The sequence below is a fragment of the Amblyomma mixtum genome, chromosome 3 (assembly GCF_055824585.1).
Source record: "Amblyomma mixtum isolate Tamu chromosome 3, ASM5582458v1, whole genome shotgun sequence".
Lineage (NCBI taxonomy): Eukaryota > Metazoa > Arthropoda > Arachnida > Ixodida > Ixodidae > Amblyomma > Amblyomma mixtum.
The window spans coordinates 188,668,791-188,780,280 of NC_143014.1; the positions used below are offsets into that span (position 1 = coordinate 188,668,791).

The 111,490-nt window shown below is 47.2% G+C and overlaps 1 protein-coding gene across 3 annotated transcripts; it reads left to right on the top strand.

Annotated features, from left to right (window-relative positions):
• Positions 1–16,624: 16,624 nt before the first annotated feature.
• Positions 16,625–85,096, top strand: LOC149353028 (netrin receptor DCC-like). Of its 3 annotated transcripts, none has more exons than XM_089577265.1 (8): positions 16,625–16,763; positions 32,676–32,790; positions 37,531–37,555; positions 39,185–39,478; positions 71,643–71,693; positions 72,509–72,778; positions 77,976–78,269; positions 81,413–85,096. In XM_089577265.1, exons 1-8 carry the CDS (start codon positions 16,753–16,755, stop codon positions 81,673–81,675), a joined length of 1,323 nt encoding a protein of 440 aa, XP_089433391.1. In that variant the 5' UTR covers positions 16,625–16,752; the 3' UTR covers positions 81,676–85,096. The 3 variants fall into 3 exon arrangements, with proteins under 3 accessions (XP_089433391.1, XP_089433393.1, XP_089433392.1); XM_089577266.1 differs by lacking the exon at positions 16,625–16,763 and adding an exon at positions 26,591–26,695; XM_089577267.1 differs by lacking the exon at positions 39,185–39,478.
• The last annotated feature ends 26,394 nt before the right edge of the window (positions 85,097–111,490 follow it).

Sequence of the window (111,490 nt, forward strand, 5' to 3'; positions counted from 1 at the left end):
CTTCGCTTTACCTCAAAAACCATAATTTTTTAAAAATTAGTGACCGGCTTCCCTGAAATACCTCTCATAGCCAAGGAATGCATGGGAGTATCAACGTTTCTTCCGCAGTTGATTGCATATCCCTCACGCATGTTGCCAATCAACACAGTAACTGTAGGCATTTATGCGTGTGCGTGACGTAATAAGCGATTCTTTTGTGCTGATCTCTTGCCTCGCATGAGCCAGTATACTGGACAACATTAAGCGATTGCTGCAGGAAGCTTCTTAGCATTCTATTAATTGTGGTGGTCACGTCAAATTTTAACTTATTTGTCGAAATTTTGTGCTTGCGCACAAATCACGCACTTTTTGAGCCGGATTCTATTTTTCTTCCTAAAGGCTATTTATCCTATAAACACGGAGACATTACGTTGATAATATCCACATGACATGTCAGAAGCGGCCGCAGAGCCCAAGGACGCGGGGTCAAATCCCGGCCGCTGCGATTCGATGTATACGAAATGAATACCCAGACAACACCAAACATCCTGAGGACGTCCTCAAATGGTCCAAATGTCCTCAAGGCTTCTAAAACATCCTCAATATGTCCTCATAATGTCCTAGGTTGGATTGTCCTGGAAACGTCCTCAGAACGATGTCCTCAGGTCATACGGGTGGGTTCGTGGTCCTCAAAATGTCCTCTCGAGGACATATCTGCGAACACGCATGCATGAAAATCACCAGCAAAATAATGCGTGTAATTTGCATTCTAATATATAGCTCTATGATGTCCTAGTTTTCCAGATGCATTACTGCGCGGCGCTAGTCTTTAGTCTGAACAGTTTCTCTCCCTTTGACAACCTCATGTAGAAAAGGTTTGTTTGGTTAACGACAGCAAGCCTAGTCCGCAAATTTCTGCGCGCGGAACCGAGAGTAACCATATTCAGAATGCTGTGCATTCATGCAGGCTTTTTAATGTAAATACGTTCTACTTGAACAAAGAGCATGCTTGCAGTGCATGAAGTGCAAACGACACAGACAAAAAAGTTTGGGCCGTTCCGATTCGGGCACGGGTAATGCAACGTCGTACAACCCGCATCGCTGCTGGTTGAAACTGTGAAAATCGATGAGTTCTGGTGCCTCGCAGTTACGAATGCCGTTCTTTTATGCGATGATGTTATCGTGCTTATCATGTCTGCTAATCGTTTCCAGCCCTCCATGAAGTAAACCATGGAGGAAGGAAAACTCAGGAGAGGCCCTTCGTATTCCCAATGCATTGACAAGAATGTGGCGGAAGTGACGTCAAAATTTAGGCTTAAAAAGTCGGGCCACTAGCAACGTTGTCGTTGTTGCTAAGAAAACTCGGGCCACTAGCAACGGCGTACAGCGTCGTTGTTGCTAGGGGCCCGAGTGTGTCTCGGTGGCGGTGGACGGGCTTTCGGCACGGTGTGTTCGGCCTTGCGTGTTAAAGTCTACATGCCTGGTGTCGTGACGTTACGCACGCATCTAAGATTGCTTTTAAATGCAGCAAATAACCACTCATTTGATATTTTATTTGTCACACTTGGTGTCGTTACGCGGAGCGATCGATGCATTGAAATGAATCTCGCGAAAAGTTGGCACTCCGGAACCGCGTAAGACGCCCGTGCACTGTGCGATGTCAATGCATGCTAAAGAGTTCCCGGAAGTTGAAATTAATCGGCAGCCCTCTACTACGGCGTCTCTCATAAGCCAATATAGGAGCAGTTTAGGGACAAACCCCACGTACCATACGACACCGGTACACGCAAGAGAGTCGGTTTCAGTAGCGCTAGGTGCGATTAAATTAAAATGTGTATCTTCCGTTCGTTGCAAAAGTTGCCCGGCCAGCATATGTTCGTGGTCATAATGCGGTCGAACGCCTATCTGTGACAATTTTAATGGGAGTGGTTCGGCGAGTCTGGCTACAAAATCCTGACTCGGAAGAACATGCACATGTTTTCACCGCTGCTGTGGCCCGGATCAAAGAAGCGGCTGGTACTTTATTCCACGCAGCATCTACACTGGCCGCTAGACCATGTATCGACGCGGCAAGCCGGCTAATAATTGTGACAGCATCTTTGGAGAAACGGCAGAACGTTTATTTGTTCGCACAAGACTGAAAACAATACCAGGGTTCCTCTTTGACGTTCGTTACGCTTGGGAATTTTTACAACGTGTGGTACGTGCAATGTTATATTAACGTGACAGTGTTATAAGGCTCCAGTTCTGCAGTAAATCCTGCATCGTCGGCGTTGAGTGAAAAACCTCCGGAGAAGCAACCTAGGTGGCCCACCTATGTCCCGTGACCATGTGGCGTCATCAAAACCTGCCCATCGGATTGTGAGTAAACTGAACACCGTGGCGGGTGGCAGTTAAATTAATGAGTCACTGCAAGAGGTTTCTCGCGGGAAGGGCAACCTGAGTCGCCCAAGCCCCACCGGTGGCATCACCTGCCATCGCAGGGAAGTGGCGGAACGCTTAACCACTGCGCCAGGAGTGGCATGAGTACTCCCAGGGTGAAGGATGAATGACCAATTCCGCATGTATGGGCAAGAGAGAGAAAGTAATTTAATGAAAGGAAAGGTGGAGAGGTCGGCCGGCGGTAAGATAACTCTAGCCTGCTACTCCACACTGGAGAAGGGGGTAATGGAAAGTAAAAGGAGAGTGCAATAACCCATTATATCCAAAGGTCGCAACCGACAGGCAACGTGCTGTTTCTCTCCATCAGGTACACAACAGCCTTGGTTAAGTTGCTGGTGGCCATATGGATTTAACGATGAAATCAAATTTCTAGTTGAGCGAACGACGCAGGTGGAGCATAACACGCATCTCCGGTCCGGTAATGTGTACCTAAGCGTATTTTCCTTCAAGGAGGCACGCTATCCTCACCATGCATTCGAAATCCCCGCGACTCAATGTCGGCATTCGGCCCCGGCAAGTGGCGCCTCCGCACTACTGTGAGGTACCCATGGTTCAGGACCTCTCATGCATGCTATTTTCAGCGCATAAGGCAGGCCGAACCCTTTTTTTAATCCCATGTAATTAATATACTGCTTCATCGAGTGGTCGTGTCAACGTCAACCCAAAGCCGGCACAGTTAAAGCGCCAGATACAACGGTGACTCCTCTTTTCTGAGACAACCGCGGCTCGTCGCATACGCCATGTCCTGTAAATTCGCGTACCTTTCTTTTATTTTTTTTTTTGCCAGAAAAAAAAAGAGGGGAGGGTGCAGGGGGGCACCGCATTTTTGTTTGTGAATGCTCCACCGTCTACAACTTATTAATTGGTATTTCGGGCCAGAGAAAACTAATTGCAAAGATAGTTCGGGGCGTGGGAGCCCCGCATGCGAGGAACCTCTCAGCACAGTTGCGGTTTATTGCCGTAGAAGGAGAGAGAGAGAGAGGGATAGTAAAAGAAAAGACTTCCTGCGCTGTGGGAGTGCAGACGGTCACGGTACGGTGCCTAGTCAGACGGAATGGGGAATGCGTCAGTCGGCGGGGCTGTAGGGATCGGGTGTCGTCCCTGCACGCCACCCAGCACGCGCCGCGACGGGCGTCGAAAAGTGGCATGCACCTCCATGCTCCTGGTGCTGGCTGGCACTCCCTCCCGAGCAGACTGAAAGAATGTCAAGCCGTGAACAAAAGATGAGTGGGGAGCTGCAAGGATTCCAAGAAAACTTGAGGGAACCTGAAAGAGCTTCAAGCCGTGAAAAGAAGGGCCCCCGAGAACCCCGCAGTCCTCCCATTGTTGTAAAACGGACCACGCTTCCGACGCGCGCGCTAGCGCCCGTGCGCAGGCGCTGACATCTGACATGCATGCACAGATATCTGCGCCTCGCTCGCGCCTGCTCGCGCGTCGCGCATGCGCAGACAGGCTCCGGCGTACGCCCATGCGCGTAGGCGCTCCGCCCGTACGCCTCGGAAGTGTCCATCGAGGTGGGGGCTGTCGACGCTGTCGACGTTGTGCCTGGTCGTTTTACTGGCTCATAACTGCAGACTGAGCGCACCTCTTGATATGGCTGCGGAGTACGTGTGGACTCGCGGGCAGACTGCCAGTTAGCAGTGATTCAAGCAGTCCGCAGCGCTCCGGCGGGACTTAAAGCATGTACAGGCGCGGACAAAAGTAAACGGAGCGCGCAACTGTCTTCGAATATTTTTCACGTGTCACCTAATTGAAATTTCCAGCAGTGGTACGCGCATGCTGGTAGAGGAGGTTGGTGGGCTTTCTTGTAGACAAACAACGCTTCTTCATTACCAATGGAGAAAGCGTGATTGCACTTCGAACGCAATAGCGTGCTCCGTTTACTTATGGCCGCGCCTGTACTGTACGTCGGCGCGGCCGACGTGACTGTGGACACCCAGCAGAGAAGTAGCTAGCAGAGCACCCACCTGGCCGCACAGTGACAGACGTGTGTGCCACAGTGGGGAATAGTCCCGAATCTGATAGCTGGAATACAGCCAAGTCAGGCAGTGGCATAATAGTAAAATCTAAGGTGCACTGACCAAGCCAGATTTTTGGTTGACATTTCAAAACTCTGACGGCTTCCTTGTTCACAATAATAACAAAAAAAGTCTCTGAAGAATGCAGTAACGCTTTCAGTAATCGCCGTAATGATTCGCTGTGTGCTTGGTGAGAGAGAGAAAAAGAAATTTATTGAAAGGAAAGGTGGAGAGGTCGGCCGGCGGTAAGGTGACCCTGGCCTGGTACTCCACACTGGGGAAGGGGGAAAGGAAAAGTAAACTGAGAGTGAGAGTTCGAATGGAGGATGATGATGTCATAATACAATGAATCGGTTGGAGTGTTCTGGGTTAGAGAAGACTACTCAAACAGTGGGTGGCATTAATCCCGAGAGACATGTAGCACATGGAGAGCATGTATTCCTCATGCAGCATGTCTTGCACACAAGTACACACGCCGCGCACGGTTGCAGAGAAGGGCTCTGCACACTCGCACATCCCGGCACAAAGGGGTGTGCACCCACATCGCGCACTGTTGCTGAAAAAGCTGGAAGTATGCAGACACATGTCCCTGGTACAAAAGCGTACGCATATGTTTAGTCTGCACTTTGCACCGTGTAGACGCGGACAGCACTGCGCACGCAATTGTCACACTCGGGAATCAATCCTATTTCACTGAAAAAAAAAAAAAACCGAGAACAGCCTTCATTGCACACCAGTCGTCAGTTAGATTCACCCTGGAGCCTAGGGTAATAATGGCTGACTCTCCTGCGTGTGACCAGTGCGGTTGTGACGAAACGATCAGCCACCTCCTCTGTGACTGCCCTCGTTTTGAGCGAGAGCGCGGTTTTCTAAGTGCTTCTCTACTCCGCTTGGACTCGCGTCCTTTAACAGAGTCTAACGCTCTGGGGCCTTGGACACAACCTTCCAGACAACGGAAAGCGGTGAAAGCGCTCCTGACTTTCTTAAGGGACTCGGGGTTGCATTCCCGCCTATAATCTTTACGTTTTCAGTGCGCGCCCTCTGTCTCTGTGACATAGTGGTCGCTGGACACTTAGACAACTCACTTCCTTGCCGCTCTTTTTCCTTTTTTCCCCTTTGTTCCCCTCCCCAAGTGTAGGGTAGCCAACTGGGCATCGCCTGGTTAACCTCCCTGCCTTTCCGTCCATATCTCTCTCTCTCTCAGAGGGGCATCCGTCCAACCGTCTGAGAGTATTTTCCGAGGCTCTTCTCGCATCAGTGTAGTGAGGGCATTTGCAAATAATATGATGGATTGTCTCTGGATGGCTGCAGTTCAAGTAATTGGGGTTTGCTTCAACTCCATTCTTGTGTAGGTAGCTTTTAGAGAACGCTACACCAAGCCGCAACGGATGGAGCAGAGTTCGTTGACTTCGCGTAACATTTGATGGTAGGTGAAGTCGCGAACCAGCATCAAGCCGAGAGATGCGGTCTTGCTGGTGGTTCACATCGTTCCAGTGCAGTTGCATGACAGCCTGCATTGAAGGAGCCAGTGAGGCTGCTGCGTGACTTCTTGAGAACGAGACTTGGATCGAAGCCCGATCAGCCTGAGCCAGCTTAGCTTCCGCATCAGCGCTCTCATTTCCCGCTGTACCGCAATGGCTGAGTATCCACTGAAGCCAGATGGTATGGCCGCGCTGGAAAGCCTCAGCTAGCAAAAGTACAATTTGTCCGATTAGCTGCTCGCTTGTGCGTGGTTTCATGTATGTTTTATGATCTGTAATGCGAGTCTTGAGTCGCAGAATGTAGTCTAGTGGTTTGCGGTCTGTTGACCAATGTAGCGGATGGCCTCTCGTATGCCTACCAATTTGGTTGCCGTGGATGATGTTCTATGCATGATCCTGAAGCGGTGGCTGAAGGTGCTGCCAGGCGCCATAACTGCAGCTGCTGAAGAGGTGTTCGTCACTGATCCGTCGATAAAAACATGTTCTGAGCCGCCATACGTGGAGGAGATTTATGATAACGGCAAACGCTTCAGTCCCACTGTCGTGATGTGCGACTTTTTTGGTATTCCTGGGATAGTGACACGCACTTTGGGATTTGGAATTGTCCATAATGGTAGCTCCGCACTCTGGTGGGGCATGTAGTTTGTTGGTATCAAAGTGCGCTGCGTATTGATGACTTTCGAATAGGCTGCGTCTCGACGCGCACTGCTAATATTGGCCAGGGATGGTGATAATGCCTGGTCGGGTGTCGCAAATGCGCCCGTGGTGGCTCCTGTTGGAAATAAATACAGGCTGGGCAGGCGCGGGCCTCATAAAATATGCCTCATGTTGAAGCCTTGCATAGTAATCCTAAGCAAACCCTTAAAGCACGAGCCAGAGCGTTTTCCAGCGGAGGATTTCTGCGTGCGAATTGCTGGAAGCACATCAGTGGTCCTGCAGCATCGGTCCAGCATCGGTCGGTCCTGCAGCATCGTCTCGACCTTCCATTCACGCTGCCCAAACTCATAGCAGCCCTTTCTGCTTGTAAACATTCTTCTTCCCCAGGACCCGATGGAATTACCTAAAGTGCGCTTCGTCACCTGGGTCCCAAATAAGGAGAAGCCCTTTTAAAGGAGGAAAGGAGGCCGCATTGTAGTTCTACTCAAACCATGAGAATCGTCACGTGACATGAAGTCCTACAGACCTGTAGCTCTCGCAAGTTGCATTGGCAAAACAATGGAACGCATGATATTAACACGTTTCGAATGGTTTCTGGAAAAATGCAGCCTATACCCGGACGCAATGACTGTATTTCGCAAAGGCCTCTCCGGTGTCAACAGTGTAATTGATCTGGTGCCGACGGTGGAACACGAGAAACGTCGCCACAGGCTGACTGCTGCTCTCTTCCTTGATATCAAGGGCGCATTCGACAATGTTCAGCCCCACCTAGATGGACACTTCCGAGGCGTACACGCGAAGCGCCTACACGCCCAGCACGCGCCGCGACGGGCGTCGAAAAGTGGCATGTACAGCCTTTGTCAAAAGTTTAGAGCCCAGGGGGTTTGCTTCAAAGCACTATTGTGGCGCTCCTGTAGGACTCATGGAAGTCGTACGCATCGCAGGGAGCAGGACCAAAAATCTTCTTACCTTCAGGGGATTTGGGACGCTGAGGACGCATTACGAGCAAAGCAGTGTGGCCCAGAAGCAAACCCCCTGGGCTCTAAACTTTTGACAAAGGCTGTACCTCTATGCTCCTAGTGCTGGCTCGCTCCCCCTCGCGAGCCGACTGAAAAAAATGTCAAGCCGTGAACAAAAGTTGGTTGGGGAGCTGCAAGGATTCCAAGAAAATTTAGGGGAGGCTGAAAGAGCTTCCAGCCATGAAGAAAGGAGTCCCCGAGAGCCCCGCTCCCATTGTTGTAAACCGGACCCCGCTTCCGACGCGCGCGCGAGCGCCCGTGCGCAGGCGCCGATATCTGACATGCACAGATATCTGCGCCCCGCTCGCGCCTGCTCGCGCGTCGCGCCTCGCGCCTTGCGCATGCGCAGACAGGCTCCAGCGTACGCCCGTGCGCGCAGGCGCTTCGCGTGTACGCCTGGGAAGTGTCCATCGAGGTGGGGCTTTAGACGTCCGCGAGAAATGCGGAATTGGCGGACGCCTATATAAATGGATTGCAAGTTATCTGAGGAACCGCGCAGTCTACATGGTGACAAATGAAGGCGACGCGACAGATCATCCTGTCACGCGTGGTGCCCTCAGGGAGGAGTGCTTAATCCAACATAATTTAATCTCGTACTAATCGACTTATTCAAAGAACTACCAAACAGTTTCGTTATCCGAGTAAGCAGGCGACATCTGCACATGGGCATGAAGTGTCGCGCGTCCCCAGTTTCAGGCGAGATTGCAGCGTTCAGTGTCCATTGTGTCTGCGTACTTGCGTCGTCAAAGGCTTGTGCCATCACCAACTAAGAGCGTCACGTTAGCTTTTACATGAAATTTGATGGCGTGGTGCCCTGCTGCAATTGGTCAAGCCATTCTATACGTGACACACAATACATTCTTAGGTGTCAATATAGACAGCGACCTGCCCTGGACGAAGCACGTCTCTTTTCTGAGAAAAAAACTGGACAGTTTTACGATCATTACAGGGTTTATAGCTGGAAAATCCTGGGCGATCTTTACTTCGCCTGTACCAGGCGCTGGTGGCCGTCTATCTGAAATAAAGTGCGCCTATTCTTTCGGAGATAAGACTGGCTGCCTTGCTATGTGCTTGGTGATTTCCGTTTGATCTTGTGGAGGCCAGTGTTGAGGTCTCCCAGGAGGCGACCGCGGCCACGTTTATTTGAGGCTGCCTGAGAAGAGGTAGCGACAGAGCAGCCGGCGGCAGCGTCCGGCGAGGCCGAAGTCCAGAGCGTTCTCTCCTGCGTGAGCCGGCGTTCTCCTGCGCGTGCCCACCGCTTCGTTGTCTTCCGCGAGCCGAAGCGGTGGCGCTACAGAGGCCCCCACCCAGCACGAACGTCCGGTTTGTGCGAAAGGGACAGAAAACACGAGAGGAGAGGGTGGAACAAAAGAAAAATATAAACTGGGAACGAACGACCGGTGAGTTCAGGTCGGTAGTCCGGGAAGGCAGTCAGGCTGGAGAACAGAGCTCAGGCGGTCGAGCCTGGCTGCTTCGCAACGGGCGAGGGAGGCAGAAAGCGGAAGGTGAGGACAGGGGCAGCAGACATGAAAAGTAATCCAAGATACGTCCACGGGATGGCCGGGAACAAGTCTTGGGGGCAAGTGGTAGGGCTGACAGCGCACTCGATGATGGCCTGAAGATACACCAGCGTCCAGATTTGCAAGCGTGTTTATTGCGTCGCCCCAGCGGGTGTGGTAGATCATGCCGCCTGTGGCAACAGCAGCGGTAGTAGCGGAGGCGATGGCGCAGGCGCTCGAGGCGGCGAAGAAACGGCAAGGCAGGCGTAGGCGGAGCGAGCAACGGGCGGCTGCCATCTGATTGGAAAGCCGGGGCTGCTTGGGTAGTGGCAGCGGTGGATGGAGGAGTAGGGCGCAAATCCGGCACGTGAGCGTCGGAAGGAACGGGGTGCGCTGGTGCTGCTACGACAGGCGGTGCTGGAGGGGGCCCGCTGAGGCGCGTCCATGTCGCATGCATGCCACCTTCGGCGACTGTCTCGTTTGTCGCAGAGGCAGAGTCACTTGCGAAGCCGCCAGATGACCAGGGAGCCGTGGGAAGCATTGCGGGTTGCGCATTAGCAGCGACAGGGTTCTGGTGTGGCGTGCATGCGTGCCCCGCGACAGGAAGGACAGATGGGCTCACCGGGGAGAGGCATGAGGGAACAGGCGAACATGTGACGAGGAGCGGGGCTGCGCCGCAGGGCGGGTTACTTTCCGAAGAGGTGGGGCACGTGTCGAGACAGACCTCTTCTGGTGGTGGTCCCAAGACAGGCACCACAGCTGGCAAGCAGGGCTGAGCAGGAGCCGTCGGACGGGTGCTCGCACGTGGATCGGCGTCTAGAGCCGAAGCTTGTTGTACCGTGTGAGATGCAGGGCGGAGAAGGTTTGCGCCGAAAAACTTGAAGAAGGCGTCCTTCAAGTCATCGTAAGGGTGTTCACCCGGCGGCGAAAGGTCAAGCTGGGTAAAGAGATCGGCGGGCAACTCCCTTTTCACGAGGAGGTACCGCCAGATCTGTGATCGGACGCCGTTCACGTGTAGCTGGGCGTCCACTTGCAGAAACCAAACGACAGGGCTGTGCGGGCGGAACGGCCACAGCTGCAGACGTGAAGGGTCGAGAAGCTCGGGTGGCTGCTACTCGTCTTGAGCCAGGTCCTTGGCGAGAGGGCAGGAATTCGAGGGTGCGGTCGTTGTTAAAGCAACCGGGCCGGAGACGCTGGACTGGGGCGGAAGAGTACTGGCCAGTGACGGTTGTGGCGTGCTGTTTCTCGAGGATGCAGCCGAAGACGAGTGTGATGCTGGTGCGGGCGCAGGCGCTGGCGGTGGCGAAAGCGAGTCCGCCTCATCATGGAGCGGCAGCGGGTAGTACGATGCGCCGTAGTAGACGAGGACGGCAGCGCGCAACTCGTCGTAGGGCCGGCATCCCGAGGCAGGGCAGGCGAGTCGGCAGATGAGGTCAGGCGGGAGAATGTCGCAAAGGACTGCGTGTTTAAACGGCTGGATGGTAATTCCGTTCAAGTACATCGCAGCCTCCAGTTGGGCGAACCACCCGCCGACGCCTGCAGGCCGGAACGCTGGGAGCGGGGGGTTGAAATCCAGGTCTTGCCAGCCTGCCATGCCGGGACGCCGCTGGGATAGAAGGCGCGGCTCTCCGGGTCACCACGATGTGGAGGCCAGTGTTGAGGTCGCCCAGGAGGCGACCGCGGCCACGTTTATTTGAGGCTGCCTGAGAAGAGGTAGCGACAGAGCAGCGGCGGCAGCGTCCGGCGAGGCCGAAGTCCAGAGCGTTCTCTCCTGCGCGAGCCGGCGTTCTCCTGCGCGTGCCCACCGCTTCGTTGCCTTCCGCGAGCCGAAGCGGTGGCGCTACAATCTATTTATGTGTGTTATGCGCCGTGAAATAATGGAAGCCTCCTTAACTTCATGGTTGAAGAGAAACCCATGGGCATGCCCCATTTATTGAACGTGTGTCCAGGAGGCAGTTCAAGCAGTATTCATGTTCGGATTGCAGAGACGATGGAACACCAACATCCCAGTTAAAAATGGCGGCGATGCCGTATTCATTGACGTCAGTAAAGGCCTGGTTTGGCTCTCACGAAACAAGAGGTCCATATTGCTCACCCCATGGCAAGCAAATTACGCTCTATCTTGTGCACATCAAGAATTCTATGCCTTGTTTCCAGTTTCGTGGTACCGTTTACAAGATACCATGCGCCGGCAGTGATTCTGTTTCTAAAGAGGAGGCAGGAAGTTTAACGATGCGACTAAAATACCACCGCAGTGATGTAAACAAGCCCCACCCCCTCTGTAATGCGAAAGCCCTGAGGGTAAAATAAATGAAATGAATGAAACAATGCCTCAAATGCTGCCTGCGCAAAACAGTGCATGGTATAATTTGGGATGACATGAAAATCGTTGCCACTGAAATAAATTTATCTGTGGGGTTGCGCCTAGTCTTTAATTGCGCAGACTACGCCCAGCACGCTGAACAAGCCAAACGAAAGCCTTCGCCGAGTACTCGGTAGTTAATTTCGGCGATTATGCTGAAAGCTATATAAGATGTATTCTCCAGGGTCGGTCTTTCATTGCCAATAAAGAATCCGCACGGGTTGCGAAACGTCAATCAACGCTCTTCATGTCCAACACACCCGGGCAAAGGTTTAGAAAATGGAAAATTGTAGGACACTGTCATGGAAATATTGAAGGTAACGGTTCGTTATTCTGATATGTAGCAGAACCTTTCTTTTAAAGCGTTTGGTTCGGTTTATGGCTTATGGGGGTTTAAAGTTCCAAAGCGACTCAGGCTACGAGAGATGCCGTAGTGAAGGGCTCCGGAAATTTCGACCACCTGGGGTTCTTTAACGTGCACTGACATCGCACAGTGCACGGGCCTCTAGAATTTCGCCTCCATCGATATTCGACCGCCGCGGCCGGGATCGAACCCGCGTCTTTCGGGTTAGTAGCCGATAGCCGAGCGCCATAACCACTGAGCCACCGCGGCGGCCTCTTTAAAGTGTTTCCATCGCTGGCATCGAACAGTTCAGACTGCCGTAGAAAACCAATGAGGAACGCTTTTGACGTTTGCAAAAACGTTAATAGAAAAAAATATACAAGACGGGTGATCTACGAATATATTGATTGTTATAGGGAAATCTTACATTATATTAAAAAAATTGCGCTCATAAACGGCTTCCCGCTCAATAATGCTTTTGACTAGAATTGCTGGGTATGTGGAGATGTGGAGATTTACAATCGGGTGTAATTCTTGTATAGGTGCAACGTGATCACGGTACGCTCGAGCATGCCTTAATTGTCTGCTATCATAACGTGCTATTGCAGAGAGAGCGCCCGAACTCTGAGCGAGGGGCTGAACACAAACAGGGGAGAGTGGGGCAAAACGCGACACAGATTTGCAAATTATAACTTTCTTTTTATTATTCGCAAATATCGGCAAACAAATATCATAGAAGCATTTGCTACCGTCCTGGCATCACTCTCGGTAATTTTTGAAAAGGCCAGCTGAAGCGGAACACAGTAAAAAAGCTCGAAATGTTGCATTTTGCCTGAACACGAAGGACAAAGTGAGAAATGAAGCAGGAAAAATGAGACGCCTTTCAAAATTTAATGCAATATGAGGTCTCGCAATGAATTCGCATAGCTCCATGACCGTGCACAAAATTTCTGAGCCTCTCCGCATGACAAACATCAAATCCATGACCCAACCCGACACTGTTTTGTTCCATGACGCGCAACAGACTCGGCAGTTCAACAGCAAGATATATAGGGGTTGAGTGTTGCCTGAGTACGCGATGCTTTTGAATTTCCTGCCTTCTTCACAACTTTTTTTTCTCTTTTCGGGTCACAACTGTAGCTCTTTCTTTTCATCTCTGTCGAATGGGCATGAGTATATAGTAATTCGATTCGCAGTACGTGACCGTGAGCTTTTGGACGTGATGATAGGTCAGGCCGAGCAGTGCAGGGCTTGTCGCCGGACAGAGAGCGCCGTTTAAGTTCCAAATAAACTTTGTGCAGTTCCTACCTTTGAATTTATCTTGTTTGCTTAACTGTTTTGAGATAGGCGTTTTTAGGAATACCAGAACGTTTGGTGACACCGGCTATGCACGATGCTATGCACGGCTTTCTTCACGTCTTCTTCGCGTAAACAACTTAATAAAGAACTCATGGCAGGCAAGTCTGATATAATTGTGGTTTTCATGGCTCCAAGCACCACATCTCAGGAGAACCTCACATGATGACGCATGTGAATTCTGACGACTGCCACGTGCACCGACTCCCATTAGAATACGAATCAAAACAGCTCTGTTAGTATCGCTGAGACATACGGGGGCAAATGCATACAGAGCCATGAACTGCAGCGCAGGGAATATGCCAGTCTTCAAACAGATATCTACAGAAGCGACTGAAGTACTGTTCATTTGGTATTTTCCTCCCAAAATACAATGGCTGTTTTTTACTTTCTATATGGCGAAGCCGTTAATACAGAAAGCTTCAGCATTTCATTAAGTTGCATCTAAAATACAATGCAGGCGAAATTCTAGAGGCCCGTGTACTGTGCGATGTCAGTGCAGGTTTAAGAACCCCAGGTGGTCGAAATTATCTGGAGCCCTCCACTACGGCGTCCCTCGTAGCCTGAGTCACTCTGGGACGTTAAACACCCATAAACCAAACCATTTCAAGTACAATATTGAAGGGGGTGGAACAGGCGTTCACACGCTTGTATAGAGCACTCGAACGGCGCACTGGGGCGTACACTAGCGTCATTTATGATTACCCTAGGCCTCGAAGCAACGCCTTATCGTGCATGCACATTCGCATGGGTTGAGGTTTGCTTCTCTCAAAAAGCTATATCGACCCTGGCGGGCAGCGACCAATGTCAGAAAAGCACGACATTGCGCATCGTTTGAGCTTTCTAGACAGGTGTGTGGACGTCTGTACATGATAGAGAAAAGCTTTGCAATGTGAAATTACAGATAGCAGCATTAGGAAAGGTAAAAACGCATTTCTGCAGCTTCGCTTGCTGGCTCCGTTATCAAAAGCGGATCTGCTCAATGTTAAAGAGGCAAAAGAAAGGAAAGGAAAAATAAAAGCTTGCAAAATACGGCTCATGGGCTTCTAGTTTGCGCGTCAAGGAAAGGAATGTTGAGTCATGAATACTATAATAAATCCGTATACAATTTAGGAAATTTGCCGCCATGTTATAGTCACAAAAATCAAGTCCTATTATAATGGATACGCGGGCGCTACATCTTTGCGTAAGACTCGCGGGATTGTTCTGAATAGCGCCATGGTAATCGTTTAGGAATGGGTTCGCAGCGTGTAGGCACATTTTCGTTGTATCGACAAGGATGCCTTCAAAAAAAAAAAAAAATGGCTGGTGGCTTAGCATTGCTCGTGTTCGTTATCGAGAATTGCTGGGTATGTGGATATTTATAATCGGGTGCAATTCTTGTATAGGTGCAACGTGATCACGGTACGCTGTGTTTGTCCTTCTTCTCTTCCAGCTTCTTTTCTTTGACTGGGTGTCATTGCGCTGAAAAACTATGAGTTCAAATCAAGAATGCCAACTAGCCCAAGAACTAATCCTACTGAATCATTGCTGAGCATGAATATTGTGCGAGAGCACCGTTTTTTTGCATATGGACGTCACCGCCACGTACCTGAATGCGCGATTGAGGTGTCCACTGACCCAGGGAGCCTGTCAATTTACCCAATATACTATCGGGGACAAACGTATGCGGGACGCGAGTTCTTGGAAAAACGTTTATTGTATATAGTTCCACCTTGCTACCCAGTCGCCTGATATTGCATGAAGGTATTAAAGGCCTAAATGCTCCTTCCTCTGGGAACAATACCAGGCGACTGGGTAGCGACGTGGAGCTACAATAAACGTTTTTCCAAGAATTTAGAATTTAGTTAATCACTTCACTAGTTAACATGGTTCCCATGTTTTTGACGTCCGCCAAGACCGGTACTACTATGCCGCAAACGGCTTCTCTTTACCTTGAAGAGCCTATTTTTAAAAATTAGTGAACACCTTCCATGAAACACCTGGTGCCTGGTCGCTTGTACTGTGAAACCCTGTCGAAACGTCTCGTCACGCAGAATCATGGAGCGTTTACTGGATCAGCGATACGCGATAAAATTTTGTGTAAATCTTGGTAAAACGGGCAAAGAGACTCATGACATGATTAAGGAGGCCTACGGTGAAACTGCCATGGGTAGATCAGGTGTTTTTTTGAGTGGCACAAGCTGTTCCGAGAAGGTAAGGAAAGAGTGGAAGACGACGACCGCTCCGGACGTCCTTCGACCAGCAAAACCAACGAAAATATGTAGCGAGTGAAACATTTACTGAACACTGATCGTAGGATGAGTATCAGAATGATTGCTGAGGACTTGAGCATTCCTCAAACCCAAGTTTTTGAGATCGTGACAGAAAACTTAGCCATGAGGAAAGTGTGCGCGAAGTTCGTGCCGGAAGTGTTGTCAGGAGCAAAAGCCCAACCGGAAAGCGATCCTCCAGGATCTTCTTCATCATGTGAATGAGGACCCCGATTTGTTGCCCAGCACAAGCCGGCAACGCTGCCTCAGCCCCCTACAGCCCCGACTTCGCCCCGCCAGACATTTTTCTATTCCCGAGAATAAAATCGACGCTCAAGGGGAAACATCACGGATCGGTAGAGGCGGTTCAACAGGCCGTGACGAGTAAGCTAAACAGCATTCCGGTCCAGGCGTTCCTGGAGGCGTACGAAAACTGGAAAACTCATTGGCAGCAGCATGTAGGTGCGGAAGGGTGCTACTTTGAAAAATTCTAATCGTTTGTACTATTCTCATGAATAAATTTTACAAAAAAATAGAGTCCTACTACTTTCAGAACAGACCCTGTATAAAGGCGCAGGACACAGTGAACATCCCCCCCCCCCTAAAAAAAAAAACAGAAGAACAAAGATTAAAACCTAAAAACCATACTACGCATGCACATCGAGTCATGGAATTTTTTTCAACGAAATTGGCAACTGTGTGTGGTCCAGGAGATAGGGTGAGCCGTCTACTATGGGGACTATGGGAGATAAGTCTTGGAATTTGTTGAAAAAGATGCCATGGCTCGACTATGATGTGCAAGCGCAGTATGGTTTCTAGGTTTTAATCTTTGTTCTTCTGTTTTTTGGGTTGTTCACTGTGTCCACTGTGTGTTACGAAACGTGTAGTGGCACCCGTTTGGAAGCATCTTTTCCTGCCTCGAAAATGGGGGCATTTTACCGTGGGGCATTTTTTTTTCCGGGGACGTTTTCTCCAGAATCCGGTGATACTAGTGGCGCCATCTGGTGTCTAACTAAAAAACGATTATTTTACAATTGAAGCTGCAATGAGGGATGGGGGAGGAATGAGGGGCTCATCTGAAGATTCTTTATCGGCTGCTTTTGCCCAACATTGTCAAAGCCGTCACATGGACCGACCATTTTGACTCGCCTCTGAAAACTTAATTCGTTAACTGTGCTGCTATGACCTGACACAATGACGTCGACATGGCGGAACCTTCCACAAGTGCTGCTGCCGATCGCCGAGAACGCAATCGCCTTCGGAACCGACAGGCGAGATCTTTGACCATGGAAGGTGACCAACAGCGTGATCGCCAGGAAAGATCTTTGGCAGCAGAAGACCAGCATGAATTACAGGTCGTACTTCAGATATTGCATGCCTTTACTCGCCGTCGTGGGCGACAGCACGCAACACGCGCATAAATAAAAATATATTTTCTCAAAAACCGTTCTTTCTTTACGGCAACGAAACGCGGTTCAGCACACATGCATGCATTCCTGCATCAGGTAGTCTAGGCGTAACACGGGTTACATCGCTACTTTTTCGTATATATTCCGTATTGGTGATTGTATATCCCGAGCACACCAGGTTAAGGGCTGTCAAAGCATACGCCCCTGTAGACATATAGCGTGACAATTTCTGCTATTTCAGCTCTCCAAACGGCATATCTTGCTCCCCAGTGGCGTCGTTTATTTACACTGAGCACACATTGCTTATCCGAAGCACATTTTCGCCCAGTGCAGCCGATGTAGTGCTAGATAAAGATTGTCGCAGCTGCGAGAGTGCTATCAGGTCAATGTTCGCCTTAGAAAAACCTCCACCCACGAAAGAACGTCATCGTGGCATTAGCTGGCGGCACAAAAGCCAGGATAACGTGTACTCACGCTAGCGGGAACAGCAGCTACGTGCCGCTCGTTTGGTATCGCTACTCCGATCGAAGCCGCAGTGGGGGGAGCTTTGGATAATAATGTCATAATAAAATAAGGTTGTGCTGATTTCCACAACGCTTTCGGCAGTGGAGCGAGCGGAAAATTAAGTTAAGCGAGAGCCGCCTCGCAACCGAAGGCCGCGGGTTACACGCGCGAAGCAGTTTCGAACCGCCAGCCAAACCGTCATTACGGCCGGTCGAGCGCCAAGTCGGATTGTTTATACGCCAATGAGCCCGCCTTAACTCTTACTCAGAACAATTGGTATGAGCAGCCTGTTTTATTCCGAGCGATTCTCGCTCGTCGTCGTGTCATTCACACTTTCGCTGTGTTATCTTTACGAACGGTTCGTTGTTTTGTCGTAAAATACGGATCGTCAAACAAACGGGGTTGTATAATGTGGCTTCTACTTTAGTCAGAAAAACTGAGCGAAAAAACACCGCCTCCGTGTAAGGGCGCACCCCGACAAAAACTTGAAAAAAAAAAGAGTACCTGATTTAATGCTCCCGAAGCGGCACGTACAATCAGCCACAAAAATTTACGCGATGCGTGTTCTCGAAAACAAAACAAAAAAAAAATTGCCGACGATTACATTGCATCCTAATGTGAAATTTGAGCGCAGCTCATCACCTGTTTCAGCTTTTCGATAGATTGAGGCAAAGAATTCGAGCAAGACATGTATGCACAATTACAGACAACTTATTTTTTCACACATATTCCTCCTTCAAAAAACACTCCACTAACAGTTCTTGATTGTCATGAAGGAAGCTTTGTGGACGGAGAAATAGATGGATATATGCTCGACTTGCTGCACCAATGCCTGGTTCTCAAAGACGAGGTCTGCGCAAGTATTTCGCGAGGTTGTCACAGCTGCGGGAGCCGTTACGAGCGAGAGGAACGGGATGTTCTCCCGCATAAGTGGTAAGAAAATCCTGCTTGTTTTTATATCTACATTAAAGTCACCATCCACCCTGCCACCCTGGCAGGTGGCAGCGTTTCCGGCACAACGTTGTAAATTCCAAAGCATGCAGCGCACATCTGTCACTTCCGCCACGTAGCTTAAAGCACGATTGAGGTGTCAACTGTTCCAAGAGGGCAGTTATGCGCCTCCCCTCTGGTTCAGGTGTCCACCGAGATGTGTGAGACAGATACTGCGCATTTACTTTTCTCAAAAACCAATTTACAAATTTTACCCTCTGCTTTCCAAGCCCCCGCTCATTGGTGTCACAGCTGTGGGAGACAGATATTGCACATTTTCTTTTCTAAAAAAAAAAAAAATACCGAAGAAACTTAGGAAATTAGGAAACTGATTGTATATTCCTTGATTTTGCCAAAGCGTTCGACCGCGTAGCTCACTGCCGCATGATTTCGAAATTATCATCACTCCGTCTAGACTCGCTAACTTTAACATGGCTTCGTAACTTCCTCTCGCATCGCCAACAGTTTGTATTTGTTAATAATCTGTCCTCTAACCTTTTCCCGGTTAACTCCGGTGTACCGCAGGGCAGTGTGCTTGGTCCGTTATTATTTCTTATTTATATCAATGATTTACCTAATAATATAACTTCCAGTATGCGAATTTTCGCGGATGATTGCATTATATATCGCCCTATTATATCTACTAATGACCACCTGGCGCTCCAATCAGACCTTCTTACTATTAACCACTGGTGCAACTCATGGTTAATGACTCTTAATGTATCGAAGTGCAAAGTCATCTCTTTTACCCGTAAAAATAACAAATCTAGCTATACATACCGTATTCAAAATGATCTACTCTCTCACGTATCACGTTACAAATACCTTGGCGTTAACCTTTCTTCAGATCTTTCATGGTCATACCATATCTCATCCATATGTGCCGCCGCCTCAAAGTCATTAGGATACCTACGCCCTAATCTCTGAAATTCACCATCTAATATTCGAAAACTAGCATACCTCACTTTTGTTCGTCCACAACTTGAATTTGCTTCTCCCATTTGGTCTCCCTATCATAAGAACATGATCATCGCGTTAGAATCTATCCAAAACAGGCAGCACGATTCATTTCACGAAACTATAACTACCGTTCAAGTGTCACTAAAATTAAAACAGATCTTTCTCTACAATCATTAAGCACGCGCCGTGACATCGCTCTCCTAACACTATTTCAAAAATATGCGCACTTCAATAGAACTAGTTCATTTCAACTCGATGTCTCATCCCGCACGTCGAAAAGATTATACAATCAGTTTAGTTTCGCAAGAATATATGGGGACATATTGGCTTTCAATTCATCTGCACTACCACGAGCCATTAGATTATGCAATGATCTGCCAGATAACATCGCTTCCGCGTCTAATCTGGAATCTTCCCATTCTCAACTCATCACATATTTCACTCAAACCGTCATTTAGCACGCCTACGTTCAAGTCTTTTATTTTTTCTGATTTTTTGTTCTTTGCTTTGCTGCCACACTCGTGCCATTCGGATGTTTTCTTACTTATGTTTGCCTGCCATGTTTCCGTGTTTGCCTTAATCGCGCTATTTTACTCATTGTTCCCGCGTTCGGTGAGCACATTATCCTTTATTGTAGTGCTTTATTTTGTGCCGCGTATTCTTTTTTTCTCTTTTCCTGTTGTTATTTCTGAGTCGTTTCTTCTCTACTAATTTGTTGATATATTGTTTATCATGACTGTATACTTCTCTTTTGATTCCTCTAGTTATTAATGCACTGTATAGATTTATTTCTTTTTTTATCATGATCGTATGTTTCCTTTTACTTCCTTGGTTATTAATGCACTGTATTATATTTTTTTTCGCCCCCCTTACACAATGCCCAATGGGTCTGTAAGGTATTTCAAATAAATAAATTCTAAAGTGTGCTTGGCGAAAGCCTTGTGGTCAACCCACTGCCGCTTCCCCGAACCTCTTGGCACGGAATCCCTGGGCCGCTTCGGAGCCATACGTCTCACTCACTCGACTTCAACGAGACGTCTGGCGAAGGAGCGGCGGTGTAGCTGCCGCCGCCGACGCGCGCGCGCTCGTTTTACCGCTACTGTGTGACGTCACGGTTGCTATGCACAGCTGCGCCCGCCACTGGCGCGCCGGTTGCTAAGGAGGGGAGGAGGTTGCGCTTTTACCCTCTCCTTTCCAAGCTCCCGCTTCATTGCTTTCGCACTGCTGGTTACAACGGACAACGGCGACGGCGACGTCGTGAAACGCAGAAACGGGCGCCAAAGAGCTGCCCTCTAAAAAAAAAAAAAACATTGCAGCATTGCCTAGCGATTGCGGAGTAAGATATACAGGAACGCCGACTCCGCTGAAAAGAGGCGCTCAGTTTTGCTACATCGGAGAGAGCTTGGTGGGGCGTCTGATAGATGGCGCTCGGATTTGGCAATGGCTAGAGTTACTGTATATGCTACCACTATATGCTACCTTTGGTAGCATATACAGTAACTCTAGCAATGGCACTGCTACAGCACTACCACCGCGCCGATCTTAGAGGAAGGCGCCGATGCTGCGGCGGTGCCGGGCGCTTCCTCCCTCTGATTTTGCAAACACCCGCATGCGTCGTGGCGTGCATGCATCGCGGTCGTTGTCTGCTTCGTAGCGTTGCGCTGGCACCGCCGCCGCGTTTGTCGTCTGCTTCTGACTGCTTCATACAGCTCACCTGCCGCAACTCAGCTTGGTAGATGGAGCATCGGCGGCAGAACGGCGGTCCACTGCTAAGCGAACAACTTTCCTTTATCGTATCCTTGTTTACAGTCAGCGACAAAACAGGCCATCGCCTACCCTCCACGTTCGCAGGACAATAATAACACTGCACAGTATGCGCTTCTCATATGCTGTCTGTGTTCCATCCACCTCGTGGGTTCGCTTATCGTCTGAGTGCCCCTGTCATGTTCACTGGTACACGCAGATAACTCTCAAAACGACGCGGGCGGTGCGCAGACCACCCGGCATCAAGCGCGATTAGAGGGCTGCTTACTTCATTGAACATGCGTTTTGCGGAGCTGATTGTAAGGTGCGTAATGCCAAATGAAACGCGAACAACAGACCCGAAATGCGAACACAAAAACAAAACTTTATTTTCACCTGGAGAAGAAATAAAAGTGAGGTTTATTAATACTTCTTAAGGAGAGTGATCGCGCCTTTCGAGTTAAATTAGCCTGCGATCGTACTGAGCTTCCCACCACAAAGATAATTTCATTTTGCTGTTTGGCATTAAACTGCCTTGTCCGCGTTTCATTAGTTGCTGACGCTGCGTCGGCCGACTCATCAAAGGAAAAGTATTATCTTAGTGGAGGCTATCGCGCGCTCATTAGAAAACACGATTCTATTTGTGCGTTTCCCGGCTAGCAGACGACGTGCAAAGGCGGCATCCCGTCAGCTTTTCGGCCGCTATGCGCCACAGCATTTCGTTTCGTGGCACTGTCGATAGGCGGCGCTTCGATAAGGCAATTTCTAGGGTGCCTCAATGGCCAGCGCCCCTAGGTATTTATAAAGTCCCTTCCTGCAAAGAGGATAGGGTGAGAGGAAAGTGTGTACAAAGCCGCGTCAACAAGCAAAGGGGAGCGGAGGCAGAGAGTACACGCGCAACGCTGAGCACCGGAGGCACACTGGGCGTTCGTGTAACAAAATCACGCCTGCCTGGTACATTGCAGCGCGTCAGAGCCGCTTGGTAATGTTACCAGCTGATGAAGCAAGCACACTCCCATACACTTTCAGACATTTCAGGCGTCTCTCATGCGTGACTACGTCGAAATAAAATTTATCACGCGCACCCGCATCTCGGAAACTTTTGTGGCCGATAGCACATAGGCTAAGAGGGAGTCAAAGTGGTGGGCTCCGAATAAATTTCGACTACCTGAGATTCATTAACAAGCAATGACATCGCACAGAGCACAGGAGCCTTTTTGCGCTTCGTCTCCATCGAAATTACGGCCGCCGCGGCCGGGATCGAACCCGTGACCTCGTGACCAGCAGCTGAACGCCAAAGCCACTGAGTCACCGTGCCCGGTAAAATCTCTTCAGAAAAGGCGCGGCCCTTACACGACAAACTGATTCCGATTCCAAAGACGGATGCCCTTCTACTCAACAAGTCGAAGGGTATCAGTCTCAGTCCTCTTACGTGCACAGGAGAGGTTGCTTTGCCGGGAAGCTTCTCGAAAGCGCATGTATTTTGGCGCGATGTAGCCAAAATATGTTGGGCCACAGCGCCGAGGGTAACCGCGTCTTCGAAACTCTAAAACTGATATGGATATTACTTACAGTGAGCTACACGCCTCTCAATAATAAAGAAGCCTAAAGTAATACTTAAAAAGTCAACTATTAAATATTAGTTAATCAGAAGCACGCTATGCTGGGTGAGTTAGTTAATGTTTATTCTGACAACCAGCGCGAAATTCGACAAGGGACAGAAAGAAAAGACAACACGTGCACCCAGTTAAGCGTGCTTGTAAGTTAACTAACCTGCTAGTTAGCACGTGTTAGCTGCATTCTGCTGTACTACACCGCTGACAACGCTATGCCGCAAAAAGTGCTCTTCTAACTCCAAAAGCCTTTTTTTTAAAAAAAAAACTGTGCAAAGACTTCGATGAAACACCCTGTATAGCAGACGCACATCAACTGTTCCTTCCAAATGACACTTTTTGTTATCTTGGGGCCATTTGTTGTGATGTGTTTGATTCACTGTCTAAGTTTTTTGCTTTTGTTTTTTCAGTCTTAAATAGTTGGTGCATGTTATAGAAGCAATAAAGTGTTTAACTCTTTTTTGAAGCTATTTCTTGCTTTTATTGCGCTGAGACCAGTGCCTGCATTGAGAACCAACTACATCGGTTCTTTTTATTTCGTTAGTGCGTTAGGCGGGCGGGCGGATGGATGGATGGATGGATTGCTGGTTGAATAAACAGATCAATGCCCTTCACAGATATGTTGCGCTAATGCTTTCAGCTACATTGGTTCAGAGAAAAGGTTCCAAAATATTATTTGCATGCAAAGATATTCATAAAATGAATCATATTTAATCTTGTATCATATTAAGGCACACTTCTGAAAATACGACCTCTGATAATTCAAACAAAAATCTCTGGTTCTTTGAAGTTTTAATGCCTTCTTTTTTTTGTGAGTGGTATTTGTTGTTTGATTCTATTCACACCACAATCTTATAGTTTCAAGCACTTCAGTTCTTGAGCCGCTGCGGTGGCTCAGTGGTTATGGTGCTCGGCTGCTGACCCGAAAGACGCGGGTTTGATCCCGGCCGGGTTGGTCGAATTTCGATGGAGGCGAAATTCTAGAGGCCCGCATACTGTGCGACGTCAGTGCACGTTAAAGTACCCCAGGTGGTAGAAATTTCCGGAGCTCTTCACTACGGCGTCCCTCATAGCCTGAAGCCGCCGCGGTGGCTCAGTGGCTATGGTGCTCGGCTGCTGACCCAAAAGACGCGGGTTCGATCCCGGCCGCGGTGGCTAGAATTTCTTTGGAGGAGAAATTCTAGAGGCCCGTGTACTGTGCGATGTCAGTGCACGTTAAAGAACCCCAGGTGGTCGAAATTTCCGGAGCCCTTCACTACGGCGTCCCTCATAGCCTCAGTTGCTTTGGGACGTTAAACCCCATAAACCAAACCAAACCTCACAGCCTGAGTCGCTTTGGGACGTTAAACCCCATAAACCAAACCAACCATCACCTTAGAAATAATGACATCAGCGCAAAAAGGGGAAGAAGGAGAGTAGGCACAGACGAGCGTTGCACTTTCAAAAACTTTTATTGTGAACGATTCACAAATATATAAATGCTGTCCGAGCCAGGGGTTATCGTCTGCGCACGCGCAAATATGCCAGCTTTTCGCCTGAGAGGGAGATAGAGGCCATGGTGACGCAGCCCTCCCGAAGTCTAGATATCCATTTGATTCTACGACTTACCGTGTGACACGTGTTTGCTCTTAATAGCGGGAGTGTTTTCTAGGTCGGGCGAAAATTTGGTTTGGTTTATGGGGTTTTAACGTCCCAAAGCGACTAAGGCTATGAGAGACGCCGTAGTGGAGGGCTCCAGAAATTTCGACCACCAGGGGTTTTTTAACGTGCACTGACATCGCAGAGTACACGGGCCTCTAGAATTTCTCCTCCAAAGAAATTCCAGCCGCCGCGGCCGGGATCGAACCCGCGTCTTCTGGGTCAGCAGCCGAGCACCATAACCGCTGAGCCACCGCGGCGGCGGGCGAAAATCTCTGCAGATGAGACAATTTTCTGGGGAAAATTTTCAAAATCTTTTCTTTCACGCGCATTCTTTACATTCTTGCGCGCTCCCCTAACCTCTCGTTAACGCATATCCCAGTATGGACAACGCACACATTTCCGCACTTTAAAGGAATTTGGCATAATACGCCTTCTGCGCATTCAACAAAAGGCCGCCTGTTCATGGTGCTATGAACCGTGCGCCAGCAAACCCCTTCAGCCTTTCAACTCCGCCCACTCTAATCTCGTTAAACGAGCTATTGTCACGTTGTGCTTAAAGAACGCTGTCGGCAAATCTTGTCCGCGCTTTATCCCAAATGCGTTCAACCATCAAGCCGAAAGGCAGCTGAGCGCCGGATATCTCCTCATTTCGATCAGGCCTTCTCAAAAAGACGCGCGCAAAGCCCCGAACGGCCGGGTGAAGCCCGCGCGCTGCGTAGGCCTAAGTTGGCTGTGGTACCTTACGTTCAAACGTTCTCGCACAATCTGCAAAAGGTGGCGTAGCGTTACGACGTGAAAGTCGTGTGCTCTGCACTCTGCAAGCTGTCAAAGCTCTGCAGAATGACGGACTTAGAAGCAACCCAGCAACGTGACTGTGGCAAGAACCACAGGCAGCCTTTTGTTGAATGCGCAGAAGGCGTAGTATACCTGATTCCTTTAACGCGCGGAAAAGTGTACACCCTTCCAATTTTTTAATGGTATCACGCGAGCATCGACCGTTCGCTTGATCAGCGCCCTATGACGGAACAAATCGGCAAACTCGCCTAGAGTTGCCGCATGCTCAAGAAGACCAGATCACGTTGGCCGTCGTCACTAGGCTGTTCCAGGAGCTGCGCGCAGCCCCCGACCCTTTCCTTCGATCGTTATACTGCTGGCATACGCGCAGCCGATATTCAGGAGAAGCCACGTGCCGCCCAGCTGCTAACAGCTTTACTCAGCGTTTCTCGCATGAACCTTGCGATGAATATTTCGTTTGCTCTTGTTTTGTTTGCAGTTGTATGCAGATATGGCTGTGGCCCACGATTTTTATAAGCGGGAGATAAAAAAATGCCAGGTAGTGCGGTAAGCGAAGGAAGGGTTGGGGGCTGCGCGCAGATCCTGGAACAGCCTAGCAGACGACGGCCACCGTGAGCTGGCCCTCGTGCGCATGCGGCAACTCTCGGCGAGTTTGCCGATTTGTTCCGTCATAGGGCGCTGATCAAGTGAACGGTCGATTCTCACGTGATACCGTTAAAAAATTGGAAGGGTGTCGATTGGCCAAACTGGGAAATGTGATCATGAGAGGTCAAGGAAGCACGCAAAAATCTCAAAAATTCGCTGAAGGAAAAGGTTTTGAAGGTTTTCTCCCGCAAATCATTGTCTCACTCGCAAAGACTGTTTGCCCGACCTAGAAAACACTTCCGTTATAAAGAGCAAAACCCGTGCCACACGGGGAATCGTAGGATCTGAATGGATATCCAGACATCAGGAGGGCTGCGTCAGCATGGCCTCCATCACCCTCTCAGACAAAGAGCTGGTATATTTGCGCATGCGGAGACGATAGCCCCTGACTCGGAGAACATGAATATATTTGTGAATCGTGCGCAATTAAAGTTCAGCGCACGCCCTTGTCTACTCTGCGTCCGTTTTCCACTTTTTGCGCTGCTGTCGTTACTTCTAAGTATGTACCAACACGCCCAATTCACAGCATTACACGTGCCCTAAACTAACAACACATTTCCGTCCCTGTCACATACTCCTTTCTGCGAGAAAACGCTGCGCGTAGAAGACGGCCATGCAGCTCGCGTAAGCTGTTTAGCCGTGACGCAGCCGCTTCTGAATTTTGTAACCGAGCGCACGCTGCTAATCGAGCGTGTCGCGTGCACCCGCTTCCGAATGCGCGCGCAAACGGAAGCCCCCAGGCTGCTGCAATCAAAAGCGGCCCGATGCATCGCTTCGCGCTGCAGGATGATGCGTCCATTGTTTAATATCCCGTCAGCCTTTGCACGCAAGCGGTCTGTGTGCTCCCTCTGCCGTTTAGCGCACTGTACTGTCTGGCAGAGCCATAACCGCCAGCACCCTCGGCGGAAAAAACGGCCAGCATCGTGCGAGTGTTCTCAGCAAGCCGCGCGGAGAAGATGTGACGGCGCACGCACCGACTGACGCCAAGTAGGTCCCGAGGGATGCTCTGCCCTCTCCGAGGGGTGTGTCATCAGTGGCGCGCTGCTGCTTTAGACGCTCACGCTAAGACTGGGGTGGTATAACGCTCGCTCTCTCAGGGAGTTTGCGGTACATAACGCTTCTTCCGCTTCTCCGCAAGCCAACTCGCTGTGCCTTTGTTTTGGTTCTTCTGAGCCAACGGGCCCATTCTCACAGAAAGCTGGAAGGGCGCGTAAAGTCTAATTATCTCAGGGAAACAAAAGCGTTTTCTTCATTTTCTTAAATTTTTGCTTTGCCAGCGTTGGCCATACTGGCGCCAACATAAACGAGGCAAGTAACGAGCACGTGCCTTGTTACGGCTGTGGAAACTGCTCGCCAGCCAGTAGACAGCGTAGATTTGATATTACCGCATGTTGTCGACGAGCGTATACGATGAAACAACCGCGCGAATCCTCTCGTAAAAGTTGGAATTCAGGGCGCTCGTCCTTAGCGCTCCGCCGCGCTCTTCGGTCCTTGATCTCCCACGCGCTGTCATTTGATGGGGATCGCCAGCAGCGAGGCTGGAGGCCGGAGAACCCTTTCTTGCCTCCAAGCGTCGCCGGCGGCAGTCAATCCCAACAAACACGAGGTCGCAGTTTATTTCAGTCTACTCTGAGCAAAAAAAGAAGTCACCACTAGATGGCTGCCACTTGGCAGACGAAAGTCTCAAGCAAGTGACTTTCGAATCAACCTTCGTTAGCCTTCTGATCTTAGTACGTGTAGTACTACTGGCCACATACGGCAGGGATTTTTTTTTTCTTGAACCCTCACATACAACCTGCGCATGCACAGGACTGACTAACTATTCTGTGTAACCATACATTCGCTGCAGTCACCGAGGAATATTCGTTTTTTTTTGGTGCTTGGAAAGAAATATATCCTCGAAAATAGCGTATATGCTTTCCGCAATATAGGACAATTTTGTTTTGTTTCCGTTTTTGCGCTGGACCTTTAAAGAATGTAACTGTTTCTCATCACCTAACAAAAGTTTGAAAGGTGTACGTGGGTTTTCTTAGTGATAGTGTGGGCTCTAGTTTTAAATGCAAGTAAAACTATCGATCGTATCGCAGAAAAAAATGTAGCGGGGGATCAGGCTGCAGCCTCGAATGCAGCGAAATTTTGCCTTATCTGCTCATTTATCTTCATCTTTATCTTTGCTTTATCTGCTCATCAACCTCGAAGTAAGTTACTCTGGGGTTCCCAATATGTTGGTAAAAATTGACACAACTAAAAGTGCGGCACCAGACGCCATACCTAACATGTTTTTAAAGACGTACTCGGAATGGAGTGCCCGTTATCTAAGTCATTTTCACCAAATCACTGGACACATCCTCCGTTCCCCAGGCTTGGAAAATTGCCGATGTCATCCCGGTGTTTAAATCTGGCGATAAACAACAAATTAGTAATTACCGACCGATCTCCCTAATTTCCACTTGAGCTTCTTGAGCACATTATTCACAAGCACAGTGTTCAGTTCTTAACTTGTCATAATCTACTGTCACACTGTCAGCACGGTTTTCGATCTGGTTTTTCCACTGTCACTCAGTTCATTTAATTTACTCACGACGTCGCTTCCGCTTTAAATAACCGTGATCAAATCGATGCAATATTTATAGATTATTCCAAAGCATTTTACATGGTCTGCCATAATAAGCTTCTTCGTAAACTACGCACCATATTTAACGGCTATAAGTTACTGGACTGGATAACCGACTACTTATACTTAAGATCCCAGTTCGTCCCTTTCAACCATGCACAGTCATCGTCAGTCACTGTAACTTCAGATGTGCCCAAGGATCGGTGCTTGGGCCTCTACTCTTTATAATTTTTATTAATGATGTCGCTAATGTTACTAATGACACCGTCGTGAAGTTACGCCTATAGACCTCCTCCATGTTTGCAAACAAGCGAGGTGGCGCTGCAGTCGCGATTGGGCTCGCGGTAGGCAAGAGGCCAGGGAGTGGCGTCGAGTTGAGGTGGTGCAGCGCCGGTTTTCAAGGCTTGTATGCGCGTTTTGAGTTTCTGAGAATCATAACAATGGTTGATGCTTTCAACTTAGTATTCCTCGAAGTACACGGGCTCGCGTTGGCCATGTACGGCGTATTTCGACACGGTGTGTATTGTATTATGGCAAGAAAGCGCTGCAGTTGGTTTCTACCCCAGGTATTCAATAAAATGATAACTTTTTGACACTGAACTAGCAAGAAGGATTTTACCTGGGGACAGCTGAGGGAAGCACTGGCGTTTTTTCGGTAGAGCCGACGTGCGCTCACCGTCTGTTGACACACGTGTCGCACAGTGCGAAAAGAGGGGACAGCGTCGATCGTGTCCCGATCTCATCTGTCTCGCGTAGCCGCTCTTTTTAGCAGTCAGATCAGGCACCAGCCAGACCTACTTCTCCCCTTCTTCAACTGGTCCATTTGGTGAAAAATTTGGATGCCTGAAATTATATTTCTTCCAGCCCTGGGTCCTCTGTTTGGTTACTAAAAAATATAGCAAAATATTCAGTAGAAATTCATAAAATTACGGTTTTTAGATCTGTGGTCGTCAAAAATTGTGAGGTAATGGCGTTTCTGATGGTCCTGGCACGTCGCGAATCCTGCGGGTTTCCGACGACGGAGCACCACAATGGTAGTATCACTACGCAGAAGAGGAATCAGAGGTTTCGTTGATTTCAGTGCGGCATTTCTTTAACCAAAGCGAAAGCGAAGAGGCCATAAACGAGGGGAAGAAACTTAAAGGTTTGTTTTGTGATCTACCACATTTTCTGATTGGCATCACTCACCCCTTCGTAAATTTGTAACGAATGGAAATAGAATGATTCTATTTGTCGCGAACGATTCCAGAGACATTGAGGAGTGCAATAAATCTCTCGACTTTTTTTTTTTTTGCTACAGGAGCAGTAGTATGGTAGTCATTTTTGATAAGAAAGGTAGTGCGAATCTAAAAAAAAAGTAATACCGCCATCATAGAGAATAGGGCGTTGGCAACGTGCTGGCATAAAAAATTCCCGCATATTCTACTTAATTATTCAAGACCCGTGGTGACTTGACGAGGGTGTTAATTATAATTATCCAAGAACTTTACCAGGTGAAAATAAAACGCATTGCTGAAATTAGCAGAGCAATTTCATATTTGCACCAAATTTGGTTACATATCTCAAGCATCAATAAAGAAAACACTTTTCATTTCCTCATCCCTTGTCAATCTCGCTACGTGCCTCTGTTGGTAGCCCGCCTGCGGTTGCTTCTTTCCAAACAGCCTTCGCGATCATGTACTACTTCATGAAGAAGCTTATGATGCAATGAAAGTGCGCTGTTCGAAGCATGCCAACGCGACCGCGCAAGATTGTCACAACTTACCAGACTTTTCTACTACAATCAAATAATTATGTCGGTCATGTGAAGTAATATTTTGAAGTATATATTAAATGCCCTAAAATGCGTCATTACACGTTCGTATAACTTCTACACATGTTAAAACATGCTGTGCTATCAACAAAATAACGCACTCCCCGGTGGAGAGTGACCCTGCCGGCGCCCGTGCACACCAGCTCAGGGTGATAAATACGTTCGCAGCTACATACATGCTTTTTTTTTTCCTTGCGCAATTTTAAGCGTACCATGCGGTTGTTCAGGTGAATGAGCGCGGCAATTTCCGTGCTATGAAGTACGCTGCCTGGCAGCGCCGGTCTACACCGAGACTTCGCGCTTTTACTACCGCGGCTCATTTCCTAATGCAGCATTTATTTCCGAGAAACCTATTAAAGCTAATCTAATTTTTCTTTTTATGATACTACGCGGATCCAACAGCGACGCAGCTGGTCAGTACATGCTGCTTCTGCAGTGCGCAGCCACAATATGCAGCCGCCGGTAGCTGCAGCAGCTGCGGTAGGCACGGTCAGGCGGAATCTGTTTTGCCTACCACGCGAAAGTCGCTACTGACATCAGCGCCACCGCATCTCCGTGACGTCGCGGGGTGAAGGAGGTCTATATGCCGATGACTGCGTGCTTTACCACAACGTTGCTAACGCCCATGATCAACAGGAACTAAGTGTTTTCATTGTTCTGTGAATAGAGTAACGCATGGCAAATAAATTAATTTCACTAAAACAGTTGCAATAATCTTTGGTAACAAAAAGAATCCGCTGCATTTCTCTTACAGTAATAACGGTAACTGCTTGACCTATGTCAGCGAGTTCAGGTACCTGGGCGTTATATTTTGCATAACTTAAAATGGAATACTCACATAAACAACATTTCTGGGAAAGCACTTCGCAAACTTGGCTATCTCAAACGAACCTTAAAAAATGCCACGAAGGAATGTAAATTAACTGCTTACAAATCACTAGTTCGACCCATCCTGGAGTACGCCTAAATTGTCTGGTCCCCTCATTACGCGCGCGACATTGACCTAGTAGAACGTTAAGTTGGGCGAGTTGGTATAGGTTCATGGTTGAAAAACAGCGCGAAAAAGACTAGAGACAAGAGTAAAGGCGACGACAGGTCCTGTCGTCGCCTTTACTCTTGTCTCTAGTCTTTTGTGCGCTGTTTTTCAACCACGACATTGACCGTTTAGAATCAGTTTAAAAAAAAAAAAGCAAAACGATTCATCTTCGGCAAGTACGATCGCAAGGTTTCACCTTCTTCCCATATGCACAGTTTATCTTTCCAAACGTTAGAACATGGGCGCACACGTGAGCGCATCATTATGCTGAACAAGAACGTTCACACGTCATCTGGCATTCAGGCACCCTTCACATTTGTGTCCTCAAGCGCACGTGCAACCCGACGGAACCGCTGATTAAGCATTGTTCCTTTCAAACCACTTATAGATTGCTTTAAATTTTTTTTTTCCCTGTAACTGTTGAAATTTGGAATGGACTGGATGGCTCACTTCGCTTATTGCCAATTGAAGAGTTCGTTGTTCAGTTGCCTGACAATTTGACTTGTTGATCTGTTTTTAATACTTCTATGCTATCTATTTCTATGCTACCCATGTTATTTGTTTTTACTAATGTATGTATCCACTCCTGCTATGTCTCTCCTCCGAGACAGCAGTATTTATAAAAAAAAATAAAATAAATAAGATTTTTGGGGCCTTTATCATTCATACTCACGTCCGTACTCTGTCCAAAGCAGAGGCCGCTGGCGAGATGCCGGGCCAGTCTAAAAGCCATGAGGTGGAACTCCTGTGGCCTTCGTCGTCCCGCAAAGCTCTAGTGACGGTGCTCCTCTGACGCTACGAGGGTGGGCGCATGAGGAGATATACAAATTACATTGTCTTCGTATCAGTGGTAGCAACCACAACACCTTCTCAATTTTAGACGAAACTACTTGAAGCCGTTGCCATGAACATTTGTACGAATGTGGCCGCCACGCGTCCAGAAGCTTCGCGTCCAGAAGCTTCTCGGCTCTTCAACATACAAACTGCCCTTAAAGCCTTTCATGCAAAATAACGTGGGTAGTGCTGTTTGTAATACTGTAAGGCACGCACCTGGTGCTTCTGTTGCTGAAAGAGAAATAAGAGAACATGCTCTGCACTTGCATAGCGTGTTTGTTTTCCAGCTCACTGTACGCTAGAAGCCCTCCGCGCGCGAGGCACATGACCATACAACAGACGCGACTGTTAGTTGTTTACAAAAGTTCTCACTGTGGTCTTTTAGAACTTGTGAAAGTTTACTAGGGATGGGAACTGAAGACCGCGACACGACCCGTATGTCGCGCAAAAGCAGCCGAGCCACCGACACACCGTCTCTGGTTCGGATGCTTCCATGCAGAAATTCCTCGCAAACAAACTCGGCGGTACGCACGCCGCCACACTTTTGCCTCTTCTTCAGTGTCACCTTATTTTCCCCTCCCTTTTTTTCTTAAGTTCACATGACGCTGCGGGTAAAATGAAAAGGGCCGCTTCGTCTCAATTTCTGCCATTGCCCCATTTCTCCCTGCAGCCGCAGTTGCCTTTCGTCGGCTGTGCTCCGACCGAAGCTGTCCGCCTCCGAGGCCACGATGCAGCGAGGCTCGTCTTTTGCACTCAGTGGAGCGGCAGCATGCCTCTTGCTTCAGGTGAGGACCCGCTACCATCGGCGTGCGCTTGAAGTGTTCCTTTCATGCATTGGTGCAACTGCTTGCTTGAGAGCGCACGCTACGCATGATGCCGCAGTTTGCCTTCACGTGTTTTACAGAAGACGAATACGTGCGACCAAGAGAGGGAGAATCGAACAAAAAAATAAAACTATCCCGCTGATGATTAGGCCGTAAATGCGAGGCATCCTTGCTTAAACACAGCACGTGTTTGTTTTGCAAAGACTACTTCATATCCGCGCTAGTTGAATAGGATCGACATTCGTGCGGTCCATTATTAGTCGTCTACTGCCGGATAAAGTATGGGTGACGGCCATGCATGGAAACAGATGATGTTATACCTACCACATTTTTAATTTTTGATCGACAAAATATGATGGCATACAAACATGCTGTGACTTGCTTTTGGAAAATCGCACTAGAACTCAATTTACAGCGGTTTTATTTGACCCCGTGCTGCCGCTGTCAGGGCTCCGGATTCCCCGCTGTCTTATCGTCCTTAACCCGTGGCTGATGATTCTCTACGTAACGTGTGTAAGGTTTGGTTTGGTTATTGGGGTTTAACGTCCCAAAGCAACTCACGCTATCAGGGACGCCGTAGTGAAGGGCTCCGGAAATTTCGACCAAATTTCTTTAACGTGCACTGACATCGCACAGCACACTGGCTTCTAGAATTTCGCCTCCGTCGAAATTCGGTCGCCGCGGGTAGGGATCGAACCCGCGTCTTTTGGGTCAGCAGCCGAGCGCCGTAACCACTGAGCCACCGCGGCGGGGCTAACGTGTATAAGGGAGCTGAGTAGTTTTAGTAATGGTAGACAAGCACCTTGCTTTTTTTTTTAATTCCGTCACAAACGCCTTTTGACGGCTTTAGACAGATGGGCCAGAGAGAACTTAATCTTGAAGTATGCCTCAGGTAACCCGGTGCTGCGAGACTTTTCGCCTAAAAGAAAGCTTTTATATCCTCAGCGTACCCTAAAATAATGCACTGCCACGCATAAAAGTGTGTTTGCGCCTTGGCATGTATGAACCGCAATGTGCATTGCAGACGTGAAAAAGAGAGAAAACGCAGCCGCGGTGGTTCAGTGGTTATGGCGCTCTGCTGCTGTCCCGAAAGGCGCAGGTTCGATCCTGGCCGCGGCGGTTGAATTTCGATGCAGGCGAAAATCTAGAGGCCCGTGTACTGTGCAATATCAGTGCACGTTAAAGAACCCCAGGTGGTCGAAATTTCCGGAGGCCTTCACTGCGGCGTCCCTCATAGTCTGAGTCGCTTTGGGACGCTAAACCCTCATAAACCATAAAACGTAAAAAAAGAGAAAATTACCACACCAAGCGTTCGAATCAGAAAAACTCTAACCCAAGACGCGTATATAAGAAAGCGTTCATATTGTGCCTATACTGTCAAATACACTGCAGCCGAGGGCAGAAAACTAAAAGCTGCAGAAAGGTCTCGTCACGACTCTACGACGCTCGCAACTTATATGACCAACAGTATGGGCACCAGTGGTAGATAAAACTCTGCCTGGCGTGTGTTTCGGCTCACGCGCAAGCGGTGAGGGCAACCGCCAGATTTGAAAGGGAAGAAAAGTGGAGTCACACTCGGGAGTCCGGGTCGCGCGACGAAGCGAAAATGGAAAGGTTGAGGTAAAAAGCGAGTGATCCGCTATTGCCTGCATTGGCCAAACGTTCAAATAAGAATGACAGGTAGTAACACCCCCCCCCCCCCCAAAAAAAAAAAAAAAAAGTACTCTGCACCGAAAAAGCGATATTTGCGCGAAATAAGAATTTAAGAATGTCAGAATAATCTTATTGGTAGCGCCATTCAGGTAATTATGCAAACAATATACTGAACGAATAATATAAATAATATGCGGAAGGAAGGAAATAATATACAGATGAAAAATAATGTATATGGATGTATTGAGATAAGAACGGTAAGCGAGGTAACATTACCATTTCTTGTTTTCAATGAAATTATTATATGTGATGGGAAAATGCACTCCTTTTTATGCGCTCAAAGCAAGTGTACTCCACATTCGCTTTAGACGCTAAGATATTACGAAACGCTAAAGTTTTTGCATTGCAGCGAACACAAGCGGAAGTCGAAACTAAGACTTCGACTTAAAGCGCAGATCGATTGCGACGTTTCCGTAGCTCTGTAAGTATGTCACTCCCCGCTCAAGCCTTCTGACTAGTACAACTTACAGCTCAAGCTAGTACGCGTAAATTAAGGCCCCTGATTACCCAGTACGAAGTGATTTCCTGCAGTGCTTCTTTAAGAACGTTAAAAAATACTTGAATGAGCTAGAAGCTTGGAATAACATGTGAAAAAGTGCCGCTATGCGAGGCCCTCTATTTTCCGCGTTCCCGGAGAGGAACAACAAATATTTTGTAACTTTGGTGAATGATTCAGATATAAAATGCGATTTAGACTACACAGCGAAGCCTTATGCCTCAGACAGCTCTTGTTTCTTTGTCATGATTGATTGATCGCCGGGTGATGTCAGAATAGTGTTTAAAAATACGCGTTCGACGATGCAAGTAACGGATCTGCGTTGTAGTAAGATTAGATTGACCTGAATACATTGGCAAGATTAACTATTCGTATCAAAACTCTCACGTATACGGCCAGAAAATAGGACCAGATTATTTATTATGCAGCTGAAGTAAATCTGGGAAGTTACATTTAATATTACTGCCACATCAGCGGCGACGTGACAGTAATATTTGAACGTTATTTCACAGCTTTATTTCTACTGTATATCAATAATTGATCATACTTTCCGGCAGCATATGTGGCCGTTGGAATACAAAGGGTTAAAAGGTAGAGATGAGGGAGCTCCTGAAATTTGGTTCGGTCTCCTTACGTCCGCGTTCATATTCAAAGTCCCTTGAAATTTTCGCTCTGTTAAGATGCTACATGGCATTTAAAAATATTTATCTTTCTTTCGGAGCGTCTGGGAACTCTTGAAGCATTTCTAGTTATAGACTGGAAAAAAAAAAAGCAATTATGTTGCCAGAAGAATGGTGTCAGTGCGCGTTTTTTTTCTTACCAGTTGTAGCTGACGTATGAAAACAACAAAAAGAATGGCATCTTTCTTGTTGCTCTTGTCATATGTAGGTAGTTTTATGCGCCAAAGCAGTGTATTTGGATGGTATACGCCTACCTTCGACCTTAAGGAAAAAGATCGGAGTGCGCTTGGCTTGTAAGGGGGCCTCCAGGAAGATAAGTTCTCGCCAGTTGTTTTGCGACGTGTTTTTTTTTTTTTCGCTCTGTCTTTCTCCCTACCCAGCTCTCTCCCATCAGAGGCGAAGACAGGCAAGTGAAGACGCTCCTCTAGATCGTTTTTTTTTATCGTTGTTTACCGTTCTATCTCCTATCGTTACAAGGCTTCACGAAGTGGCCTTCGCATGCCTTACAGCCGAGTTAGTGAGCTCCGCGCGTTGAGTTTACGGAAGTGAATACGGTCTCAAAATGATACGTGCCAGGTCATGCAGTGCGATCAATCACCCGGAGATCGATCGACCGTGGCGCCGGTGTTACGTTGGCAAGACGTCGCACTTTCGCGTAGGCGCCTGGCGCATGCTGCGTCGGCAACGGAGCACCATGCCGGAACATTACCGGCTGCTCGCTGGAGCTTGCCTGAACTATGCTGTTGCAATGAGATCCCCGAGTTTTCCCGCAGACGTGACCATGGTGCGAAGCCCTTCGAGCCGAGGTTCGCTTACGCACAGCTTGCGTGCCTACAAGCGCTCCATTGTGTCTCAGTTAGCACCATGAAGACTGGCTCTCTCCGACTAGGAACTCGGTGCAGCATTTTGCGCTCCGCTCTTCGTCTGTGGAGAAAACTAGGCCGAGATCATAGCGAGTTAACTGGTTAGTTCTCGAAGTTTTCCCTTTGCTAAGGGCATGAATGTATGAGAAGTTGGTGCCAGGAATTTCAGGCAGCGCAGTGCATTTCTCTTCCACTCTGATGTTCAGTTCTTTGTATCAGTGTATTGTTAACATCGGGGAAACGCCATGTCACTTCCATAGCTAAATATTTAAAAAAATTGCGTACTTGAAGTCACCTGCGGCACCTGTCTACAAGAACCCGAACCAATGGCTTGTCCGGATTTGTTGCTCAGTAATATGAGCCTGTACTCTACATCACTGCACCTGGCAAGCCGGTGTCTTTATTAGCAAGTTGTCTTTTGCTACGGCATGATATCCAGCTGCTGTCGGCGGCTGCATAATAAATTTAACTAAACACTAACTGGATTCATACACGATTCAGGCGCATATAGCACTTTTATAAAGTGCGGCAACCCTTACTGAAAAAAAAAATTCCCCGCGATATCGATAATAGTGTCAAAAATAAGCCGGACAGTTGCTTTATTATTAGGCCTCGCTTCTCAGCTGTAAATCAAATGCAAAAAAGAAAGATCGAAAAGGTGAAAGGAGCCATAAAGTTAAAGCGAGGCTTCGAAAAATTTGGCCTCTGCATTTTTGTGACAACTCAACTGAGCGACAATAAGCAGTTGAGGTTTGTTTTTTTGTTCCGGTGCCATAATGCGCAAAAACATTTTCTTCTTTTTGTTTACTAACTCCAAGTGCAATGTAAGCGGAAGGAGGCGAAAGTCCGCAACTAATCGCTCATTGCGCTGCTCGGCGCTCTTGCTGCTTTTTCTTCTTGACGCCATCGACGATGCCGTCAATCTCAAGAATCCTTTTACGTCTTTCAGGTATTCCGACTGGCGGCGGCCAAAGGTAAGGCAAAGTCTCAGCCTTACACTGAGCAGTTTTCTTTTGCCTTCGAATGGCGCACAAGCATAAGAGCGACCTTCTTGAGAGCGCAGCAGTAGTGCCCTTCATGGGCATTTTCACTAAACCAAAAGTAAGGGGAATACGGCGTTTCGGTCTAAATTCCCGGACGTACGAGCCAGTGGAAATCTGCATATTTGATGCGTGTATGTCCATTCCTATTACCTGTGCTTCCGCATATGATTATAGTGCACAACCACCTTCACAAGGTCACGCATCAGTCCACGTAGTTACCATGACCATGTTGTTTTTGCTTATTGTCTAAAAAAAAAAAGACCGCGCGAAAGTCAAATACACGGCTATGAAAGGACAAGGCAAGCGCTTCTGCTGTTCTGTCTTAGCTCTGTCTTTCTCTTTTGCGCTGTCTTCCTAAGATGCTACTATGCCAACTTGCTCAACATTCGAAGCCACTAAGCGTTCCTTTTGCTTTTAGTACCAGTTGAGCATAGTGAATAAGTTGAATACACGATGCTGGTCATGTTGATATGGGTCGCTGGTTTGAGCCGAATAGTTTTTCTTGCAGTCTGATGCCTAAACGCCACTGCGTGTTGGAAAAAACTGAACTTGATCTTACGATAGACAACCGCTTACGCCTGTGCGCTCTGTGCGCTCTGTTAAGGTAAGCTCCTCTGCCACAGTTCACAGAAAACATACCACGGACTGTTGACAAATGTGCTGGGGCTTGGCTTAAAAGCCGCTGCGCCGGTAGCGAATAAAAAGTCGCGTATAAACGTTGCAAGTGAAATTCCCTAAAAGGCGCAATTAAACACTCCTCTGTCCAACGGGCCTACATTATCCTCATCCCACGTTAACAACCTGAAAGCTTTTTGGGCTGCACTACACCAGTTTCAGGGCTCATTTTTCGGATTCCAGTGTGAAATACCGACGCCGGCTGCGACCACTCCTCAAATGGAGCAGTTCCGGCAGTGCGGAAACGAATCCTTGGTTGTACAGAGGGAAAATAGTCTCATCAAGACCATGCCGGCGGCTGATGCTTTGATAAGGGTAATGAATCGATGTCAGCGGCTATCGTCCCATGTGAATGATACCGAGGGGTAAAACCGAAATAAAAGCAGGAAACCGGTGCCAGTTTTGTCGGACGCTGTAAAGGTGATTAACGTTGTACGCCAGCAGTTCTTACCACATCAACATTTCCACGCGCGACTCGTGGCTACCAGGGCGAACCTCATATTTTCGGCTTTACTCGCAAAAAATAGTGCTTCAGTATCGTTGGATACAATCTAAAATCGTGCTTATCGCTTCAGCTTCTCCCCTGGTGGCGGTAACGACCATCGCGACGTTATAATCTGCATGCCTATAGCAGTGATGACGTTCAGACGGACTTGAGAAGAAAAAAATCTTTTGGCTTCATAATGTGCTTTTATAGATTAAAATGAGGAATTTTCGAGGTACAAAACAAGTGTTCTGTCGCGTTTCGCGATCATCAGATCTTTGGCGGGCGAGAGATACTTCGTTTCTTGGAAAAAGGGGAGTGCTCTCAGATGCATCGAGGGAAGAGGACACCCGTCCTTGAGCACGCATACAGACCGCATTGGGGGCCGTGGCTTGGCGCAGGGGCCGGCAGCGTGGGAAGCCTGAGCGCCGGTCTGGTGGGTCCGGACACCGCCGTGCTGTCCTGGGCGCAGCCGACGGGTGGCGCCGACAGCTACGAGCTGCGCGTGATGCGTGGGTCAGCGCTGGTCTTCGCCCAGCGCTTTCCGCTCGACGCGGCGGAGAAGACTCAGCCTGTGCTGTATTACCGACTCACGGGTCTGCGGCCGGCCACAACCTACAACGTGTCCGTGTCCGCCATTTTGGGAGGCCAACAGGGTCCCGTTTCCAGCGTTGTGTTCACCACGGCTACATTAGGTGAAGCGGCTCTTTCATTTTCTCTTAAGAGACGCATGCCCTGGAGGATTGGGGCATGAGGCGCGTGCACGCTTTTCGCTGAGTTATCAATAATCAGCTTCTCAAAGGCGAAAGCGGGGCTCGGTACAGCGACTCATGTTCTGCCTCGATAGCCACTCAGGACTATACGGCCAGCATAGGCGCCGCACTGTCCACTGCTTTAAGTGCGGGAGCAAAGCGGACAAAACACATTTGAGCAGTATTTCACTTGCATGCAGTTCGCACCTTCTAGAGCCACGAAGACGGGGGCACATGAGCGGAAATGGTTTACGGAAGTGTTCTACACTGGCCCCACAAACCTGCAGTGTGGATCTTCTTTCATGCCCAAGCTCGCAGTCTGATCTGACAGACGAGGTGGAGCAATTGAAATGCGCGGTTTTGAAAACTCGCTGCCTTCATTTCCTCTGTACAACTTCTGTCGTTTTACTTTCGAAATATCGGTAGCTTAGAGATTCCCGTTCAGCGAAAAATACGACGTCCGGCGTTGTTCTCGCGAAACTTCGTATTGTTTGGAAAGGTCTGGCGTTACACGAGGAGCGACCGAATCGAAAAGTGATTAAAACATTAGATAAATTGTCACTACAAGGTCGCAACATGACTCAAACGTCATTGCGGCATGCAAGTATATAAAGTAAAAGAACTGCGCTGAAAAGAAAATTGGAGCAGCTAGTGGGGAATCGAACCCCTGACCCTTGCATTGCGAGTAAGACACGCTGCCCCTAGGCCACGCAAGCATTTTTTCTTCAACGTGGTGTTTATTACAGTGACGCAATATTCTATGTATATGAACTTTGTACAAACTATAAGGAAAATGGCATCAAATCAACACGACACAATGCATAATACGGCACACCTGAACGACCAAGCACTAGAAAAAAGGCAATACTCTTCCTATAGAAGAGCTATCATTCTACTGAAGTGTTTTCCAGAAACAAGATTCACAATGTCGGTCCATCATCAGTGTTTTCCACAGGCTGCGTAGTCCAATTAAAAAGAACATGCCTAAGGGTTCATCAACAAGGCAGTTCAGTGAGATATCGTACAGAATGCGCCGTCAAATTAAGGATTTTTCGTTCAATGGCCGTTGCGTGATATCCCAGTGTAGCATTGAATCTTTGCGATTGATAAAATAATGCTCACTTTCTTCTGGAGCATCACAAAGGTGGCAATTTACCGCAGACACAAAAATGCCCTTTTTCTCTAACCATGTTATAACCGGCAATGCCTCGGTGTGTGGTCTATAGAAAAGTGTCTTTGTACACGGCGAGAGGGGTATCACGTGCTGTCTTAAGTACGTGATGTCCCTGCAAACCTAAATACAGAGCGGTACATGGGCGGGGGGAAAAGTATATAAGGTAAATAGTTGTACAACCGTTTCCTCGGCCACGTGGGCACGTTCGTACGGCTTGGTTAAAGGGGGTTTTATGTTTGGGGTGTGGTCTTTCACCTAACGTGGTAGCTTATGACTTCATGCATGTTAATGAGTATGTGTGTGATTAGAGAGTCACTAATTAAGAGAGTAGCAATTAAGCGAGTCGCAAAGGGCATTTCGGTGAGGGGTGAGTGTATGCGAACGACTGTATGCTTCTGTCAAGTGGCATTGGTGTCATGTGATCTGGAAACATTAGTAGATGACTTAATCGGGTATTACGCTAGTGAGATCACTGTAGGCGCTGACGGGACCCATTAACCCAATCCCGTCATACCCTCAAAGCCAGAGCTTAAGTGTCCCCCCCCCATTTTTTTTTAATTTGCTTGCGAGCCACGGGACAAATATTTTATTTTGCGCAGTGTTTGCGGCATCGCGTTAGCTCACAAGTGACTGACTGTCTTTCGAAAGGAACTTTGTCAGAAAAGTATAAACCATTTTTGTTTCTAATTATTGAAGAAGGCTTTTTTAAATATTTTTAATATTTGACATTAAGTTCTTATTGTGAAATCTCAAAGAAATTACGCATAGAAAACTGCATAACAGGAACTTTACGGGCTTCAAAAACCTCGTGCATGCCTTATAGTGAGTATTCCGCATTGTCGCTACCATCCTGAAGTAAACGTTTCACACGCTGTTATCTAAAAAGGCTACGAAGTCGTATTTCTTAAGAAAAAAATAATTGAAACAAAGCCTATGAACGTGCCACCGACACCCCTCTCTCGTGAAGCGCGTTAACGTTATTTCTCTTTCGCGAAGATGGGCCTAGCGAGGAGAGCACCTTGGAGCTAATTTGATCACCCGCAAGGGCACCTTGTGTAAGGAGGTGTTGGTGCTTGGCGCCACCACGGACCCTTAGCCCCCATACCGAAGCTGTCATCCGTACCGTGGCGATAGGTTGAAAGGTGGAGGGAAGAAACCTTGAACGGTGGCGGTCGAGGAAGTGGTCAATCCTCGGCCGATGGGCTCCTCGTCTGTCTACCAGGCGGGGAGTCCCGGGACCTTCCTCTGTGTATAAGGGTGAATCAGAGGCGACAAAGTATTGGGAACCCTTAGTCAGTACATGCCGTATGGAAAAATCTGCAAAAAAATCTGATCGGCCCCCGAAAAGGGGTCGCACCGATGTGAAGAAACTAAGTCCACAGAAGCCAGAAGCGTTTGCGAAGTTTTTTACGCTTCACTCAAACACTAATGTACCGGTAGCCAACCTATCTGCATTTGTCATCGCCAACACCCTAAAAAGTTGTGTAGGCAAAGACTACAAAGCAAAAAAGCAACGAACCGGAGACCTCCTTGTAGAAATAAACACAAAAGAACAGAGCACCAAACTGATGTCATTACAGAATCTTGGAGAAATGAGCATACAGGTAACCCCGCACCGCACCCTGAACCACTCAAAGGGCGTCATATCTGAATATGAACTCCTACAGAGTACCGATGCTGAAATGGAAGAACTAGCCGAACAGGGAGTAATAGCAGCCCGACGAATTACCATCCGGAGAAACAATGCTGAAATCAAGACCAAACATATTGTACTAACTTTCAATACCACAACTCTGCCTGACTCCATCCACGCCGCATACCTCCATTGTAAAGTCCGCCCATACATACCGAATCCGAGACGATGTTTCAAGTGCCAGCGCTTTGGACACAGCATGTTGGCCTGCCGGGGCAAACCCACTTGTGTCACATGCGCAGAAGACGCACATACAGAAGAAAAATGCGAACGCACACCAAAATGCATCAACTGCAATGGCGCACATGGCGCGTACTCCAGGTCGTGCCCAGTCTGGAAAACAGAAAAACAAAGCATAACTTTGAAGACCACAGAAAACCTGTCCTACCTTGAAGCAAAAAAAACGCGTCTCTTTCCAACAGAAAGGGACATACTCTGAAGCGGTGACGCGGGGACCGCCGCCGCCTTCAGTTTCTGTCGGCACACAGGTCGATCCGAAGGACCTGGGGTCGACAACCAAGTCCCCACCACAGAAGTCGGTGACACAGTCCACAGGGCTGAAAATTTCGCGGGAAGACCACGCGATCCTCGCCGGAGGCCCTCAGGCCCCACTTTCAGCAGCGGCATCCTCGGCGACAGACACCCAGAACAGCTCTGCTGAACTGGACCTGTCGCCCCACCCCTCTAAGAAGGCAACTGCTGGCCCAAGAGACTCTGCCCCTGGAGCAGAGCATGGTTCAGTGGTGCCAACAAAAAAGACGAATGCGAAGACCACGGGCCATCGCAAACAAGAAACATCCTCCACGTCCACCGTGGAGGAGATGGATGTCAGCGAAAGTCCACTGACATCTAAAACACACGCATCCGCGGATTCTCCGCGGAAATCCGGCGCCTCGAAAGTGGCGATGGATACAACTCCTGGTTCGCCACCGCTGCAGCGGCGGCGAGACTCCCTAGAGAAAAAAGGGAAACCACGAATCACTGCTCCTGAGAATCAGTAACTTTCCCCAATCCCCAACTTATCACAATGGCGTATCTAATACAATGGAACTGTAGAGGTCTACACAGAAACTACACAGACATAACCGATATGCTCAAAACAATGGCACCTACAGCTGTGTGCCTGCAAGAAACGAACCTTGGGCCACAGCACACAAACATCTTAAAAAATATATATTTTCCGGAAAGACCGAGTACAAGCTAGCCGACTCTCAGGAGGCGTCGCTATCATTACTCAAAGCAATGTCCCTGCAAGAGAGGTATCATTAAAGACGAACTTAGAAGCGGTCGCAGTAAACATCATTAGCCATAAAACAATAACAATATGCTCTGTGTACATACCACCACACAACACAATAGCCATGCATGACCTAGAAGAACTTCTGGAACAGTTGCCTGAGCCATATGTGATAATGGGGGATTTTAACGCACATTCCTCATTCTGGGGAAGTGAGCATACTGATTCCAGGGGTCAGCTCATCGAGGATTTTATTCTTTCGAATAACATATGCCTAATGAATACCGGAAAAGCCACGTACTGCTGCCCCAGCTCTGGAAAAATGACCTGCCTCGATTTAGCATTTGCATCCCCATCGGTTTTTAATGATTTTATTTGGGATGTTTTAGACGACCCTCGGGGAAGTGATCACTTACCTACGGTTTTAAAGCTAACATCAGACACAGTCATCCTCTCTACGAAGCCACGGCGATGGAGAATTCACCTCGCCGATTGGGCACTTTTCAGAACGAAGGCCACACTAGAAAAAGAATATGCCGAAACCCTTACTATAGAAGAAATAAATGAAAAATTTGTCACATGCCTAATATCTGCAGCAATAGAAGCAATCCCACAAACGTCTGAAATTGCACGAAAAACACATAAAGTTTGGTGGTCAAATGAATGTTCATTGGCTAAAAAGCAGCAAAACAAGGCTTGGGGCAACCTTCGCAGATATCCCACTGCAGGAAACTTGCTCATCTTCAAAAGGGCCAGAGCCAAAGCACGATACATTAGACGCAACGCAGAAAGAGCATCATGGCAACAGTACATATCCTCCATAAACAGCTCAATATCATCAAAGAAAATGTGGGAGCAGGTGCGGAAATTCACAGGAAATTTTACTCCATTCACATTTCCAATGCTAACAACACCCGGTACTCAAACAACATTAGAAGAGCAGGCCAACATATTGGGTGAGCATTTCTCTACAGTTTCTAGCTCATCCAACTACACACACACATTTCAAAAGCACAAAACAATAGTAGAAAAACAAAAACTGCCCTTTGGAACATGCATACATGAAGACTACAATCAGCTTATTACATTGCAGGAACTAAACACAGTACTAACATCCGGTAAAATGACAGCACCAGGCCCAGACAATATACATTATGCCATGCTTGCTCACCTCTCTGAGACTGCCATAGAGGCTCTCCTAAAATTTTTCAATAAAATATGGATCAGTGGAGAAATCCCCCAAGCATGGAAAGAAGCAATCATAGTACCCTTCCTAAAACCTGGCAAACCACCTAGTCCCACCAGTTACAGGCCAATAGCACTCACTAGCTGCGTAGCAAAATCATTTGAAAGTATTCTAAACACCAGACTAACCTTCATACTTCAGTACCAGCAACTTTTAGATATACACCAGTGCGGTTTTAAAAAGACATGTTCCACAACCGATCACCTCGTTCGCTTTGAGAACACAGTTCGGGAAGCGTTCATCCACAACCAACACTGTATCGGGGTCTTCTTCGACCTGGAGAAGGCTTACGATACCACGTGGAGGTTCGGTATCCTCCGTGACCTAGCGGACCTAGGTATCCGCGGCAGGATGCTGGGCTGTTTGAGCGACTTCCTAAGCAACCGTACATTCAGAGTCCGCCTAGGTGCAACCTTCTCCAACACTTCTATTCAAGAAACTGGCGTACCCCAGGGGTGCATCCTCAGCACGACCTTATTCATCATCAAAATGAACTCCATAGGAAAAGTAATCTAAAAATCCATAATGTACTCAGTTTACGTAGACGACCTCCAAATAGCATGCACGTCTTCCAGCATACCTACCTGTGAGCGACAGATACAAATAACAATAAATGAACTGGCTACCTGGGCAGATAAAAACGGATTTAGATTTTCCCCTCAGAAAACAGTAGCGGTTCTGTTCTCTTTGAGACGAGGCCTACAGGTCGACCCCACACTCTATCTAAACCAAACCGCATTACCTGTGAAACAAGAGCATAAATTTCTAGGGGTAACTTTCGATAAAAAGCTCACTTTCTTGCCACATATAAACAGCCTAAAGAAAAAAGCTTCCCAGACCCTCAATGTACTGAAACTACTGTCAAGAAAACGCTGGGGGTCTGATAGGGCATGCCTGTTACACATATACCGTTCTCTGGTTCGCTCTAAGTTAGACTATGGGTCCATAGTATATGGCTCAGCAAGACCGTCCTACATAAAACGACTGGATCCTATCCACAATCTTGGTTTAAGGTTGTCTTCCGGTGCATACAGAACTTCACCAATAGCAAGTCTTTATGTGGAAACGAATGAACCTTCCTTAGAAGATCGAAGAACTGCACTAACTTGTAGATACATCCTCAAAGTCCTTTCTCAGCCGAAACATCTGTTACCCAATAGTCACGAAATGCCCATCCCGAATACTCTTCAACAACAAGCCTCACGCAGTTAAGCCGTTGCTCTTGCTCTTCGAAGAAAAATGCCAAGCTCTGAACATACTAAATGAAGTTAAAAATATTGCCCCAAGACACGAAGCGCTACCACCGTGGTACACTCTCCCCACAGTGTGTGACGTCACACTAACACGCCTCAGGAAAACCTGTACACCACACGACCATATAATACAAGAATATCTAGCACTACAAGAAAAATACAGAAAATACACTGCATTTTATACTGATGGGTCAAAAACTCATGCTCATGTAGGAATCGCAGTAATACAAGGAAAAAATAACAATGCAGTTCGACTGCCCTCATGTGCTACAGTTTTCACCGCTGAGTGTTATGCCATTTGTGTTGCAGTACAGAAAATAGCGAATGAAAACATCAAAAACAGCATCATTTATACAGATTCACTGAGCGTCCTTACAGCATTAAGCTCCAAAAATGCCACAGAGCCACTGATAGGAACCATCATACACAATATAGTAAAGGTCACAACTCAAAAACATGTTATAAAATTCTGCTGGGTTCCCAGTCACGTTGGCATTAGGGACAATGAGAGAGCCGACATGTGTGCTGCACAAACCAGAACCATGGAAACAAAACATGTGAATTTGCCTCCTAGGGATCACATGAAGTTAGTACATAGCAAACTAAGAGCCAAGTGGCAAGCTTCTTGGGAAAATGAAGGAAACAACAAGCTGCATATCATAAAGCCAATTTTAAAAGAATGGAAATCATGCCGCCATAAAGAGCGTTTTATCAAAGTAATTTTATGTCGTTTACGCATAGGCCACACACACATCACCCATAACTTCTTATTAACAAAAAAAGACAAACCTGTGTGTGAAAGTGAAATGTGTGGTGAAGAGCTCACAGTAAGTCACATTTTAATTTCTTGTTCGCACCTCGAAGAACTTAGAAAAAAACTTTTTACGGTATTTTACAATGAACGCGCATTCCATTTCATCCCGCATTGCTTTTAGGCGAGCAAACACTTGTAGAGTTTTCACTTGTTTGTAAGTTTCTGAAGAAAGCCAATGTTTTAAATCTATTATAATGTAACCTCTATACACTTGACATATCATCTAACCTTGTGTTTGGCGCATGATAGCCATAGTTGCTTATGCGCCATAAAACCCCATATAACTAACTAATTTGATCAGGCTGCCGTGCTCTCGCTAAATGCAGCGCGACCGCTGCCAAACGGCCCCACGGAGTGACGATCATAAGTTTCAGTTGGCGCAGGCCTCACACTGCCGCAGAACCGCTTCGGTTCGGGGCTACGGCGGACAGAGTCGACGGGCTCTCTTAAGCTTTGCGTTATTCCGTTGTCGTCGTCTTGCCCGAGGAGCATAGTGTCATTTTGTAGGTGCTTCATGACAGCAGAAGGAAACGTTTGCTTCGGAACAGCAGTTTTTCGCACATTATTAACCACGGAAGGGGAAAAGCATAATGTAGCTAATGGCAACTGCACGCGCACCCTCCCTCAGACGCATATTCATTTGCGGCGTCCTGCGGCTCGTCCTCCACTAGTTTTAGCTGGCGCCAATCATATCAATACAAGTCGGGGACAGAACCAGCGGGCTCCCGGACCACTTAGGCCCATGTCAACAACAGGAAGGACCACCAGCCGGGGGTCCGCGCCAGCCGCGTTCAGCCCGGAGACCGTACGCACGAGCGGCCGCACGTGGAGGAGTTGCGACACGCGCTTCGCTTCATGCGTCTCGCTTGCTGGCGCACCTTGGGCAAGCGCCACGCACACACGCACGCACAGGCTAGAAACGACGGCCGTGAAACAAGCGCCACGGTTGGCGTTGCGTCGTGCATGGCGGGGGAAGGGGGGACTCCATCCGGATGTGCGCTCTGCGGTGGCCGCCCAAAGCTGTTCGAGTGACACCGGTGGCGGGAGGTCGCCGTCACGCACGGTGAAGCAACGCGTGTCTGGCGGCGTGGAGGTCAAATGGTGAAGCCTGACACCTGAAGGGAGCGCGCCTGGACCAAGACGTTAGCGTGGACCTCGCGCAAAGGAGGCTTCATCTGGACGCTCCGTTGGGATCACCACTCGCCGTGATGGACAACTGATCGCGTGCAGCCAGTTGTGCTAATTGTTTACAAATGCGCTTGCCAAGATTACATACGGTCGTCGTATTAGATTCATGATGTTTTTCGGACTTGAGGGCTGTTGGTTAGTGGCCGCCTCTACCGCCTTACTGCTTGCCAGCATACGAGCCCGGACCATTCGCGAACTAACGCAAGAACCAACTGCTTTATGCACCCATCGCTTGTTTCGCTTCTGGGCGTCATTGTATGGTACGCGCCATGAAGTCGAAGGCTGGTTGGTTTCCTAGTCAGCATCACCAACAATCCCACAGCCGCAACAAATTGTTTTTTTTCCTTTTGAGAGTGAGCGCCCAGACCCCACATTTGAACGCCAGTGATCCTGTATACCATACAGCCGCATCTGGTAGCTTTCGTTTTCAATAGTTTTCTTTTGGAATTCCGTTTTCAACCGAACGTTTCTTGCCCCGTAATAACCGTTGGATCCAGCATCCACGTGGAAACGTTGATTCAATAGGTATAGTGCCTGCAGAGCACAATCAGGACTGGTGTTGCGACGGCGCAGTGCTTCGCAAGTACATGTGAGCGCATACACGATGCACCGAACGGCAGCGGTGGTACTGCTTAGCTGTTGGGATCTGGCTTCGCAATGCCAGCGTCCGTGACTAGCATCCCTCACTTCCGCATGTCGTGTTGCTCACGCAGTTACGTCCCGAGAGACGTCAAAGGCTCTCTTGTAGCAAGGTCTGCGAGTTACCGCGCGTGATGACAGGGGGTGCTCTCCAATAAAATACAACTTGAAGACACACGACCAGTGGAAGTAATGCTAAGATAGAAAGGCTTTAGTATGTATCCGATTTATGGCATTAGGACACAGTGATGTGACGTTTCTGCAGGCTTAGGCCCCCTTCGTGGCTCAGTGGTTGTGGCACTCGGCTGCTGACCCGAAAGACGCGGGTTCGATCCCGGCCGCGGCGGTCGCATTTCAACGGAGGCGAAATTCTAGAGGCTCATGCATTGTGCGACGTCAGTGCACGCTAAAGAACCGCAGGTGGTCGAAATTTCTGGAGCCCTCCACTACGGCGTCCCTCATAGCCTGAGCCGCATTGGTACGTTAAACCCCCATAAACCGTAAACCTTTTGTACAGAGTGGATGAGAAAATGCGCTGCATTGTACCTTACGATGCTAACGAAAACTTCGCTTTATTTCGTGGTGAGCAGATTTATTCGGCACAAACAAAACTGTATTTAAAGCATCCATGTACAAACGGCTGGGGTATACTCAAGTTCTCGGTCGAGTGAAATAATTGGTTCTCTGCGTGCTATGATTACTCCAGTTCCCTAACCGTTTCGAAGAAAAGGGGAGGCAAAACATGTGCGTGGAGTGGCCAGCAACGACATGCGCCAGTCTTTTCCTAATAAATTTACAGCATACATTCGTCGGCCGAGGCTTCGTTCCACGAGCTGCTTAAAACTCTTACTCCCTGTATTCCAGCAGGCGCCTGACGTAGTATTTTTGAACACCGTGCATTTGTCCAGCGGCACGTGTAATATTCTTCCCGAGCGCTTACTTCGTCAACAACGCGCACCCTTCTTTGCTCTCACAGGAGAGAAACTAGATACCTTGCACCGGCAAGTCTCTACCATCGTTGCTAGCACTTAGCGGATCGAGAGAAACGTCTCGCATGTCTTGAAAAGGTCAAAGATGGCGCCGCGTATGGCGGGAGCGCGAGGAGGAACGGCAGCCGCTAAGGTCACTCGGCGCCTTTGCCTCTTCGGCCGTGTAGAGGGGGTCGTCGTCATCGGAGGAAGCAGTGAGAGGGGACGGCCGAAAGGGATGATCAAGACAATGGTGGGGCAAGCGGAGGCTTCAGTGCCACATGAATGAGCACTTTCATTATTGACTGAAATCGGTAATCATTCTAGAAAACTAGCGACAAATTGTACACCTGAGCAGCGAACAGACAAACGAAAAGGAAGAGACGTATCGGGTCGCGTCAGGCCATTGGCGATGGTCCACTTTGTCTTAATCTTCGACCGCGCGGCGAAATTCGAGTAGGCTGAGGAAGTCTCCATTTTCTTTTTTACGTTTGTTTCAGGACCATTAGCCACGGTGGGGCAGCGGATCATAGAGCTGCTCCTACTGAGGAAGAGAGCGCTGGTTCAGAACCTAGATGTCGCCACGGCCATTCTAAACCCATCAAATTACAAAGAACCGCCTTTACATTTCGGAGCAGAATGAATAGCTCAGATAATCTAAACTAAGTCGAAGCTCTCCGCCACTTCGTTCCTTTGTAGTACAGTGCACTTTCAGCCCTAAAATTTTTGTTTGGCAAGACGGAACGTAAGATTTTCAAAATTTCACTTTTTGGTTCGCAACCTAAAAAAAAAAAGTAAGCGGCAGGCCGACGGCGGTGTTCTGGAGGCGCACCTGGCCGAAATTACCACGCGTGGGAAAACTGCTTCCGAGCTATTTGCGTTTTCGTTTCGCTAGTTTTGCAACAAATTATGCGCATTAATTGCTTCAAATGCGCGTATTTGTTTACATAATGACTGCATGTTATCGGAATCGGTAAAAAGAAGCATAGTTGACACCTTGAAAGGCGTTCTGGGTCGCAACATGGATATTCCAGGTCATTTTTTTTTTGACGTTTAGAGATTTTGATTTTAAAAACAGATACGTCAGTGCGGTCTTTGCAGGTGGATTGCACAGCAATTCAGACGTTACGTACGTGATTAATCTCAATAATTAAACGATTCACCCTCCAGAGTCTAAGTATTTCTGGTTTGCTCGTGCGACAGTCCCAAAATGGTGATAATACAGTGTTCCGAGCCCTTAATTGGGACGACTTTTTTTTTTAAACTACGAAGGTGTAAGAAAGCTGCGTAGCTTACTTCTGGCGCTTACCTGGATGTTACTTGTTATTTCTCTTGTTTTAAAGCTGATAATCCTGGAACATACGCTCAAGTACACTCAGCATGCGATGGTGCAGACCGAGCTTTATATAACGCCGCACGAAAGCGTGGATGTTTAATTTACTAGCTTGTCAAGGACAAGGAATTACCTACGTTTTTTTTTTGTTATGCAGTTTTCGGGTTTGGGCTGTATGGGATTATATCAGCCCAACTAACGTATACTAACAAACTTAAGCTTGCAGCCTCGGAATAGTGACATATTTTATCGCTCAACGTTGATGATCCATGCTCTATCTGAAGCTATAGGGAAACGCCAATTCAAGCTATTCGCATTCAGAAAAGCTGGCATAATTTTCTTAGATTATTCATTCAGTACATCGAGCAATCGCGGCAAGGTGAGTTAGGTATCTTCGAATACGAAAAAAGGTGACATGTAAGAAACGCTAAGAAATGGTGTATCTGGATGTTATACTTCACAGCTGTCAAACACCAAGCAAAACAGCAAGCGCTTGGTAAATGAACAGGTGAATAAAATAGCAAAGAAAAACATTTAAAGAAAGCATCGATTAAGCAAAGGCATGTGGCGTGTTACAAGCTGTAAATATTGTTAAGAATCTAAAAAATCTAAGAAAATAGCATCGGATTTTTCGGGATGAGATTTTAATGCCCCTGTTCAGCGCCTTAGCACCGAGTCTTCAAGACATAGGCTTGTTTTGTTTTTTCTCGCGTGTGGGGATCTTGTGTCAAGAGCGTTCTCCCTGCGCGCTAGTTGTCGACTACTCACGTACGCGCTGCAGAGGGAATATGATTGATCCGTTCTCCTTACTGGTCGCGAAAGCATGCTGAGGTGTCGGCGCGCATTGTGCTTCCTGATGAAATGCTATTTTCAGATCGAGAAGAACCGCATCTTGAGTGTGGGTGCTTTGAGTGAGAGGCCGATGCATCTTACTTTCGCTTCGGCTGCTGGTTGATTGAGTTTCGTCTCGGTTCAGCGGAAAATAAGAACGGTAAACGGTACGCCTGTCTCCTGTGTTTTGGTCAGCTTCGTCAGGGCACCACTGAAGACAAGCACAGGAAGACCTGAACGCTGTTGCAAATATACGAGTTAGGGAGCGTTTTATCATGCGCTGTCGTCGTTGCGTAACACGTGAGCTAACTTCGCTACATACGCACAGTGTGCGCCAAAAATACACGGGCTTTCAAGCTGCGTAGTACGGCTCTAAGCACCCCTTAAGACCTTGGATGCAGAGGGACGATGACGAGGGCTCCTATCAACTTCAGAGCGATTTTTTCCGGTGACAATGCGAAACTAGCCACACTGCTAGTCCCGACAGCAAATCTCCTGGGCCGTATATTTCTAACGTAGACTGTACGTACATACGTACTGTCTTTGCTATAATTAACTAGGAAACGGAGCTTTCTTTTTAGCCATGTGTAATGAAGCGCTTATAGCATCTTTTAACCTTAATATCTATGTCAGGCAAAGGTAACCCATTGCCTCAGTTTTCGAAATATTTTGGTCTTTATGGCTGGTCTAGGCCTCCACAACACGGACGAGAAGCAAATCTCTTTGTCTGGTTACTATTGGCATAGACGCTACGTACCGTACATACACAGGTATAGTCCCGGCCGTATTACGAATAGTAGCCGCCGCGGTGGCTCAGTGGTTATGGTGCTCGGCTGCTGACCCGAAAGACGCGGTTTCGATCCCGGCCGCGGCGGTTGAATTTCTTTGGAGGCGAAATTCTAGAGGCCCGTCTACGGTGCGATGTCAGTGCACGTTAAAGAACCCCAGGTGGTCGAAATTTCCGGAGCCCTCCACTACGGCGTCTCTCATAGCCTTAGTCGCTTTGGGACGTTAAACCCCATAAACCAACCAACCAACCAACCAACCCATTGCCTCACTTTTCGAAATATTTTGGTCTTTATGGCTGGTCTAGGCTTCCACTACACGGACGAGAAGCAAATCTTTGTCTGGTTACTATTGGCATAGACGCTACGTACCGTACATACACAGGTAGAGTCCCGGCCGTATTACGAATAGTAAGTGAAATTGGCGAAAATCAGGCAGTACTTTATACATATATTTGCTCATGATGCTGGTGCGTTCGCGTATGAACCCTAGACACCATAATGTCCTCTCTACAAAACGAGTGACAAAATTTTAAACGCTGAAGCATACTTCGCAATGTTTTGGCAGCACCTGTACATATACCTGTACACCTGTACAGCACCTGTACATACGTACCGACTTTGCCAAAAGTAACCAGACACCAGGGTTTGCTTCTCATCCACGTAGGGGAGGCCTACGCCATCCATAAAGACCAAAAGATCTCGTACGGTCAGGGCAATGGTTCTCCGTACCGTAAACACTGCAAGTGCTTCGCTACAGGGCTAAAAAATAAACCCCGTTGATTGGTTACTTTTGGCGAAAACGACTTTGGCATTATCGGCAGAAAAAGTTTACAGGAGGTCAGTGTGCGGGGAAAAAAATTATTTTGGCGTAGTCACGTAATCCATTCGCCTGAATTGTCTCGGTGTGAGAGGACGTGAGTGCTTCATCAGCTGGTAACAATAACACGTGACAGGGCCGCAAGGCAGAGATACAATACTTTTTTCCGGGGAAACATGTCCCGTAAACTTCTAATGGCAATAGCACGTACGTACAGTCGGCAGCAAAAGCAATCTATAGCACTAGCGCTTCGGTTAGACTTGATTACCGCGCCACATTCCAGCAGCGGCTACTGTCCACACAGATGCCGGAAGGCGCCACACCAGCAGCGAGCCATGCAAGTGCGAATGATACATGCCCCTTGCACCCCATGGTACAAAACACACAGCGCACGGCAAGAAGCACGACACTAGTCTAGTCATTTCGTAACGAATTTCGCCCTTAAAGGGGCTCTGAAACACCTTCCGAGGAGAGCACATCAACTCGCTCAGTCACTGCGTCGTCTTGTCATGAAAACCTGAGTCAAATAATACCTCTACATGCGGCAGAGAACCCACAATCACGTGCGAAAGTTGGCCAGCCCTTGTCGGTGACTTTTCATGCTCGCACCCTCCGCGTGACGCGATGACGGCGACGACACGATGAGGAGAAGGAAGATAAAAATTGGCTGGCTGTTCAGCATGCCTAACCGCGAATTATTGTGCGAAAGCAGTTTTTTGCTGGTGGACACCACCGCCACGTACCTGAAAGCGCGATTGAGGTGTCCACTGACCCAGGGAGCCAGTTATGCGCGTCTGCAACTTTTCCATCGTCAATAAAAATTTACTCAGTGTATGACGGCAGCCTACGTCGATGGTCCATAAGGATAACAGGCTGGATTACAAGAGAAAGCAAGTGTAGCAGGGGGCGGCAGAAAGTTAGCTGGGCGGATGAGATACAGAAGTTTGCAGGAATACGGTGGCAGCAACTGGCAAATGACAGGGTTAATTAGAGAGAATAGGAGAGGCGTTTGCCCTGCAGTGGGCGTAGTCGGGATGATGATGATCATCATCATCCCCGGGTGGTCCGAATTTCCGGATTCCTTCACTGCAACGTCCCTCATAACCTGAGTCGTTTTGGAACGTTAAGCCCCACACAAACCAAGCAAATCGACCTCTCACCCTCCCTCCTCTCCTCTGAAACAGGAGAGGAGATTTCTCTCTCCATTTTGCTTCCTTCCGACCGAGGTATCACACGCCAACAACAGACACCTTCTGCAGAGATGGGCTCCTCAATGATTGCGCATTAGAAAAGTTAGTGCTTTCTGAACGCACTTTATTTTATGTTGCCTCTTAAAAAAAAAAAAATTGCGCGTTGTGATTCCTACGCACCTATGCTTGCACACCATTATTACGCGCGAGCGCCGGTGGTACGCAGAAGAAAAGAATAAAGGAAGGAAGAAAGAAAACGATGGCGTAGAACACGAGGAAGAGAGATCTGTAGCTGCGCAAGTGACGCAGGCTATACACATACAAAGACGCGTTATTGCAGCGTTAGCGGAATAAGCTATGCACTTAATAAACGGCTTCTTCCGGAGAACGTGCACAGACTGGCAGCTTATATAAGCTTCAAAACTCACTACAGTAACGGAGGGGGTCTTCGAAACCCAGTCGTGTACAGTAGCGTTGTCATAGCCCGACGGCTTAGAGCTTTCGCCGTCTCCGCATAAAATCTCGGCCGAGAAAGCGGCTCAACACTGTTCAGGTTGGAAGGGACGACGTCTGAGAGGCTGAATACCGCCGGCGACTCCCGCCTCGCCAAATCCTTTGATTGCGGACGCTTTGGACGAGGCAGAGCGGCTTGCGCGAGTCGGCATTGGCAAGCTTCCGCTTTGAGACACCCACTCGCCAGACGGCAGCCGCCGTGTCTTCCTAGGTCTCTAAAAGGCAATGGCACACCGCAGAAGCAGCCGCATTTGTTGATGCTGCTGCAGCCACGCCTTGGTTACTGTATGCAGACGGACACTTAATTCGTCTCTTGATCTGATTTTGTTCCTTGGAAGATTTCTTTCTAGACGCGATTTTTAGTTGCCGCGGTGGCTCAGCGGTTATGGTGCTCGGCTGCTGTCCCGAAAGACGCGGGTTCGATCCCGACCGCGGCGGCTAGAATTTCTTTGGAGGAGAAATTCTAGAGGCCCGTGTGCTGTGCGATGTCAGTGCACGTTAAAGAACCCCAGGTGGTCGAAATTTCCGGAGCCCTCCACTACGGCGTCTCTCATAGCCTTAGTCGCTTTGGGACGTTAAACCCCATAAACCAACCAACCAGACGCGATTGTTACGCGATCATTCAAGTAATCAGTAAGTTATGAACGACGTGCTCAAATGAGATGTATTTCTGTTTAATCTGTATTTTTTTTTGCATACTCGTTTCATTAGAATGTCAAGTGAGCCGCATAAACTGGATGTTTAAGCAAATACTTAAAAAATTTCCAAGATAGTGTGGCCCGAAAAGAGCTTTTCGGGAAAAAACTGTCAGGCGAGGCGGATGTCAGTATTTTTTGAAATCACCATAATTAAGTAGCTGTTTAACTACCATTTACTGATTTTCTTCTTTAATTAGCACTGTCTTGTGGCCAGGGTCACGGCGAACTCATAGCCGCGGAGGATACTGTGTCATAACTGTTTTTAAAAATAAGAAAAAGTCGTTATTTAAAGCCCTGGTATTTACACATGTCACCAGCGGGCGTCCCGTTTTCGCTGAACTTCCCGTGCACAGCCTGCGTTTCGGTTTGATGCGTCTAAGTCTGGTGCTTTCCTCAGCATCAAACCGAAGCGAAGCGCCGGATGTGCGCAGGAGGTTTAGTTGAAACGCGACACCCGCTGGTGACGTGTTGATGCAGCGACCAGTTCGAACTGTCTACGCTATTCTGGCTGGACATGGTCTTCTCCTTTGTGGCTCGGAGCAAGAAAGAGGGTAGTCATTGCCGACTAAGTGGCCGTCGTTTTTGAGAGCGACGAAGTGAAGGGAAGCGCATGCCGCGGCAAATAAAAGCGTTAAAGGAATAAATGGACTCGCCAGCACTGGCGTCCTCTTCAGATCTTTAGTTCAGGTCTGCGCGCACCATTTTTGGCTGCTGTTACTGCTGTTGAATGTTCTGCATGCGAGAGAAGCTTCGAGGTTCAGCAGCAGATGGCACAGTCGGACAGCCTTGCTCGAGTGTACGTGCGCAGCTTTCAGGGTTTGAGCTACACACCAAAGAATGAGAAGCCTAAGCTTAAAAAATCATTTAGGTGCCTGGATTATCACAGCCGCAAGTGTCTTTGTGCGAGTCACTACAATAATCCCTGCTGAAGTTTCAAGCAAGCTGCCACGGTGGCCCAGTGGTTATGGTTCTCAACTTCTGACCTGAAAAACGCGGGTTTGATCCCGGCCGCGGCGGTCCCACTTCGATGGAGGCGGAATGCTAGACCCGTGTGCTGTGCGATTTCAGTGCACGTTAAGAACCCCAGGGAGTCGGAATCATCCGGCGCCCTCCCCTACGGCTTCACTCATAGGCTGAGTCGCTTTGGGACGTTAAACCTCACAAAACCACCAGTAAAGTAAATTGCTGGGCTAGTTCTTTCATAATGCGCAAAGGTGGAACCAGCGAAACAGAAGCAGGACAAAACTAAGGAGGCACACACAATTCCTCGGAATAAATCTGTTGCAAGTCCAGCGGTGTTGTGTGTGCCTCTTTGTTCTTGTCCTGCGTCTGTTTCGCTGGTTCCACCTTTGCGTAATACCACCAACTTTCAAAGCTACAGAAGTACTTGCGGTATGGCTAGATGGTGCATAATGAATTTCAAGGGCGCAAGGGGACGAGCACAGGAAAGATAGAAAGAGCGCCTGCTCTGGGCTCTTTTCTGTGTTCACCATTCTCGCATACGCCTGTCATCTCTTGCGAGAACCTCATCGCTGTTTCCACATTTCAAAGCTACCCATATGGCCCGCTTTGGCAGGTGCTTTATAACGTGGTATTTAGGTTCCGTCCGACGACGAGCGTTATCGGCTCTGTTAGAATGAATGCTGTAATCGATAACGCGCTATAAATTCGACCTGCTCTTTAGTGCAGATTCTCCTGCGCAGCAAGGACATCCCAAGTTTTCTCCGAATTCGGCCCGACCAATATCGAACGTCCGCTCGGGCAGCTTTATCGACTGACCATTGCCAGCCAGCTGGCGCCGGCTCTGGGTAGACGGGCTACTTGAGAACACGCTCGAAAAAAATATATGTTCGTGGTATACAAGTGTTCGCTTGCAGTGTTTGTACCAAGACTCATGGGACCGTCATATAGGCCGTCCTTGCCATTTCTGTAACTTGGAGCTCAGAACTATTGGTGCTTTTACACGTTTAAGATGTGTTCTGAATTCAAATATAAATTTTGGTGAGATGGCTGTTAAGTGAGTAAGAAAGAACTGCTGGAAAACTAGCCTACTTCTAAATAATTTAATTGCATGCCGCAATTGATATTTTGAGCTACTGCTTTTTTCTCTCGTTTTATAGAAGTCGCTAATCTTTAGCTGCTTTTACGAGACCGTAACTAAGCGGGCTGAAGAGTTTAAAAAGCGCCTTTGTTGTCTGCAAAGTTTTTAGTATATAGTCTGCACTCGCTGTTTCATACTTTGACAGCACTGCGTGCGCATAGTGCACTACCGAGTTCGAATGTACCGGATTCACTAGCTCGAGTCGATGCCTAAGTTGAAAACCTGTAGCGCTCGAGACGAGGACACAACGAAGACAACACATGCGCTAACCAGCAATCTTTCCCAAAGAAAACTGCGGCTGGGCCTGCTTACATCGATACAGGACGTCTACTCCTTCAGCGGTGCACCGGTCCGCCTGGTCCTCGGCAGCTAGCCGAGACACTTGACGTACGAAGGTTAGCAGCTCTTGCGGCGATTTCTTTGTTTCCACGGCGAACTTTGGGCCCAGTGACAGGACTTCCTGTAGGTTCTTGGGCAGGACGATTTGATCGGGAACGTAGAGGGAACCTTTATGTGCTGACGGTCTAGCAGGCACACGTGATCGGAGATGTCTCAGCTGCTGCTGCCACATGAACTCGGTGGTTTGGTCTGCAAGGCGAAGATATTGATGAAGTTGTCGTCTGGCTGTATCGCCGCAAGAGCTGCTAACCTTCGTACGTCAAGTGTCTCGGCTAGCTGCCGAGGACCAGGCGGACCGGTGCACCGCTGAAGGAGTAGACGTCCTGTATCGATGTAAGCAGGCCCAGCCGCAGTTTTCTTTGGGAAAGATTGCTGGTTAGCGCATGTGTTGTCGTCTTCGTTGTGTCCTCGTCTCGAGCGCTACAGTTTTTAATCATGATCAACCAACTCGCCCAAACATCCAGCCTAAGTTGAGACGCAGGCAAAATGGAAAACTCGTTGTGTTCTGACAGTGGTGATATTTTGGAACCTCTGGCCTGTCAGACACATTCTTCTCTTATAATGAACTTTGACTTTGACCCTTGACTGTTTTGGACCTCAGAAGTTCGTCATAGAGTCTTATAGTTGCTGTCCCTAGTGCGTTGCTTTATTCAGTGCACGCTGTTTCCCGTTAATCTGTTAGGAATGAGCGGTGTCTTCTTTTTTTAAGAGCAGAGAAGTGCCAACACATGAGCGCCTTGCAGATCACTAAGGTCTTTTTACTATAAATGCTTAATTCTGCTGCGTCTGTAAGGTGGTGGTGGTGGTGGTGGTGGTGGTAATGTACAGGTGGGATAAGCTCCGCCGTTGATTTTAGTTATTGTATCTCTACCACTGTTCAGTAAGACCAGTATAAGTAGTGAAGTATGTGAGGAGGGAGAATGTGATGTCTTTTTTGTTTTTTAGTAAGGTTTGCGAATAAGAACTGCATTTCTAGCATCGCTAATGTACGCTGAATAATAAAAAGCCTCATAACGTCTTCTGAGCTTGCGAAAAAGGAAGTCGGAACTGGAGAGATTTGTACTCCTCCCCCTTAATCCCACGCACCCCTGCTCAAGATTACACGTGTCATAGGCTTGAAAAGAACAACTGTATGGTAAAAAAAAATGCATACTCAAGCTGTTCACATAGAAGAGGACATGTGACGCATTAGTCGCATGTTATGCAGCTGGTTTCTATGCAGGCGTCTGAGAGCATCTAATGTTTTATTACCTATTCTCGACAACCTTATTCGGACTTCCTCGCGAACTCGCGGCAAACTTGCTGCCGAAACTGAAGTGAATTTTCAGCACAAATGCAGTCATATTCTAGAAAAAACAAGGAGCCCTGAGCTGTAGAGCCAATATCATCGCCTGCAGAACAGATTTTCCGGTTTAATTGTTGAAGACGACCGTAATGTTGAAACAATGGACAATAATCTCACAGCAATCGTTACGGAGTGCGCTGCAGAGTTAGGTGGTCGGATGGTTCGACAGGATGCTGACAAGCTATCTCAGGAGACTAAAGCTCTGATCAAGAAACGCCAAAGCATGAGGACGTCTAACTCCACAGATAGAATAGAACTAGCAGAGCTATCGAAGTTAATAAATAAGCGCAAGGTAGCCGACATAAGGAAGTTAAACATGGAGAAAATCGAGCATGCTCTAAAGAACGGAGGTATCCTAAAAGCAGCGAAGAGAAAACTAGTCATAAGTAGAAACCAGATGTATGCTAAGAGACAAAGAGGGCGATGTCATTAGCAATATGAATAAGATAATTTATTTGTTTATTTATTGGTACATACTGAAAATCCCATATGGGATTATAAAAGGAAGGGCATAAGCCGAACAGCCTAATAAATAAGCACAATAAGGCAAGCAAGCATAACACGGTAAAAACTTAGCGTTGTGAGGGTAAGATGTTTAATAAGAACTCAAGAATAGAAGTAAAAGGGTATAAAACTTTCAAATGGACGGAACGGAGAACAGACACTAGATGCCAATGAATCAATATTTTAAAAATAATAGGCAAAAATGGAGGTAATGCAACGGAAGAACATGTAGTAATACGCACACAATGAGCACGATCTGTGCCTGACTGGAAGGAGGGTACATATTCAAAAGTACGTCAAGCATTTATTCCGTATCCAGTTGGTGTTCGACGAGGGCTACAAAGGTATTTAATGATGAGCAGCTTGTGATGGTTGGGTCAAGGGTATTCCATTCGCGTATGGTTAGTGGGAAGAATGAGTGTTTAAAGCAGTCGGTCCGGAAAGTGTACTCGTTTAAAGTATGAGAGTGCTTATGGCGTGAGGGCCTTGTATCTGTAAAGGATAAATATTTAGAAGTGTCAATATGCAGCTGATTATTGAGCAACTGGTGTATGAATCTAAGATGTGCTAGTTTGGCTCTCTTCAAGGTAAGCATACCAGCTTTATGGAGTAGGTCAGTTGGTGAGTCAGTTTGGCTATATTTATTAAAAATGAATCTGATTGCCTTCCTTTGTGCTTGTTCTAGTTTACTTACATGTTGTTTAGTAGAGGGAAACCAGACAATATTACAGTATTCAAGAATTGGCTTTACAAGGGTATTATAGGCTAATAGTTTTGTCTCCGATGGTGCTAGTTTGAGGCGCCTTCTCAGGAAGAAGTCTTTTTAGAGCCTTGGATGTAATGTGAGTTATATGGGAGCTCCATCTAAGGTCATGGGATATGATTACACCGAGGTATTTGTGTTCCACGACTTGGGGGAGTAGGATATTATTAATGACATACTGAGAGGCTGATTTTTGTATTTCCCTGGTTATTGATAACGCGGCGGATTTTTTTACGTTTAGGTTCATTTGCCAATCGTTACACCATTTATTTACTTCTTCAAGGTCGTCGTTCAGAGCTACATTGTCTGCGGCTGAACTGATCTCGCGGTATATTATGCAATCGTCGGCAAAGAGACTGATGTTAGAACAAATATTTGATGGTAAGTCATTAATAAAGATGAGGAGCAAGACAGGGGCTAATACGCAACATTGTGGCACTGCGGATGTTACAGGCACTAAGTTCGAGTTTACCATGCTAAGCGAGACGTATTGTGATCTGTTTGTTAAATAGTCTTTGATCCAAGTAACTATGGGGCTATTACCTAATCCAAATTCCAGCTTCATTATTAGTTTACGATGGGATACGCGGTCAAATGCTTTCGAAAAGTCTAATAGTAATAGGTCTATTTGTCTTTGATTATCGATACTGGAGGATAAATCATGCACTAATTCAATTAGCTGCGTAATTGTGGACAACCCCCTTCGAAATTCATGCTGTAATGGTGATAAGATGTGTTCCCGTTCCAGGTATGTCGTAATATGTTTTAGGATGATGTGTTCCAGGAGTTTACAAGTCGTGGAAGTGAGTGAGATGGGCCTGTAGTTTGCGACATCATCCTTGTTTCCGGATATGTGTATCGGTATGATTTTTGCAATTTTCCACTCATTCGGAAGAGCACAGGATGACAATGATTTGTTAAAGATTATGCATAGATATTTGGCTGTCCATTCGGCATATCTCTTAAGAAATGAGTTCGGCAGGTTGTCTGGGCCCAGTCCTTTCTTTGTGTCTAAAGCAAGTAATAAATTAAGTATTCCTGACTCGGTCACAGTGAGTGGTTCTAGCTGCTTTTCGTTGCTGTAGTTTAGGTGTGGAGCAGAACCGTTATCTTTAGTAAAAATCGATTGAAAGTAGTTGTTTAGGGATGTAGCAGTAATATGGTGTACTTATCTTGAGCCTTCAGGTTCACTCTTTTTAGGGTTTATATAATCCCAGAATTTCCGGTGCACGCGTTCCAAAAGCTTAGGAAGGGTTTTTGCGAAGTAGTTAGTTCTGGCTGCTTTGATTTTTGATTTCATTGTTTGGATGGCTATTGTAAGTTGATTTTTGGCTTGTGGATTTCACTTCAATTGCTTTCGCAGTCTTTTCACCTTCCTCTTGGCGTGAATGATGTCCCGCGTAATCCATGGATTTTGTTTCTTTGTTTTAGTTGGAACAAAACATTGAATGCAGTGCAATACAATGGTTTTGAACCTAAGCCATAACATTATGTCTGTTGAAGCGTTGGAAGATAAAACCTCGAAACGTGAGAATTCAAAATTCAGGTGATCTAGAATACTGGTGCGGTCTGCGTTACAAAAATCAGGGTACAAAATTTGCGTTTGAGACGAGATTACGGCATCATGGACGGGAACATTGCATAAAACCAATTTGTGATCAGATAGCCCATCTAGGGTTTCAGTTTGAGCTGCAATTAAAGTAATTAAAGTAGCCGACGAGCTCTACACAAATCTATACAGTAGCGAATGTAATCGGAAAGCTATTGAGGGAGGCAGTAGAGCCCAGCAATGGGACATCCCGCCAGTAGCGAAGGAGGAAGCAAAGAAAGCCTTAGAAGCAATGCAAAGGGGGAAAGCAGCTGGTGAGGATCAGGTAACAGCAGATTTGTTGAAAGACAGTTGTTGAAACGACTGCACAGCTACCATAGTCCTCCATAAAGTCGGCAATAAAACTCCAATAAGGAAAGGTGCCAGGCAGGGAGACACGATCTCGCTAATGCTATTCACCGCCTGTTTACTGGAGACATTCCGGGCCTGATACGGGAACAGCTGGGGATATGAGTTAATGAAGAATAACTAAGCAATTTGTGATTCGCTGATGACATTGCCTTGCTAAGTCACTCAGGACATGAACTGCAAAGCGTGATCAATGAGTTAGACAGGCAGAGCAGAACGGTGGGGCTAAAAATTAGCATGCAGAAAACCAAAGCAATGTTGAACAGTCTAGCAAAGGAACAGCAGTTCGCAGTTGATAGCTTACGGCTCGTTCCCTGTTAATTTCCTATTCGTGTCACTTTTTACTACGCGTAACGGATGTGTTTAAATCAGACATGCGCTACACAGTCGGGTTATTCTGTTATCTTTTTTCTTGACGAAAAAAAAAACTGCTTGAAAGGAACACATTCACCAAAGAACACATACGGATGGCGCTAGACCAGGGTCGACCGTGTATTTTCTCTCGCAAACGTGCTTCTTCTAAGTTTTTTCTTTTTGTGTCAATCGTGCACCAACTGGCCCAACAAGCCATGCACCTTTTTTATATGGTCTAATAGCCTTCGTATCACTTCTTGATGTTTGAAGTCCGGGGCATTTTAATCCGGACAGAAAACAGTGTAATGCTCGCGCTAGTCAGTCACTGTGGTCAATTGACAAAACTGGTCGTATTTCCGTTGAATGGACGTTTTGGTGGTTTCAAAATTCCGTGGCCATGAGGCACAACCATGAGTGAGGTAAGCTGCTGGTCAAATAGCAATGAACCTGCAGACATTGTTATCACTAGGCCAAGCTTCTGATTCTCCAATTTGTACGAATAAGTGAGTCGAGGTGGCGTCTAAGACACTGGTTTCCTCAATCATTTCCTCTCTTTCGATAACATGGAACAGTGGTTGGTCATCCTTCGGGGGCCGCTTTCATTTCTAGAATAATTACTCTGAAGTTGCGAACGATCTAAACAAATGCAATGAAATAAAAAGTTTCGCATATATCCGGCTTAAGGTGTGCAGTTGCATTGTATTATTGCGTGCTGCTCCTGTCAGTACGAGAGCGCCGTACGATATTTGCTGAATGAAAGAATTCGGCAGGTCCGCATAAACAATAGGTTTCAAAATTCGGCTTGGTTCTTGCTCCCTCGAGAGTTCAATGCTGTTCGCGCCTGCATTATTTGCAGCTACGCGCGTAATTTTGCGCGCACCAGGAGAGTCGGTGCGATTATAAAACGGTGATATGAGCCTAATTTCAGCACCGGTTGCACTCTGGCGACTTCAGAAGTGGTTGCCAATTTTCGTAGCTGCAGTTCTGACATAGCATAACCTCGTAAATCGCTGCGGACTACTGTTGGCTGAGATATTTCGGTAGGATTGTCTATCAAAAACACTTTTCATCTACGTCGTTGTTGCGCCCAAGCAGGTATATTGGCTAGTCAGTATGTCTATAGTCGCTTTTAGGACTATTCTTTATGCGCATTGTGACTGAGAAAGCTGTGTTCTACGACAATTTAAAAGTAGAAAGCCAAGAAAAGAGCACGCAAACCGTAGCTGGATCATTCTTGTTACATAATGTTATTATACTTAGTGTTAAACTTGCAGTCTGTTCAGTAGCAACCATGATACCCTTAACTTTACCGCTAGTGCAATGCACGGAAACATTGAATGTTGTTTTGAAGCTTACCAGATCTAAAAGAAACGCTAGGAAAGCTTCAGCCTTGCAAACAAACGGTGCGAGGAGCTGGCGTGGGATATTCAGTTCCCTCATCGTGCTGCCGCCGCAGTGCACAGCGCAGCGTTTCGAGTTTTGACGTCAGTGACAGCGAAGGCGTGAGTAGCAGGGTCCGCTGCACTCGCATACAGTAACCATTCTTCCTAACTGCCAGCAAAAGGAAATCCTGTGTGCGGTTGCGTTAGAGGGTTACGAAACGACCGGTCTCCGTTACACACGAAGCATGAGCGCCTATTGTTAGCGGTAAAAACGTATACGGATGATGACGGCTCCGAACTACGGTGATAAACGCATGGCGAACACAGTATCGTGTTCAAGTAAAGAGACTTTCTTCTTGCTTCCTCTGCGCCCAGAAATGAGGTTCGCGCAGCAACGCAAATTAGTTTGCGAATTTTCGCTGTCTAAACTTTTCCATCAGCCTATACAGGGCGTTTCACGTAACTTGAACCAAGGATTTAAAAAAAAGCGATAAACCGCAGCCCGCTGAAACCAACGACACATTATTTGCCATCAGGCCGCCGCGGTGGCCCAGCGGTTATGGTGCTCGGCTGCTGACCCGAAAGACGCGGGTTCGATCCCGGCCGCGGCGGCTGGAATTTCTTTGGAGGAGAAATTCTAGAGGCCCGTGTACTGTGCGATGTCAGTGCACGTTAAAGAACCCCAGGTGGTCGAAATTTCCGGAGCCCTTCACTACGGCGTCTCTCATAGCCTCAGTCGCTTTGGGACGTTAAACCCCATAAACCAAACCATTATTTGCCATCATGTGACGTTCCTAAGAATATTTTTTTTATTGCGCTTAATTAGTTAATTAACTAAGATGAATTATACAAATTTTCAAATATTCATTTTAGTGCCAAAACCGTTACGTTAGGTTGTAGAGCAGGTTTATAAACAACCGATCCAGTTTATTGTAGCATCGTAACTCCTACGGGGGCCTTTTTTTCCGGCATCTAAAGAAAGCCCGCGAATTATGAAAAAATACCACGTGACTACGCTCGTGCGCTACCAAATAGCAGCTCTCTCAGCGGCGTTTCGAGCAAACAGAGCGTGCCCGCTGACCGTGGCGAAGTGACCAGCCGCCGCTCTTAGCAGTGGCTTGACAGTGCGTCAGCACTTTCCGCAGCGGCGCGGCGGCCGTTCACTTCGCCACGGTCAGCGGGCACGCTCCGTTTGCTGGAAACGCCGCTGACAGCGCTGCTATTTGGTAGCGCACGAGCGTAGTCACGTGGTATTTTTTCATAATTCGCGGGCTTTCTTTAGATGCCGGAAAAAAGGCCCCCGTAGGAGTTACGATGCTACAATAAACTGGATCGGTTGTTTATAAACCTGCTCTAGAACCTAACTTAACGGTTTTGGCACTAAAATGAATATTTGAAAATTTGTATAATTCATCTTAGTTAATTAACTAAGGGCAATAAAAAATATTCTGAGGAGCGCCACATGATGGCAAACAATGCATCGTTGGTTTCAGTGGGCTGCGGTTTACCGATTTTTTAAATCCTCGGTTCAGGTTACGTGAAACATCCTCTATAGTTGATCGACGCGCGAGACAGGCACAGAAGGAAACAATTGGAGCCTTTGAGGATTGGCCGCCGCGGTGGCTCAGTGGCTATGGTGCTCGGCTGCTGACCCAAAAGACGCGGGTTCGATCCCGGCCGCGGCGGTTAGAATTTCTTTGGAGGAGAAATTCTAGAGACCCGTGTACTGTGCGATGTCAGTGCACGTTAAAGAACCCCAGGTGGTCGATATTTCCGGAGCCCTCCACTAAGGCGTCTCTCATAGCCTTAGTCGCTTTGGGACGTTAAACCCCACAAAACCAAACCAAACCTTTGAGTTTTTTTTTTTTTCACCGCCGACCTCGTGGTGTGCCAGAGGATATATATATGTGCCAAAGTAAATGGACATTCGTATCCTTTGAATAGCCACCACACTTGTGGCGATGCGTTTAAATGTACCTTCATCCATGTATACTCTTGATGTTTTCTGTACTTAACGTTTCTTTTTCTTGTATGTGGAACGCCGTGTTACTGTCGCTGTCACATGCGTAGAGCTAGTGTAACATGTCTGAAACGCTGACTATTATCAATAAATTGATTCAGGCACGTTTACCTTGGCGATGAACCCTTTCGAGTTAGTCGCGCGCAGCGATGTGCAAGCCTTTTACGTTGTTTTTGCTATTTCGGTGAGTCTATACGGAAGCGAGAGCCGTGCGTATGCTGTGGAAAGGTCATGCGACCGCCCGTGCGAAAGCAGGCGGCGTTGCTCACGCCACAGGAAGTTGCGTCAGGCAGAGGGGATGTCCTGTCTGCGTAATGGATGATCTAATTAATCGACCAGAACTATACATGTTGCCAGGCGCTGCGACCGCGGTTTCTGCGTAGACGCGGTTTCTGCAATAATTACCCGGGGCAGAAAGTGGTGGTTACCCCTGAGTGATCGAGTAAACTTAATTTTTAATATAAAAAAATAATGAAACAGTGTCGTTCATTAAATGTGCTTTTTCAACTCCGGGCAACAAGCCAGCTTGTTTCAGTCGTGTATCATTTTAATAGGTGTGACAACTAAATCACCGAATTAAGGTATGAGCTGAATGAGCACTTGAAAAATGAGAAGAACTTAATAAAAGCAACGTCTTGCTTACTTTAGGCGTTGTAGAGCATCGTTCACGTGTACAGGTGAAAAGACTTTTAACAGAGTGAAAGGTAGCCTTGTTTTCTTTCTTCTTTTTTTCTACACATCATTTTTCGTTAAATTTCTTTCCCTTTTAAAGTTTGTTTGCGCAAAAAATGACTTTGCATGTGGGGCTTCGTTCTGACATCTTAATCTTCTCATGCTCAAAGCCGGTACAGGACTTTGAGTAACAGGTGAGAAAAACGTCGCCGGTACATAGAAATCCACTGAGTTTTCAATTGGACAGCAAGGATCACAGTGAAGGAATAATAGAGCGATATTGCGATAAGTAGAGCGTCCCCTCTCTTCAACCCCTGTAGCAATGATTATTTTTGTTGAAGAGCTACTCTAGCCTTTCTTCTCGATGACTAAAATTCGAAAAAAGCATGTGCATATATCGTCCCCCTTCTCCTATACCCCCCCCCCCCCAAGAGTTGGTCACATATCCCCCCCCCCCCCCCTGGTATACGCAAGGTTCTTTGTTCTACATGAGAACAGGGAAATAAATTGATCTCAAAATAGATTAGGGCTATAGAAATTTCGACACTTTTCAGCTTAAAAAGAAGGCTAAATACACGAGAAAGAACGCAAAGCACACACCAGCGCTGATTTCGAAAGCCTCAAAAGTGCTCTCGTGGCTCGCTGCAATGATAAAATCTGAAGTCACACTACAGTAACTCGCGAGAGCGCCGATATAGTCGCCAAGGGTTGCCCGAATTTCTGCATAATATAAACAAAAAAGGAAGCTCATGGATACGGCTGCAAGAGCTCACATCGTTTTTTTTTTCGCATTCTTGTACGAACAACGCAATATTATCATTTTATTATCTAAACACACAATATAGAAAAGGAACTGTCACCATAAAGAGGACAATGCAAACCTGCATCACGGGTAATTAGGCTGTGAGGGGTACGAAAAGCGTGGAGAGCGGCAGACGCTGACAAAACTTTAAAAATTGATGGTGGTTTAGCCTAGCTAAGAACGAAACATTGCACGAAGGCAGTTTTTTGCAGGTGTGCACCACCCCCACGTACCTGAAAGCGCGATTGAGTTGTCCACAGGTCTACGGGAGCCAGTTATGCGCGTCTTCAACTTTTTAGTCGTGAATGCCAATTTATCGAATGTACGCCGACGGCCGCGTTTCCGCAGCAATGTTTTCAACGCCAACGCATGCAGCGCACATATCTCTGTCACTATCGCCACATAGATCAAAGCGCGAATATTACTTTGATAGTAGTATGAGTTGATGAAGACCATGTGCAGTGTGCACAGCGCGAGTGTGTTGCAGTTTGACACGAGGCCTGTTCGGGTGCGGCGATAGCCTACTGCGAAGCTGCACTGTTCGCCCTGCCGTGGGTTCGAATTCCAGTCACGGATATTTATTTTTATTTATTTCACACGGCACAGACCCACAAACCCTGCAAACATACAAGCATCGCAAGATCTTGCCGGGGGGCTACCAATCGGCATAGTTCTTTCGCTCTCATAAACACACACTAATCGAACGGAAAGCTGCACACGGTCAGTAAAATACATGAACGCGTACAGAAACAGGAATGAAAAATTGGGGGAGGAGGAGAAGAAAGACGCATGAATCTCCGCAGGGCAGAAGAGCGCTGGAATCAGTACAGTCCTACATACGGCTGTCAAGCGCACGTGGTCGCTAAAAGTGCAAAGCTGATATTCTCCGAAGAGGCCCACAGGCACCCGAAAACAAAATTTTCTTTGCAAGGTAACGTGTGGAGAGCAGAGTTGGCGGGGCATACTGACGCAAAACGCCGAACAGCCCGATGAATACGGGCTAGCCGCGCGCCTTCATCGGAACAGCTTTTCGTTGGCCATGACATAGTCGGCACACAGCTTCATTAGCGTAGTCTTGGATTAGTGGGGAAATCCACGGCCACTTTAGCGGGATAAGACCGATCAGATGTACGCTGATAACGAGTCTAAAAGAAACCGGGAGGCTGGAAGCCGGGAGTATGTCGAGGAAGCATACAGCTTTAAGTGATTGGCCATCGTTAGGGGGCGCCGAGACCAGTCGTTCAGCTTCCTCATTCCTCTTGATGCCAGCATATGAGAAAGGTACACTAAGTGATCAGCCCTGCTCCGTGGGCTATGGTTACGATAGCAGTGGCGGTTATGTTGTGCAATGCAGAGGAGTGCGGGTGTAATGCAGCTTTCAACTTGCGATTGAGGGTTGCTCGGGTATCGCAGAAAACGACAATCCTGCTTCCTGCACGATTCACTGAGAACGTATTTGAGGGCCATACCGATTTCCATCGATTCCATAGTTTGTATAATCGAGGCCAAACAAGGAAAAAATCACTGTTTGCTTTGCAGATGTTACCGTAAAGCACAATGAAATCGTCAGTACTTTTCCGGTGTAAGCGGTCTAGATGATTGAAGGCCGATTCACACGACGGACCGTTCGCCCGCGGCCCGCGCACTACGTGTGCATACGGTCAAGTAAAACTCTAGTTTGGGCGAGTTGGTTCATGATGAAATAAAAACTGGTATGGCGCAAGAAACGGGGACACAGAAGTCCTGTGTGCATACGTCAGTCCTGTGTGCATACGTCAGTCCTGTGTGCATACGTCAGTCCTGTGTGCATACGTCAGTCCTGTGTGCATACGTCAGCACTTTGAGGGGCGCGCTGTCGGCCGCCATCCATCCATGCATCCAGCGCGCCTCTCAAAGTGCTGACGTATGCACACGTAGTGCGCGGGCCGCGGGCGAACGGTCCGTCGTGTGAATCGGCCTTTAAAGCGCAGATCCGCAGAGCTGGTTGTACTTGCTTATTGCGAGTATACCGAAATCTATCGTGAGAAGAATGAACCGCGAAGGAGCGCATTTGATGCTGGTAAAGTGCATAGTGAACTACGTGAAACAAACAGTTTGGAAGCTATGACGCACCCGCAGAAACAGGCAATCGCGCCTTCAATCCGCCAAAGCTGAAAGAGAAAGTCAGTTCTTGTTTTGCTTAGTTAGCCATCTTCGAGAGGGAAAAAGGTTTGTTACCGTTGAAACACATGTAGTACCACTTGACTTCGTTACCTCGGTGAGAAACAATGCGTGAAAATTTCAAGTTCATGCTGTCGACAGGCGGTTTCGCTACCAAACAGGCCGCTAGCGCTTCATTAGGGCCTTTGCACTCATTACGAGATTTCGGACGCTGCTAGCAAGTGGCAACAAAGAGGGGCGCAGTTTTTCTTCTCATGCTCTTCTTGTTTCGCGATCAATGAATTCGAGAGAGTTAGCGAGCTGGGAACGAGTCAGTCTCTATCCGTCCCCCAGGGAGAAAATGCAGGGAAGAGTTCGACGTTTGGGCGGACAAGTGACCTTACCCAAGAATGGCGCGCCAGTCCCGCAACCGCCGTTCACTTTGGGACCAGGCCGAGTTGTAACCCCGATTGCGCAGCTCGGTTGATGAACTGAGGAATCGGCGCGGTGCATGCCGAACGTGCAGTGCCTCAGCGCGGCGGATGGTAATTAAGCCTGCTCTCTAATTATCGGCTCTGCTCCCAGCGGGTCTGAGGACTTCGCGGTTCGCTCGCGCCTCTTCGATTTGTCAGCAGTTCGGCCCTTGGCGTCGCACGGCTAGCGTGGTCGCTCCTGGTGCCGCACCCCCGTTTTTTCTTTATTAACCCTGCGGCCACGGTGGCGTCATTTCATCTTGGGACACGGAGCTAAGAGCGAGAAATGCGAGAACGTTGAATTTGCAAACGCTAGCTTCCATTAGCCTTCGAGAGACCGTAACGAGTGCAACGGTGTAACGCGAATGTTGCATGCCTGCAGACTCGCTCTGATAATCGTATTTTTTTTGCTGTATTATTTTCTTGCCACAAGCTAACTTTATTTCATAAAGCGCAAAAATCTGTGCACGCATTTATTCATAGCCTTTTAGGCGTTGCACTCTCGCTACCTTCTGCGAAGGCAATAGTTCCCTTCGACTCCTAATTATGACTCGTGTTAGCGTTAACAGACGTATATAGCATATGTTAAATCTGGCACTTCTTTTTTTTTCGGTATGCTTTCAAAAGTAATGCTTATGGGAACCATGCAATCATCCGCAGTGCTTTTAGGTAAAAGTGAAACCCAATGAGTCCAGTAAAAGCTACCGACTTGCCTACTTACCACATAGAAGCTATAATACAGTTCAATCGCTCTGCATGATTATCGGCGGTAAGGTTAAAAACAAAGTTACAATGATTGCTTTCTAACTTTCAGCGAGCCCCACGACTCCTGCTACTGCAAGTACCACGCAGAACACTCTCAATGGTAAGTAACGCAGAAGAGTTTTACTCATACCTTTTGTAATCGTAGCGACAAGCGACAATATGCAACGAATAAAATCGTATGCAACCCATCTTGTAAATATTAACAGTACGGAAACTTGTAGCAGTGAGGAACATACCTTACGGTACAAAAATTATCATAAGCCAAAAAGTGACAGCACTGAGGAAGCATACTTTACGTCGTATATTTTCGTAGGATTTCAGAACCTTCTTCTTTGCAGAATCCTCAGTGGAAATACGGTTGTGGTATTCTTTACATTTATTAAATTTAATAAATTTCTTGTGCGTAAGTGACCATGTGCATCTACTGCACCAACTCTGCAATGGCCGGGCCCGGCAAAAGCTGGAGGAAATAGTTATGAAATAATGTGCTCATGCAAGTTGAACGAGCAGCTTCTGTGCTGGAAAAGGACATGTATTTTGTTGCGCAAAATTTATGAGCCTTTGCTCGCTCGCTATGTTGTTCAAGTATAGCCGATGTAGGCGCTAGGTTTATGTATAAAGAGGCCAAAGCGGCGGGCATACTAGTGCTGTTTAACTCTTTTTTCAAATTTGATCACACGCTGTCAAAGAGCAAAGTTTCCTTTTTCACGTCGGGCGGCTCACACTTGTGGCGCTGCTTTTTAGAGCCAGCCACCGAGAGGCCAATGCCTTACCTCCTGCATTCCTTACCTAGCTATCCCGTTCCGATCCGGCCTTTACCGGGACGTGCTGCTCCAGCTCGGTTATTCCAAGAGCGGTCCAGGAGCGCAGTGTGGCCCCATGAGTGACCATTTGACCCGTGTTGCCCGTTCGCAGGCCCCACGAGCATCCAGTCGATCCCGTTGTCCAGCACGTCGGTGCTGTTGTCGTGGGGGCCGTTGGCGCCCTACGTGGTGGGAGGCCAGTACCGTGTCCGTGTGCTCGACGACCAGAACTCGACTCGCGTTCTGAACGTCGGCTACGTGCTCTCCACGATCGTCCAGGATCTGGACGCCACCGAGAACTACACGCTCTCGGTGCAGTGGTGTCCCTCGCAGAATGTCTGCAGTGCCTTCGTGTCCACCACGCGGGTTGCCAATGCGCCAAGTGAGTGACTCCGCGTTGCATGTCGCCACCGCTACAAGGACTAGTAACGACTGTCGCAGTAGGCAGCTAGGAGAGTTGGTGTGGTGTCATAATGAAGAAGCACACAGCGCGGCAGACAACAAGAAATAAGACAAGAGCTGACAGATAACCGCCGGTCTTGCCGTTTAGTGTCCTTGTCTTTCGCACTGCTTGCTCTTTTAATTGGATGGTCTGTGGCCCTCATAATTTTCACTGAACACAATCAAAACATTTATGGGAAGTGGTGTCGTCTGGCTGCTCTCCTTAAACTAACTTCAGCTCAAGAGCTGAAGCCATCATTGCATGGAATTTTTAAAATGCTTCAAGAATTGCCACTTTTGAGGGCTTGTAACTTATGACGGTACAGAAAAGAAGCATGGTACTGTAACAGACGTTGTAACTGCCGAACAAGTAGGAATACGTTCGTGTAGATGCCTGTTTTAGTTGTTGTTTATGGCAATAACACGATATTTTTTCTTCCAAGGCGCTCTAAGACACTTTGCTGTATTGCATTAATATTATCCAATTTCTAGTTAAATGATGCTGACTGACTCGCTGGTTGTGGGAAGGGACGAAAATTATTTAGCTTCACGAAATTGATGTCAACATTTCATCCACAGTGCTACAATGCTTCATGTAATTGCATGCTATAGCACTTTTCTTCCGCCGCTTAGGACATCAGTTCGAAATTGCCGAATTCATAGCAGCAGCCACGCTGAAGTATAAACATTTTGGATAACAAAAGACTTGTCGACCGCCGCGGTGGCTCAGTGGTTATGTCGTTCGGCTGCTGACCCAAAAGACGCGGATTCGATCCCGGCCGTGGCGGTCGAATTTCGATGGAGGCGAAATTCTAGAGGCCCGTGCACTGCGCGATGTCAGTGCACGTTAAAGAACCCCAGGTGGTCGAAACTTCCGAAGCCCATCTCTACGGCGTCCCCATTGCCTGAGTCGCCTTGGGACGTTAAACCACCATAAACCCATAAAAGACGTGTTGTTCCAACATAAGAAACCTAGCGGCGCTTTTGAGGAACGCCTTTTGCATGTGTAGATGCATGTTTTTGGTAACTATATCACAACGAACAAATACCAATTACTCAAATTCTCCCCTCCCAACATTCGCGAAAAATTTCAGCTGCAGGACGACGAACGACGCACGAAATAGTACGGCTTTCGACATTATACTTTAGTGTAGAAGTTTCTCGTTATGTGAACGAAGTACTTCTGGAAAGTCGGAACTATTGCCACCGATCGCGACCACTACCATGGCTTCGCGATCGTGAGAGCTGCGTGGCAGAAGAAATAAGTAGCTAGTGCCGCCGAGCATCCAGTGTTCAGAAAAGGGGCTCGCAACTCTGTGTTGAATTCCAGATGCTTTCTGCTGTTGCTTCGAGGAGAAAAAAATATCTAGCCGGCTGTTTTGTTTATTTTCTCATTATTTGCTGAAACCTGCCCACACAGCTTACTTCCCGGCACAAGTACGTTTAATTTGTCTGCTGCACGCTTCGCACAAAGGTTAACAAACGCCATGACGCATATCCGGTGGAAAGCACTTGAGTACTCAGGCGAGATACCACGGCGTCCGCTCTACATCTATTAAATTCTGCTTTCCACCTCTAGGACCGAGAAGTGTGCTTCGCGATCCAAAACAAATCTCCACAATTCTGCTTAGATTAATGTTATCCCTTGAAAAAGTATTTCAGCGACTGCGTCATGTGTTGTTCTGTTCGACGCAGTACGCCGATTCAATTCAGGTTTCCTCGAATCCGAATTAAGTGCTCACTAGATACATACAGCTTCTTGCTGCCTAGCTGCGAAAAAAAAAGCTCCTGCTTGCACAGACGGCCCCCAGACTGTTTGTGCAATGTTCTCAGAATATGTGTCTTGTTATGACTTACCTAATCTAAATATTTTTTCGGTAAGGCGTCTCGTGCATTGTCCTGTGCTGGTGACGGCGAACGCAGGAAATTAGGCTCAAGAGAATATTTGCTTTGGGAAGACGACTCGTGCACGTAAACGAAGACATAACCCAGTGGTAGCGAAAGTGACGATGCTAGTCAGCGGACGCCCAGCCGAGCGAATCCGTGTGGGTCCGGGTAGAAATCCTTTCCAAGGAATGGGCAGTCCGAGAATCGCCCTTTGTACAAATTTTTCTCAATTATTTAAAATCAGACGCGATAAATGGCGATAGGAGACTGACCAGCTAGTGAATAGGGGCAGAGAATTTCTCAATGATAGAGTGATGGGTTTCTATGGGGTAAATAAATACTGCGGACTATGGAAAGGCACGTAGTCGTAGGCGATAGGTTTAATTTTGATTACCCGAGTTTCTTAACGCGCCCTAAAATTTCAGTATGCGGGTATGTCTGCCTTTTGCCTCCATCCAGATGTGGGCACGATGGCCGGCATCAAGCCCGTGAGCGAATCTGGAGTCGAGCGCACACAGCCACTGAGTCACCACCGCGAGTGCGGAGACTTGATTGGTGATATTAAGAGTTTGTGACAAAAAACAAAGAAACATTAAATTACGGCGAAAACAAGGACAACTCGTCAAAGCACGACCTGAATATTTTGTCTTACTAATGACGTCATGAAAAAGAGGAAAAACACTGTCGATTGCAAGAAAAACCCTAGTGACAGTGTGCGCTCGAAATAAGATTAACTGTCGCGCCGCACTTCACGGTGGTCCGAGTCACTAGTGGACGGCTTATAACAGACTATACATTTACTGATTTATTATGAGGAGCTTCCCAGTGTCCAGAGACTGTGTCACTCAATCAAAGGCGGAATTCCAGCATAAAAGAGCCCTAAGAAGCACGTAAATTAATTACTGTGCCTTACTTCCTCTGACTTATTATGCCGATGGAGAACTGCTGGCGTTTAGCAACTTCGCAACGTACATTTCCCGGGACTAAGACCCTAAATGACTTATTATTTCGGAAAAACTGTTTCAGCTCCCTAGCCGGCTTCATTCAGTCTATGTCGATAATTAGCTGCTCATCGACCGAAGCGAGCACGGAAGGTGTGGCCGCCGCACGAGAGCAGACGGGTTCTGCGTGTGCACACCATGCATATGGAGTCAAACGTCATCAGGTTTCTCGCGCTAATGACACTGCGATGTTTACATCCAGTCATTATTACCCGTCTCGTTGACGCTCATCCCGCCGCTGTTAACAGAATCTCTGTCCTAATGAGCAAGTTGTGACGCAACGAGATGTATAAAGAAAATGTCCCCCATGAGCTGCCGCTGCAGTGTCGGCATAGCACCCCGGCGTTCTTGAACAGCGTTACACCGGCATTTAATCGGAATTGTGTAAGACTCTTCAACCCTGGCAGGCTGTATGCGGGCGATGTCAACAACTTAGGCATTTCTGCGAGCACAGGAAATAAGGGATTGTAAAGGAGCTTAACACTCCTTAGATGCATTGGAGGAACTTCGCTGCCGCTCTTTGAAGGGGAGATAAAAACAAAAAAAGCGCGGTTTTGCGAAGAGCCGTGTGCTACAAAGGTGAAAGGAAAGAACCCACGCTCGTGTGGTCGGTATTGTCGGCGGTTCTGTTTGTGCACCAGAGACTCGGCTGCAGGCCGGTTTATGGAAGACAAATTACCCCCGGTAACGGAGAAACGAGCTTCGGCTCGTTTATATCGTGGTTCGCTCGGCAAGCCCCGGGAGATTTTTTTGTTTCCCCCTAGACTCTTGGTACTATTGTTGCGCTGCTGTATTATTGCTGTGCATGCGTTCTGAGATCTGTTCAGCGAGGTATTTTATCTCGTGGCTGTTGCTACCATACTCACGATTTGAGTCACTGCAAAGATAGCTCTGCACAGCATTCGCTCGCGTTACTTTTTTTATGACGAGCATGCTTATGTGCCTTTCTGCCAGCAGCGCGGGTCGATACCGAGTGGCATTTACCTTAAATATTTCGCTCGTGCCGTAAAACCGTTGATGTGAACGAAACGCAGCACGGAAAGTGAAAGCTCTTGCACGCATAAAAAATAACGACGTCAGGGCCGCTGCCTTCAGATGAGACAGAAGTGTAAATAAAAAGCAGGTTAGGTAAACCTTTTATACACTGCGCTGGGCCACATGCTACTCGAAAAGGTTGAGAACACTGCTAGCACATCTCGCCTTCACGGAAGTCTTGAGGATGCGCACACTTTGCGAAAGGGAAAAAAAAGTTGATGAAACAAATGATATACGACCCGTATTAAGATTCAAAACAAGGAAGAGACTAGTTAAGAGATGCTTTCAATTTAGTCACTGTTGCGTTGTTTTGAGGCAGCTGGTCTTCAGACCAGGTTGACTCGTTATATTGCAAAATATGCAGCAGTAGTCGTTGGGCTCTGCGTATACAGTAACTACTCAGCATGTCCAGCTTTACTGCTTCGTTTAGTTATCGCTGGATGCCTGTTAGCCATCCTTAGCCCCTAACCCATTTACGTACTCCTCGTAGCTTTTCTTAAATTACACGAGAGACACTGAGAAAGCATGGTGGATCTTTCTCGCCAATGCACGAACGTGCCCTTCTTGCGGGTAATTATTGCCACGAAAGCGCGTATGGTATTTCTTTACGGCGATACTTGGAGATTTGCGAAGATATATTTTTATGTAAGTTTGATTGTGATGACTGATTGCAATAGAATGTTTTTATAGAATTTATTTTCATTTCTGCAAGTTTGGCAAATCGTTAGGTGTATTTAAAATGACATTTGATTCTGTGGCCAGGCACTATCCTATCTAATGTTGTTATTCGTTGATTATAGCTTTGCATATATGTAAATAATTCACGATTATAGCGAACACCTTTTATTCTTCAGGGACTGAATGACACCCACTAGGACAAAACTATGCAAAAATAACCCCCTTCACTCTCCGCTATGAAAAGCGTAGCATGATAAAAAGAAACGGTGTTCAAGCACTATTATGCATGCTCTATGAGCAGTCACCGCAAAGTCGTTTGCCATAATTTTATACCCCCTTCTTGTAACTTACGCTTTTAGCCATGGTGTAAAAAAGACTGCCAGTAAAGCAGAGCTGGGCAGTCCCGAACCCCGCCAGCCCATTAGAGCTAGGAAGCGAATGGCTAACATCTTTCGAAATTTGTTCTCCTAGCGTGTAGCGCTGCCATTATGCATGCGACGTCACAACCAGTTCTCGTTTTTCGATGACGACTTGCAGAGCTTCCTGTGCCGACGAACCTTACGGTCGTGGATGTCGGAGCGTCGTCCATCAACGTCACTTGGCAGCTTCCTGCGAACAGCGTCAACAACATCACGGGTTATCAGGTGTCCTGGTGCATTAGCGACATGTGCATCGGAAAGCTCAACGACTTGACGGGCAGCACTGCGTACTCGGTTCAGCGGCTGCAGGATTTCAAGAACTACACCGTCTTTGTGTGCGCCTACTTGGATCGAGGCCTGACCACGTTCGTTGGCCAGTGCGTCAATGTGACCGCCAAAACGCAACCTGCAGGTGAGCAAGCTTTTGTGTGCGATGCCGTAGGTGGGTTTTTAAAGGCCGCTTAGCGTTACGGCTTTAAGGGAGTGACTGTTTCCATCGACAAGTGCGCTCCTGAATCGTTGCCGTCTCCTTGATCATCGATTTTAAAACAGTGCTCGCCTCTTTCCTGCCTCGCTTGGCCGCTTCTGCCGACAGAGGTAATCTTAATACACGGCATGAAAACTGAAAGCCTATAACCACTTAGGTGGCATGCTTAGGGTACAGTTTACGTCGTGTCTCCACCTTCTACTAGATAAGAAAGCTGAGAAAGAACTTACGGGTCGAGGTGGGATTGAGGGGGTGTTCCTTTCAAGACAGTTTATCATTATCACACTTCTCAGAGAAGCACGGATATGTCAGTATCTGAATTTTGCGAAATATGCCCTGCTTTACGTGCTAAGCAACCGGCTACAAGGACAGCGAGTGTATATTTGTTCCAGTTAGAAAACGTACTCTGAGATCCAAGACTTGATAGAGAAAACAATGCAGTATTACGCTGTGTCTCGCTAAAAAAATGTGGCAGCGTTTGTGGACACCCCAGGTAACGCCTACAAATAAAGAGCCATCTTCTCAAAGCTTTTCGCAAGAATGGACGCTTTGTGACAATCTCGCACCCGTGTCCTCGGCACTCGTGGCAATTTTGCACTGGATGATTAAGGCACCACGTAATCGTGGGACTATACAATTTTCAGTTGGTGTATAATGCAGGTAAAACAGTGCAAAATTGGCACACTGGGCAGAATGGTTTCATAAAGTACGTATTAATTCGTGGGCACAAAATTTCGTGAGCTCGTCGGGACAAGGTGACTGGTAGCCACCGACGGATGAATGTGGTGGCAGTCACCGGTGCATGAAAATGTCAGTAAAGTACTTCAGATAACAGCCGCCGTGTTGGGTCAGTGATTATGCGTTCGGCTGCTGAACCGAAATACGCGGGTTCGTTCTTGGCCGTTGCGGTCGAATTTCGATGGAGGCGAAATTTTAGAAGCCCGTGTACTGTGCGATGTCAGTGCACGTTAAAGGACCCCAAGTGGTCGAAATTTCCGGAGCCCTCCACTACGGCGTCCCTCATAGCCTGAGCCACTTTGGGACGTTAAACCACAATAAATCAAACCAATCATTGAGATAACAAATGAATCCAGGTTTTGTACTGTTTTATAGTATAAGTGAAATGCGCAAAAACTTAGACAGGACACAGAAAGAAACACATACAACAGTTCACGAGCGCAACTACTACCAACTGTTTAATGGGGTGAAACAACAACAGCATATATACATAAAAGCAGCGCATGCGTAAAGGTAGAGCAGGCACACACATCACAAAGACCGCAATTTTATACAAACGAATCAAGATATGAAACTTCAGCATCATAGATCTGCAACGAAGCATCACTTACGCAGCGATCAGATAGTTTTTTAACATGGAAGGCCTCTAAGACAAGCCGGGTTTTTCATTGGTACTCCTGCCTAGAATCTTTGTCATCTCAAATCTTGCCCTACACTTGCAGGAAGAAATGTGCCTTACAAGGTTTGAATTTTTATCATTATTGTCAACATTTTTTGCATGCTCCCGTAGCCGGTCATTAATGCCGGTGTCCTGTCTAAGTTTTTGCGCATTTCACTTATACTATGCAGAACCAACTAGCCCGACAACACGCTCTTCTGTACTGTTTTATATGTGTTAACAGTCGAGGCCGCAAAGAATTCTCCCAAGGTGTCTTTTAGCGAACATGTGCTGCTTGGATATGCTCATATGTGACGGTGTGCACCGTTCGGGAGACCACTTTTCGCAAACTGGCGGCCATTTCCGGCAATTTTAGTGAAGTTCTCGCTTATTTTTTTTTCGTTTTCAGTACATTCATACACGTGCAACTAAACTCCAAGCCCTGGCCCGTTTTCGTGTATGTCCAGTCTGCCGATTGCGCTCTGTTTAGTCAATCGGAGACTGTTGCCGCGGGCCAGCAGCTTTGATAATTCTGCCCTTTATCTGACGACTTAATTCATCTAAAGCTTCTGCATCAATACGACAAACGACAACTTGTTGAGACACTGTGTGTGGGACAGCATTTGAAACGTTATCAACTTCTTGTGAAGGTCCTTATTATAAAATATTTTAACTCTCGTAATAGTATTAAAGCGCGCCTCAAACACCCGTCTTCGTCCTATTCCTGTCCTCTTTCCGAGTGTAATCATTCCTCATCGCATATCTTGACATAAAAGATAAATTGTCATCAAGAAGAGAGCGAAGCACGTTTACGAATGCATTCTTAAAAAAATGAGAAAAAAGAGGCCCAGAATGTAGAAGTGGCTGGCCGGTGATCGCGTGCGTCGGTCGTGCTCCGCTGGGCCAGCCTTTATAGCTTCCAGCGCACTAGGGGCTAGACGAAGAGGAAGGGGAAACCACTGAGACAAAAACACCGTATTTTCAACAGAGGACGCTTCAGGACACCTATGTGCTTCAATGCGTCTGTATACCTAAGCGAGCAGTTATATGCGTTGTTCGTTACTTGCATGAATATACTGAGAACAGCTCGCCGCTGAAACAATGACTTGTCTTGCGTTATACGAAATAAAGTGACATGGACCTCATATATAAAACAGGCGTCGTGCATGACAGGCATAAAAGGGACGCAAAATGGATGACCCTCCTGATTACATTCACCAGGAAGCTTGAGTTTTCGGACGAATGCATAAACAATAAAAGGTGCGCAGGTTGTGCGACGTATGCCGTGCAATTTCCCTCCACACGCGTGGACCAGCGCGTGAGGGAAAGCTTGATCATTCCGCACCGCGAAAAACAGTCCCAAACAGAGTGGCACTGGGGCAGCAGCGCGCGGTCCATTGATATGTATGCAAGCAAAGCGAGTACGCCCGTGGGCAGCGAGCCCGGGGCAATGGCAGTAGATTCGATTAGTCTCCGTGACACGGAATGGATTGACCTGGCACCGAATGGGATGGGGCACAAAGGCACTTCCGCGGGAATCTCCTGCGGCCATTGTCGATGGTACACCGTGCTCTATGCGCGGAATGTGTGCCAAGACGAATGAACGCCGTGGGATGCATTTTCGCCGTGGCGGTGCACGGACGTGACCTAGATCTTTGCGCGTTTCTCGCAGCTCCCACCGGCGGCGTGGCCATACCGCTGAGCCAATCATCTATCCTGGTCATCTGGGCTCCGAAACCGGGATGCCCTTCGATATCTGCTTACCAGCTGAGGGTTGCCAACCCCACGCCCACCGTAAACTGGGTCTCCACGGAAATGACTCAATACACCTTCGCGAACCTTCAATCGAAGACGAGCTACACCTTCCAGCTTCGGTGGTGTCCCCTGCCCGGAACGTGCAGCATGTCTGTGAACATAACAGGAAGCACAGTCTGAAGCCTTTCGACCGTGAACGTCGCTATAAAGAGGGCTACGACGTCCTTTACACTCGAACAAGTCGATGTTCTCGATGGCTGCGTGTGTTTGTACCAGTTATTCTGAAATGTGTTGTGATGCACGCACGGTTCTCTGCCATCTGCGGAACCAAAACACGGACGTAACTGCAGCTTGCGTGTCATTATAACAAGCGTTGCTTTTGCGAGCATGGTGTGCTTATGCAGCGTATTGATCTTCCTTTAGCTCACATTACGTGTAACTGCCATTACGTAGTCGCCTTCTCACTAAATGACCGAGCGCATGCCCTTCTAGTCAAACGTTGTAGCGAAAGCTTTGTCAGGAGTGTGCAGACATTTTCTGCATAATTGCTTTTTATAGGCTTTGCATTCATTTTGTACATAGACAACATCCTCTTTCTTCTTGCTGAAGACATTATAAACCTATGATAACCTCAGTAACCTATATTTTTTATATATGATGTTTTTAATACGCACAAGGTACTGATAAAGTGGGACACTATTCGTTCTTTCCAGGTCTCACTCTTTACACTGTTTATGAAGTGTTCATACAGAAACAGACCGAGTCGTGCCATTTTGGAGGTGATTGCCATCGTCGAATGTCGTGCCGTGTTTAAAAGTACAATAACCAACTTTCTCAAACGAATGATTGAATGGAGGTCCATTTTGTAGAAAATTATCAGTTGTTAAATTATGGTCCCAATAATTCAATTCAATTCAATTTAGTTTCCATGTACACTGACGAGGGTCAAGGGGAAAAAGCCAGATATTGTGGCTTGACATGCCCCTCGGCTCCTAAATTCCAGGGCAGCCTGCAACACGCAAGTAACATATTGCGAGCAACATCGCGAGATGCGTACAAAAATGACTGCCAAAAACGGCTGGCGAGTCATTAGAAAAAATCAAAGAATGAAGCGCGCACGCACAAAAAAAAAAAGAAAAGAGGAAAGGAGAAAAATATCGCATATAAAACAAGTCTGTGGTTATTCAAACACGCCAACATTTCATGAAACGAATGGAATCAAAGTAATGAAAGCATAGTGAAATTAAAAAGTAGCATAAGTCCTGTATATCTTTGCGGCATGCCCTTGATATGTCAACATCTGCAGCATGGAATTATTTAGGAGGCCCTATAAACCCAATTTTGATAGAGGCGAAATTATAGAGGCCCGTGTACTGTACGATGTCAGTGCACCTTAGAGTCCCAGGTGGTCGAAATTCCGGAGCCCTTCACTACGGCGTCCCTCATAGCCGGAGTCGCTTTGGGACGTTAAACCCAATAAAATCAAACCAAACTATAAACTTAACAATGTAACCTTAAAAGGTACTCGCTGATAGTTTCTCTCTCATTCGTACACCCTCTGACATAAGCAAGCGAAAGACAGACTGCGAACAGGACGAGCGCTCAATCGTTCTGTTCGCAGCCGTGGTCTTTCGTCTATTTTTGCCAAAGTTAGCGATGTCGAAATCAACATTACGCACCTACTAGCGAGAATCGTAAGTCATTTGTCGTCCTGGAGGGCTTTCGGCCTGCAATAGTTCCAAATGGTATGGTGTTGACAATTATAAGCTGGAGGAACACAGACAGACAATCGGCACTCTACCACGGTTGAGCGAAACCTTACGAAACCAGGTGTCTGCATATCGCGTACAGTGCTCTATATGCCGATGTCGGCCGCCGCTTTTTATTTCCGCATGCAAATATGTAACCTAGTCTTTGAGAGAACAAACCAGTGTTACTTTGCAGCGTTTGCTGACCTGTGACATGCGCGCGACATGAGCTCCAGCGGCGCCTGTGGCGTGGTATTGTTTGTTTTACTAGTACCCTGCTTGCTATCTAAAATTATTTTTTCTCGTTCCCTTTCAACCCTACAAATGCAATCTACTTTCCTTGATGTCAGTGATGGTTGGCCTCTCGTTCGTTCCAGATATTGCCCAGGAGACCAAAAAAAGCTAGCTATGAAAGCCCAGGTTTGAGTTCCCGGGCGTACGCCCTTGCAAACCGCAAGATAGGTTATGCCTTGTCAACTCTATCACAGCTTAGAATAGGCGCAAACAGTCCATAAAGAGTGACGCATGATATGAAATCTGCTTGGTTGTGTATTTAGTTGTGAAAAAAGCAACTACAGTGGTACTAAATTTTGTACGAAGCAGAATTTGAAAGTGCACAACATCTGGAAGCCACGTCAAGGAGCCACGTCAAGGAGCCACAGTTGATGATATGCGTTTTATTCCCGGAAACAAACATATCCGCAACATTTCAATGGGCGTTGAATTGACGACTTTATGCTCGGCCACTTACTTTCAGAAATCGTAGTTGAGGGCCTATGCAGACATCACTCTCCACGTTTTATGCGAGTTTTTATTTTTGCAAAGAAAAGTGCGTACAGCTTCAATGAAGCCATTCGTATTTCCGTGGTCAGGTCATCGATGCCGTCAATGTAAACTTTCGAATATGAACTTCTGAGTAGTTTTTATTGACTTCAAAACAGTCTTCTTGACTCAAATTAGTCATGCCTGCCTAGCTAAGCATATGGACTAAACCAGTACCAATCGGTGGTTGCGCGAACACACTAGAGGCAATGTGACTACAGTGGCATGCAGGTAGAGCAGTTCGCGCAAGCGCTGTTAGAATGGGTAGGGGTCTTCTTCGTTTTCGTGTTTCATAAATAGATGGAACCCCGGAGGCCTGACTGAATGGTATAATAATCTATTAGTATTTCGAAGAGGCTTGCTCAGCAGAACACCGTCGTAATCGAAATTCAATACACATCAAGTGCGCGCGATCCTTTAAGGCGGTGCACTGTCGTTTCAAAGAGCTGCCCGGCCGCCTGTTTTGCGGCAGAATGGAGTAGCGACGCTAGACTAGCGCTCCTGGCACTTCAATGCTCTGAACAGGTGGAGGATATAGTCCGCCTAACTCTCCAGGAAGCTTGTACTGGTGCTACACAGAAAAAAAGTCTAGTGACATGGGAAATTTTCAAAATGAATGCCACAGGAAACAACACCGCTACTTTTTGCGGCTGGCAGGCATTGCATACTGTACATGCTCTATGCGGAGTCGAAAAAAGTTTGCTGCTGTCTACCACATTGGCGTATTTAATGCGATGCCACGCTTGCCAAACAGCGCTATTGCTTGTCTGATCGTGGCTACAATCACTTCGCTTTGATACTTCTTGCGGATTTACTTTCATCACTTACTAAGCGCTTAATTTGCCCTGAGGCGTATTTCTCTCTATTTCTGTATGTTGTGTGTTTTATGTGCTTTTACATTTTTTGCATTTGAAACATTCCTGCAAACACGTTCCCTTGGCTTTCAGCTCCCATGATTATAAAAACTCGATTTATTGCAGCAATTGTGCTTGTCATTTTAAATGTATGAATTAAAAATAGTGCTTGAAGGATTCAAAGTGAATTTCCTCATTGCCGCATGTGCTTCCGGAATGCGTCTGCATAATACGCGCAAATGTCTGAGTCCCGCAGCGATTGTTCTTGTGTCGTTTCAAAATATACTGAAAACAATGCAAGCTTTTTTAACAGCGTATACATTTCATCAATAATACAAAATGTGTTCGAGCAGTATGGGAAAGCAACCAACAATCCCGCTGAAGCGCTTCTGAACCTCTACAAGCTTTGATAACTTTTTGTTTCTTTTTATTAACGCCTGGTATCGTGAACTTGCGTGTTTGCAGTGATTTTTCCTCGGAGAGAAGTATGTGGGATATTTCGGCAAGGTTTACTGCTCGGCTAGTTGGTTAGTTTCTTTGTTGGGACAAAGTAAGTTGAGCGCTTCATAAGACGAGGACGTGAAGGAGACAAACAGAACGAGCCCCCGTCCTACTTGTCGCCTTCTTCACTTCCTATTCTTATGTAGCTTTCAACTTTTTTTTTTCTTCTAACAGCACGAAGGAATACACACAACAACAAACTCTGCACCTTATATCTTCCACTTATGTGCTACCCGTTCGGAGGTGATCCATCATTTCTGATCGCAACCTGTCAAACTGTACGTCTTCTTGGGGCTCAATTTACTGCTCGCCTACGTCAGGCCTAAAATTAATGATGTGCAAAGACCGGCTCTAGGCACCTTTGGCCCATACTTTATCATAAAAAGTAATCTGTATGAGAACATCCTGAGGAAGTGTAGTTTGATATTAGTTTTTGTCTTTTTGTATACCGTGAGTATACCACATAGGAAGGGGGCTGGGGATATATAAAGATGCTAAGAGAGCAAACGAGTTCTGAGAGGGTGTCCACCAGCGTGAGCTTAACCTAACGTAACTGGCTCTCTTGAGCTATACTTGCCTGCGGCTATTCTGTCGAACAAAATCCAGCACACCAACTCCTAAGGCAAGGCAGCAGGATGTTTCTCTTGCTGGCTTGCTTAGTTGCATTCTCTCTTCATGGAGCAATTACGTCGAAGAATTGAAGAACTTGCGATCCGGAAAACGGAGGGCTCCTAGGAGGAAAATAAAAGGGTAACAAATAAGACGTGTCTCCGGTGTAGTAAAGATCAGGTTCTTCTACTCTCCTTGCACCAGGGGTGCCCCGTCGGAGACGGTTGGTATAACTCGAAGACTGAAGCTTGATCTCTTCGCACCAGGGGTGCCCCGTCAGAGACGGTCTCAAGATGTGTTGACACGCAGGGGTAGGGCGAATACTTGAAGATTTATATACAGCTATTTACATTGCATATACAAGTTTAGACACTCGAGACAAATTAAACGGCAAAAGGACAAACCAAACAAAAAGGGTGGAACTGGCTAACACTAGGGGAGGCCCCTACTCGGCGTGGCCGAAGATGCGTAGCATCTCACCTTAGCGCAGAACCCCGCTTCCAGCTCCGGGGCCCGGTTTTAAAGCCCTAAAGGCCCGGCCCACATTTCGTGGCTTCCAATCATGTTACAATGTTCACATGATTGGTTTAGGGAGAGCCTGACCAGCCCTCCAGCTCCCGTAAGGTGAAGAACCCTCTCCACCACAAAATAAAAACAAACACAAATACACATTCGTGCCAGCACGTGCGCGAATCGGTACCGCGGGGCGGGGGGACACCCGAATTTCCCGGCGCGTTCGCAAGCGGCCGCGTTCCGAGAAAGGAGACGCTCCGCTTTGAGCGCCCCCAGCCGCGTTCCAATGACCCCGCGTACACTACCGACCCTTTACAGGTGTCCATTTATTTGGTTTTCTTGCTGGCACTGCACAAGGCTGCTTCAACGAGTGTTGTAAATTTTGGATATCACGGCTGAAGCTCTTTGTGATAAACCTTCTTTATCTGCTGCCCTAAAGGTAGAGTCATAGCGCGACTTTGCTGTCACGAAATGGCACAGAACATCCAAGATTTGGCTGTGACAGCCATGTAGAGAGTTTTATAGAAATCCTTCGAATCATCCCGTACACTCCAAGCCAGAAAACTTAAAGCGCCTCCACGTCTTGCATGCTTGTGGTTAGCGCGCAGAGAGAGCAAATACGATGGTACACACGTCGCGTGCATGATTCCTAGCCCGTGCCGAGAACCATATTCACGAGAACTTGTCGATGGGCTAAATGGCGCATGTTTGAGCGAAAGGACGTTGCGCTTTCCAGAAATCGCCATTTTGGCAAACGGGAACAGTGCGCTACACATCGTGAATGCCTTTCACGAGGTTTTCAAATGAAAGGCATTCATCAGCGATAAATTCGTGTCTGTTTATGATGCAAAAAATTGTTGCTTAACTCTGCTGCCAGACTGTTCATCACGAATTTCATGCGCTCACCACTGCTTCTCGCGAGATGAATTCCCGTGATCTGCATATCTATACTTTCTTTCTCCACATAAACAGCTCGCAGTGGGGCTAATCCTGTGTTCAATGTTTTGACTGTCTCTGAGCCTTTGCCCTAGTGGGACCCCGCCACCGTGTTGGCTCAGTGGGGTTGGCGTTCGACTGCTGATCCCATGGTCGCGGCATCGAATCCAGGCTGTGGCGGCCACATTTCGATGGAAGGGAAATACAGAAACGATCCTGTAACGTGCCCTGACATCGCAGGCTATGACCCAAGGTGGTTTAAATTAATTCGGAGCCTTCCACTATGGCATCCCTTATAGCCCATGTGTCGCTTCGGGACGTTGTACCTCGCATATTACTATTTGCACTAATGGCTTTCTTTTAGCCCGACAGGGGGCTGATAAGCACCTTATTAATGACCAAGTCCACTACCATGGATGCCTCGGTTGATTCATTCTAGCATTTCTGTTTTATGTAATTGAAGCGTATAATTGAGTTCCAGTGTTCCGCTCTTTGTCTCTTCCTCCACTGATGGCCTGCGCTGCATATTTCACATAGCAACGAATAAGTTCCGTCCTTGTGCTTACTTTTTAAGTGCGTAACAAGCAGAGATAGCCTGAAAGGGTTCATTTTTTTTTCTTTGGAGGTGTATATGGTCGCCTCTATACGATATGCGAACACTGCCGCTCACCGTGCCGAAGTCATCGATCAACGGACACGCACACCGGGGTGCAGTTGGCCACTTTCTCAACACTGAGAGACGTATTAAGTGGGCTGGCGAAATATGTCATGAAGACCACGTAATTTTTTGTTACTGCGATAAGGCATAAAATGCGAAGGAAGCGGCATTAATAAATGCAACCGTCAGAAAAACAGTATGATGAAGTGGCGCCCAATGGCTGTCCAAACGGAATAATTTCGTACTTCTACGGCTATGATTCCGCACCAAAAAAAAAAAATTGAGGGAACACACGAGCTCCGCTTTTAAAGGTATGACCCGATCGCGTTAATAGGTACTGTCAGTGACTCCACTTTATCTCATTGGCTTATTACCCGATCACGTGCTCTACTAATGTCATCAGATCGCATGACTCGCCAATGTCACGTGACACAAGCAAACAGTCGTTCGCATATATTCACATCTCATCGACATGCACTTTGCTAGTCGCTGAATAACTACTTCCTTAATTAGTTCCTCTATAATCCTACATATACTCGTTAGCATACTGTCGTACGCAACCACATTATGTGAAAGACCACACGACATACGAGGTGCTACCCAAAAGTTCGGGGAATATAATCATTGCGCGTGAACTGGGCGTTCTACGCCTTTCCGCTGCTAGGTACGGCGAGCAGTCTGCCTTAGGTATCCGTGCGCCGACAGCCGTGTTGCTCAGACAACCAATTGTTTTGGTCAGTTCGATTTTTCAAGGGCATGTTTGAGTGATTCGGCGCATTATTTTTTTTCCGAAATCACAGACTTTAAGGAGCAAAGATTCTGCATCAAATTCTGTTTCAAATTTAACAAAACTCCAGCATAAACCCATCGTATGCAAGTCGTATACAAACGCTTCAAAGATGGCGAACGAGTGTTGACGGCGATGAGCGTTGCAGACCACAGCCAACGAGGATAACAGCGAATACAGTTGCCGAAGTTCGCGAGGCTGTCCTTGCAGATCGCGGATTAATTATCCACGATGTCTTTGTATTATAGGACAGCCATACGGGACAGTTTCGGGACAGTTTTCTGGAAAATGCCCAGAAATGTGGAAGAACAACTGGCTGATCCACCATGATAACACGTCCACTCGCACACCTATCGTTGTTCGACTATTCCGGGATTCCAAAAACATCACAGTGATTTCGCAACTGCCCTATTTGCCTGACCTTGCCCCCTCTTGCTTCTTCTTTGTTCCTGCAAATGAAACTGAGGCTGAAGGGCGTCTGTTTAACACAGTTCAAGAGATCCAGCCGGAATCGCGAGACTTTCTCAATGCACTCGCACTTGGCGACTTCCACGGATGCATGGATTCATGGGAGAAATGCTCGGATCACTGCTGAATGCATACTCAAAATGACTCTTGCGAAGGAAGAAGTGAAAAATTGGAGTTAATGTAACTATGTCTTTTTTTTGGATCTAATACCCCGAACTTCTGCTTGCACCGCATAAAACCCCGCTTTAACCAAGTCGTACAAACGTGCCCGCGTGGCCCTGGGTTAGCGCGTACGACTTGCAATTCTCGAGCAAGGAGTTTGATTCCGCACTAACGACCCCAAATTTCTTTTCACCGTGATTCATTTATTTATATACTTACACGTCGTTATGACGTCTGAGTCATGTTGCGACACTGTAAGCGCAGTTACCGCGACGTTTTAATCACTTTTTAAATCCACCGCTCCACGTGTGACGTCAAACCGTCTCGACCAATCCGGGGTTTCTCGATACAACGCCAGACGCCGCCGACGGGACAATGCGTACACTGCTGAACGAGAGCCTTGAAAGCCACCGCTTTGAAAAGAATCAGTAGCGCCCTGCACACAACATTACCAAAATTTACTGCTGGTCCTTCGTGAAATTGAGCTGGAGTTCCCTTCTGCAGCAAGCGAGAAAAGTTTTTGTCTTATATTTATTTATTTATTGATTGTGCAATCCAGGCGTCGGGATTTTAGCAGGATGCGGAACGAAAACTAAGCTGTTTAAGAAAACAGGCACAGGTAAACAAGTAATAACAGTGCAAGTTGCAGCTCTGAAACACAGTGTCAAACAGAAAAATATATATATATATATATATATATATATATATATATATATATATATATATATATATATATATATATATATATATATGGACAGGGTGTCCACGCTAACTTTAGCCAAGGGTTAAAAAATAAAATATTTGAGGTAGGCCAGGGAAACCGCTTACTTACATCTACCAACCGGCTTGCGCATCATAGGCAATTTTTGTTATGCAATTAATTAATTAGCAATTAAGATAATTTTTCTAAATGCGTAAATATTGACTTTAGACAGAAAATGTGAATCGAAAAGTTGGAGAGCACCTTCAGAAACCCCCATTCCATTTATTTGCGGTAAAGAAAACCTCCCGTGTATCTTTTTTCCGAGCTCCAAAGTAAGCCCGTGAAATACAAAAAAATCACGTGACTAGCACATTCGCGCGCCACGATTGTGCTGCTCTCAAACGTGGCTTGAGCGAACGAAATCAGCTGCTGGCAAGCGCGACGACCTAAATGCGCCGGCAGGCCGATATGTCAACGGTGGTTGCGGCCCCCGCGCGAGCCAGTCTGCAAGCGTGACGGTGCAAGTTGCAGCGAACGCGTCGGGCATTGTGAGCTATGACATGGCCAAAGGTGACAAACACAAATTCAATTAGTTTTTATTCGCCACTGAGAGGCAAAAGAAGATAAGTAAAATACCTGCCTATCTTCTCTGCCTCTCAGTGGCGAATAAAACTTGTCGCATTTGTGTTTGTCACCTTTGGCCATGTCATAGCTCACAATGCCCGGCGCGTTCGCTGCAACTTGCACCGTCACGCTTGCAGACTGGCTCGCGCGGGGGCCGCAACCACCGTTGACATATCGGCCTGCCGGCGCATTTAGGTCGTTCGCGCTTGCCAGCAGCTGATTTCGTTCGCTCAAGCCACGTTTGAGAGCAGCACAATCGTGGCGCGCGAATGCGCTAGTCACGTGATTTTTTTGTATTTCGCGGGCTTACTTTGGAGCTCGGAAAAAAGATACACGGGAGGTTTTCTTTACCGCAAATAAATGGAATGGGGGTTTCTGAAGGTGCTCTCCAACTTTTCGATTCACATTTTCTGGCTAAAGTCAATATTTACGCATTTAGAAAAATTACCTTAATTGCGAATTAATTAATTGCATAACAAAAATTGCCTATGATGCGCAAGCCGGTTGGTAGATGTAAGTAAGCGATTTCCCTGGCCTACCTCAAATATTTTATTTTTTTAACCCTTGGCTAAAGTTAGCGTGGACACCCTGTCCATATATATATATATATATATATATATATAAGCAAACAAGGAAGGGGATTGAGGGGCTCGTTGTAAATATGACAGAAGCCAACAGCCACAGAAACCAAGGGGCACAGGGGATTTTTTTTTAAATTTATTTATTTTGTGGTGTTGATCAATTTAGAATATTACTGAATATGTCATCGCTTAAAGCTAATTGATTAGAAAAGCAGAAGAAAAAACAACCACATGCCGCCGGTGGGATCCGAACCCACGACCTCCGAATTACACGTCCGATGCTCTACCTCTGAGCTACGGCGACGGCTGTCAAACCTTCTGCTTTCGGGGGTATTTATGTTTACAAGTAACCTAACCTTGAGAGTGTTCATCAGCGCCACCCACGTTCATAAGCGGCGGACGTAGAACGTCCTGAGTTACCGCAGGTGTGACATAGAACGTCATCGAACGGATCAGGTCGTGGGTTCGGATCCCACCGGTGGCATGTGGTTGTTTTTTCTTCTGCTTTTCTAATCAATTAGCTTTAAGCGATGACATATTCAGTAATATTCTAAATTGATCAACACCACAAAATAAATAAATTTAAAAAAAAATCCCCTGTGCCCCTTGGTTTCTGTGGCTGTTGGCTTCTGTCATATTTACAACGAGCCCCTCATTCCCCTTCCTTGTTTGCTTAATTGCTTAGCGAGGGCCTCGATTCTGGCAGCCTTGATGCCGTAGGAAGCATAAGCGGGTTCTCACACAGCTTCCACCCTCTCCGTTCGATGACGTTCTATGTCACACCTATATATATATATATATATATATATATATATATATATATATATATATATATATATATATATATATATATATATATATATACAGGGTGTCCCAGCTAACTTGGACCAAGGTTTATAAAGAAACTAAGCGTTCTTCAGAACTGAAATCGCGTGGATGTTGTTGATGTTTATCTAAAGTTACAGTACCATTTTTTCGGTTCTCCTATTTGAATAATTAGTCGAGATAAATAAATTAACTTTTTAAATATAGCTTGAAACGTTCAGGCGTCAATAGGAAGGTTGTGGAGCTCCACAAATATCGACCAACCCAGGCACTTCCAACGAGATAGACTTAGCGTGGCCGTTTTTATTCAGGAAAAACGAAAGCCCGCGGAGTTTAAAAAATACCACGTGACAGAGCGCCCCGTGCGTCCGGATGCGCCGCGATTACAGCGTTCTCATCAGTGCTTTGTAAGAAACATCACCCGCTTCGGCCCTTTCGTGCTGCCCAAGACAGGGCTTCGCGATGTGCTTGGTTCCAAGATAAGCGCCAGTGGGTTCGGGCGGGAGTTGAAAGAAAGCGCGGCTCCCGTTTCTGAGGGCAATAACTGCACACTCACGTTAGCAGAATGCTTGCGGAAGAACGATGACAATCTCATGAGTTTGAATTTGGGAGCAAGATCCCAACAAGCAAAGATGCATATAACAAGCCTGATAACGTCGTGTTAATTACGCTGAAAAACAGGAGCCGCGCTTTCTTCCGCCGCCCGTACCCACTGGCGCTTATCTTGGAACCAAGCACATCGCGAAGCCCTGTCTTGGGCAGCACGAAAGGCCCGAAGCGGGTGATGTTTCTAACGAAGCACGGATAAGAGCGCTGTAATCGCGGCACATCCGGGCGCACAGAGCGCGCTGTCACGTGGTATATTTTAAAATCCGGGGGCTTTCGTTTTTCCCGAATAAAAATGGCCACGCTAGGTCTATCTCGATGGAAGTGCCTGGGTTGGACGATATTTGCGGAGCTACACAACCTTCCTATTGACGCCTGAACGTTTCAAGCTATATTTAAAAAGTTAATTTATTTATCTCGACTAATTATTCAAATAGGAGGAGGGAAAAAATAGTAGTGTAACTTTAGATAAACCTCAATAACATCCACGCGATTTCAGTTCTGAAGAACGCTTAGTTTTTTTATAAATCTTGGTCCAAGTTAGCTGGGACACACGCACGCGCGCGCGCACAACACACACACACACACACACACACACACACACACACACACACACACACACACACACACACACACACACACACACACACACACACACACACACACACACACACACACACGCACGCACGCACACACACACACACGCGCGCACACGCACCAGGTGTCCCAGCTAAATGTAACCAAGCTTTTAAAAATCACGGGATGTCCTAGCCGTCTGAAACCAACTGAGGGTTCTTTACAGTCGCGTGACCTAGTCTGCAGTATTTTTTCGTTTTTCAAGGTTAAGTAATTAGTTAAGCTTAATTAACTAACTTTTTAATTATGACTTGATGAACAAAGTGTGAATGGAAAAGTTGTAGATCGCTTCGAAAAACAGCTGACTAAAACATTTGGAGCAACGTACAATTTACGTAAAGTAGTTTTTTTACCGGCCTTTAACCGTAACTCGGACAATAAAAAAAAAGCTTCCACGTGACAACCGTGCCACTTCAACGTCCCAAGATGCACCTTAGAGAATAAAATCGTGTTTTCCTGAAGTCCTCTCCTCAATGAGACTTTGGGTGCACATTGGGGCAGAGATGCGAGCGAGCAGCTGGTCACATGATAACTTTCTTTTAAGGCTGATAAATAAAGCTACGTAAATCGTACCGTGATGGAAATAGCACTACTAGCGATTTTTCGAGGCGATCTAATACATTTCCATTGAAACTTTTTTCCTGAAGTTAAAAAGTTAGCTAATTAAGCTTAATGAATTAATTAACTTTGAAGATTGAAAAAAATACTCAAGACTAGGCAATGCGACTCTGAACAACCTTTAGTTGGTTTCAATGGACTAGGACACTTCGTCTTTTTTAAAAAGTTGGTTGCATTTAGCTGGGACACCCGGTATATATATTGCCGCCAGGTGTCCCCGGGCGGCGCCGAAAGGACGAAGAAGTGTGGAACTCGCGTGCTCTCGGAGCGGAGACTCTGCTAGAAACTCGGCAACAGTGCTTGGGGGGCTGCACACTACCCCTGTGCTTGCTCACTTTGATGAGGAGGCTGCTACCGAGATACACACCGACGCTAGCAATATTGGGCTTGGTGCCGTCCTCGTTCAGCATCAAGAAGGCGTGGAACGAGTGATCGCGTATGCGAGTCGCACACTCTCGCGCACCGAAATCAACTATTCCACCTCAGAAAAGGAGTGCCTCGCCGTCATCTGGGCCACGATGAAATTTCGGCCTTATATCTACAGTCGCCCTTTCAAAGTCGTCACAGACCACCATTCCTTGTGCTGGCTGACCAATCTCCGGGACCCATCAGGCCGCCTGGCACGCTGGAGCCTTCGCCTTCAGGAATTTGATTATACAATTGTCTATAAGTCCGGACGTAAACACGAAGATGCCGACACGCTCTCGCGCGCACCCGTCGAGCAAGCTGATGACAGCACAGAGGACGACAATCGTTTCCTAGGTGTGGTCAGCAGTTCGGACTTGGTGGCAAGGCAGCGTGCTGACGCTGACCTGCGGTCTGTCATGGATCACCTAGAGGGCCATGCTTCCAACGTACCTCGACCCTTTTCCCGCCACCTGTCCTCTTTTTGTATTCGCAATGGCGTACTCTACAAGAAAAACTCACGTAACGGTGACCGGACCTACCTCCTAGTCGTGCCATCAGACCTCCGCGACGACATCCTTTCAGCGTGTCATGATGAGCCCACATCCGGCCACTTGGGATTTGCCCGCACGCTCGCCCGAGTGCGTCAGGCCTATTATTGGCCTAAACTTGCAGTGACCATCCATCGCTACGTCAGAGGTTGCCGTGAGTGCTAGCGTCGTAAGTCGCCACCGCTAAAGCCTGCAGGTTTGCTCCATCCAATTGAACCACCTCGCACACCTTTTGACCAAGTCGGCATTGATCTTCTGGGCCCATTTCCTGTATCAGCATCTGGCAATAAGTGGATTATAGTTGCGACTGATTATTTGACGCGCTATGCGGAAACCAAGGCGGTGCCGCGCAGTACTTCCTCGGCAATCGCGCATTTCTTCATACACCACATCGTTTTACGACACGGCGCCCCGTCTTCCGTAATCACCGACAGGGGCACTGCGTTTACTGCACAGCTCATGCACGAGGTGTTCCAGCTGAGTCACACGACCCACCGCAAGACTACTGCATACCACCCGCAGTGAAACGGGCTCACGGAGCGCCTCAACAAAACCTTAGCGGACATGCTCGCCATGTACGTCGATGTACAGCACAAGACCTGGGACGAGATCCTCCCATACGTGACGTTTGCCTATAACACGGCGCTTCAGGAAACGACTCGCTTTACGCCGTTTCGCCTCGTCTACGGGCGTGACGTACAGACAATGCTCGACGCCATGCTTCCGTGCGCCCCTGACGACCAGGAGCTCACGTCGGACGCCGAGGAGTTTACCCGGCACGCAGAGGAAGCCCGGCAACTGGCCCGTATGCACATCCGACGGCAGCAGGTCACGGATGCACAACGCTACAACCAACGACATCGACACGTAGAGTACCACCCCGACGACAAAGTGTGGGTATGGACCCCAGTACGTCGCCCAGGCCTGTCGGAGAAGCTCCTGAGCCGCTACTTTGGACCGTACACAGTGTTGCGCCGTATCACGGATGTGACGTATGAAGTCCTCCCCGATGGCACTCTACCGAGTTCGCGCCGTCGACCTCAGCCTGAGGTCGTGCACGTACTGCGCATGAAGCCTTACTGTACGCAGTAAGGGGCGTAGCCTCTTCCGCGTGTTCTTTTTATTTGTACCTGCAGCCGTTGAGCGGCATGTGACCGTTCACTTGCTTACTTCCTCCCGTTCACTCAATGTGCGCCCACGTTTTTGCTTTCTTTTTTGGGGGAGGGGGAATAATGCCGCCAGGTGTCCCCGGGCGGCGCCGAAAGGACGAAGAAGTGTGGAACTCGCGTGCTCTCGGAGCGGAGACTCTGCTTCTCTGTTTGCGGCCTGTGCCTAGCCTGTGTGATTAAGGACCCATCTGTGACAATATACACACACACAAACAATGAAACAGTAAACAATAAGTGCATTCAAATAAACTATGAAATATGCTGTGAGAATAACGTCAGTGACGGTTGCAACAATTCATTGTTAGTGGGGTTATTCCAATCGGAAATATCGGAAATAGTTCGTGGAAGGAATGAGAATTTAAAGCAGTTATTGCGCGCTCGAAAAGGAGTTAAACTTAGCTCATGTCGTTGCCGGGTCGCATATCCAGATGGCAAAACAAGCAAACTTGTGAGTTCATTTCTGTAGTGCCCTTTAATAATCTGATAAATGAATTTAAGTCGTGCAGAACGATTTCGCTGTTACTGACGGCAAGTCAGCTTTGATTAAAAGATGCATTGTAGGTGCATTGTAGTCGGCATCAGCTCTGGACATTGCTCGTTCACTTTTTTTTTTAGCCTAAAGTCGCCATTTTGTTCTTGAAGTTGCTTTACACGACTGGCGAGAACCTGTGCAAAAAGTATTTAAGCAGGAAACCTTGAAGCGCCGCCCTTCAAGCCTCTTCCCACTGTCCTTTCCAAATGCTTTAAAATGCAGCCTTTAGCTATTACCTGCACGACACTTTTCCGTTGAGGTTTTATTTTTCCACCGTACAATTTATATTTGCATCTTATACAGGGTTATTTTTAAAAAACCTTAGGATATTTTTCTTTTATAAACTGTGAGAGATATTTTGTTGTGGTCTGTTGAGCTGGGTTGTGTACGGCAAGGCGGATATTGTGTACCTTATCTGAATCCGTAATTAGGTGAAAAATGAGCTGAAAATAACTAGTATCTTTTTATATTTTGTTCTAGGGGCCAAGGTTATATATTGCAAAATTGACCATCAACTTCAAAGTTTAGCGCCGTTTTTAAATTTTCTTAATCGTCAATGTGGTTCGAAAAAACGAGCAGTACCCAAAACCTGCTCGCAACTTTGTTCGTGTTGTGCGATACTTTGTGCTGGTAGAGACAAATTCTGGTGGCATGGTCCTTTCACTTCCCTTCTCCTTCAGGCTCGTTCTGCGTGGCTGTTCTTTTCTTTCAGGAGGGTTTCGGCAACAGCCGTCACGATCGACAAAGGGTGGCCCGGAGCCGAAATTCTTGCCACTTGGTTACCAAAGCTGGCCTGCATTTTATGAACGCACGATTTCTCGAGCGCCGATTCCAGACACAAGTTAACTATGTTTGTTTTCATTAATTTTCAATATGCCGAATCATAACGCAATAGTGTTCGTTGCATATGGTTGGTGCGCGCCCAGCACTCACACTTTCCTCAAAACTTGATACGTAAATCTAAAACTGAAGTTAATTTCGATTCCGTGTTTCAAAAACAGAAGGTCCGTCCCATTTCACGCTCTTTAAAAGCGTCTAAAATTCTGTTCACAATAGCGCAGCAGTGTGAAAGGTTCTGCTTGTCCAAAATCACTGCGTCCGGAATAAAAACAGAGGCTAAAGTGAGGTCAGTGGCGGCCACAAAAAAACATCGCTAAAAATTGGTACGAGGCAAGAGCTTCTGCATATTGCTTTAGTTTGTAAATAGTGCTGGTTGTTAAAATTAAAAAAAAATTCTTTGAAGTAAAGTTCCAAAAGCACATGTAAGTTGCATGTAAGTCAGTCCCTAGAAAGAGCTTTGAAAAACTGACCATCAGTGACCCTTTCTTGATAAAGATTTCTAAGGAAGTAATAAATTTTCATTAAGACTAACTGCAACACCGGCTTCGCATTCTCTGGAGATATAGAAGGTCTGCTTTATTTAATGCCCCCCCCCCCCCTCCCAGAAGCTGTTGACGTCACTGAAACTGTGCATTGACAAGAGTGGAGTCTTCCCTTTCCAGAATTAAGTTGCTATATCTGTTGACAATTTTTTAACCTCTTTAAAATTCTACCTCAAAGACATCCTTGTCACTTTTAACAACCAGAACAATTTACAAACTACAAGAATATGCATAAGGTCTTGCCTCGTACCCATTTTAAGCGATGTTTTTTTGTTCCAACCACTGACCCCACTTTAACATCTTTTTTTAATCCAGACGAAGTGATTTTGGACAAGCATAGCCATTTACACTGCTGCGCTATTGTGAACAGAATTTCAGGCGCTTTTAAAGAGCGTGAAAAGCGACTGACCTGTTTTGAAGTACCGAATCGAAATTAACTTCAGTTTTAGATTAACGTATCAAGATTTGAGGAGAGTGTGAGTGTTGGGCGTGCACAAATCATATGCAGTAAAACTCTTTCCTTCTGATTCGGCATATTCAAAATAATGAAAAGAAGCCTAGTTAACTTGTGTCTGGAATTGGCGCTCGAGAAATCGTTCGTTCATGATATGCAGGCCAGCTTTGGTAACCAAGTGGCAAGAACTTTGGCTTTGGGCCACCCTTTGTCGGTCGTGACGGCTGTTGCCGAAACCCTCCTGAAAAGCGTGAAGCCACGTAGAACGAGCCTCAAGGAGAAGGGAAGTGAAAGGATCTTGCGACCGGATGTTGTCTCCAACCTGCACAAAGTATCGCACATGAAGAAATTTCGAGCAGGTTCTGGGTACTGCTTGTTTTTTCAGCTCCGCTTAAGCTCGCCAAACAATGCCCCAGTATCTCTGACGAAGAGACCAGAAGAAATGGGGGCTGGAAAAAGCATTCCAGGCCCTCCGTGCAGTGAGTCAGGAGTGGTGTATGAAATACCACTGTCGTGCGGAAAAGCCCATGCCGACCAAACTGGCCGATGTGTCAACGACCGGCTAAAGGAGCACGAACTAAACAAAGAACAACGTTGGGCTTGGCGCGTGATGACCTTAGTTGCCCGTGTTCAATAAAGCCAAACACACCGCACACAACATAAAGGACAACGAAGATGTGCACTTAGTTGCGCATTGCAACTCTTGCAAGAACTGTGCTCCACGTTTCGACACTGCAAAGACTTAATACTAAAACCAAAAATCCAACCACAAGGGAACTGCTGGCAGCGTATTATTATAAAAAAAGAGCAATACCTGCGTAAGCGATGCTTCAATCTTGTTGTACAGATCGTAATTTGAGCTTTTCTCTGCCACAAGATGAGATATTCCTTACAGTGTGTGTCAGCTCTATAGGTTTGCCTTTGGCACACGTCTTTATTAGTTTATTCCTTGCGTGCATGTGTGACGCAGCCTTTCTATTCAGCAAGCCTGGTTGCAATAAACCATTTGAGTGCAGCATTCGTCTGCGAGCATGGGCGTCCGGAGGGGGGGGCAAGGGGGGGCGGCTGCACCCCCCTGGAAAATCACTCACTCGAACCGTGAGTGATGGCCGCACGCCAGGGGCGGTGGTGCGCTCAGCCAAAAGGGTAAAAGCAGCCCCGCTTCGACGCTTGGTCACATCTGCGAAATGCCGCGTCCGGGCGCGCGTCGTTCCGCCGTTTTCAAACCACGCCACCGCCAGCTCTGCTGAAGGACGACCTGTTGCAGACATGCAGCGGCACCGGCGAGCATGTGCTTCGAGCCGTCTTGAGATGGCTGTCTGTTTCTTTGATCTCTAGAGAGATAGCGACACGGAGGCAGACAGTGCACAGGGCACAGGTCGCTCGCTATAATCATGATACGTTCGTACGCCGGCCACCGATGAATTCTTGAGGGGGGAAGGACAAATCAGCCGTGTCCACCCCCGCTTTGTCGGGCTGCTCAGGGGCAAGCGGGCGACGAGTTGGCGCCGCCGCCGCGCGCTGTCTCCTCCGATCCACGGGAGAGCTCGGTGCGGTAGAAGCGCCGCTTTCAGAACCTTCGGCAAAGGGGATTAGCTGCTTTTGTTCACGGCGACGCAGTCTCCAGAGGCGCCCCCACACCAGCGTTCCTTGCGTCTTCTCCGAAAACCAGCGCCTTTGGTCAACGCAGCCCGATGGCGCCTGCCTGGCTCGCCTGTCACCTCTGGCTGGGCCTCAAATCACAACAGCGCCCATGTACTGTGCGTGTCAGTGCATGGTAAAGAGACCCAGGTGGTCGACATTATCCGAAACTCTGTACTACTCCGTCCCTCATAGCCTGATGCGTTTTGGGGCTCTGAACCCCATAAAAACACAACAACAAATTTTCCGACCGGAGTGGCGAGTGTTCCTTCCCCTCGGAAGTCGCGCGGCGTTCCTTTCACCCCCCAAAGTGCGCATCCGGGGATATTGCGGCAAGTAAGCCCTTGCACGTGTGCGCGCCTCTGTGTTTGTGCTTCGGTGTTTTTAGTGGCCGGTTGTCAACGAAGGTCAGAACAACCAAGACAGCGGACGAGAAAACGACGAGCGGCGAGCAGTGTGTGTGCGGTTGCTCGACTGTGCGGATGCGCGAGCAAGATGGAGCGAGGTGTATGAAGCTGCGAGCGTGCATTTATCTTGTAAATAAGTTTTCGTTGTAAATATAGTCATCTTTTGTTTTCAACGTACTCGTTCAACCATTTTTCCAATCAATATATATGATGACTGTGCACTGAGAGCGTGTAATGAAGCACAGAAATGAATTTATCACCCGTGTAACTACGCAATTCGCCCAGAAAAATCCGAGGCGCCTACAGTTGCTGTTCAAGGAAGACTGACTGAGTGACTGTAGTTGCGTGTTTGTGAACATATTGCGCTGTGTGCTGGTCATCAATTCGGGTGAGTCGAGAACCCGTATGCAGTAAGACTGAGCACTTCGAGTATTGATAGTATCTTTTTGCATTTTTATTAATTTTAATTGTTTCTTTGTTGATAAACTCCAATGTATCTCTACAATCCGCGCTTTAATTTGCTGCTTGTAATTTTCTTTCATGTGTGTATTTTACTTATTTTTTATTTATATATAAATAAATAAATTTACTCCGCAAATAGTGCCTTTTCGCTACGAATATACCCCCCCCCCTCCGGCGCCAACAACCAATGGGCCCCCCCCTGCAAAAAATTCTGCGGACGCCCTTGTCTGCGAGTATGGGTGTTTCTTCCCAATATGAACGTGTTTCTTTCGCTGCGGTTATGTCTCAGCTAAGCCTGAACGCCAGCGAAAGACAACGAAAAAAAAAACGGTAAGCTATGACTACACGTGTCTTCGAACGTGTTTGTTCAGTGAAAAAGAAAAAAAGAAAGACAAGGCAAATGAAATGCAGCTCTCTCAACAGCGTGGGAAGAAAGCGCTTCTAGAGAAAAGAAAAAAGTCGACGTAATCCTGTACTAAGAGTGAAGAAGAAGTGCGCACGCACACACATGCGCATAAATAACACAAAAGCCAGACCCGAGTTTCGCCTTAACAACTGACAAAGGCGAAACCGAAATGCACGGGCAAGAGCCGGAGCATTCGGGTGTGGGCACGTACAAGCCGTTTCTGCCTTGCGTCATTTATTCTTTTTTTGAGGCGCTGTTGCTTCCACCTTTGTCTTGCTTTACGTAAGTGCCGCCATGCGGCGCGATCAAAGTGGAGCAGCCCACAATGCAAAATCAGAGTTGCCCGTACGTGTATGGTGAGTTTGCTGAGAGCCGACCCGCAAGTGAAAACCCCAATCGCTGCAGGCAAGCAGCATTTTTTCTTAGCGGAAACACTGAGGATAATAAAATGGGACTGCAACGCCAACCTGTTGCCGATGCCCTTTTTGAAGAAATGCGAAAAAAAAAAAATAAGTGACGCATTTGGCGCGGTGGTACCTGGCAGAGAAAAAAGCTCAAGCATATGTTTGTGTCATTGCTCAAACATGTCTGAAGAAGGCTGTCTGGGTTCCTTAGAGGTCGCAGTATGTATAGGATTCACAGTGCTCCGACGAATGTTTGAGAGTAGCTCAATGATAAACTCATAAGAAGTAGTGAGGGAAGACGATCGCACTCATGCAAAGAGCCCTTGGCCAAACGCCTCATCACTGACGTTTATAAAGTTGGTGCTCACTTTCATATTTCCCAATATGCTGATACCTAAATATATTCTTTATAATCCCCTCTCCTCGCGGCTGCAGCTTAATCCAAGAGGACGTGAACTCCGCGCAAGTGGTGCTTGTCAAACAAGTTGAACTTGAACGCAAGTAAGACTGTTATGATACCGTTTACCAACAGGACCTACCTCATTGTGTTTTATTAGCTCTCAGCAATCAGACCTTTACAAGGATGCCTTTTGTTCGCCACTTAGGTACCCACTCAGACGTCAAGTTGCGTTTTTAGCCTCACAATATGAAAATCAAGCGCAGCAGTCTGCGCGTGCTTGGCATGGTGACCCGCGTATGCAGGGTCCTATGTAGTAGAGCCATTGGAAAAAATTTTCGGACTACCGCGATCCTTCTCTCCCCGCCACCATATTTGGAAGCTTCATGGCTGCTGATGCGTCACTTCCCAGCACTGCAGTTTAATCCATGGTTACCTCTGTATCCGCCTTCAGCGCGTCGTTATTAAAAGTGACAGATTAAACTTTTGCGCATTAGGGACAGCTAACTTCGAAAATGTCAACGACGTACCCTCAGAAAAAACTGAACACAATATTTTTTGCAACTTGTTGACGCAGCATGTAGCGCATGCATGCGGTTTCTAGCGGAAAGCCCAAGGGCCTTGAAAGCCCGCTGCTCTATGGAAGTCCCTCTATATGCTGGCGTTTGCTAGTTAGTCCACATTGGTCCGCGGCAGCCATGTTTCTTCCAACCTCGGCAGGTGGGGAAAAAGATCTCGGTACTCCGAAACTTCTCCAGGGACTCCACTACCTTAGTACTGCATGCCATGTTGCTCTGTACCTGAGTCTTGTCCGGCCGAGACTTGAGTATGCTTCCGTTTTATGGGATTCGACCTGCCGCACCTCTTCGCAAAACCCTTGAAAAGTGTAGAAAAGGTTTGTCAAAAGTGTCATAGGTCCTGCGGTCTGCTTGTCTGCTCCCTGACACGATTACAGAGCTGCCCTGCGCACACTGGGACTAACCGACTTGGAGGCTAGACGGCAGTTGCAGGACATTGAGCCGTATTGCGAGTTTCTATCATTTTCGAAACCATCATTTTCGGGCACATCTGATTGGTCGAAACACCGGAAGCGGATGTGGCGGCTGGGATGCAGCGAAAACTGTAGATGGAACCGGATGGTCACGACACAAACATAGTCGTCGCGGTGGCTCAGTGGTTATGGCTGCTGACCCGAAAGATGCGGGTTCGATCCGGATGCAGCGGTCACATTTCTATGGAGGCGATATTCTAGAGGATCGCGGACTGTGCGATGTCAGTGCACGTTAAAGAACCACAGGGGGTCGAAATTATCCGGAGCACTCCACTACGGCGTCCCTCATATCCCGAGTCGCTTTGGGACGTTAAACCCCTTAAAAGCGAACCAAAACCAAACGTCCCAAACATAGCGTACGCTTCCATAACAGATGCTCAAGAAACACAATGCTATAAATAGCCAACATAGCGGCGTGCTCTGGAGCGGAGCGTCTTGCATCGGAGTGAACTGGTCAGTGTTTTTCGGCTCATCAACTGGCTGTAAATTGTATACAGGGCTTTTCGCTGCGTCTTATCTTGCCTATAAAAAATTGGATGGACGATAAATTTGGCAGGTTTTTTTTCATTTCAATGATTCCGTACGTCCTTGGCCTAACGAACACCAGTTTATTGCACAAATGGTTCACTTTATGAAAACCAGACGGCGTCACTATCACCGGAGTTTCCGTTGCGTCTCAGTTTGCGTACGTTCAACGATGTGACATACTTGTATAAGCGTAATGTCCTGCAAAATGCTTGTGCGTGCTGTTTGCAAACGCCCATTCGCTATTCCAGAGCTTTCTCTTAGCTATCAGAGTGTCCCGCATTATGATCGTGTGCAACGTCTGGCAGCAGCATGATCCCGCTCATCTTGTGGATAGTCAGTGGCCACCAGCGTGCCACTACACCGATGCATACGATATGCCGGAGGTTCTCGATAGCCACGGTGCTGCTAGTCTTCCTGAAGCTCGCGAATTAGCTCGCAAGTAAGTTTTCAGGCGTCAGTGGGCATGCGTACGCTTCGCGTCATTGCGAAGCTGGGAAAATTTCGCCCACGAACTTTCCCAATGCATGCATAAAGGAAAAAAAGGAATCAGTTTTTTTAGCTGATCACTTGTATCTATTTACTGCAGAAAAATTTAAAAAACCTAATAGCGGCATCTCACGGTTCTTGTTGTGCCTGCATAAAAGGAAGGAAAAAATTGAAAATAGTTTAGTTCTGGTTAAACCTGGAGGATTGCGAAAGCAACCAGGACAGAGAGAGAGAGAGAGACAGGCACTGGAGAGCGCGCGGCAGCGGCGGCGGCCCACTCTAGCCCCGGCACGCTAACTATGCGCCGCTACTGCGCATGCGCAACTGGGTCATGCGGCGGCGGCACCTCTGAGTCACCCGCGCAGCGACGGCGGTGGCGCTCCAGCTGTGCGCCGTGTGACGTCACTGCTCCTAGCGCATGCGCAGTATGGCCTTTCCTCGGCTCCGCGAAATGGCTCGGCAACTCGCGTAGTGTTGCTTTCGCAACAAAACATAAATTGCAGTCTGCACAACGGTCCGACCACTGCAGCAACTTACGCTTATAACGCTTAGCGATTTTGAAGACGGCAAGTCCTCACGGCGTCTTGATGGTTCAGCTCAGCACGGCAGCGAGCGCGCATTGTGTAACGAGTGAGTGCACGCCACAAATTTTCCTCTCCGCCCCTTTCTCAACTCGAGCTGAATGTAAAACGCCGTGTTCTGTGAACAAGATAGCTGTCTTTTGTTTTCCATCACCTAACGACGTCTGCAGCGGCCGCCATCTGTCACTGCAGTGCCTGTGTGGCTGGTACATTAATTTTATTATTATTTTTTCAAGTAGACCTCCGGCTTTTACCGTGCAGACAAAATTATTTGAAATATTGGTCATAGTTATTGAAGTCTACTGAGTGAATGAAAACGTATTTGATTCCCCCTTTACTGTAGCATTTTATGCGCAACTAAAAATGCGCCTGAGGGCGAATAGGTGCGCTAGCAGTTCGGTTTTTTCTTTGGTTCCGGTGTTTAGAGGTGTTTTTAGCATAGCATTGCCAGCAGTGTAGTTCATCAAAATACCGCTGAGATGCTAACTGGCAGGCTGGTTAAATATTATTGAATAGCTAGCTTTTTAACTATTACCGTTAGGTCCTTTAATTATTAAGTGGCGTGTAGCCCACCCTAAGTGTTCATATCAGTTTTCAAAATTTGAAGAACGCGGTTACCCCGGGCGCTGTGGCACAACACATTTTGGCTACATCGCGCCAATATACATGCGCTTTCGAGAAGCTTGCAGGCGAAGCATTCTTTCCAGTGCTAGTAACTCGTCGAAATAGCCAAAATTTGTTGGGCCACAGCGCCAAGGCAACCGCATTATCAAAATTCTAAAAATTGATATGGATGCTACTACTTACGGTTTGTTACACACCTCTCAGTAATTAACGAGCCTAATAGTAATAGTTAAAAAGTTAACTATCTAGTACTAGTTAACCAGCCTTATAGTTAGCACGCGCTAGCTTTATTCTGATGTAATATACCGCTGAAACTGCTATACCGAAAAACGGGCTCTTCTATTTTTATAAATTGTGTGAAGTCTTAAAGGGAGACTGAAGCACTTTTTCTGAAAATCGGGCTGGCAGCGGCATCCTATAGTTTTTCATGCTGTATACTGGAATATCGCATCCAATTAAGGCAAAAACAAGCGCGAATTGCCTTTTTTAGCCGAAATATGTGGCCTGTGCCGCGGGGCACACCGCGCGGCGCGCCGCCGCCCGTGATTGGTCAAGAGAGGTCGTGACGTCACTTTGAGGACTGGAGAAGCTGCCGATGCGGATCCGGCGCTGCGTTGAGGGCAGATCGCAGCTTTCCGTTTCGTTGTAAAAGCGAATACGGCGACTATTTTTTTCACTGACCACCGAGGAAAAGGATACTACAGTTTGCTCATTCCACGTATCGCCTGAAACCAAAAAAGACACAAGCAAAAAATTCTGTGCCTAGCACAAGCATACGCCAGCGTCAAAGACGCGATACAGACCATGCGTAAAAGGTGCCAGCACAACATCGGCTCGTATTCTCGGAAAGAAAGGGGTGCGAACAATACTCAAGTCAATTACCACCACCGGACGCCTCCTGGCTCGCCCGGAAGAGCGTCATCCTAAAGAAAAGGCCCAAAGCACTGTGTAAATCTTGTTCTCAGTACCCGGCGTTGCAGGTTGGGGCAAGAAAGTATTTCAAGTGAACGATGAAGGAGCACAAAGTTGGTGTCAAAATTAGCGAAGCGCAGTGGCCAAGCACTGCGAGGCATGTGACCACAAGATAGTGACGCAATCATGGTGCGCTGGAAACCAAGCCAAATACGCGCACAAATACGCTTCACTCCTGGCGCGTTCAGCAGATGCCAGAAAATATTAATCGCTGCCTCGGAAACGTTCGCCCTTCCTAGATTTGCAGTTTAGGTTCAGTGAAGTAGTTGCCAACTATATGTGTGTTTAAAAGCCAAGCTAGCTGCAACTCGCCCGCTGCCACAACTTGATGAAGAAACCGAGTAAGGTTGCGGTGTTTTTTTGCAAAAACTCGGTTGGCATTCATTTCACTCATAAATTTGCATCCGAAATCAACGTCGAACGCTTTCATTTTAATTGCTTAGCTAGGATTAAACGAGATGCCGCATATGAAGAGCTTCGATGCTTGCTTGCTTTGCTTTATTGTGCTTTGCTCTGCTTGCTTGCTTGCTTGCTTGCTTGCTTGCTTGCTTGCTTGCTTGGAGACGTCGAACCGAGTATAAAATCACTAACCGAGCCTTGCTGAGCACGTCACAAGTGGTCTGGCCGCACCTAAGCTGAGGAGAGCGACACATGCTTAAGCCTCTATAAGGTTTCTTCAGGGGCTAAGTGAGCATGTTTCTACTTTTAAAAGAGGCGCTTCTTGGGAATGGTGACACGCCTCTTATGCGCGAGGAAATCGATGGAACTGTGTCATGGTTCAGCCGCGCCTTTTCGACAGAAATCTCCAGAGATCACACTAGGACAAGCTCTGCCTGTAGCCGCTTTTACGAAAGTGTTTCGAGCAGAGTAAGCTTGCTTTAGTCGGCTTGAATTCTTTGTCACAGCAGCGAGCGGTTGCGCTACGAGCTTGTGGTCTTGCGGAAAACAGTGGAAGACGACACAGTCGCGCCCGTAGTTGTTCGTGGACACGAACGCAGAGTAGTACCTGTTGAATCTGATTCTGAAGGTCGGCTGACACGCTTTGTACGTCGCAACGCTCGCAGTACGAGGAACAACGCATGCAGCACGAGAAACAACGCGCGCTGAAAGCGCGCTCGCGTGCGCCGAAGCATCCCCGGCTCCTCAACATGACGTCACGCTGGCCGACATGGACGAGGTTTCCCTCTCCGCTGTTCCCCTCTCCTGCGCTCGCGCGGGGCGCGGGAAATTTAAACATCGCGTTTTTAATTGGTGATTGCGCCACTGTTTTAGCCAAAATCGAAAAAATAATTTCACAGACGTGATCAGCAATGACACTACTTCAAAACCCTAGAAGGTTAGCTGATTCGAAAACCGCCTCAGTATCCCTTTAAGTGAAACACACTGTATATATAATGGGTGTTTTTTTAACTCTTTACGGATCGTTTTTTAAATCCCGGCGAGAGATACGTCGGTGCGGTCTTTGCAGGTCGATTGTACAGGAATGTGAGAGAAGCCAACAGCCACAGAAACCAAGGGGCACAGGGGATTTTTAATTTATTTATTTACTTTGTGGTGTTGATCAATTTAGAATATTGCTGAATATGTTATCGCTTAAAGCTAATTGATTAGAAAAGCAGAAGAAAAAACAACCACATGCCGCCGGTGGGATACGAACCTACGACCTCCGAATTACGCGTCCGGTGCTCTACCTCTGAGCTACGGCGACGGCTGTCAAACCTTCTGCTTTCGGGGGTATTTATGTTTACAAATAACCTAACATTGAGTGTGTTCATCAGCGCCACCCACGTTCGTAAGCGGCGGACGTAGAACGTCCTGAGTTACCGCTAGTGTGACGTAGAACGTCATCGAACGGCGAGGGTGGAAGCTGTGTGAGAACTCTCTTATGCTTCCTATGGCGTCAAGGCTGCCAGAACCGAGGCCCTCGCTAAGCAATTAAGCAAACAAGGGTAAGGGAATGAGGGGCTCGTTATAAATATGAGAGAAGCCAACAGCCACAGAAACCAAGGGGCACCGAGGATTTTTAATTTATTTATTTACTTTGTGGTGTTGATCAATTTAGAATATTGCTGAATATGTTATCGCTTAAAGCTAATTGATTAGAAAAGCAGAAGAAAAAACAACCACATGCCGCCGGTGGGATACGAACCCACGACCTCCGAATTACGCGTCCGGTGCTCTACCTCTGAGCTACGGCGACGGCTGTCAAACCTTCTGCTTTCAGGGGTATTTATGTTTACAAATAACCTAACATGGGTGGGTTCGTATCCCACCGGCGGCATGTGGTTGTTTTTTCTTCTGATTGTACAGGAAGGTAGAAAAAACGATTAATTTACCAAAAATTCACTAAATAACTTTCAACTTTTGATTTCAAGGGTCAGCATTATGTGAATAAATTGAAGGCTGTCAACATAGAAGCTGACTCCAGTTTTAAAATTTTTTTATCTGCAATGCATTTGAAAATGTTGTACGTCAAAAATGCACATTTTTTAAACTCGTAAAGTTGGCTTCCCGACACGTACTTTTTTAAATATGGCTTCGCTGGGCGTAGTATTCTCGCGAAAATCCAGTTAACTGCTTATACGACATAAAATAGATAATCGGCTTCCGTATCTGTTGCATTAAATATGCCAGCGATGCCATTTTAAAAATGCGCATTGCGGGAAGCCAACTTTACGAGGTAGAAATGAGTATATTTGACGTTAAATATTTCGAACTGCATTGCCGATAAAGAAAAGTTAAAAACTGGACTCAGCTTTTACGTTCACGGCCTTCAATTTCTTATATAAAGTTGGGCTCTAAATTGAACAGTAAAAAAGTTGATTAGTCAATTTCAGTTCGTCGTTTAATCACTACGCTCTATCACGTTCATAATAACAATCTACCAGCGCAGACCGCACCGACATATCTCTCGCAGGATTTAAAGTAACGATCTGTAAAGAGTTAAAAATACACACACTATATATATACACACGTTCTACCTGGGCAGGCCGCCCACAAAGCTGGCTTTAGACAAACAGACAAACACACAGCGGCTAAATGCGGGGAATAGCCCCTATAAATGCTAGTGCGTTTCCAGATTCAGCGGAGAGGATCGTATGAAAGTCGTCTGTTACCGCTTTTTCCGGTTCCAAATTTCTCCCCCTGCTCGCTTGGCTCACGGCAGTCGCTGTGTTAGTATTGCTTCTTGCACTAATGTATTTGCACTGTGTTGCATCATCGCAAGACCAACGCGACGTCGACTCTGGTCTGCCTCGTAGCGTGTTTCCGCACGAAATCAACCAAAATGATGTAAGCGATAGGAGACTCTCTATGCGCATGCATTGCGATGTGTTGAGACGTGCTGTGCGCACAGTGGCATGTATGGACAGCTTGCTAGCCCACTGGCAGCTTTTACATGGTGCGAGGAAAATGCATCTATCATCTGCTAAACTGTGTGAGTTTCAGCGCTTCCTTTCCTTCGTAGTGCGGCGAAAAAAAAAAACATATAATGATCGACGCGTTAAATTAGCTCAAGCGCACATGCAACCGACTGCCGTGCGTACGCAAAACAGCCCGCTTACGCTGGCATATTATAACCACGAAAAAACCCTCTTACCTCTCGCTATTGTCAATTTCTGCGCGCAGGACGGCTCATACGCAGCACGCGCGGATCTTAGGGTGATGCCGTGCAGTACGCAATGTCGCAGCAGAAATAAATGAGGAAATAAACGATGCTGGCATGCAAGGCAATTGCTATGAAAAATGCTGCGTGTGGGAGAAATTTGGAACCGGAAGTAGCTGACAGACGATTTTCCCATGTTTCTTTGCGCTCGCTTCGGAAACGCACCCCGCCTATTGCGCTGCTGGGCGTTTCGCTGCGGCAGTTGGAACGCAGTGAGATCCTGCAGCCGCTCACGGTCGCAGTCGAACCGTCATCCGACCAGTCGGGTGCAGCCGAAAATGAAGGAACTGGAAATAAGGGCTAAGGTTGTCTTCCTCTTCAAGTGTTTACATGGACAAATTGAGTGTATGCATTCATCCCCTTCGATCAGGCTTCGGGTTCCTGACGGTCCGTGGGACAAGTTCAAAACTTGGTGCAACCGTTTTTCTGCAGTCAATAAATCATAGCTGCCCAGCGGCGCCGTGTCCCTTGCGTGCTGTTATACAGACACTAAATGTCACACGCAACTTCCAATCTTTAATTTGGCGTGTCACCGCTCAAGCTGAGCCTCATTGCGCGAATAATTTATACGTATAACGCCTTGGCACAATGTGGTCCTGATATATTTCATCAGGATTTTAACCCTCTCAAGAGTAACCGGCTGCGCTTACTGGGATTTAGTACCTTTTGACTTTTAACTGTTTATATCATCCATTGTCACTGGCGTCGTTTTCATTGCTCTTTTGTTTTGTTTTCTTATCCTTTTCATTCTTCTTTTCTCTTTCACTACTTGGAGTGTCCCAGTGTAAAAAGCTGTAAAAAGCGTATGGCTGATAGTTTGCACCTCGCAATAAATAAATAAATAGGTTTACAATTGCAGAAAAGAATCAGACACGAAATGCACGAAACGATTTTGTGCAATTCAAAACTTGGTGCAACTATCTTTATGCAGTCAATACATCATAGCTGCTCAGCGGCGCCAGTGTAACTTGCGTGCTGTTATACAGACACTAAATGTCACAGGCTACTTCCAATCTTTCATTTGCTCTTTCTCCCGATATCTATATGTTCGCTTTTCTTAATTTCTTGTACATTTCATTGGAGAGTTTGCCATCATGAGTTTACTCGGGATATATTAACCCTCGTTAAATTGAGCACCTTCGCCCCACCGTGAAGTGTACAAGGCACAAAGACTGAATTTCACATCAGCACTTTTAATTCTGACATAGATAAGAGAATTGCGTGGCCT

Excerpts from the sequence above, each read along its gene's own strand:
- LOC149353028 (XM_089577265.1), top strand. Across the intron at positions 37,556-39,184 it reads CCGACTGGCGGCGGCCAAAG|GGGCCGGCAGCGTGGGAAGC; the intron begins GTAAGGCAAAGT and ends GGCTTGGCGCAG. Across the intron at positions 78,270-81,412 it reads CGCCAAAACGCAACCTGCAG|CTCCCACCGGCGGCGTGGCC; the intron begins GTGAGCAAGCTT and ends CGTTTCTCGCAG.